The sequence below is a fragment of the Falco peregrinus genome, chromosome 6, assembly GCF_023634155.1.
Source record: "Falco peregrinus isolate bFalPer1 chromosome 6, bFalPer1.pri, whole genome shotgun sequence".
NCBI lineage: Eukaryota > Metazoa > Chordata > Aves > Falconiformes > Falconidae > Falco > Falco peregrinus.
Genome location: NC_073726.1, coordinates 79,491,177 through 79,633,381, shown reverse-complemented (window position 1 = coordinate 79,633,381; position 142,205 = coordinate 79,491,177). Strand labels below are relative to the sequence as shown.

Below are 142,205 nucleotides of genomic sequence, written 5' to 3'. Positions count from 1 at the left end.
GGAGAATGGATTGAGAGCAGCCTTGAGGAGAAAGACTTGGGGGTGTTGATGGATGAGAAGCTCAACGTGACCCAGCAATGTGCACTTGCAGCCAGAAAGCCAGCTGTGTCCTGGGCTGCACCAAAAGAAGCATGACCATGAGGTCGAGGGAGGTGATTCCCTCCCTCTGCTCTGCTCTTGTGAGACTCCACCTGGAGTGCTGCGTCCAGCTCTGGGGCCCCCAACATAAGAATGACATGAATCTCTTGCAGTGAGTCCAGAGGAGGGCTATGAAGATGATCATAGGGCTGGATCACCTGTCCTATGAAGACAGGCTGAGAGAGTTGGGGTTGTTCAGCCCGGAGAAGAGAAGGCTCCGGGGAGACCTTACAGCGGCCTTCCAGTGCCTGAAGGGGGCCTACAGGAAAGCTGGAGAGGGGCTTTTTACAAGGACGTGTAGTGCTAGGACAAGGGGTAATGGCTTCAAGCTGAAAGAGGGTGGATTTAGATTAGGTACTAGGAAGAAATTTTGTACTGTGAGAAGGTCCCTTCCAACCCAAACTGTTCTATGATTCTATGATTCTATTTACACCTGCACATGCCTGACTTCTAAATACAGACTGTAGTTTCCCAACACCATCATGCACAGCTGGACTAAAGAGGAGTCACTTCACAGATTAAAAGCAGGTAACAGTCAGTTTTTCCTAGCAGAAAACAAAAGTTTATAACACCGTCATGTTAGGCAAGAGTCTGAATATGGTGTGCACCTTCATTCCTGAAGCAAGGAGTGCCTCTACCGAAGAATCTGTTATAAATCACATTTTTAGTGAGACTGGCAAAGCTGCATAACTCTGGCCTCAGGGAATCTGTCTAATTTGTCAGCTAAAATTCAGTCTCCTGATAGAAAACTAGTCCATTCATGCTTCGTAAAAGCTAATTACCCATGGAAGGAATCTGCTCAGGGAACTGTCAGCAGTGATGTGGTGTGGCACCATCATCCGGATGGGAACTTCCCTGGGAAGGTCGACAGAGATCCCTCTCCTCCTTGTGTGTAGCTTTAGCCATACAGCTGCTCTCCCCATCTCTCTTCTATATGTGCATGTTGCTTTATGGCATGGTCAGTGGGATGTCCCGAGAGAGAAGCGTCCAGATGTGTGCTTTTGCAGGGAAACTGCTTGCACCCAGTAGCAGGGGAGGTCTGGAAGTGACAGGAGCTTGCTGTGGTTGGGATGGTCTAAAAGAGTCAAGATTTGTAAGGAAAAGTACATTTTACTAGACTGTTAACAGATTTGCAGAAACCAGAAGAGTTCTTATGTACCCGCATCCTTCAGACCTGCAACAGAAGCTGCTTACAAACTCACTGTCACTTAGGTATCAAGACAGAAGGGACACAAATAATGTACAGCAAGTGGGAGCTTCCAGAAATAGTCCTGGGAAGCAACACTACTTAAATTCTTAAGAATTTATTTTTTTTGTAATCATTCATGTGCATTATGAACTATAAAAACTCCAGCACTGAATAAACTGCTACAGATTTAACATTTCCCATACCAGAAAAGAACTTTTTTTCTCTACTGGACTAATGAAAGTAGTTACAAAGATTTTCTAACTACAGATCATAGTTTAATTCCCTTCTATAATATTAAGCGTGCAGTATATTCTTTTTCTTCTGGGAAATAAACCTCTGTTGTTGGTCCTGAACTTTGATGAATTAATTCCTCTAGCTCTATTTTTTTCCGTCTTAGAAACATTTTTGAATGATGGTGTTTTAGCACTGCTAAACATGTAGCCCAGACTTTGAGTATGGCACTAGAATAGTGATGAAAATGGAGATGTTGGAACAATGGTTGGATCCTGGGAAAACATGATCATTCAACATTATTAACAACCATTAGCAACTAGAGGTTCAGTACCTGTCAAGGCCAAGTTACGATTCTGTAATCTGCAATTGACTATTTAACTTGCTTTAAGAGTTATTCATCATGCAGTTATGAAGAGGTCTTCTGAAGTGAATTGTATTAAACAAGGAAAATTGCTTGGAAAACAGTTATGTCCCACCCCAACCTATCTATAGCCACTTTTTTATTTGTTATTATAGAAAAAACTTAGTTAAAAAATACTGTTACCAAAAATTGTTCACTGCAATTAAAGTGCAATGCACATTGACTAAATAAGCCTGAGTTCAGCAGGTTGCTGAAAACAGTGCAAGTTTGCAAGAAACTGAGCAGTCTTGGGATGATTAGCAACCTTAAAATAACACCGGTGTTTTAAGTTTCTTGATGTACCAAGGCCCCTCTGTGCTGTTTGACTGCATCAGCTTTCTGTGTTTGTTCTATTAGATGGCATCAATAACCAGTCTTTTCTCAGAGTGCTGTGTAGAAAAGGGAGCATAATTGTTAGAAAAGAGGTCTATTAAGTGTTTGCTTTTAAATCAAAGAACACTTTTGAAATATTAAATAAAGAGGGACTACAATATGTAAGTCACTCCAATCCATCTCAAAAACACTGATGCACATTAATGATTTACTTTGGCTTATTCATCTATTTGCTTTTGTATTCAAAATGTGGCATTGTTACCTTGGTAACCCCAATATCTTAGAATTTTAATTATTCTCCATCTAAAGTACACCCTCTTCAAGAAATTCATACAGGTTCTCATAAGAGCACTTTTCCCTCTTTTCCCTGTTGTTTGTAAAGGAAGAAAGAATGACTGGTTTTGTTGTGAATGGGGCATTTTTGTCTTTTCTTCCTCCCCTCTCCCATCCCATTAATGATAGCAGAGGTTTAAACATGATGGCACATTCATCCACTGTGTTCACTCTTTAACAATGTTCCCAGTCTTAAATGAGTTGGGCTGCTTACTCCAGTATTGATGCATACTGGTATCTGCAAAGAACCTTTCTAAGAAATTCCTTTCCTTACTTTAGAGGACACCTTCATTCTCCACAGTCTGACCTCCATATATTCCTTTAAACAAGAGCAACGTATCTGTGCTCTGGTACGCTGGTATTTTATTGGGGCATCATTAATTGGAACATATTTCAGCCCTTTTTACTGTTCATTGCCCTTGGTGCAATGGCAAGCATCAAGAAGAGGTTGCCAATGAGCCTCACAGCCCTGGTCCTGACCCATGGCATCCACTGTCAGGTAGACAAGGATGGAGGGAAGAGCAGTAAATACCCTGTGGTAGGTTGTACCTCCCAGAAGCCAGAGATGACTTAAATTATCCGCCTTGAAATTGGCCTCCTCCTGCACTGGTGGTGTTTGTCAATGATCTGGCTGAGGGAGCTGAGCCAGGCAAATGCGGTGGCTGCAGACTGATGTGGAGCTGACAGCTCTCAGAAAGGGTCAGTCCTGCTTTGCCCCGGCTGTCGGTTCCCACCCTCGCTCTGTTGTTTGAGGTCTAACAGTCACTTGGGGGAAGAACAAGCTCAGTCAGCAAGCTGATCCAGCTGGAAGGCTGCAACCCAACTCCAGGACTCGCCCTCCTTCCTGCTGCCTTCTTTTGGTTGCTGGTGTCCCACACCTCCCCACCTGCCACCCTGTGCTGCCAAGTGTTTCTGTGGCCACACATCCATCTGGGTTGGTGACCTGATCTGACTGTCCCACTTCCACCATATCATATTAATGTTACTGTCATTATTTTCATCAGTTCCTGATGCCAGTCCACCACATGGTGGCTCAACACTCAAGGCAAGGGAGGAGTCGGTGGCCTGCAGGAACAAGGGACAGGGAGTGCAAGAGGGCAGGATGTGAGAATTGGTATTGCCACCCTTCTCCCAAAGTGTGACAGGTGATTTTGGGGAAGCAGGTCAGATCTGGAAAGAAAGATAAACTTTGCAGTTTGTGCTGGGCAGATGGCCACCTGTAGTGCTGTGACACAGCCTAGAGCAGCAGACCTAGCCCAAACTAAACCCCAATCAAGCCATACGCAGCTCCTGAACCAGAAAATTCCATCTGCATCCCTTCTGTCCCCTGCTGGCACAGGGCAGCCCACACCTGTCTGAGCACAGGGTAGAAACATGCCAGTCAACAGAAAGCCCTAGAGAATTAGGTCCGGGGGAACATGATCCGAAGAAGGGGCGAAAGGACAAAACCATAGAGTCCATCCCCTGAGCAGCTACAGCACAGGCACAGCCACATGCTCACCCTCAGCCCTCTGCTAATGCCAGAAATGGCAAGAAGACTTGTCGAGCACTGTAGTTTACATGGCAAATGAATGTTTGTTCCAGATGTTGATTTTTTTAATTAAGAAGATTTATTCATACTGATGCAGAACAAATGAAAGAAGTAAAAGCAAGCTTAAAGGCTCAGAAGTTTCAAAGCTCGTTACTCAACATTATTTAATTGCTGCGTTAATATCTTCTCATCCCTCATTGACCTCTGGCAAACAAAGCGCTGAGCTGACAGAAGCTTCCAACTTCCTTCCTCAATCCATGATTCTAAAAAATACCTTCTTTTTAAAGTTTTATTTCAACCTTTACAGACATTGTCCAAGAATCTGTCTTAAAAGCACCATCCTACTTGTCCTTCACATTTAAGAAATTTGTTAAGAGGACTTCACAGTAAGCTAGGTAGACTACTTTTTCTTAACAAGAATAAATGAGAGAAAATTCCCAAAGAAGCAAAGCCAACCTGACAAAACATCTTTTCTTGTGGTATGGTTTTTTTTTTCTTTGATTTATAAAAATGTCTTGTTAAGCACTGCAGGGTTTCTGAGGGAAAAAAATGTATGAGATCCCTATACAACAATATAGGTTAGACACACATGAAGCAGAAAAGATTGACTGATTTAATGATTAAACAAAAAGAGGATGTGTAAATGACTGAGGAATGTATCAGGGAAACATATTAACTGCAGTTCCTCGATGTATCTGCCTTTACATTCTTAATAATTTACTTAGAGCAGACGCTGAGGTGGACTGTTCCAGTTAGTTCTTGCTAACCTTAAACATAAAGAGTTTTTATTTATTTCAATCACAAAAAAATCCCGTCAGACTATACCCACTTCATGACAGTTTATAAATCTATCTGTCTCAGAGCTGATGAAAGCTTTCCAAGTTTTGGATGATGTTATCTTTGTAAAATTTTGAATTTAGATAAAATAAAGTGGTTTTCAGATTTTTTCAAAAATAGTAACAATTTTTTTTTTTCTCAGAGATGTAATTATCTGAAATTTTCCAGGTTTTGAAGTAAGGATGAAAAATATTTATGAACATTTTAATGTGAAGAAGGAAAGAAATTTTCATTAGAGCTTTGCAGCATCTGGGTAAACCCAGAGAAAATAGAATACATCCTTATCTAGGTAGAAATCTCAACACAAAGCTACTTTTATTATCACAGTTTAAGTGCGGAACTGCAAATACTAAGTGTCATCAATATAGTCTCAAGGAATATTGTGAAAAAGGTTTTCACAGATTAGATTTGCTGGTTTAGCAAAAGAAATACTTAGTTTCACTGAATTAATTGGTCAGATGAGCTTAATGAGCTCAAGCAATGGTAGTTTTTCCAGTCACACTGCAAATGAAGGTATTTTGGAGGAGTTACCTCCAGGAGATGAGCGACCTTCTACTAGGCACAAATGGAAAGTAAATGGCTTTGCAAATGGAAGTTACCTGGGCATCTAGAAACTCCCACTGACCTCAAACAAGGACAAGCATCTCTGTGACCCCTGTGCACTGGAGCCATTCCCACCTTACAGCCTGATCTCTTTCTACAGCTCTAAGCATCGCTGTTAATGGACAGGAGCTGAACCTGGGCTAGTTTGCTCTATAGTGGCTGATCCTTGGAAAGCCCTTACACTCTAAATCAGGTTTGGCTCATATATACTAACACAAATTTCATCTCCTCCTTACATCAGTGTGTGAATTTATTGGAAAATAACGTTTGAGTTTGCCCCTAGAACGGGTACAGCACAAATACCGTTAGGGCAGGAGCTTTTTCCATACTAAGGGAGAAAAATAGTCTGGGTCTCAGCTGACATTCAGTTTCTAGCACTTCCACTGATGTCTCTCAGCAAAGGTAGAACCATAAGATGGTCCCTGTTGAAATATGCTCAGTTACAGGCTCTGCTGGCACAGGACCTGTCCATGTCAGGCAAGCTACCAGGCAGGGAGGTGTTATTTGCATTGGACACTGGAGGTAGTGGTGAGAAAGCCACGATTCTCTGCGAAAGATGCCCAAGAACAGGACAGTCTCTGTCTGGGGGAGTTTGACTGCTACCAGCTTGAGTGAGATCTGAACTGATGACCATCAAGTCAAAAGGTTCTGCAGTTCATTAGCTGCTTCATGCGCCAAACCGCTCTATCACACCATTTCAGATTGACCTTGCTACAGAACGTGTCTTTGTATAATGCAGTGGAGTTTTGCTTACTGCAATGTGTGAGTTACTGCTAGCTGGGGCTAGGGGCAGAGCTACTCAGGGATAAAAATGGGATATAGAGTTATAATTGCCTCCTTGGAGTATTCTCCTTTCCTTGCTCTAGCTGAGAATGTGCTCAATTACTACCCCTATTAGGAGCATATTATTCTCTCCTTCATGAAAGCTTAGCTGTGTTGCCTCACAAATTATTGGAAAAAAAGCCGAAGTGCCATCCATTTATGACCACTTCCATGTTCCTCCCACGCCTGCAAAAGCACCCACAAAACTTGCTCACTCACGCAGCCCTGACCATCCCTAACACTGTGAAGTGGTCTCAATGTGTGCCTGTTAAGAGCGGTGAGATGTAAGAGAGGAAGCCATGGCTAGAAGTTAGAAAGGAGAAGCCTGAGGTGCACTTTCCTCCTTGCCCTATCAGTTTGGAAATGGAGGGGTGCAGGGAGAAGGTAGTTTCTGGTTATGGCGCACATTTTCCTAGCTCAGCTTAGCTGGAGTACACATGCTTGTGGTTCATCCTCACAGATGCCATGTCAGGCCCTAGGCCAATACAAACACCAAGTCTGTCTTCAATATATATAGTGAAAAAAATAGTTCCAGCTCACTCCAAATTGAAGTGTGCTTGCAGAGAGAGGGAGGAAATGAGGAGGGCTCTAGTAGTTGTAGCTGAGTAATGCTGATCTCTGCCCTTAATAGGTTATGTTGTGGAAAGCACAGCTATTTTCCCTAGCTGGCATGCTTTAGAGTTGATTGTAATACAAATAAAATGGTAATCAAACACACCAAGCCAAAGACCCCGGCGAAATATATCTTAATTCTGTAGGATAAGAGTTTTGCCAGGGCTGTGTGGGAATTATGGTGCCAGCATGCCCCATACTTTAAGGGAGATACAGGTACTTTATGCCATAGTTCATTTCTGATAAAGACATATTATCAAGTGACATGGTATTTGTTGATTTTGTCTTTAAAATAAAATGTTGTAAAAATCTGTAAAACCACTTCCCCCAAACTCAGATGCTGGTAAAAACATTCAAACCTGACATCTAAATAGGCTGAAATCTTGAAATCTTTTTAGTTTTCTTGCACCTGGAGATCCAGTCATCCATGAAGCAGAAACAGCATGAACAAAATAAAACAAAACAAAACAAGAACTTTCAAGAAAAGCAGCAACTGAAAAGGATCCTGATGAGCCCTTGATCAAAACTGGAGACAGAAAAATAAGAGAGAAGTTAACTTTATTTGCAGGTGTTCAGTCACTAAAAATTAAATTGAAAGCAAAAGAGACCATATAAATTAATAAATTATTCATGCCAATTAGTTTGCTAAGCATAAATCCATGCAGTATTCATTGAGAATAAGGATCCCAGTCTGGTTTCCTGGCCTGATTCCAGATAAGGTAATTACATTGTCCCTACTTAAATTTCCTTTTCAGTTCAGCACGATGTACTTGTCTTCCTCTCCAAAAACCGTTGTCTAACAAGTCTAAAGCCTGCCACTTGCCTTTCAATTCGGATAGCTTTGGGTTTTGCTGCAGGACTCCTTATACCTCTACCCCAGTAAGCTTTGTATTTCTTAGTCTGATAGCATGAAAAAATAGAGCTCGTCAGAGCATTGCTAAATCCTAATATTTCTAAGATTTTCATACAATTAAATACTTTAATGCCCTTGAGAGAAAAGTTTCAGCCATGCCAGAGCCACACAATTCAGCCTAGAAAGGGCACTGACATTGCCCAGCCTCCAAAAGTCGCTGTGTGTTTCTGTCATTAGTTAGGAACCAAATTTCAGTCAGGCTACCCTCTCCAGATATGAACCTTGCATCTTAATGCTTCCCTGTGGGCTGAGGATTATCTGCATGTGACTTCAAGTTTTGGAGCAAGCTTAAAAACATTTCAAAAGCAGCTGAAGGCTGTTCCTGCAGCTCCACCTTTTGGGAGCTGGGGATCAACCAGATTGCTTGAGTTGGTTATTTTTTCACTAGAGAAGGGCTTAACCTTGTTGTATTTGTTGCTGACATTAATCTCTAAAATGTAAAGAATAAAGTGCCTTGGAGGTTTTAAAGATGCATTGATTCCTCTCAGAAAGCCTAAAATGCATTAGTCTGGAGATGCTTTTATTCCGAGCAGTTTCCAAAGGCTGATCAGTATCAGAAAGGACCCTGATTTATATATATACTTCTCATCATCATAATAAAAACATTTTCATCTGTCCTTTCTACATAAGATTCACTTGAAATCATTATGCCAAATTGAGATGTGCGGCAAGTAGACCATGTCAAATATAACAGCATGTGGTCCACATTAAATTCAATACTATTCTTGTACTTTTAGAGATGGATTTGGTTTCTAATCCTCCACTTGCAGCCTCACAAGTGATTGCAACCTAGAGACTTCATGCAGTAAGGTACTGAGTGCCTTCAGCACTGCTAGGTAATATCTGCGCTCTGATGGGAGGTCAAATTATCAGGTCCCTTTTAAAGAGGGCCCAGCACACAGCAGGAGGAGATGTTACCCTGTGTTTGTGGGCTGAAGGCATTTGAAACATACAGAAAGCAACCTGGATACTGTGGACGTTCAAAACCTGTGTTTAGACTAGAGCACAAGTCTACCTCTCTTATAAAAAACAGGAGTGTGCTGGAGACTGCTGAAGGGACTGAGCTGGAGTTTGCTGGAAGTTATGAGACATACGGCTTCCACTGGGACTTGATTGAAGTCTGCAGTGAGTTTTAAGATGAAAAGATACTGCGGTGGCCAAGAGTGATCTTTAAGAGAAAAGAGACTCATCCCAGAATAAATATCCTCACTTGTTGGTTCCAGAAACTGGAGGGATGAGTGAAGAAAAATTAGTAACTCACAGATCAACAACATAAAATCCTTTTTACCTCTTTTCACTATTCAGCCCTGGATTAAATTGCTTTGATGAATATCAGACATGTATTTGCCTTTCATCACTTTCATCTTCTAAACCTTGCCCCCAGACTTGGCATCTCTGTTTCAGACTACTAAATATTATATGCGCACAGGAGCAATTTGGTGTATATAACGATAGGCATGATTGTTAAATTGGTTTCCAGTGTCTTTCAGGCTGCGTCCCTGCAGAGCTGCAATTAAACACTTGACAAACCACAAGGCTATGCTAATCCAGCTTCAGAAATCTCTGATGGCAAGGATGGCAGTCTGCCTGCCTTCTCCACTGAAAGACAGAGATGCAGCATTACTCAGGCTCTTCTTAAAAATACACTTTTTCCCCTTGGCTTGGTGGTTCGTGTTTCAGCTGTAACATTCTGCCTGAGTTTGCTTTTGCCATGTAACAATCTCCTCTTTGTTTAGCTCGGCTACCTCATTTCTCTCTATTAGCCTTTAATCCCTGTCAGGGTTTCACCTTTGCAACGATGAGGTCACAGCTCACGTTGATTGGGAAAGGAAATCCTGATGATTGTTGCTGACAGAAAGCTGATAATGCTGGTTTGGGCGGCAATAAATTCTCCGTCTCTAAATGAAGACTAATCTTTGAGCCAGAAATCACCTCTTTCAGTAGTTTTTTTGGGCCTCATTCACAAATATTTTCCCATGCTCAAGCTGCTTGACCTTTGGAGCATTCAGTGCACCTATGTTATTGTGCAGAACTGTTTTCCAGGGATCAAAACAAGCAGCCATCTATCAGTGAGAGGCAGGTGAAATTATGAAATAAATCAATGATGTTATCCTCATTGGGAATGCAGTACTTGGAGCTCTCCATAGCCTCTGCAGCCCTAAGTGCAGAATTGGTGTCTGCTGCTGAGCAATTCTGTCCTGTCAGCATTTTTATTTCTTCAAATGACTGTTGTTGTCAGGACCAGTTATTTTTATTTTTTTCAGGACAAAAGTGCATCATGTAGAGAGATAAAAGAGGTGAGCAGGCAGGGTTTGTGCTGTTAAATTCATGTTGCTGACCTGATGAGTGATTCAATAAAGATAGTTCTTAAATAACCCTAAGCAATGCAGATGCTTCTTTTACAACATCATAAATGCTGGTTTTGGTGCAGTTCACCACTTTAAATCAAGTACAGTCATTGGACTGGCCTTTCCCTGCTGCAGTATCCATTATATGCAAACTCCTTGCACCTCCTGCAATGATACAGCTCCTTGCTGGCAGTGAGCAGCGGGGAAGTTCACCAACAGATGAACGAGGAGAACTTTATTGGAAATCCAATAATTCAAATAACTGACAATCCTGTCAAAAACTTAACTTCTGCACATTGCATTGTCTTTTTCTTTCTGTTCCTCCCACTGTTCCCAAAACAGATGTTCCTTTAGTACACTGCAATCTAATCGAGTCCTAGTGTCTTATCTGAGTCTCAGTGCTCACAAATGCAGCTTTTTTGTGCACTAATTCACTCCTGGACAGCTGCATCCAGGCTCAGTGCTCATAAGAAATGAGAAGCTGGTGGTTGAAAGCTTCAGCTCTCTCTCTGCCAGTCCAATCTGACTATTGTTTTTGTCTCTGCAGCAGGCTATAGTCACTCCTTTGATCAAAATAACCCTGGACTTGGGTCTGAATACAGATTTGAACTTTACAAATTGGGTCTCCTGCATCTAACAAAGTGGGCATTTTACTCCCTTTCCTGCTAGCAGCAACAAAACTCCCTGCTCCTGTGCACAGCTGGTAGCATTTTAGTCAGGAAATCCCTGTGTAATCTGTTATAAACTTTTTTATTCCTTCTACAGTGTGTTGGTCTTCCCAATGGTGGAAATCCACGATTGCCTGGCTGCAATTCTCTCTGAATACAGGCTCCAGCAGAGCTCCTGAGGAGAGCAATTCAGGTGCCCGAACACAGACGTGCAGCGCTATAATAGATGATTTAGGCTAGCTGAGGTATCTTCAGCAAGCCGGCAGATGTGATGTAGGAGCTATGGAAGATACACACCTTTCTGGAGGGTCAGCCAGAGCCACGTGGGTTGTAATAAAATCTTGAAAAGATCTCATCTGATTTCAGATACCTGCAGCCCATCCAGGCAACACCATGCCATCAGAGGGGCAGATTGCTTCTGTGCTCATCAGCTGAACAGATAAGTTTGACGGTACATTATCAAGTTAAAAAATGGATCATTATATGATGATATAGAAACCAGCACTTCTGTGTTTATACTGATACTCCCACCTCTGCAAGGACAAACAGTAGGTATGTATTATAATCCTTATGCCTACAGGTAGCTACTTTGCATATCTTATACATGTCTGCATCTGTCTGCGTGTATCAGGTTTTCCAATCCTTTTGTCAACTAAACCTACTGGCCTGTGAGTTAAACTCTTTAGAGGAGAAAGGGAAGCTTTGTTCCTTGAATTGTTTTGACTTTAGGATTCTTTCCAATCTTGGTTTAGTGAAAACTCTAACATTAGCTACACTCTATGTGCAAAAGAAATTTCTCATTAGGTAAATTTGGCTGCACTAAGACTCCTAAACCTGCCTCACACCCCCAGCCAAGAACCCCTTTTCACACATCCCCGTCCCGCTTTCTTTCAGGGACATCTCAGGAGTTCAGCGACAGTAACAAACACAATGGCTGCGGGTCAGACCAAAGGTCTAGTTCTCCACCTCGGACCACAGAGTGTAAGCAGCTACCTGGGAAATGCTTAGGTAAATTCAACCTGGGGTCCAGGGAGGTGCTGTTTTTGAAAAGCAGAGGCTAAGGAGCCAGTGCACACAAAGTGGAGACCCGTCTCCTTGGTACTGGGGGACCAGTAGCGAAGCACAAAGAGTAAAAGCAGGAAAACATCTGTGGTACAGAGAGCGCAAGCAGGGAAGGTGGCCTGCTTAACTTGGTTTCCATTACCCGCCTTGGCTGAATAAGAGTGAATTTCCTTAATTGCAAGAACAGTATCTCTGCAAGGGATTGGGCTGGATAGTCTGGCTCTCGTTTGTGCCTTTCATTTGTATGCCCTGGGATGTTGGCGAGACAAAATACTGCACAAATGCATGGGTAAATACACGGCAGTGTAGCAGTCAGACTCAACGGGACCACAGCATCATCCCTCCTGCACTCCCAGGACTCTGCTCCAGACTACAGATCTCACTGTTTTGTGCTGACTCCTTTGAGCATCTGACCATTTTCTGCCCATACTGCACAGCTCCATTTCACAAAATTTAAACCTTGAACTGAAAATGGCCATAGTAATACATCCTGGGAGATATATGTGGAGATATGCTAATTGCTGATGGATAAAGTCCCAATAGATGGCACTTATTTCTTCCAGACCAGATCAAACTTCCTTCCGTGCACTGCAAACAGTTTTTTGCGTCTGTCCCTTCACAAGTAGCTCTTAACAACAAGCACACTATCCTGCTTTGTGTACAGAACTGTTGCTAAAAAGAACATGTATTATGGCTTTAAAATAACTTTTTTTTATCTTACATTTTATAGATCAATATAACATAAAAGCTAAAGAAAAACAAAGTCATCCTGATATTGCTGAAACATATACCTAACCCATCCAAACTGGCATCCTGAATGTTATTGCAAAGAAAAAATAAGCAGCTCAAGATGTGGAAAACCCTTTAAAGAAGATAAATTGGGATGTCAAGTACAGTGCTACTATTCTGCAATGCCATTTTAATCCAGTTGCACAACTAGAACTGAGTAATTAAAGTCACCACAAAGCTTTCTTCAGCTCTGCACTGAATTCATTATTCTCATTCCAAAATTTAATCGCTTAAGCCAAAGCAACCACAGTATTACTGTCACAGCTCTGTGCTGCTGCAGATAGGATACCTTTAATCTTTCTCAAGCAATATAGCTAAAGGCAGACTCTTACGGCAAAACACTTTGAACGACATATCACAATTACATGACAACCTTTGGGACTGAGAATTGCCTTGGGTTTGGGAGATTTTATATAAATAAATGCTCTTGAAAAACGAACAATTTCATCAGTATTTTAACCCCATTGACTGCAGGCATTTTTCCCTCAAACCCATTTTCCAGTCTAAGTTTTCTTCTTATCTTTTTATCTCCTCTTTTTGTTCAAAGACTGTATAACAATGTGCTGGTTATGGCTGGGATAGAGTTAATTTTCTTCATAGTAGCTGGTATGGGGCTGTGTTTTGGACTTGCGCTGAGAACAGTGTTGGTAACAGCAATGTTTTAGTTCTTGCTGAGCGGTGCTTGCACAGTGTCAGGGGCTTTTCTGCCTCTCACTCCACCCCACCAGTGAGCAGGATGGGGGTGCTCAAGGGGTTGGGAGGGGACACAGCCAGGACAGCTGACCCCAACTGCCCAGAGGGATATTCCATACCATATGGCATCATGCTCAGCGTATAAAGCTGGGGGAAGAGGGAGAAAGGGGAGAGGGGGGAATGTTTGGAGCGATGGTGTTTTGTCTTCCCAAGTCACCATTACATGTGATGGAGCCCGGCTTTCCTGGAGATGGCTGAACACCTGCCCGCCCATGGGAAGTAGTGAATTAATTCCTTGTTTTGTTTTGCTTTCCTTGTGCACGCAGCTTTTACTTTAGCTATTAAACTGTCTTTATCTCAACCCATGAATTTTGTCACTTTTACTCTTCTGATTCTCTTCCCCATCCCACCAGGGGGGAGTGAGTAAGCAGCTGGGGCTTAGTTGCCGTCTGGGGTTAAACTGCGACAGTATTGCACGATGCAATGTCCAGCTCTTAGGTGCTTTACTGCAGTTCTTAATTAGGCATCCATGTTTCCCTCTGTAGGGTATCCAAAGAGTATGACCGGGCATGTTGGGAAGAAATTTGCAAACCAGCACCCTAGGGCAGAATATACATGTCTAGATAGATGTGTTCAACAGGAGCATAAAGCTAGGGGAAGAGGGACTTTCATGATTTAAGCCCAGATGGTAACTAAGTACCACGCAGCCACTCACTCACTACCCTCTCACACAAGAGGGATGGGGAGAAGAATCGGAAAGGAATGTAAAACTCAAAGGTTGAAATAAAAACAATTTAATAATTAAAATAAAACAAAACCAATTATAATAATGATAATAATAACAGTTATAATGAAAAGGAGGGAGAAGGGGAGAGGAATGAAATCCAAAGGGAAGGGAGAAAAGAAAACACATGATGCACGATACAGCTGCTCACCCCCCACTGACTGATACCCAGCCAGTCCCCATGTAGCAATTGGCCGGCCCTGGCCAGCCCGCCCAGTTTATATACCGAGCACGATGTCCCGTGGTATGGAATATCCCTTTGGCTAGTTCAGGTCACCTGTCCTGGCTGTGTCCCCTCCCAATTTCCCGCACCCCTCCAGCCCTCTCACTGGCAGGGCCCAAGGAACTGAAAGGTCCTTGACTCAGTATAACACCCCCCAGCAACAACCAAACCCATCAGTGTGCTACCAACATCGTTCTCACACCAGATCCAACACACAGCACTGCACCAGGTACTGAGAAGAAAATTAACTCTGTCCCAGCTGAAAGCAGGACAGGGAGGAAGCAGGGAAACCTTCAGAGTGATGGCATTTGTCTTCCCAAGTCACCATTAAGTGTGATGGAGCCCGGCTTTCCTGGGGATGGCTGAACACCTGCCCGCCCATGGGAAGTGGCCATTGAATTCCTTGCTTTGCTTGCTTGCACGTGTGGCTTTTGCTTGTGTGTGCAGTTTTGCTTTATCTATTAAACTGTCTTTATCTCACTTTTACTTTTCTGATTCTCTCCCCCATCCCACCAGGGGGGACTGAGTGAGCAGCTGTGTGGGGCTTGGTTGCTGGCTGGGGTTAAACCATGACAAATAATTATGACCAGGTCCCCTTCAGAATATTTGGCCTATGCTAGAGATGGCATATAATTAGTCTAGTCTAGTGCCTGAGAAGAAAAGGGCCTGGCACACCTGACAAACAGTTTTCTAGGGATCTGAGGGGCTGCAGAGATGCCCAACCCATGAATCCCTCATGACTTAAGGCAGGCTGCAGGAATTTTGAAGGTCAGATTGACACTTCGGGGCATGCTCCATGCCAAAGATTTAAGCCTCTAGTGTACTTGATGAAAATTCGTGATTCAATACCAAAGAGCCTTGGTGAGAACTGATGGTTTCACCTATAACAGATGGGCAACTAAATTCTACCTGCTTAAAAAGATGTTAGGTGCTGAAGCCTAACATCTCTATTGACTGAGCATCTGGAGGCTGCTGGTTTTCGAAAGGTTGTAATTTCTTTTATTCTTGCAGACTTTCTTGGAAATGGAAAAAGTTGCCTGCCTGACAGAAAGGCCATCCCACCTGGGAACTAGGAAACACTTGCTCAGCAGCCTGAGAGCATGCCTGGGGCAGATGGGGGAGGAGGAAGAGAGAGAGAGAAATTCTTGTTTACTTTAATATAGGAAAACTGCAAATTTAGACTTTTCGTTAGCAACAGGCAATGCATCGTATGCCTCTGTGGCAGGATTCATGTTCACCCCCCTCTATCTGGCACCCATCAGCTCAGGTTTATGGTCACTCTGATTTGCCACAACCACCTACTTGAAAACGTCCAGCTTGTTTTGGTTAAGAGACAAAAACTGACCTGAGGCATAGAAAATTTCTGCCCAAACACTAAAATTTTGCCAAAAATCCTAGTGCTGAAAAGAGCATCATGTAACAGGCAGTGTTCTCAAGAAGTAATGGTAAGCTACAGTGCCAGCTCCTGTAAAGCAGAAAACAGGAGCTGGGAGTTTGCCTCTTACTATCAGTTACTGTATATTTCCTTTTTGGCAGCACAATGTTCTCCATACTTATGCAGTTTTGTCCTGCAACATTCATATAAAGAAAACCAATGTGCTTTCAGGTAACTTCAGAAAGCGGTTTAACTCACCTCTGCATTTTCTGCTGTAAAGGATGGGGTCAGGTTTAAAAAAAAAATTACTCAGGCTTTACAAACTAGGAGGGTCACAAAATGACACATTTTTTTTCAAGAACTTATTTCTAGGATGGGATAGATCAATAGCACCTGCTTCACTTCTACAGACAGAATTTCCGAATTGCCACCCCCTAGCAAAAGTTTTATGGCTTGGGACAGACAGATCCCAAGAAAGTTCCAGACCTCACCCAGCCTATGGATAAGGTGTTAAACTGTATTTCTTGCAATGTCAACCAGGTTCCAGCCTCCGGCTGATAAGAAGTCCACATTTTGAAAGGCACAAAAAAATATGTGTGTGGAACTGTGGAGGAAGGCTGCTTGCTTTGATGCCAAAATTTGGACAAAGGAATTACAGTCACTACAAGCATAGGCATACCAAACAGCATGTACCTTACTCCTATGATAAAGCAAACGTGATTTTTTTCTTTCTTTAAACCATTGTGCTGTTAATTATAGCTGCTTTGTTGTGCCTATGTGATCTTTTAAGGTAATGACCTATTTACTGGACTGCTAAAAGCTCCTCAGTTAAAACATTTCCCACAGCAAAGCAGTAGTTTCTTTTTTTGATACAGACCATGTAAAACAGGGGTCCTCAAACTACGGCCCGCGGGCTGGATATGGCCCCCCAGGGTCCTCAATCCGGCCCCCGGTATTTACAGAACCCCCCGCCCCCCCCCCCCCCCCCCCCCCCCCCCTCCACCACCGGGGGTTGGGGGGGAAACCCAGCAGCCGCAGATGACTGCCTGCCACTTCATCCGCGTGCCGGCCCCCTGGTTAAAAAGTTTAAGGACCCCTGATGTAAAAGATCTCGTTTACAAGACAAATTCTTAGAGTGTTGCTTCAGCCATAGTGATGGGACAGTGAAACACTGCTCAGGGTTTGAAAAGACTGCTGAGGAGCAGGAGCTTCCCAATATGACTTTGAGAAGGAAACCTGTCATGAGATATATAACCCCTCTGAGTATTATGGAGCTGCTCTCTCAGACCTAGTTTAAGCCGTCAGAACATCTGATTCCCTGATGAATATGGAAAAGCCTGAGCTTGGCCAACAGCAACACTAGCTGCTTGTGTCCATGTAGGCTGTAGATTTATGCTGCATCATATGTGCACACTGAGGCTTTCCACCAGTGGCAGATTAAAAGCTTTAATGTGAGCTAGTAAGGGATTTTTTTGGCTCTTTGTTTGGTGGGATGCTGAGATTTGGACTGAATGGGTTTGTTTTCATAAAAAGCACCTGGGTTCTGGGGAAATCACAGGTCTGTGTAAAAATGTAAATGCCCAGTCCCCAAAATAGTGAAGCTGAAGTAGTAACATTCAGTTTTCAGTACTGCAACATAATTGAGACAGAGTTTATGTCCTTTCCCATCATGGATCACTTCCCAACTTTGGGGGAAGACGTGTGGCATTATTGTGAGACTGAGTCTGTACAAGGATTTCAGCTATTCTGGAAGAAGGATATCCAGTTTCTCTCTCCTTAGGGAACTGCAATATAATTTCCAAAAAGTTATATTTCATATAAAAATAATTCAAAACCTGGATCATTGAAATCATTATTTCAATGATTAAATTTGAAAAAAATCTAAAGCCTTTTAAAGAAAGAAGTGATCAATTCAAGAATTGCTGTAATATGTTAGATCAGAGGTCTGTCTTGCTCCATTACCCTATCTCTGGCAGCAGCCAATAGTGGGTACTTGGGGCAAGCACATAGTGATTCTTCCCAAAGACACTCTCCAGTCCTCCAACAGTTTGCAGCTCGGAGTTCCCAACACACAGGAAAAATCTTTTGAAAAATATCCCTCTGTAAATTTTCCTTCTGGGAATCTGTGCAGTCACTTTTGTAACCTTGTGAAGTTTTAGTATCTACAACACCCTGTAGCAAGGAACCAAACAGCTTAATTACCCATTGTGTGAAAAACCACCTCCTTGTTCAATTTCAGCCTAACCTCTGCTAATTATGCACCTACTAAACATCATTTAATTTTTACTTATGTATTGTCAAGTGAATGCTGAAATACAATATGCTCTCACATCTACTACCATTATCATAGTAGCTAACCAGGTCACACATAAATGAACCTAGTATAGCAATATGCAAATGAGACAGCAGGAGTAAAAGGTTTATCAGACTTAGCATTTCTGTTTGCACCATTAGTGCACTTCTGAAGTTAATTTCCTGGTTGTCCCCCCCTACTATGCTTTCATTTATATTGCGGAGAGGTGGTAGAGTAACAGCTGGATTCATCCTGGATTAAACTATATCAAGTTGCATACCAAGAGGGCTCCTAACGTGCTCCAGCCTCACGGATGTTGTGCTACAGATCAGACTAGACTTTTTCTCTGAAAAAAACCCCCAGCCTGTAGGGTTTGTGTGTGGAGCGTGAACACCAACTCCTTACCTTCAACCGTTTCAGTCTCCAGATCTGATCCTTTCATGCTTCACCGCTTGCTAGTGTAGAAAAAGCCTACACAACTTACTCAAGGACAGAGAGAGCATTAAGGGCAGCGTAAAGATAAAACTCAGCCCTCCTGAGCTGCTTCTTACCTCTCTGAGACATGTAACACAATTAAGCAGGCAATTATAACCTGCGTCCAAATATCTTGGGCTACATATAGCCTCATATCAGGATGCACATCTGATCTGTCACCAGCTGCAGTCAAACAAGATGCCCCTGCATCACACAGACCTGTCTCTCTCATCTTTCTTTCTTCCCCACAGAAAAGTGCTTTTATTTCCATCAATGAGCTCCACAGTGACCTGGGACAATTCCACCCACTGGCTTCTGACAAACCAACTTAGTCATGGATGATGGTATTAACTTGACTAATAATAGGCCAGCAGTGCAAATACTGTGAGGCCAGAAATATAGCATGGTGATGACAGTCTTTTTGTGCTGAAAGGATAATTTGGCAGTATCAAATTTCAAATGAGATTTATTGACCATAAGCTGAAGGTGAAGAGGCTGCCAGTCATTTCATCTGTAGACTTTCTTCCAGTGTTTAACAAGTAATTGTTTGCTCTGCTGTGTAGGTGGTTTACAGTTAGTTGAATCATATTGCCTTTGTATCTTATAGGATATCAGCATTTCTATTCCTCAGCCCAGTTGAGGGGCCAAAGCTATTGCCAATTTACTTCAAGTTTTACATATATAATATCTGGTTTAAATTTAAGGGTGGGCAGTGGGAAAGTACATTACTTTCTAGCAAACCCAACATATTTTATTTTCATGTTCTAGTCAGGCAAGAATGGTATTTTTTAAAATGCCTTTCTGTAAATACCATTGTACATACCTTATTTTTTTTACAGACAAATTTTGAGGAGATTAAGGGCTAAGTTTAAAAAAAATAAAAATTGACATACCTAAATATCACAGATAGCTGATCTGTCTTGACTCTTATGACAATCTCACTAGGCATCTGCAGATCTTCAGAAATCTGGCCATGTGGAAAATGGTTTCAGATCCACACAAATATTTGTTGGGTATTCCTTCCCCCTCCCCCTTCCCCCAAGAGCTTCTTTTTGGGTAAATAAAGCATAAGGTTGTTGTGTTATAGAGTCTAATGCATTTAGCATTGTAGAAGAAAAAAAAAAAAAAAGAGAACGGGGTAGGAAAAGAGAAACAGAGAGAGGTTCAGTCATTAATGAAATTCTCTGGTGAAAATTAATGGCAATGCTCCATTGACTTCAAGAAAGCAAATTCAGGCCATGAACTGCAACAGGAGGAGAATAAAAGCGTATTGTCTGGACAAGACGTATGTGCAGTGTAAGTTCAGAGATGGATGCTACTCAGTTATTTTAGCAAGTTACATTTATGAACCAGACACAGGGCTGCAGTTACCTGAGTGCTCCTTATATTAGCATGAATTAAATTTCATATAACATTTACTAGCTGTAGAACAGAGCAGTGCTTGTTTACATCAACATGGTGGCTTACACAATATTCCAAAGAAATGTGAAAGAGCATGGCAGGCACTGAAGAGCTGCAGAGGGCAGGAAGGAAGAAGACTTGTGTATGCAATTACAATTGCAAAGGAAGTTAAATAAGCAGAAAATAATTGCCAGGTTGGTATTTAGCCTGCAAACAGACTATAATATACCTGCTTTTACAAACTCCTCCTTCAAAAATCTAATGTAAACTCTTTAATATACTGCAAATAATTAGACTCTCAGATTTCCTTTAATCTCACACATGTAGGACTTAAAACCTTGAGTGAGGCACCTGTAGTTTGAAGGTGATTTGTTGAACTTCTCTGTATCTAATGGCCCCCACCACAGCATTGTAAATTGGTCATGGCTAATTCGGTTATAGCTATGTTTTATCTTTTTTGGGTTTTGTTATGACATCCTCTCTCAGAATGAGCACTATTCCTCACTGCATTTACCTCATCTGTGTTTACTTTTCCAAGTGTTCATGATCGGGAGCAGAAGTGAAGGAAAACAAGCATTTAAACCAGCCTCTCTCCCTGTCAAATCAAGACTGCAGCTTCTCTCCCAGTCTGGGGATCTGTCAATAGAATAAGATTATTTTTTCAGACTCTTTTTTGACTGAAGTCCTCAAATTCCAGTTAAATGGAGCAGAATAGGGTGATTTAGAGTTTTGCATTTATGGAAGCTGGTGCGAGCTTTAAAAAGACAGTGATATCAGAGTGAATTCAGTTCAACAGCCTTTTTAAAAGAAGATTCAGTCACAGACCCTTGCTGGCCCTCGGGTACAATTCACTGGGCAGGAGAGATTAGAGATAGAACTGAGTTCCTTCAATGACTGAGTTTCCTCTGACAAGACAGCGATGGTCTTTATTTATGGCCTACAGTTTATGTGGTTTCCTGAATTGCTCTATTTATTATGATTTATTTTTGTAAAAATGTCTGTATTTTATATGCATATTTTAAAAAATATGATTTTAATAAAAGATGCAAGTTAACTGAGACTAATAGCATGACTTAAAAGATGAGATTTATTTCATTTGGGCTTCATGAGTAAGTCATGCTGAAGCATCATCTTTATGTGCTTTCTGTGAATGGGGTAAAAATTCTAGGTTTTCATACATAACAGAAAAACAATAGGATTTAAACTTCCTAGCCTTCTGTTAGTAGTTCCTACTGATAGATCCTCAAAGACAGATCCCACAGGACCCTCAGAGGTACTTTGCACAGAGGTCTCCCTGGGTACAGATTCTGGCAGACTGGAAGATCTAATTTTTTTTTTCTGACAAGAACCAGCCAAGTGATAGCACCTCTCATTCATACACTGGAGTTTGTGGTCTATAAATAACTCGTTATCTGATTTACATACAGGTAGCTATCAAATGCTTTTCTCTCACCTGAGCAGTTGCACTGATACTAGCTGGCAGTCACTCAACCGCTTAAGTGTAAACCCACTGGGCTGAAATTACTTTAATCAGATGAAAAAGGGAAAAGAAAACTCAAACTGCCAGCTCTCCCCAGCTCCTTGTTTAGTCTTTCTGCCTACATTGTTCTTCAGTTTTGGTCAGGTCTTGATTGAACATTGTCAGCTTCTTTGCTTAGTCACTTCCTGGTCTGCATAGTCCATCTTCCAGCAAAGTAAGATAATAATGGAAAAAATCTTCTCCAATTTGTTTCATTGCTTATAGACACATTCCTCTGACAGCATCTGCTTTTTCCTATCATCTATTGTCTTTGAGAAACTGGTGAGATGACAGAAAACAGCCTTTTTTTTTGTCTACACAATTTTGTATTTTCATGTTATGTCTGTTAGATTAAACCTCATTTTCCCTTTTACAGCGGCTCATTGACATATGGTTATGAAAGCCCATCAGCATGAAGCTGTGTTGGCTTTTATTCTGCTGAATTCAGTGGTAGAACTGTTGACACAGATGACTGAACCCAGCCCCATATAAATAAAGCCAGCTCTTGTCTGTTGGAGACAGAGAAAAGCACCACCGGGTTAGATCTGGCCGTACCAACTGTGTCCACCCTGGTCTTCCCACCAGAGCAGCCCTCAGGAGGACTCAGTGCCTTAGGGTGCCCTGGACCAGGCACTGGGTATGGGGTTCAGATGCCAAAATTCAGGCAGTTAGGACAGCCTGGATAGCCCCTCATCTCCGCCCTCTTCCAGAAGGACGTGGGTCTCCTGGAAGTCCTCTGTCATGTCCCAAGCAGCACACAGATGTCTCAGTGTATCAGAGACATCTGGCACTAGAAGCCCGTGGTTCAGCAATTGAATCCCACCCATCAGGTCCTTGCTGACAGTGGTATTTCTGACAATGTCCACCTTCACAACATGTGGTCTTGGACCCACATGGAGGGGAACAGGAAAAATTCAAACCAAACTCTTCTGCTTACCAGCCTACCTGGGGTCATCGTGGCAGGACTGGGTGGGCTAGCTGAAGGCTACAGGGGGCTAATGCACAGGGACTGGTGTGTTGGGGAGGAGCCTCTGCGCCTGGGCACCATGAGCTAACAACTCAAATTCCCTGGAGACCTCAGACTACTCCTTAAGATTGAAAGCCCTGTCTTACTTGTACTTCAGACAGCTGCATTTCAGTTAGACCTGCACTTCCATCAGCAGGTGTTTTCAGACTGAAGATGGGTGGCCAGGGAGCCACCACTTCCTTACGAGTTGGCTTGACAACATGGCCTCTGCTCTCCCAGGCTGACGCTGCCTCTCCTCCCTCGCAGCTGGCTCTGCTGCTTGGTAAACCTTTGCTTCCCACTTGCTCACTCACTGGGAGAAAACTACTTATTCCGCCCCAAACGCAAGTATTTACATCATTGTAAAGACCTTTGTCAGTTCAAGGAAAGAAGGGCCCAGGGACCAAGAGCTGCAGGTGGGAGCACTGTGCTACAGGCTTTAGACCGGTTCTGCAGGATCAAGCCACTCCTTCTGGATCCTCCCAGCTCAGGGTATCTCACTGCAGCCCACAGCAGCCCACAAAAGCCACCCTGTTCATACATGTTGCTGAGAACCTGTCAGCAACGTGGGTGCAGAGCTGTGGTCTCTGCGGAGCTCAGGACTGCAAGATACTTTTCTTATTGGCCTCCCCAGTGGTCCCAGGCAGCCTTTCCACTGTTTCTGTGAAGTTTCTAGATTATTAATTTAAAAACATTTCCAAAACCAGTATTAATATATTTCTTTAGTTATATACAAATTTTAAGATAAACCAATTAATAAAATTTGCATGTTCTCCCTTGGAGTCTCTGCCACTCAAGGGTACTACTTGCTTTTATTAACATAACATGGATTTTTCAGGTACCCATCTACACAGTCTCTGTAGACTGTAGAAATGGGTAAAACATGGTGTGAAGAGGTGAAACACTTGCCCAAGGTTTCTTTATAATGTTGGGTGATGACAAATCATGAACTTCTCATTAACTTCAATAGACACCGATTTAAGCTTTTAGTATTATTGCCATCAGATGAAATAAAATTCAGACTGTCCAGACCCCCGTGCAGTAATGAAGAATAATTGGATAATATTGCTTTAGATAGCTTGAGAACCACCACCAGACCTTCATGGCTTGCACTGGAGAGACCATCCAGACCCCTGCCACAGCAGCTGAGCAGATAGAAGCCAGGTCTGCTACAATAGGCACAGTGTGGAGCCAGTGTGGCTTCCCTGTACACCTCGTGTGTAGAAAGCAAAGGCTCAATGAGCCCTTTCCCCTATTACAATTGCTTTCCTACCCTCCATGGGCTCATGCAGATCCTCTCAGCTGCTGCTGGACACCCCTACACACATACCGGCTCTGAATGGTGCACAGCCACATGTCCAGCTCTGCCCAACATGTCCTGGCTGGGAGATCAATCCTGTTGGCTCATGGTTTTCCTCCTCCTTGCTTCAGTAGGAGTGGTCTCTCCATTTTGCTAGATCATAACTGACTGCCATGGAAAAGAGGATGCACCAGGTGGCCAGCTCGTCTCGCCAACCCACTACCTCCATGTTTCAGAGGAGACGGGGGTCCAGAGAAAGTGGAGGTGAGTTTTGCTGCAGCAATGTCAGAGAGACCCTGCTGACCACACTGTTTTTTGAACTGCTGTTCTCCCTCCGGTCTCCTTATAGAAAGGCTCCTGCAGAGGCAGCCTCTAGACCAAGTATCATGTACAAAACCACCACTGAAGAGGGGATCTCCAGATCCTACTTCATCTGACCCCTTGTGCCTGTTCAGTCCTTCTGCCCCCGCCTAGGTAAGCCCATCTTTAGCCTAGACATGGAGCTCTGTTTTAGCTCCTCTAACCCTGTCTCAGTAAGCTCTGGGAAATCTTGTGGGTTTAGGAAAAAAAAAGTTCATTTTGTCAATGCCCTTCAATGAGAGCAATCTTTCAGCCACCCACACCTATCAGCTAACTGTTTGGCCAGACATCAAAAACAAAGCCAAGCCTGAACCACCAACAATTTCAGTATAACCTTTGCCTAGGAGGAGTTCAGGAAAGCCCACATTTGCAGACTGTATTAATGCCTGCTTCTTGGCTTGCTAACATAGGTACTTTCCTGCACCTATCTGCCCACCTCATCCACATGACCTTCTTCACTGGGTCTCTGTCTGACATCGAGCCAGCAGCTCTACAAACACAGCGGCTTATAGGAGCAGAACATCTCATTTCTGTTTGACTGATACAGACATCAGCAGCTGAAATACTCTTTCCATGTTCCTAGCTATTCCACATCTGAGAAACTTAAGGAGGAGGAAGTGGAATAAGTGGTCAGATGTGAGGCTTACTCAGGTTAAGGATAAAAAGAAATCAATCATAAACATTTACAGAGAGATCAGCAGCCAATGGTGCATGAGTTGGAAAGAACAGTCACCTGCATGAGTTGAAGAAGTATCACTGAAATGTCACTCATTTATAATTCAGTACAAAATGAAACTCACCATTACTAAAGAAAGCAAAATTTACTCTGACCTCTGTTGTGATTTAATCCCAGCTGGCAACTAAGCCCCACACAGCTGTTCACTCACTCCACACCACCCATGGGATGGGAGAGAGAATCAGAGGACTAAAAGGGAGAAAACTCGTGGGCTGAGATAAAGACAGTTTAATAAGTAAAGCAAAAGCCACGTACAGAAGCAAAGCAAAACAAGGAATTAATTCACTACTTCCCATGGGCAGGCAGATGTTCAACCATCTCCAGGAAAGCCGGGCTCCATCACACTTAATGGTGACTTGGGAAGACAAATGCCATCACTCCAAATGTTCCCCCCCCCTTCCTTCTTCCCCCAGATTCATATGCTGAGCATGACATCATATGGTATGGAATATCCCTCTGGGCAGTTGGGATCAGCTGTCCCAGCTGTGTCCCCTCCCAGATTCTTGAGCACCCCCATCCTGCTCGCTGGTGGGGTGGGGTGAGAGGCAGAAAAGCCCCTGACACTGTGCAAGTACTGCTCAACAATGAAAAAAACATCCCTGATTGATCAACACTGTTCTCAGCACAAATCCAAAACACAGCCCCACACCAGCCTCTATGAGGAAAGTTAACTCTATCCCAGCCATAACCAGCACAACCTGTTAACTGATGGAGTCTGGGGAAAAAAAAATAATAAATCTGTGAGATTTAGTGGCTGCAAATGAGGTCTTGAATCCATAAGAGGTGAAGCACATCATAAATTGAAGTCTACCAAGTCCATTTTTCCTTATGTTTTGTGTAGTTGTTTTACAAAGTACTTTGTCATCTGTTGATACCACAGATAACCCGATGCTTCCTCGTAGAGCTGGACAAATGGTCACCCACTCAATATGTACAAATGAAAAGCAATTTTTCCACTTTGGAATGGAAAAACATTCTAAATACTAGACAGCTGGCCACAGTTAAAGCACCATCTAGTACTTTCTGGTTAGCCTTAGTTAAACACATATTTGTAATTTTCAAAACCTAAACTGTAGTTACAGAGTTATGATGGTATCCATTACATGGGTGCTTTTTTATCATTATTACAACTTCTTCCCAAAATGTTGGCAGTATTCAGCAGCATGTAATTTAACTTACCTCGCGTCCAGACTTGAGGGTGGTCCCTCTGATCAGGTCCAAGGTCACTGATGGGGCAGGTTAAGAGAAAGTTGCTCTTGCCTCTGCCAGGGTGAGTCCAAAATACAAAAGCATTTCTCTTTTATCAGTTCTGCCCCACCATCACTGCCTGACCTCCACCAGATCTCACTCATGTGAGATCCATCAGCTAATGGCAAAACAAAAGAGCTAATCACCATCTTGGGAATCAACCCGCAAAGATCACTCTGTGAGAATTGCCAGGCCAAGGTGTTTGTCACCTGTGGTGTCAGATATGATACAACTGGTTTTCCTTTGTTTGATTTTTTTTTTTTTAATTTAAATTGCGTGAGGGAATCCATTTTTGTCAGAGCAATACCAATGCCAGACTTAAGCTAGGTGTGATCATAAAATAACTGTGGTCAGCTTTCACGGGTTCTCAAACACTGTGCATACTGTTAAACCTCCACACCGTGTGAATTGTCGCACACCGGCTGGTGACCTGCTCCTCTCTCTGCAGACCAGAGGACCTCCTGTAGCCCAGTTGCCACACAGAGGGAGCAAGTTGTGACTTCTGTGTCCTTGTTCATCTAGCTAGCAGCTCAGTGGAAGTTAAGAAGCTACTAGAGCCACTAGCAGACATGTAGATGAAGGCGTGGAGGGGCTGGACGATACACTCAGTTACCAGAATAGCATCAAACAGCCCAGATCCTCGATCCTCACTTTTTGTCATTACATTTTGTCATAATAAATAATGAGCTGGGGCATGTCTCAATGCTATAATCATAAAATTTCCAAGTTGTTTGTAGGTATCTACATGACATTTAGTTTACCTACTTCAGCTGGTCAGCACAGTTCCAGGGAAGAGCCTTTCTTGTGCTTCTGGACCCCGTTTCCCCAGAGAGCAACCAGCACTGGTTGCAGGAGGGGAGCGAGAGTCCCAGCTTGCTGTTGTTCAGAGTCCCAGGTCTTCTGATGGGACAAGCCAGCTTTGCCAGTTGCCTTTTAATGCAGGCAGACTCGAAAAGTCCTGTAACACACCAAGAACATGATTGTAGCATGAGTTTCTGGAGGGGCCATGACATTTTGTGGCATGTGAGAACACACTATCAGTAGGGTATGGGTACTAGTGTGGGGAACCTGTGTCTGCAAGTAGTTCAGACTCCATGAGGAGGTTCCCTACACCCCTGACCCAGTGGCACTTGCTGCAATCCATTAGTCTGGGTCCATGATGAGGGACCGATCCTTTGCTTCAGCAGTGCTTGCAAAAGTGTCACCCAGGACTGAAGCTTGCAAAGAGCATGGTGGGTCCCCCAAACAGCCATGCAGGCCCGAAGGACAGATATCAGCCAATTCTGTCATCTGCAGCGCATGCACACAGAGAAACCCCCAGGAAGCCATCTGGAAGCAGAAGTGAGAAAGTGTATTTGCATCTTGAGCTCATGTTGCCTCTCTGCGTTACCCATGGTCAGCAGAGATTTAACCTGGATCCTCTGACCCAGCATAAAGCATGATTGATTCACATATTCTGTTTGCTACAGGTGCAGAAAGCTCAGTGACCCCCTGAGGCCACACAGTACCATCCTGAATGAGAATATCTTACCAAAAGAGGGCTTTTGGTTCTGCTCTATTTCCCCACACTTCACACTGCCTATTGCACTTTGAAGCGATGAGGTATGTGGATTTAGGTATAAGAAGTAAGTTTAAAAGAGGGTGGCCATAAACTGTCCCATGCAGTCCTGTTGGCATGATGTGATTCGGAGTGCCCTGGTAAAATGTTTGGGGTATGAAAGCATGGTGTGCCACTGTCTGCAGTGACCCCAGGATAGGTTTTCTTTCTGCAGCTCTTCAATATCTCTCTTCTGGTCTGATGGACACGTTTAACTTCAATTGCTCAGTTACAAGTAAACACTCAGTGATAGAAGAAAAGAAAAAGATGGATGGGGAAGTCAAAATAAGGAGAGGGAGAAAAGAATACAATAAAAGGAAAGGGAGAGGGGGGAAAAGATGAAATAGGATAAGGTGAAAGCAAAATAAAGGGCTTATTACAGAACAGATAGTGCATTCTTAGCCACAGCAGGAATGAAAAATCTTTCATCGGATCAACGATTTTGGAGACTTGGTGAGTGTACTTTATGCCTCTCTCGTCTAGTAGCAGCAATTTCCACACAGCCTCACACCTCCTGTGCTCACCACAGGCAGCATGGAACAAAGACGCTCAGAAAGCAGAAGTGATGTTGGGAAGGGCTTTGGCATTCCTTGCTGTTGGAGTGGGGAGGACCGTTCAGCGTCAGACCGGATGGGTAATTTGCGGGAAGGGCGTCCTTCACAGGCCTGCAGGGCTGCCCGGGGAGCCCCAGCTGTGATGGGGAGAGGCTGAGGTGCACAGAGGGCAGGCGAGGGTGCAGGACTGCCTGCAGGCAGGTTTGAAACCTCAGCCAAACTCAGGACCCCGATACAAATCAGATGCTGGTCCCTCTCATTTTCCTTAGGAGAAATAATATTTCTTAACTATCAGCTAAGTGCATGCTGGCCAACCAGCAGTGACTGGCATTTTTATCAAAACTGCACTTGCTTCAGCCTTGGCCAAGACAGATCAATCAAGTGCTATTTTCAAGGGTGACTGACTGCAAGCCCTTGGAATGAGCGTCCCTAGGAGACTTCAGCTGACATCTTTCAAAAAGCCAGCAAAAATCCAACTTAGGGAAAAGAAGGATTTTTTTCCCTTTCTGAGAGAATGCCTTTTCCACAAATCAAAAGGAATACGTTTAATTCGTTCTGACTGGGTGTTAAATGTACTAAAAACCAAAAGTGAAGTGGCAGCCAGTGGACCTCAATTTTAACCTTGCTATAGAAAACAAGTAACTTTCGAATGAGAAGACATAGTATCATGACAGTAGGTATGGCCACAGTACAAAAAATTTGCAGAATGCTGTTAGACAGATTTTTATTGTCTCAAAAAGAAAAAAAATATTAAGGAGTGCATTTATTTATTTTGATTCTACTGAATTCCAACAGCCTTGTCTTAAATTCTGCTTGAAACTACCTTGGATTAATTAGCAACCCCAAAAAATAAGTTACTCTGCTGTCCTTAGCACCGTGTTACTCTGCTGTCCTTAGCACCATTTGCTTATTTTGAGATGCACTAGATCATTATGCCAAAAGTAGATAGAAGTACAGTTTCTCCACTGTGTGAATATTTTTCCTGCTGTTCTCACAAATAGTATCCTCACAATTCACTAGCAAAAAAAGTTACACAAAATAGATGGGGGGAGGGGGGGGGGGAATGGGGCATATGACCCAAACAATTTTCTGCATTAACTCTTACTTTTGTACTGATCTAATACAGCACATGGATCACATATAGAAGACAAGACCATTTTCGAGATGCTTTACAATCTCATTTAGAGAAAGACAATATGCAGGCAAGGCACTTACTTCAAGCAAACTGACATCCCTCAGCCATTCAGCCATCTCTGTAGAGATGACATGGTGACATGGCCCAAGGGGAATTTACTGCTGGAGAGGATGCGGAGGAACCTGTGCCCATCTGGCACGTAGGGCAAGGCCAGACCCCGAGCTGTGGTACATACTCCGTCTGCTGCCTGCAGTGGGTGTGAGCCCTGGGACCCCCCTTGGGCAGCCTCCAGAGACCCTGGCTGTCTGAGACACTCTGCCAAGAGGTGCAGGGCCTACGGGGAGTGAGACAGGGTGCACCTTGCCACCAAAACTGCTGCACATTGCCCACTTGTGTGTGGGCTCTCCAATGCCAGCATCGTGTGCCATGTGACGCCCAGCACAGCAAATGCAAGGGACATCCCCATGGGACATTTGGCTTTTGACTTCACGTGGAAGCTGAAGTAGTTGGTGTCTTTCTCAAAACCCTTGTGGTGCTATTGATGGGTTGCTCACTGGGGATTTATTTATACACCATCCATCAGATTTATACACTATTCATCGCTACTGTGCAAGTCACTCCTGTTTCAGCAACCTGTAAAAGCAGTTGCTCTGACGTGTCCGGTCTCTTGCCTCCTCGACGTATATTCCTTGTTCTTCCACTTCTCCATTACCACCAGATTTGCCCATAATGGCAGCTGGGAGGTACCAAGTTCTCTAACAGTCCTGAAGGCACCATCAAGCTGTCATTAGCACGATCAACGTAACAGCCTTTCCCTGCAACTCTCCCCTGCAGCTGCTTCCCCAGCTCCCCCGCGGCCTTGGCCACCCACGCTCCAGGCCAGCCCTGACGGGGCGGCTGGGTGACGCTGGGCCGCTCACCCTGGGGACAGTGTGCGAGGACGGGCTGCCAGCAGCTTCAGCTGGGGCCTACACACAGCCTGGGAGCTGCGCGGGGGCCCTCAGCCTCCGTCCCTGCGCCTCCCGCAGCAGCGAGGTGGTGTTGGCCAGGCCAGGCTGTAATGTCTCGCGTTCAGCTGGCCAGTAAATGCTTCAAGCTGTCAGCTAAGATTATTGTGTTCAAAAAGGGTATCTGGCAGCATATTTAACTGGGACTGCACTAAGTGTGTCACCTTTACTTCTGATGAAATTAATTTTTACCCGACTGCCTCTAAACCTGGAATTTTACAGTAAAAACTCAGAATGAGCTTCCCCTGTCTCATCTGTTAATAGCAATTACACCTGGCTGGGCACAGGCTAGACTTTGCTGTGATTTCATGGGAAGTCTGGAATATACATGACATTAAAATGGCTCTGTAGGTAACACGCCTACTAGCAAAGGGAACTGATCCTTTGTTTAATTTCTGTGAAGGACTGCCTGCTTGGGAAAGCCCACCCCACAGGCAGTACCCTGGGGTGGGTTTCTTGTCCAGCTGCGTTAGTGATCTCACAAGCAAGAGACTTAGGAGACCAGCCATCAAGCTCAGATGGGTAAGATAAAGGCAATACAGTCATGGCATGAACATCATCTCCATTCCAGCAGGTGTGAATTGCTCCTCAGGCATCAGGGTTTCTTGTTCTGAAGAGCTTACCTAGCAACCTACACCTAACAGATACACATACACAGTTTTCTTATACAATACGGCCTAACTGCCACAGAACGCAGAAAAGTCATGTGTCAGCATTCCTGTAAAAGCCTTTCATGGAATACTAAACCCACGCTGCTGAAACATTGCAAGAGGATCACTGAAAGCTGTCACCCACAGAAAATGTTTCTAAGAGCCCATGCACTTTTTTTCTGCCACAGTTGGCACCTACTATTTTCTGCATCATTAACATTTTCAAACAGACAAAACCACCCCAAATATTAATTTGAAAAAGAAAGGTAGCAAGATCACATTGACTGATGAGCAGAGCGTATTCTCTGTGTTCAGTGGAACAAACAGCGTATTTAAACACCTTCTGACACTCACTCCTGGAAGGAGTTGTCTTCACAGCAGTACCAACATACCAGCTGATACAAGGCAGCCAGTGTTGAATTGGTGGCTTTGTGCCACTCTTCAGGGTCAGATAGTACAAAATAATTGCATTAACTTCAAAATCACCAACTGGATGGGTGAAGTGGATGCTAAAATTTTTCACGGGCCAAACTCAGGTGTAGTGTGATTTTGTGATTGAGACAGGAACACAGTAATGCTGCATGAGCTCCAGATAATGGACATATTCACAATGCTGACAGGCAATTTGCTATGGTTACAGTCAGTCACCAGCGGCTTCCAAGAATTACCATACACTGTAGTTAGGACAGCTACCCTGGAAAGGCATACAGTATATCTCTCCAAATCATGAAATAACTTCTGTCATCAATGCACAAGCTTATCCAGCTATCATACATGGAATGTACTGATTTGAACAGCTAAGAATCTTGTTTGTTCTTCATTGTTAATCGTCCTTGGCTGTTGTTGCAACTATGCTAGGATTACATACACTACGCTATTTTGCTTTCTCTATCTGCTAAGTAGAAAGTAGATCAGTCTATCAGCAAATTGATTTGAAACATTCCTGGTTTGTTATTATTTCACTTGACTAAGGCAAAGGACCTGATTACTCAGAACCTCCTATATACACTGAATGCTTACTCAAGCAAACTGTCCTAAACCTGCTAGAAATAATCCTGAGGCAATATTTCCTGCCAGAAGGCTTGTCCTAGGAGCAGTCCCTGAAGCACACAAGAAGTCTTCCCATCTTTGCAGGATGCCTGGTTTTTAGCAGAACAACCTGAGACCTGCTGCTCCCCTTGTCAGGAATCTGGCTAGCACCTGTGAGCCTTTGCTTATTCAAGTGATTTTTGTCTCTCCATATTCATCTAGTGTCAAATAAGATAGTGTATCAGGTAATTTGATCCTATGTATCATCTGTACTTGTGTGGTATTATTACTTATTCTTTTAATGGTGTATGACTTTTTCCAAGGCGTGTGGTATCATTCTGTGTACAACTGAGCAGATCACTCTTAAAAAGCAGACTACTGAACACTCAGCAGTCTGTGCTTGTTCTTGTCGTTTTCTTCTAAATGCTCATTTACTTGTGATTCTGTTCCCCCACAATTAGAATGATTTGAACTTAGAACTAATCAATCTGTAGAGAGCACAGCAAAAGAAAAGCTCTCAAAGTGAGTGGATCTTGCTGTCAATTTCATAAGCACATTCTCCCACTTGAACAGCTTTAATGATTTGCCAAGAAAAATTGCAGTTTTACTTTGTCCCCCCTGCAACAAATGAAACATTATTGTCACAGGTTTGGATGAAAGAAATATTTAATATTTCCTATAATTACTAAATTATCTAGTTTTCCTGTACTGATCTATTAAAAGTCAAGACACGTCACAGTGACCATGGCACTAAGCACTCTTTAATTTATTATACACAAACCATGAAATAATCTACTGGATCAATGTTCTCATATGACATCAGGACTATTTAAAAAGCTGCTTGCAATTTTCAAAGATTACTTGGGACAATGTAGGAAAACAGTTTTCCAGGAAGTAGTGGTAATCATGCTTTATGCCATTTTTACCCAAAAATGCAGACAGAAGAAGGGGAGAGGTGTGTGTCTGTGGTGGTATGTAGTTTCTCCTTTACAGAAAGGAGAAGTTTGTGAATTAGTTTGTTCATCAGTTTGATCCTAAAATTAGATTTCTGCTGTCCCTAAGTTCTTTTCACTGCAACTAAATAGCACTTACAGAGGAACTAAAGAATCAAAAATTACAGTCTAGAAAATCAGATGGAAACATTTTTTGTATTTTTGGTACTGAGGCTACTCACTTTTCCCACACTGGCAAGAAAAAGAACGTGATGATATCAGGAGAGTCTTTCATCCTCCTCTTCTTGGAGTCTGTTAGCGTAATAAAATGTTTTACTTTCCAGTCTAAATCAGACTTATATAGGCTACAAATTCCTGAAGTCAACAGTATCTCCTGTAATCTGGAGTTTTCCAAAATCTCCATCAGTTATTTGAATGATGGAAGGTCACCTGCTACAAATACATCTGCTTCACATCATTTTTCCACAGAAATATGGTAATTATTCATTGAAATTTTAAGGACTGTAGAGGAAGCCACTGACAGCACTGAACACTTTTTAAGCTGATGGCATCTTAAACACCAGGCTGTGGGGCTGGAATGCTCTGTGTGAGGGGAACAAATACCGTCATGAGGGTATCCTTTAGTCAAATTTTATTTATGAGAGTCTGTTATCATAAAATCTTAATTTAAGAAGTAAGGATGCTGCAGGCAAAGAAGTATCCCTGCCACAGAGAACAGAATGAAGACTTCTGTACATATACAGTAAAGTTGCTATGGTCTTTTGGACCATAAAGTTGCAATGGATCAGAGAGGATAATCTTTATTATTCCTATTCAAAGATCATACCTGTAAATGGAGAGATTCTCTTAAACTTCAGGGGCTTCTGTATAAAAGGAAGAGACAAATGCCTAGTGCCAATAATGACCAATGAAATGGGAATCTGTATATATATATATATAACTGATTTGTTTACAAGAGATATATCACACAATTTTTCTGGCAAGCAGAAACCATAGCTTACTTCTTAGTATTTCCCATCTGTCTTACTTTATTTCCTCATATCTTAACAAACTGAAAATGGAGCTATTTATTTTCTGTTCTGTATTAAAAAAGATGCGTTAACTTTGATACCCAGATAACACATTAAACATTCATTTATTTGTGAGAGTTTCATTATATTATTACATATGCCTTGATTTGGTGCATAGGAAGTGTAAAGTTTAACATGCTGATTTTATTACCAATTTTAAGAAGTTGTGGAGCTTTACTCTATAATAGACAGGAGATATAGGTCTGAGTTTCCCATGTATTCCTGGGTACAGATGAGACTGGAATTTAAGCAATATGCCTTATCCTTGTAACAGGTTAATTTCAATGAGAGGTACTTGTTTAATTAGAACCAAACATAATCTTACAATCAAATAGTAAGTACAAAAAAAGGAGTAATTTTTTAATATGTGCAATAGCTTGTTAGCCTGTTATTGTTTCTAATTCCTTTTGCACTTCCTCTTGTAGCCATAGCTTTCTAAGTATCTAGGCTAAACTTTTCAGAAATTATTAGCAATTCTGGGCGCCTATTCAGAGTTAACCTATTGGGGCCCAAAAGCGAATGTTTAGCACTTTCTGTGATTCCTTCAAGGTAGTTAATATTAAGGCAAAATTACTAATCCTTACCAAACTTCTCCCATCCAAAGATACCAAATGTTCATCCCAGTGAACTCTGACATCTATTTCATTCCACATCCTCAGTCACTCTGGTTATCTGGCCAAGGAGCAATAGTTAAGGTCTGCCTAAACATTTAGAGAAGTTTTAAATTTCACTAGGTAGCTGGGCACTTTTACACGCTACTTATTTATACAGACTACATCAGGCTCATTTAATTTGCTCCACCCTATGTCTAATCAACATAATAGCTTGTTATTTGTCTTAAACTATAAACCAAATATTTCAAAATAAAACAACAAAAAAAACAGTATTGGGTTTTACAAACAAGTATATGACATAATAGTTTGTGGTAATGATTTAGGTTGGAGCAGCTTGCTTGTCTGGGATTTTAAATGCTCTCTTAGAACCAGTACTCAGAGACAAAGATGTGAACATTGACGATGTTACGATGAGATACCACTCCACCCATGACGTAGTTCATCTCCAGTTTCAGGATGGCATGGAAAGGTCCAACAATAGGCCTCACTTGGCGAACTACACCTGTTGGGATAGAAATAGGAGAATCAGATGGGTTTGGATGAACTGCACTCCCCTTCATTTTTAGTATAGCTGATTGAAAGTTATTTTATCTATTGGTTCTATAAATAGCTTGCAAGAAAGCTTGCAAAATAAGAATAAAATATAACTTTTCAACCAAAATACATTGAAGAATATTTAGAAAGAACACTAAAATGCTAATGGTGGAAAAACTATATATGCTGAAATTACTAAATTATTTTTTTTTACCTTTTATTGAGAGACATAAATTCTGTAAGCAGTCTCTGACCCTGCTTTTTAAGCAGAACATCAGGAGACTTTCCTTAGGTAAACCAGCACACATTGCCCTGAGGAGTACATGAGGATGCACACCTGGGAATGCTGTGCAATTTCTGGTACCATGTTGAAATCTGATTTTCATTTGGAACAGTAGAAATTATTTGTAATGCAGTCAAATCAACACTTTCCCTATAAACATCAGACAACACTAATCTGTAAATTGTTAGCGTACCATATCATGGATGGACAACCCCACTGGAAGCAATGAGAATAAAAGCAGGGGAGTTTAAGGAGCAAAGGGGGACTATCACAGCATCTGTTCCTGTGTCATTCCTCACATGAATGCTGGCCATTCCATCACCAGCATCAGGGCTTGACAATGAGGAAGGAAGTGGCAAGGGAGAAGTGAGCCGTGTCATCCAGGGCTCTAGTCCTTTGGTTTGTTTTACATGGAGGAGCCCCAGTGCCAGGACACAGCAGGATGGGGACTGCTGGGGGCTGAGAGTGGTGGGGTCCTCAGACAGGGCAGGGCTTCTCCAGACAGACAGGACGGGGGGCAGCCAGGTTCAACCAAGGGCCCAAATCACCAGGCAAAGTCATGGTAATGATGCTGCACCGAAGTCCGACCGTGGAGTCAATGTGTAGGTCAATCAAAGACCTACAACTTGATGGAGCTGGAGACCACCCCTCTTTCAGCACTGCTCAGGCAGGGACTGAAGCTGAAATGGGGCTCCTGGACTCTGGGCGGGGTGTAGAAGAGGACCTCAGGGAGGCCCATTTGGGCCATGAGGTCTTATCGGTGCCTTGACATTAAGTGGCTAAACAGAATAGCATTACAGCTTCAGACCTACACAAAAGAAAGTCAACAGGAGCTTTGCCATTGACCCCGAAGGCTCAAGATTAGATCATAAACGTGTTCTCACTTTGTGGTTATTTTCTAGATCCGGTGTACAGAGCAGGGAGCTACCAAACAGCTCTCATTGGAAAGGATGTATCCAAAATGTCAAACTCATGTGAACCCAAGGTCATCCAGCAGGCACAGGGAATCTGGTGGAGACACCCCCCCGCAGACACCTCCTGCTGACAACTGACTTACCTAGCAGGGTGTTTGATTCAGAAGGAAATACACAATTTAAGAAAGGCTTATTTAGATGTATCCCTTCTGCATGCTGGGGGTTATGTTTCATGAGCCTGCAGCACACCAGCGCCTTCCCAGAGTCCCAGCCAAACTCCTATAGCAGTCCCCTACAAACACATCAGCTTGAAATCTTATAGGAGGGATATACATTTGCTTATGCAGGCTGTCAGCACCTTCTTCTAAGGCAGTGGTGACATTACAGTTTTGTCCTGTTTAAACACTAATATCTTCATTATGCAGTGAAATTGCAAACTCTTCACCACATTCACTTTGCTTTCCATATTTAATACACTTTTAAAGCATCCTTCTTCCTACAATTTATATGTACATACATACATAAATACATACATACATAAATATATATGTGTGCTTATGTTATTAATTTTTTTTTAGTTCTCTGGGCTACTCTCCTGCCCCTTATAAAAATGACTGGGCTTGGCAGATGATATATTGAAAAGAAAAGCTGTGCTAAAATCACCCTCTCTTTAGGGTAGCATTTAAAGCATTTTGCTAACAACACGTCACATCATTGCAGGCACTTTTTCAACTGACAACCACAGAAACAGGCAGCATTGGAATCACTCAGTGCTGGCAAGCTGTTTCACTGCTAGCAGCTCATGAAGTGATCACCAAGCCTCGGATGGCGAAGGTTGCTGTTTCCATTCAGCAGCCTTTTGTAGTGTTGTCTACACTTTATTGCTATACTCTACTACCCTCTAGTCTAGAAGTGGGATTGCAATTTGGTTTTTTTCTGATGTGATGCAATTCTACTCATGATGGCTTATGCCACAGTACGGCATCTACCCGTTCATTGTTGATGTAGCATTCAAAGCAATTAGTAACTTTCTCATTCTTGCTTGGATGCGTTCTGCTAATAGGCAGAAAAAATGGAACATTTACTTTTAAGGTGGAACAGGCAAACACACTGTGATCCACGTGGCAGTACTTTTCCACACAGTTCTCTTGCTGCAGATCTAAAATCAAACCTAATAACGGTCTGAAAAGCAAATGCTGCACATTCTAAGACAGCTATACTGAAGCAAGAAATGGAAGAAATGTACAAAGAAACACAATACTCTTGTTATATTTATTTATCCTGTTTGTTGTGCCAATGTCCTAGATGGTCCTGAAATGACCACCAGTGCAAAAGAACTATTTCCTTTCTTCCCCTATAAAATAAATAGGGTGATGCAGTCAGATGGGTTTGTGCTACAGCATGTGTAGGATTGTAGGATGCAGTTGTTCTAAATGGGCAGAAGGGGGTGGGTGTGTGTGTGGGGGACGGGGGCAGGAAGAGTAAGGAAAAAACCTTGAAATGTTCTACTAGACAAAAGCATATGACAGGTTTCCAGCTCTTGGCAGATTTACTCATTGAGAGCTTTCCAAAGTTTTTTGGTGAAAAGCGCTAAAATATAAAACCTGGCTATTGTTTTCCACCAAAATGAATGACAAATGTGAGTGGAAGCCATGCAATAGCGAAGCTGCTCAAAGCCTGAAACCTGGCTACACGCTTATCCAACTCCCAGTGATCGATCCTGTTGCAGTGGTCCTAGGATTTGTCTCAGAAATGCTGTTAAAGGCTACCCGCTACAATGTGTCACTGCCTTTTGATGCTACCTGTGTCTGATTCTCTAATGTCTTGCACCTTTCATGTCAGGTACATAGGAGATGCAGCTATTTCAAACTCCAACAAGGCCAGCAGTTCCATATCTAATAATTCTGGATGTTTTTAAGTGACATGAATTTATCAGTTACTGAAACATTTGCATAAACATGTTCCTTTTGGCAGACTAATGCTGGGTCCAGATTTGTGGTCTGGCATCCTTCAGCATTTAGAGCTGAATATTAAGTATAAAACCATACTTCATAGAAATAGGAAGGTTACAATTTTTAAATGTACTGAAAAATCAAAACATGTAGAAATTAAGCAGTTGCTTTTGATCTCTTTTTTACCAGTCTAAATCAAAAAAAGCTGGATGGCGCCACTCAGATTTGACATAGGGATAACTGCAGACAGGAACCTGGTCCTGGACCACTGTAGCAGTGCACACTGTCCTGTGAGTCACACTATAGAATATCAGGAGAACAATGGTGGTGTTGCTCATTGAATGACCTTAAAACAGAGGGCTTTCAAATACCACCATCAGCTGGCCCTCTCTGCAACCAAAGCTGCAGACTCTACAGTTGGTAAATGTGGTCAGTTTATTTAAGCAAGTTCACCCAAATCTTTTTCCAACAAAGTTGGATTTCAGTTAGGTTAGCATTTTGCACAAAAAAAAACCCCCACAGGAGAACATTTGTCTATATTAAACCAGGGTAAATCATTGATAATAAATAAACAAGGAGATCCGCACTTTTGCTGAATTCCACGTGCCAGGTAATCCTGAGCGTCTGGGTTGTCTTGCCTTACAGGCACCTCTATGCAAGCAGGTGCTGTTACCCTCCAGTCTGATGTGCTGCTGTTGCTGTTTATACTCTTCAGTTCACAACCTGTGACCCAAACACAGACTCAACCTACAGAAAACCCTATGTGTCACAGGCCAGGCAGACTACTTTCCATCAGTTCACCTTTGTTTGGTTTTGCTTTTTTGTTAACTGAGCAGAGGTGTTATTACATGTCCCAAATCTGCCTGGGTATCTTCATGGTTTGCTGACCTCCTTTTAGAAAACAACAGTAAGACTTCTTTTTTTGCACACTTTGCCCCTATTGTAAACACAGTCTACACCCGTCCTTTTCATCTGCTACCTGTGTAAGCAAACAGCCCTGGCTTGAGAGGCAGTAAGTTTTTGGATGTCACAGTTATTTCTGCAGTGGTAAGTCTGACCATGGCCCAGAACTTTTAAAACTGTGTACTTAATACACAGAGATATACATTACATCATTATATAATATTTATATAATTACATAGTACATGTTATTATATATAATAATTATTATATTATAATTAGACATCATCGTAATATATTGGTGATATATATTCAATATATTACAAGATATATTAATATCATGTAATTCATACACAAGCGCTGTTCTCTTGCCCTGTTTCTTCTTCTTTCATGTTTCATATTTAAATTTTGTCTAACGTAAAAGTATGTCACCATGTGTAGTGAAGACATTAACCTAAATAATATATAACACTTATTTTGAAGTGAGAATATTGACAACAACCAACAGTCTTAGAGCCACGGTCACTGGATTACTGAGGCTTTGCTCACCAAAGAAGATGGAATAAGTAAGACAGCAAGGTTAATATTGTTAATCTTCCTAAGCTTTCAGCAGAATTTCTATTATTGTAATCAGATGCCACAGGTATTCCTTGGCTTGTCTATACCTCTTTAAGATATCATTACATTTCTCTGCTTTGAAATATGTGAGACCCTCAGGCAATTCACCTCTGTGTCTCGTTTCTGCTTGTATTTTTGCATTAGGCAGCCAATTTGCTAAGAAGCTGGATTTTGAACTTAGGAGACACACTGCTGTTTTGTTACCACATTAAACCACTCTGGATGACAAGTCCCCATGTTATAATGCATTAACATTCTGTCTCCAGAAATCCAGACTCCTGATCCTGACTCCCGTTCTATGCTCACTGCCCAGTATGCTGAAGGAGCATTTGCAAACTCTATAAAATACTTTTTAAAAAAGCACTTTTCTTCTTTTTTTCCCACTGTTAGCCACAAAATCTGCAGCAATTACACTTGTAATGAGTCTGGGTTACTGTGCTCCTTACACCTCTTGCTGAACACTGCATTTGCATTTTCTCTAGAGAAAGTTCCTCTAACAGGGATCTCCATGGTTTACTGGAAAGCAAAGCAGAGCCAAAGAAGCTTATTTTCACCCTGCCACTAAAAAAGGCTGTTTTGCGTTGGTAGAGGAGATGCATTATGTTATGTTTTCAGTTCCAGAGATGAAGGTTGCAGGATTTCCCACAGGGAAATCAGGGAGTGATTCTCGTCTGTCGTCAAATATTTAAATCTGTACCATCGTAAGAACATAGTACAGATGTAAGCTGCATCTATTCCTCAAAAAGAGAGCTCCAGATAACCTAAACTTTTAAGGACCCCCACAAAACCAAGCTGAGAAGAGTTAGTGGAGCAGGCAAGAAATCAGAGGCTGAAGGGAAAGGCAACAGGGCCTGCTGATTACTGGGGAGCTGTATCTGATGACTGCTGGAAGAGGGGATGTGCTGAAGTAAACCTCCCCTTGCCTTACCTGCATGTGCATATGCAGGCATATATATCTGTGTATATATAAACAATCCAAACTACGGCCAAATGAAAAGTTGTTCTTCCAAATAACCTGTGGGCTATGCTCAATAAGATACACTAAACACAGTTATCAAAAAAGCGATCAATTCCCTCAACCACATTTCAAGCTTTGTGTTAAGTAACAGGGACAAGAGTTCTTTCCCTCTCACCACCTTCCCAGCTTTCCCCCCGTACACGGGGTTACAGCTGTATCGCTTCGTTCCGCTCATCACATGCCAAAGGATAGTGGCATGTGCTGACCAAACAAAATTACTACTTCTTTTTCCTTTGCACTCACAGCAAACACACAGTCTCCTTTCTGTGATTCTTCTCAGATGGCAAGTTAACAAAGAGACATGTGGCTTTTCACTGTCAGTTGAATCCAACAGTTTTGCCCTCTTTTTCATTAGTGCAGGACTTTACACTTGACAGTACAGGTGGGTACTAATTTAGACAGTTTTTTCTGGGAACAAACAATTTATTTAGGAAAAAATGCTGGTTTTTTACATTGTAATGTTTTTTATGTTTACAGTTTTTTACATTGTTTAATTGTATGATCTATGGTCAGCTAAAAACTGACCACAAACTGCCTAAACTTGGGGTGGATGGTGAGAAGTTACTGAGAGAGCATGAGGTGGTAAAAAGAACAACCTACTTTTCTGATTCATTAATCTATAGTTAACATATTAATCCTGTCCTAAACAGAACAAAACACATCTTTTTATTCATTCTGAGACCTATTTTAAATTAAACAATCTGTAAAATGGTATCTAATATAACAAGAATGGGATATACATTTGAAATACCACAGGCAGACAAACAAGTCTGAGCATAGCTCATTGTTCACTTTTCCTTCAAAATAAGCACACAGTGCTATTGAATTATTTTTTTCATATTTGCATTCTGGCCATGAATTATTAAAATTAATTTTCACAAATCAGAAACTAATAGGACAACTGAGAATTAGTTTTCATTCACTCTACTGCAAGCGGAACTACTGACCGTACACACACAAAAAAGAATATTTCACATTAGTTAGAATTAACAGCAACTTGGTATATGAAATATGATATAAATTATCATGTGGAATACAGTTCCACAGGAATGTTAATAGAAGCTCCATTGTAAATTACAGTCACAGACAGCAAAGGGTCTAAGGGCTGAGGAAAGCTAAAGATTCTCCTAGGATCTTCCTGGAAATTCTTATACATGATGCTGTTTCTTTGCCCCTGATAACACAGCCTGTTTCACTGGCTGCCTCGCTCTGAGGTCCCCAGGCAATTTCTAACCAAGTACACCCCAGCAAGGCAGGCAGGACAGCAGAGTCAAAAAGCTGAGCAGGGTACGAGGCTTAACAGTTGAGAGGCAGGAACACAGACCAGGGCTGAAAAATGCATAGCTTGTTCATGCAGAATGTATGACATTTCAGTAGCAATAGGCTCATTTCTATTCTTGATGAGATAAAATCCCATGTGAGGAGCATAAGAGCCCAAGCAAATCAGAATTTCCCCTAAATGTCCTAATCCTTGGGCTATGGGTCTACAGGTCTGCTTGTAAGCAAAAGCTAAAGTCCATCACAAAATGTGCCCCCTTTGAAAAAAACACAGGAAGGACTGGCAAGTGAGTGTGCTATTACATAGTGAGAGTGAGTGCCATCTATTTTCAGATGGAACTTTTGGGATGAGCTGCTAGTGACACCTACCAGAGAGATTTCAATGACACAAAAAACACCTTATAATTTTTCCTCTAGCTATTTTCCTTGTGTTTTAAATGGATTCTTGGAACATGAAATGATTAATTTGGAAAAATTCAAGTACCAGAATGTGGTAAGAGCTGTGGAACTAGAGCCTAAATTCAACTGAAACTCAGGTAATTTATTGGGCTTTATATTAACTTCCAAATAATCACAGCCTATGTTCTGAAGACCTACATTTGGCTGTTCCTTGATCTCTGTTTACCCACAAAAAAAACACTCTGGTCCTTTTTACAGCCTTGTCAGAGATGAATAGTCCTAGCTGCCACAGTGCAACAATAACTACCCTTTTTAAAGCAATGGATCTTTGGGAATCACAAAAATAGCCTTCAAATAGTCTGCTAGTCTGTGTCAGGCCACGAGTATGTATGATTATATACAAAGGATGGACATAGGCTCTCCCCTAATATTAGCGATCTTCTTTGGTGCCATGTGGATGTTGCAGTAATGAAGCCGAGGGGTTATCACCTCAGCCTCCTGGAACCTAAAGGCATTGCACAGCTATTAAAGAAAAGTAGCCCAAAACACTGGCACGCTAGCAGTAACGCGTGGTGAACAACTTTTTGTAGGGGAAAAGCATGCCGAGTTTCCCTTAAGCAATACAAGAAGACCAATCTTCTCATGTTAATGCAAGATCCTGGACTATAATTCAGTAATTTCAAGTTTGCTTTTCTCCTCAAGGCCTCTTCCTTTATACTGCTGGCCAAGATTTTCAAAATTACGAATAAACATCTCAGATGCATCAGTGTTTCTTAAGAGCCTAGTCATAGTTTCAAAAGAGATGTTCAGGCAATTAGGAAGTTTAGGACCAGGGAAATGATCATTGCAGTGGCTATTTTAAAAGGTAAAGTTGATACAATCATTCCAGAAATGAACAAGAGAAAAAAAAAAAAAAAGAAAAAAAAAAGCCATGAATAAATGCTTCCTTGGATCAAACCATAGACAATGAGTTGCAGGTTAGGCTTGAATACCAGACTATTCCAGTCTACAACATGTAAATACATATCTATAGCATGAAGCCAAAACTATATAGCCAAATTGGGTTTTGGCTCTGTAGCCCTCAACTCAAACTAGTCATGTTAAGATTTGCAATAAAAAAGTTATTTCTTTTTCAGTACTCATTACAAATATACAAAGTTCATCAACAAGGTTGAAAAATAATTCACATCCTGGTCACAAACAGAAAATATATATTTTAGGCTCTTTTATCAATTTTTTTCTGTAAAAAGCTTTGGGGCTTTGCATATGTTAAAGTTTAATTAAATTCCTTTCCCAAAGGCTGCTCTTTATTCCAAAATGTTATGTCAAAGCAATGATTCTTAATGTTTAAATTGCTCTGCCAGCATAGTTACTAGAGTACTTACTGACCTATACCATGCCAGGGGAGATGGGAAGTGAATAAACTGTTGGATAATTCCACAATGTATCCTAGCTTTGAAAAGATAATCCTTCAAACATTGCACATTAGGGAATGTCTTACTACATTTGGTAGAGTGAAAGCTGCAAAGTTTCCCCTTTAGTAGCAATCCAGTCCTGTCATGTTTTCAACGTCATTGCAAACCAGTATCAGAACCACATAATAGTTGAGGCAGGAAGCACCTCCGAAGACCGTCTGTACAAGCCCTTGCTCAAAGCAGAGTCACCAAGAGCATGTTGGTCTGGGCTCTGTTCACTCTGGGTTTGAGTATCTCTAGGGATGGAGATTCTACAGCTCCAGGCAACATGTTCCAGTGTTCAACCACATTTAAATAAAGTTTTTTCATATGTTTAAATGGAATGGCTGGTATTTCAGTTTGTGCCCTTCGACTCTTGTCCTTTCCACACCGCTGAGAAGAGTCTGTCTTCTTTATTCTGTCCCATTAAATTGATCAGATTCCTTGAGCCTCCTCCAGGCTGAACAGTCCCAGCTCTCAGCCTCTCCTCAAATGACAGATGCTCCAGTACCTTAATCATCTTAATTGCCGTCTTCTCTCCACTCTGTCCACGTCGTTCTTACACCAGGAAGCCCAGAGCTGGACACAGCACTCAGTGGTGACCTCACCAGTGCTGGTAGAGGGGAAGGATGACCCCCTTGAGCCTGCTGGCAACACTCTTCCTAATGCAGCCCACTGGCTGTTTTTGGCACAAGGGCATGTCATCAGTTCATGATCAACTTAGTATCCACCAGGATCCCCACGTCTTCCTCTGCAGAGCTGCCTTCCAGCTGGTAAGCCTCCAGTGTGTACTGGTACACAGGGTTATTGCTGCCCTGGGGCAGGACTCTGTATTTCCCTTTGCTGAACTTCATGAGGTTCCTGTCAGACCATTACTCCAGACAGCTGAGGTCCCTCTGAATGGCAGTACAACCCTTCAGTGTATCAGCCACTCAGCACAGTTCTGTTTCCTCTTCAAACCTGGTAAGGTGCACTCTATCCCATCATCCAGGCCATTAACGAAGAAACTGGGCCCAGTATCGATCCTCTAGATACACCACTGGTGACTGGCTGCCAGCTGTGCTTCTGTTCACAACGCTTGCAGCCTGGCAGTTCAGTGTTTTCAGTTTACCTCACAGTTCATTTACCTAGTCTACAATTCCTCAGGCTGCCTCTAAGGACATTAAGGAAAACGGGTGTTGAAAGCCTTACTACAGTCAAGATAAGCGACATCCGCTCTTCTCTCATCCACTAATCCAGTCACCTCTTTGCAGAAGGCTGAGAGGTTGGTCAGGCATGATTTCCCCATCATTAATCCTTGCTGACTACTCCCAGTCACCTCCTTGTCCTTAACATATTTGGAAATGGTTTCCAGGCAGATTTGCTCCATCACCTTCCCAGGGACTGATGTGAGGCTGACCAGCCTGTAGTTCCCTAGGTCCTCTTTCTTGGCCTTCCTGAAGAGTGCAGTGACATTTGCCTTCTCCCAGTCCATGGGAACTTCTGATCACAACCTTTCAAAGATAACTGAGAGTGGCCTTGCAATGACATTGGCTAGTTCCCTCAGTGCTTGTGGTGGCCCACCTCAGCTCCCATGAACTTGGGTATGTCCAGCTTGCTTAAATGTTCCCTAACCTGATCCTCCTCCCCCCAGGGTAAGTATTTCTTGCTCCAGAGCTTCCTGTTGCCCTGAGGGCCTCAGGACTCCTGAAGGCCAGTCTTATCAGTAAAGAATGAGACAGAGGCGGCACTGAATACTTCAGCTTTTTCCATGTCTTTTGACACCAGGTCTCCTGCCCCATTCAGAAGCAGGTCCACATTTTTCCCAGTCTTCCTTTTGCTGTTGATGTGCTTGTAGAAGCCCTTCTTTTTGCTCTTCACAGCAGTGGACTGCGCCTCCACAGGCAGTCTCACAGGCATTATGTTCCTCCAGTCCTCCTCAGTTCATGACTGTGCCTAAAGGCACAATCTAGCTGTCAAACTGCAGGCATTTCCCAGACCACCAGATGTCTGATGACTTCAGAAAGTTAATGTACACCTTAGATTCTTCCATCTCTCAAAAGCTAAACAGTCATCTTCATTTTTTTTTCTCTCTCTTTTTTTTTGTGCAAGCTATCTATATTTCTCTCAATTATTTGTGACAATAACAACACAGGCTCCTGCTATGTGGTGCTCTATAGTTTCTGATATAATCTGTTTTATTAATAAGTGGCTGCTCTTTGGAAAATGAAATATATCTTGGTAATCATCACTGCAGGCATCATATCATATACAGAAAAATAGCTCTGAAGTTATCATTAATCCTTGAGCTGCCACACTTGACAAAAATAAATACGGTTAAAGGATTCAGAAAACTCATTAATCAAAATACAAGTAGTGAAATAGATTTCCTCTTGCTTTGAAGTATATTGCCCTCATAACGTTGTGAATTAGACCTTCGTTCAAGTTTGATGGCGAACACTTCACAAAGTAACAGATTTGGAGAATCAAGTTAGAGTTGGATGTTAACAAGGTTTCTATGCTGACGGAAAACTGCTTCACAGCAGTGTGGCTGGCAATACATATCTTTGCTGAAGTACCTGGGGACAAGATTTTCAACATCATGACCTTTTCAAACATGAACCTCCCAGATCTTTATTCAAATTCCTAAGAAAATGGCCTAATTATCAACTTTTGAGCAACCAAGTGCTTATAAAAAAAAGTCAGTTTGGACACAAAAAAAATCTCACTTTCATAAGCTACATGACGTTTAGGGTGATTTCACTGTTGGTGTAAGCTGATCAAAAATAGTGGTCCTGCTATATCCTCCCCCCTTCTCTTGGATTAACAACTGAGAGAAAAGAACCAAAAATGTAGCTTGCTGCACAAGCACTAACACTGACAACAGGGAAAGGGCTGGAGCCTTTGTTCAGAGGTAGGTGGGAAAGGGGGAACTCCCTTTTGAGCACCAACAAAGCTCGAGGTCACTTAATACAACCCCAATGTTCCTGATTAGGGAACAGAAAGGCAATGGTGACTTAGGTGCTGTAACAGTGAGTATTGCACCACTGGCCTGAAGGGGACTCCTGATGCCTTGGGCCAGTTGGATTGCAGTGCTGACCACGGTGGGGTGGCATGTTATCTCAGGGAGAGACAAAAATGCCTGTGTCCCTGCAGCAATTCAGTAACCACGACCCAAAAGTGCAGCTCCAAGCTGTACTGTATCCTCCTCTGAGAGGTGTCATAGAGCAGGGGGGTAGGACAAGATGCCCCTCAGAAAAAAACAGCAGTGTAACGAGGTGGGCCTGCGCCTGCGACCATAAGCTACACTTATTGCTCAGATCCCTCCTGTGCTCAGAGGATCTATTGATCACTGTAATCATTTACAAGGCACATAAAGACAAAGCTCTCCTTTAAAGACTGTCCAAACAATTGTGTCTAAAACTCTCCAGGTACTTGTAGCCTTTGAAGTTTCAACCTAGGGTGCAAGTCTTAGTTTATATTTAGCTAAAACTGAATCTGCTTCTCTTTTTGCCTTTCCTTTCACCTCTAAAGAAAAAAAGAAAAAGGAAATTACAGCACAGGAATTACATTTCAGCATGAAAAAGGATCTTTCTGCCTTATTCAACAGATCAGAAATTTGGGATTCAATTTACTATAAATGTTACCCTTCAACCACTCAATGAAATTTAATTTTGTTAACACTTGGGCTTCTCTAGAAAGCTTTGATTGCTGAAATGCATCAAATAAAGAGGCAATAAAGAGGCCTCATGGTATTAATACAATTTTTGGCCAGAAACAAATGGTAAATATTTTCAAAGCTATTATCTGTCATGTTGGATCATATGGAGCCTTGGTATTACGAAAGAATTAAAAACAACCTTTGATTTTACTGAGGTTTGGCTAGTTTACAAATACTGTGATCTTTATTAAGGATACCAAATAACTTCAGAGAGATGTGCTCTTATCTTGGTTTGGCAAACTTGAAGTGCTTTCAGATCTCTGGTTTGCCTTCCAGCCAAACCTCGCAATGGGTTTTAATGTTGACAATGCTGCGAAATCACTCATGCCTAAAATGCAATAACTGTACTTGAAGTAGCCTCATTAAAAAATAGTTTCCACCATATATTTTTTAATCTTTCCTGTTCCACCTTTGAGAACGTGACATGCTTTATGCAGTGTAAAAATCATATATTACAAAAACAGGTGGGAAAACTTCAAGGCTGAATGTGCAAAACATGCAAAATCACATATGTCAGCCTCCTGATACTTTATTCCCACTATCTTTTTACAGGGGGTTTAGTGTCCATCGTGGTACACCATCACATACATGTTCTCTCTCCATTTAGTGAGAGTGGCTTAGTTTACCCTACCTGTCCCACAACCTCATTATTCCATTTCAGCCAAGCTTTGATACAGTAGCATATCCATGACACCTGGGCAATTAATTATTGTAACCCTAAGCATTTCTTGGCAAAAAGCTACATTATGGCACACAGCACGATATGGCTCTGTGATTCAATTTACCATGGAAGAAAAAGTACATAATCCTGAGAATTTGACGTGAAAGCCTTTATATAGCTGCTCAGTCATCACCTAGAGGCGACAGCTCTGCTGGTATTGTTAGCAGAACTTCTGAAAAGGGAAGCTTTCTGAATCTTAATGTGTGTTAATCCCTGACCAAATTCTCAAAACAAGGCTGAAATAAGGGGTCACTTCACCACATTTGACCCCTTTAAAAATAAAAGTTAGGGTGGCTTTTTTGGTTGTTTTTGTTTTTGTTTTTGTTTTCATTAAATTTTTTTAAGTAAGCTGTGCATCTTACTGGGAAAGATTTATGACATGCCTCGAGTCTCTTATCTTCTGTCTCTACTTTTATAGGGTGTGTAGATGCTACTGCAGGAATGATATGCTTGCTATCAACACACAAAGTCAGGAGTAGCAGCAGAAGCAGCTGAAACAGTTGCACAAATATTTCACACTTGGAGAGCCTCAGAAAAGCATGTCTCTGGCTACTCTAAACCAGGCAAAGCACCTCAGAAGGCTGAATTCACACAGACATTTCTCAGAGGAATTGCTATAGTACGGTTCTTGGTGTACTGGATTCCAAACCTGTCTTTATTTGTTCATATATGTAGTATCTCATCCCACTGTTTAAAATTAATACCAAAAATGCATGCTATGTAATCTGAACCAAGGACCTTTGCTGGTCCCCTTAGCTGTTCCCTGACTCAGTCCATTTCTTTCCTAAGTTGGCAGGTTTTATACTTCAAGTCACAGTTCACAAAACTTTGTCAAGGTTGCAGTGTGATTTATTTGTCTGCTGGCTTTATGGAAACTGTAACCAAAGGTGGTCTGTATGAATGTTTTTCTAATACGTTACACTTTCCTACCCGAGGGGTGAGATGAACATTGATCAAGGAGGAACGTTTGATTAACCAGATACTTGCAATGTGCTCAAGTGAAATTTGGCATTAGGAAGGTTGTTCCACTCGAGCACGAGACTCATTCTCACCAGAAAGGCACCTTCAGCATTTCTCGGATACAAAATGAAAATTCACCTTCTGCTCGAATTACTTGTTTGCCTCCAGAAGAGCTCTCCAGGCTGACATTTTTTCTGGAGGGGAGGGAGGGTGTTGAGAGATTTGACTACCGCACAGTGCAGTCATCAGCATCCCGAAAGGGCAGGTTCAGGCAATAAATCTAGGATCCCGTTTACCAAATGGCTTCTGGGTACCCTTGTCTCAAATGCATAGCTACTAATTTCGACAGGGCAACCTGGCATACAGAAAAACTCACAAAATATTCTTTGCTGAAGGGCTCCTCTCGTGAAAGGGGCAAGTGTAGATGAAACCAGCACAAAGATACTGAAAATAACTGTGTCTTTTTTTAATGTAAGGCTCCAAAAGCCTGTCGAAAAACCTACTGAATTATGTCCCTGCTCTGTGTGCTGACTGTGAATGACTGGACAGCACGGGTTTTGTATCACCAGACACCATTGTCATTTCATGGTAATGACATTATAGTCATAACAAAAGGTGGCTATTGTTGCTTACTTTCTAGTAGAAGTATCCACAAGGGGAGATAATGTATATGCTGAAATCTGCGCCCCAGTGAGCAGCGGAGCTCTCCTGGATGCCCTGGCTCTGCCTATACCTAGCTGCCATTTCCCCACAGAAAAGCAACTGTAGATGAACTACTTTTAGCATCACAGCTGTGCCAGGAAGCCCAAATCAGTCTGAGGATCTCATTATGCTAAACACCGTAACAAATGCACAGTAAGAGCCAGCCAGCCTCTGGCCCAAAGATAAAGAGTCTAGAGCAAGAGAGGATAAGGGAGAAGCAGAGAGGAATGTGAAGCTACTTGCCCAGCACTGCAGAGTGGGTCCAGGAACACAGTTCAGAGACAAATATTTTGCAATCCAGTGACTCTGAATTCAATGTCAGACCATACAAGCATTTGCGTGGCAGACTGAAAAGACTTTGCCACACTGGGAACGGCCAAACTACTTATGAGATACAGAACTACTACCCCTGTGCTAGGGACAGGTTGCCCAAAAAGTCAAATAAACCTCCAGCCTCCTTCTCCTGCCCCCTATCAATATGGGATCCCACAAGCACCCTTTCTATGGTACCTGCTTTTGTTTACCTTCTGACCATTCTTTAAAAGTCTCTCCCTAGCCTCTGGAACATATGAATGATGATACCATAGTAGAAATTAGACTACTAATAAATCCAGTGTTGCACTATCAGTAGTTGAGATGCTTTCTGTAATGGTTCAAAGGTAAAATCATGAACTATCACATGTGTAAGAGGCTGGAAAGTCAGGACAGAGGTAGCAGTGAAATCCTTCCAAACAAAAGTGGAGATCAGTAGTACATACCTCTAAAATTATAAGCAATTGTTGACACCGTGTACTCAAGCACCAGCACCACACCGCTGAGAAGCTCTATAGGTACAAGTGCAATTTTATAATTTATTGGCTCTGGATATTTTTGGTAAGAATAGTATCAATCTGCATAATAGGTAAGAATATATGCTTAGGTTAGTATTAAATGCAATATGGAAGATTTCAGCCTATCAAAACTACTTTTAGTAGTTTTTACATTTTTTTAGCTGTATTATGAAATTTTTTAATCTTCCTGAAGTTTTCCAGACTACAAGGTGGTATTACAGTCACCTAAGAAAATGAATGCATAGCTGAGGGGGGAAATGTTTTATAGTATCTGATAATACCCGAGGCATTGATAGGACATTTTTGTACAGGCTGAAAATGCATTCTTCATTTTTCACTGACAGCTGGTTAAAGGAGGAATGTAGTGAAAAGTCTATAAAAGCTTAAAAAAACCCACAAACCTGGGTAAGTCTGCACTTCTGTTTTTCTCCCGCCCATGCTAGTAAGTGATGTACAGTTGTTAACAGTATCTTTTGGATTCAGTGCCACCTTGGCCCATCACCACGCCAGGCAACAGAGAGTCTACAGCACTTCTTGACCCAGGGAAGAATGGGGTTTCACATGTCTTTAACACAACGGGGTACAAGTGTTGGAGGCAACTTTTGACACAATTCTTTTTCTTCAGCTTGCATGAAGTCTATGCAGTGCCACTCCAGCAGGCTGGGTTTGGTTCCTTCTCTTCCACTGGACGTTATTTTCTGTAGGTCAGCACAGCTAGTTTTGGAGCCTGTTTTTATGTCTTTTGGCTCTTCTGTGTCTGATACTGCTGATCATTGATTCCCATCTGATGTATTTTCTTCCCCTGATTTTGCAATACTGTCATTGTCTCTTTCTTCTCCTACCTTTGTGCCTGCTCCTCCCTTATCTCCTTTGGGAGACTGTGTTCTTTCTTTTTCTAACATTCCCTGGGGCAGCTCTTCACTCTGTTTCTACTTTCTCTTTCCTTCCTCACAACCTGCTCCTACACACTTACCTCCTCCTATGACCTCAGCTGCTCTCTCTCCATCAACAACTCACAACCAGCCTGATCAGCCACTCTCCATCCAATCCTACCTATTTCTCATCTTCGCTAACACCTTCTCCTTGACGTCTTGGTGTCAACTTAAAGGGACAATAGCTAAAACTGATGACCTGACTCTCTTCAGTCCACAATTCTCTGTCAGTGTTGAAGTCCTCATTTCTCTTCTGCACCTCCATCTCTAGCAGCTCCTCTCACCCTCTAGACCTTTACCAAAAGAAACCTGTAGCTTATCACTCTTTTTTAGTGTTATACTTTTGAGAGCATCTTGTGCCTTCCCATTCACACAAACACAGTTTAGATGCAGGTCCTTCTTAAGGTGTCATCTCTTTTCTTGTTTGTGACAACCTAGAAAAAAACTGGTTTACTACTGAAGGACTTCCTGGAAGAGCATCCTCACTGATCTGTCCTTTCTACCCCGCTTTTCCCAGTGCTCCCTCCTTTCTTTGAATCCCTTTGTTGGTTTCCTTTGTTCTGACATTGTCAGGCTTTATTACACTCGGCACTTTCAGTAACACTGGTAAGTATTTTCCTACTTTTTTCCATATGCTCTTACACATTTCATCTCTCTCTGAGCTAGTCCAAGTCTTGTCTTTTTAAAAAACCTCTCCTATAGAGGTTTTTTACCTTTTCTTTTGTAGAGAAGATTTGTCTTGTAAAGGTATTTGGTGATCTAATCTCCATTAGCAGACAAAATAGCTTTGATAATCCAGTCATTTCTCCTAAAATATTATAACAGAATGAAACATGCTTGTTATTCCTTTTACCCATGCATCTATGATTTATTATCAGAGTAAATGTATACTTTCCTCTCCATTATCAGCTGCAAAAAAAGATTAAAAAGTAGGCTACACAGATTCAAGAGACATGTCCATGAGTGGTCATCAAGCATGATGGTCCAGGTGTGCTCTCCCAGAAGCGTATAAACTGACTACAGCAAGTTGGAATATTATATTTGGAGAAAGATTCCTGCATACCTGTCTGTTACTGGGCCATATGTTGGACACTGGTTACTGGGCTAGTTGGGCATTTGCTCTGCTGGAATCCCTAAGTTACATCCCCACAGTTATGTTCCTATGATTTAATGGGATAACCAATAAAGCTTTCTGATAACCAATAAAGCTTTCTGTTACCATTTATGTCCTTTGTCTTTTTCCACCCTTATACAAACACTCCCCCTTTCTTTACAGAAGGGACTTACTTTGTGAACTCCTGTGGACTAGGATCCCATCTTACTTATTTGTCTTGAGAACTTCCCAGAACTTTTATGGGAACACCTAACGTTCTGATTATTAATAACAAAAAAAATGATATTATGATGAGAGCAGCAGAACTGCTGCTGGCAGAATTATTTGCAATCCTAATTTCACACATACAACATGCTGTCCTGAACCACTGCCCCTCCAGGTAATACCAACTGGGGTTTTGTTTTGTTTTTCCTTTTCCAATTCTGCTGCAGGCAACTACTTTGCAGCTTCCATCCATTAATCTCAAAGTACTTTTACATAGAGGAATTAATTAAGACACTTACATACAAGAATTAATTAAGACAGTAGTAGGCATGTTTTATCATCTCCATGTTGCACATGGGGGAACTGAGGTGAAGAAACAGTTGCCTAATTCTTTTGCAGAGCGGGGAATGTACTTGGGCATATATCATACCCTCTAAACCTGGGGTATAAAAATATGCTTTCTCTCCTAACGTTGTGAGGCAGATATCCAGTTTACCAAGTAAAATACCATTGACATGCAGTCCTATTATTCAAAATGGAAACGCTTCCCTTAGGCGAATACCTTGGCCAGTCAAATTTCTAAACACATCCTTCTTTCTTATTTCAGACAGAAAGAAGCACACAGCATGAAAAGCAAACTACTGTAACTACTGTGGGATCTGATAACATTTATACTCTTCCGAAGAATCAACCCAATACCTGAAATCTGTAATCTTACCATCCTGCTTTAACAGACTGTCCCTCTTTCTCAGCATTCACATGTATACTTCTGTGCGATAAAGAAAGAAATATAAACCTAATGACTTATGATTTTTATCTACGGTTCATAAAACCTTTGCACAGCTGTTGTGCTACCGTGCTTCCGCAATGCAACAGTGCCACCTTCAGCTCATGCTAAATATGACTTTGTCACAAACCATCAGTATTGAAGAAGCACAGCAGAGATTTTTCTTTTCATCCGGACAAGTCCTGCTAGAAAGCCCAGAAACATGTGTATAAACCTGAGCAGAACATGCACACTCAAATACGGAAGCACAAATGTTCACTGGGAACAATGGTCCTTTTTTCATAAAAAAACATTATTAAAGATCAATCAAATACTACTTTTTAATACCTGGCATTTTCATTCTCTAAACATGAGAATCACAGCACATTCCCCTGCCAACTGCATTAGCAACTCACACTGGGCAGAGCAGCCCATCAGCTGGGACCTGCTTCTGCTCACACCAGCCTTCCCATAGTTTGCCAGCTACTCCCGGGTATTTTGCGTTGCAGAGTGAGAGCCAAGCTGCAGTACACACTGGAAATATGTATCTGTATGCATGTATGTATAAATACCACATACACTCTACACATTACATACTTGATACAGTATGCATTATATCCCCTAAAAGGGCCCTGCTGTGAAGGACACCTCCCAGAAAGCACCATTGCAGGTCGTGCTGCAGCCCCTCCCTGCTACACGAGGAGATGCAGGTCTAGCGCAGACCCATATACATGCAGGTCTAGCGCAGACCCATATGCACAGCTGTACCTCCTGCCCTGTCTCCTCCCTGCCAAGCTGAGACTGTAAATCAAATGGGTATGTTCCGTTCTGAAGTTTCTTTTAAACCACAGCATTTGACAGATCCCTTTAACCCTCAACAGAGGTATTTATTTAAAACTGAACTACCTGTCATTAAACATTAAAACAGGCAACAGTTTCAGTAAAATCAGTCCTGCTTTAAAAAATTTGTTATTATCCAAAACCTGGTGCAATGCTGTTTAAACAAGAAAGAACAGTTAATTAAATTTACAGTCTCTTTGCTGACATACTACATATTTTATATTTGGTTTGATTATAATGGGCAAACCTCACCATTTTAAAACTAAGCCATTTGCATTTGTAATTAGAACCCGTTCTGAAAAAAGTTAAAATACTTCTCAAATTAAAGTTTAGGCCTCTGGTATTTTGAATAAAAAATTACCTGTGGTATTAGCTCAAATTACACATACAGGACTGGAGAATATTAAATCAATTCAGGTTTGAAAATCAAGGTGGGAATTAATTACTTCTTCAACCTTGTTCTACAATATTACTGAGTGAAGAAAGTAAACAGAAAATACTCTACTCACCCACTGTCATACCATCCATGTAACGCTTGATGATATCAAAGGAATCTCTTAAATTTCCTTCTGTTATGTCAAATATGATATCTGCCTGGTTGGCTGGATATGTAGGTGTGATGGCACGAAGAAAAATAATCTCTGCAAATAGAGTACCACAGAATGAACTGAGCAGTATTTGAAAACATCACTGAAGTACCTGACAGAATCTGATCCAAAATGACTTGTCCTCAAAGCTGGTGGAGGACACCACCCTCCCACACCACTCCCAGTTTGTCCTCTGAAATGGAAAGAAAGAAAATCTAGGGGAATGGAGGATTCGGACAGATTTATTTTCTTCTGCACCACCCAAGAAGCCCTGAAGCCAAAACATTATTACTTTTAGAGTCCAGAAAGACCACTCTTAGAAACCAGTCAGACTTCCAGCGTGTACTCAAAGAGGACAACACTGAGGATCCACGGGGTGGGTAGTGGAGGGGGACCAAACAGATAAACGCCTGAACTCTTGACTTCCTTAGGCAGCTTCACAAAGTATTGCTATTACAAATTACAGGGTTCTTTTGAGTATTGGAGGAAGGTTTTAGTTGTTTTTTTTTTTAAAGTTAGACTATTTTTCAAGCCCCTTGTGAGGAAGGTAAGTATTATAGTATTCTCATTATTATCCTTGCTCCACAGATGATGAAACTAAACCATGGGGCTGTAAGAATTCACCCAAGGCCATGCACTGAATTACAGTTTAGGAACATCTTTTGGGCCTCGGTAGTACTCTCAGATCACTAGGTCTCATCTCTTTTTATTAAATCATGGGGATGGACTAATGAGGGAACGGTTTGGGAAGCATCCTGGGCCAAATCCTTAGCTCTGCTGCCAGTACACCTGGTAAAGCTGAAGGGGTGTGTATGGGAGTTGAAGTGGCTATGGGGCATTCCTCCACTCCCTGTGAAGTAGGGCCAGCCAAAGCCTGACGCAATCCAGAGCAGCTTTACGCAGCTAAGTTACTGGTGGTTAAATTGTTCCTATATGAACAACAATTGGGATGTCTCTTGCCCTACTTCTTCTGCGTGGTACAGAAGTGAAGAATCGGCTCTGGCTTTTATTTAGGACACTTTCCAGAGATCACAAGGATGAGACTCTGGGTGCATCAGAAATAGGGATTTAAGATCTTTAAAAATCCCTCCAAAATTATCTTCCTTTACTCTGTTCCCTTCTCTTGTCTCTGTGCCTGTGCCACACAGTGAGCTGCTGAGTGGCTCACCCTGCACAGAAGCAGGGCTGAAGGCAGTCATCCCACCTATGCATGTGCATGCAATCCCCAGCGAAGCTGCCAGAAAATGAATACAAATGCCAAGGAGCAAAACTTGGCTTTTGATCTGTAAGTTTATACGTGAACAAAGCAAAGTGAGTGCTGTGAAACTGCAGGATTTAAAAACTCCCAAGTACTGCAGAGGCTGAAGGAGCTAAAGAAATACATGAGCACCCATGAGAGTGCAGCATCTGGGGCTGGGAACTCACTTTGCATGACTGGACAGCCACTCACTTGGATGCTTTTTCAAAATTGTAGCTCAAAAACTTTCTGTCCAGTCCTTGGAATTTTCCTTCCTTTAGCCTATATTTTAAAAAACAACACATTTTTTCCATAGGACAAAAATCAGCAAATCATAGCACTAGGTAGTATATTCAATACAATGTATTTTGTGACTAACGTTTGCTTGCAGATAAAGGCTATATTCTTGGAAGAAGCCACTTGTCAACAGCGAACAACAGACCATAAACAGATGAGAGAAATATAATCAGGACCTACTTGCTATGGCAAAATCTGCAAAAAAGGGAAGAAAAAAGTCATGGAACACACAGCTGTTATGTGAATAAATGCGGTGAATGGGAATTCAGACTCACTGTTTCCTTAGACTGGGCAGCTGTATGAGTTAGAGCTCAGAATTACTCTCTTTGCCCCATAAAATTAAAACTCCTGGATATCGAAGGTTTTAATTAAATGAATAGTACACTATAATTTGGAACCGTACAAACATTTTACTGCACCGGTAGCTAGTCTGGCTTTAGGCAAGGATTTCCGGTGGAGGTTTTATATGTTGTAGTCTATTAAATGGAACAAGGAACAAACCACTTACCTTCAGGTCTTGTAAATTCTCTGAACGTGGGCAGCGAAATGACAGTATGGGAAATTGTGTGGACCGGATCCAACACACAGCTGACATCATTTGGTCGACAAGACTTAATGCAACGGATAGTGTCTGTCTTTTCAAGTCTGACACTAAGAGAAACAAGAGAAAGACGCATATATATCCTGAAAATGAATTATTTTGTGTTTTGCAAGCTGGGGAGCCAGAAACTGTAATTGATGTAAGTGTTCATTCTTCACCTCAAACACTTAGACAAATGCAGATCATCAGAAACTGCTGGACCACTGAAAAATTTGGCTTGGCTAAGCGTTGCAGTCAAAACCCCTTCAGACCCAGTTCTTCAAGCCAGGCATGTACAAACAGGGAGAACTGTAGTGCGTAAGCTGGCATGTAAAGTCTCTTTCCAAGTACAAACAGGACCAAACCACCAGGCCCAGATCCTCAGCTGCAGTGCACTGGTGTGGTCTCACCATTTCAGTGGAGCTGCACTTCACAAGCCTTTCTCTACTCCATGTGATATCGTGGCATTATAAAGTAGAAACAATTCTTTCCATTCTGGAAATCTGGCAGGAAATATCTGAAGGGCCAACTTTCTTTCACGATTTTCAGTAGGAGCCAGAAAAGCCTCTCTTAAGCCTTTTTTTTTTTTTTTCACACACCCCCTTTCCATCTAAACTGAGAAAATGGAAAGGAATGGAAGCTGGGGGAGGAAAAAAGTTAACCACGTTATTAAAAACCTCAAAGATTGAATTCTGAGTTTGGGTAAATGGTAAGGGTCATTTCATATTCCATCTCAACCAGCTGCTCGTTCGTCCTTGAAAGTCTATTAAAAGTTAAATGACTTCTTCTCACCCTTGTCCACTAGAGTGAATTTAAAGTCACTTACAGTTCAAGAACTTCACACAATACCCAGTCTGTGTTCATGAGAGATGAAAGGGCTATGCTGGGACTTACAATGTGACTAAGCCCCACAAATGATCTCAACTTTGACCTGCCCATTTCTTCATATTTCTAAGTCGAAAAAAGAAAAGACTGCAGTGTCAGAGGGGGGGAATTAAAAGATTAAAAGGAAGAAAAATTCACTGAGTAAAAGGGAAACAAAAATGGAAGCTTTAGTTTGTCAGATACCTCTAGAAACAAATGGTTCTTGCTCTTTTCAAAATGTGTTACCCAAGTCCACACCTAAAAGCCATCTTTCTTCAGATGTTCAAAGGGACTTCATGGCTCTATTAATAATAAATACATCAGTAACTTCTTATTACATGCTACCCACATTTGCTCATCAAAGAAAACAAAGCCAAACATGCTGATATTGTATGAAGCTAAAATAAAGATAAAACATGAATCAACATTAAGGAAATCATGCTTCAACAGATGTGAACTGGCATAGGCCATGGGAAGGCAATGAAGCTGGGTTCATTTGCACCAGCTGAGTCTGGCTTGTTATTCTTACTCTGGAGTTGTTTTGAGACTGGCTGGGAGATACAAACCAGAAGAGACCTTTTACTTCTCACCGTTATCTGGGTACAAAATTTTGTCATTTCCTAGACATCTCACAGGGAACAGAGCTTTCTGCTGAAATGTCTCATGCTGTTCATTTTAGAACAAATGGATTCTGGATATATGGACATAACAGTCTGATCTACAATAACAGGTTCCATCTTCTTACTTTAAACCTCAGGTGCCAAATTAAGCAAGGACTTCCAGCTAGCTGACCCCCTCACCTGTGAAATACGGATCAGCTAAATCACCGAGTCTAGCTCCAGCGTAAAATATCCTATTTCAAAATACATAACAAACAGAACTGAGGCAAAATGTACATCATTCATATTTGTTTCCCTCTCTCCCTTTTTTTCATCCTTACTCTGTATAGTTCAGTAGAGATTTAGATCTACAGAGCTACACAAACACTGCATCCTTCCTCAGGGTCCTGCTGAGCTGGGGTCACAACAGCCAAGTCAGACTGGTTTTACTTCCAATAACGTGTTTACAAATGCTGAAAAAACTCTTTGAAAGCTTTTCTCTTTGCATTATATAACATAAATAATAACTACAGCATCATCTAAAGGATTCAGGGACACCAATGAACAGTAGCTTGCGTAACTCATTTTAGGACATTACTACTAATGAAGTACTGTTGCAATACATACAGCATCCTAAATTTTCATAGCTGTATTTAGATAAAGGAATTTGTAGGCAAAACATTGTGGTGGGAGTGTCTAAAGGATTCAGTATTGGTCTGCAATTCCTCCTTCCAGGGAAGTGAGCTTCACTTGTGACTTCAGCTGGAACAGAATTTGACAAATACAAACATTTCTGAAATTCTCATCCAATAAAGTCATGAATTTGTTTTAAGATTAAGTCCTAAGTAAGACTTACATTCATAATTCTCACTTCCGATTCACTGGAGTAAAGCATTCTGACATGAATTAGGTACCCTGCATACAGAAACAGAGGATCACAATGACCACAAGTGGTTTGTGTTAGTTCCTAACTAAAACCAGTTTCTAGATCCATCCCACTTGTGACATACATGTGACAGAAAAATGTTTGTCAGCTCTATTTCTTTGCACCATTTCTCTCTTCTCTTACAAATCCCACTTTTTTTCTTTTTGCATGCTGTATCCACACTACTAAACTTGAGTTTGCGTTTTCATTTTCCCCTGCCTAAATTAATTCTGATCTTCTTTCTTTTGATATCGCTAATTGCTTCAGCATATCCAAAGTGAGGCTGGTAACACTTTGTTCTCTCATTGCTTCAATGGCACATCTTTTGACATCTTCTGGCGTAATTTCTTTGACAACTAGCATATATTTCAGATCCTGATATTTGCTATTAATTATGTGCTCTGGTCTCAAAATACTTTTTAATTTTATCCTTAAACGTCATCTTTGCATTTGATCTTCTGATGAGTTGATGTTTTCCTTTTTGCTCATGTCCTCCTGTAGTGGGGACTGTACCTGACAAAAGTTTCTTCCTAAGTGCTGAGAACTTTCTTTCTTTAGGTTTTTCCTTCAAGTTTTCCCCCTCTAACAAAAATTGCAGCTTTGGAGCTGGTACCCCCTCCAGGCCTTTTTCATTTAAAAGAGAAAGATATTAAGAAACAGCTCAGTTGCATTATTTTGCAAATAATCCTTCCCTGAATGTAATAGGTCCTTTCTTCTTGGGTCCTGGTGTCATTCCTTTTCAATTTCTCTGTTGGATTCAATCAGTAATTTTTTTGGACCAGAAGCCATGTTTTCATTTTCATTTGGAAAGAACAACACACATAAGTGTTGCTACATAATTACATACACGTTCTTGAAAGTTCCCGCTACACTGCAGTATTAAAGTATCTAGATAATACAGGAGAATTTGAGCTCCATGTTCTTAAATGACTTGCTGAATGCAATTAATATGGTAGCATTTTACAATACCGAGGGCCAAATTCTCACACTCCCTCCTTTTCCTGCCAAACAAATGTATATTAATGCTTGCAATACTGAAGTTTATTTTTGAATCTTTATCCTACGTAATTATGGCCTTATAATGAACGGGTAGCCAGAGGGCATTTATATACAAGCGTCTTCTGTGGCAGTAAGAAAACCCATTAGCTCAAGTAGCATGGGCTTGTGCCTTCAATATTTAAAGCTGGGTCTCTATCCCCACTGGCAATTTCTGGCAGCTTTATAAGTATGTGTCAACAGACTTATTAAACATTGGCATTCCTCGTGAGACTTGAACTCCTGTCAGCCAGCTGGGATAAACTTTCCCTTAGGGAACATGTAATACTCTGGCAAAGTGCTGCGATCGTGCCCCAATCTAGTCCTTGTCTGATGATGAGCCTGCGCCCGCAGCTCACAGCTAACAGAGTCATTCCTTGTGTTCAGGTGATTAAGGCTTGTGATCTTGGTTTAGAAGGTTCCCAGTTCCTAAACTTGTACCTTGCCTGTGCTGTCTGTATTTACGTAGTGAAGCATTTTTTTTTTCATATATGCATTCACATGGATTATTCCTCATTCATCTACAGACTGCCCATTCTGCCTATGTACCAGGCAGCAGAGGTATCTGAGCCCAGGATGGTGTAAAAGAACAGTAATTTTTACATCATACCTTTGTGACTGAGCTTTTAATATTTATCAATACAAGGACTGGAGAGTAAAATAAATTCTTTTCCAGCTCACAAAACAAAAGAATTCCAAAGAAATTCCAGTTATTTTGTCTATGCTGTTTTTAATTGCATAGAAGTAAAGGAAGAAAGTCATAAAAGTAAAGTAAGAAAGATTTGGATATTGGAATTCTGGCTGACCTTTTACAGCTGCCAGGGTTTGGCTGGAGTTTTTTTGAAGGTGGTGATGGGTAAAGTCTTTACAGTTACAAGTTTATCAGCTTTGATATGGAAGTTGCAGAGATAAAAATGTTACAAGACCAATTAAATGTATTTTCAAATGTTCCTGTAGACACATCTCGGGATATAGCCCGTGAAATAGAAAGGGGCTCTCTGCTAGTAGCTGAAGGCTGTTAGGAAGTGCATTGCTGTTTTCCTATCATTAGTTTTTTAATTCAGTGGAAATTCCACAGAAAGGAAGATGAAAAATCTCTAAAATAAATGTTCTTTAGAGGAGATTCTCTTCTGCACCATGCTTGAAAGTTAGAACTGGGATCTGTAACTGGTGGAAATCAGCACAAGCACAGTAGCTACAACAGAGCAATAACTAGCACAGCTTGAGAATCTGGCTCCATGCTTTTGAAGTGACTTGTGTGCTGGGGCACCTCTGATGTCCTAAGGGCCCAAGTTACCCCTGTTCAATAGATTTTCAGAAAATGCACAGTATTTGCCCCATAAGTGATGAAACTCTCTAAAGGTGTCTCAGTTGAGACAGCTCAAATTATGTACCTATTTTATTTTGAAAATTTAGAGCTAAACATATGCAGCTATATATCATCAAATGAGATCAACAACACTACTGTGTGAAGTAAATGAATGGTTTTCCAGTCCTTGGTATATTCAGGTAATAAGCTCTTGAACACCAGTTCCTGCTTTTTATAATGATGCACAGTACACCTAAGAATCTCCCCAAACTGAGACAGTCAGTTACAAGGGAAAATTGAGAACTGTAATGATGATGGCAAATAAAATGCAAGTGCAGCATGCAACAGATGAACTAAAACTTTATTAAAATTGGGGGGGGGGAAGCTACTCTTAGTAGAGAAAAAGTAGCCAATTATGCCTGTAAGTTAGGGATCAAAGCTGTGCAGAAACAAAGATAAAAAGTTTGGCAATAAATGTGTTGACAGTTCCATGGTGGGAAAGTTGCATTTGAATTGTCAGAAGAAGGTCTCTGGGCTCTGTGATTTGCCGCTGCATGACCACAATGCCACTGTGGTTGTTCACTTTTTTTGTGGTGAAAAAACCCTCCTGGTTCCCGCTGATGATGGACAGCAGAATTTTATCCCCAGGGACAGCATTGGAAGGGCCCATGCGGAAAATGTCGGTGGGTACTTGAATGTTGGTAGGAAAAGAGAGGTGATAGTAGGTTATTCTCAGAGGCAGGCTCTGGCATTCCTTATTTTCATTACAAGGCAAGCGCTCACACCGACTGCAAGAAAAGTGAGAACACAAGACAAGAGGAAGATTAGCGTACATTTAGCAAGCGTGATAGGAGAGCAAGGGCAGTGGGGGTGGAAAAAGATACGTTGGCTTGCATACTGTATCCGTTCTTCAGCCTGGCACCTCAGTCATATTGCAAAGGGACATTTATTGAATAAGGATGAATTTGTCTGTAGCTGGTGCTTTTGGAGAAGCATTGCTATTTTCAGAAGCATTGCCCTTTCCTTGCATGCACAGGTGCATTGAATCTGGCATCTCAGCGTGTGTGAGAGTTTATTTGCATTTAGATCAGCTAAGCTCTCCCTAGGGAGAACACAGGCTTCCCCCCACAGCCCCACCCCCCACCCCCAGTTTTATTCTTTGTTGATAGGACATATGCTGACTAAAGAAAGAGATCCTAAGTGGATAGTGAGTTGACTGTGTGGATGTCTGGCTGGATTTTAAGACTGAGCAAAGTATTCTGAAAACCACAAATGTACATGGAGTTGGTCTTTCTGGCAGAGAAGAGGCACTCTAGATACTGCGCTATGTATGTTCATCCTCCGGCAGCATACAGAGCAATGCAAAAATTATTTCCAACACTGCCTGCCTGTTAAGGTTTATTTGCTTTGAAGACAAACCTCCTTCCTCCTGATGTGGCAGAGTATTTCTCTGTGCTACCAGGAGAACCAGCCTAAGGCAGTCTAACACCCATCTAAGCAAGCACTGAAAACAAGATTCAACGGCCTGATGTCTCCAGCATGTGCCCTACACATTCAGTCCACTCTTACCCAGCCTCAAGTCACAGGAATGATGCTGGTGAGTCAGAATGTTGCCCTCTGCTGTTTCCTACCCTTATCACCAGGCACTGTATTACAGTGAAAAATCCAGAGAACTAGGAAGAGATCACCCATACAAGGTGAAAGTGAATAATGAACGCCAGCACTACAAATCATGATCTCCATGGAGGGAGTAATCTCCTCCCTTTCTGTTACTGAGAACAGTGAAGTCTGTCCAGCAAAATACAACACAGACAGGTATGGGCATTAAAGTCACAGCTATTAAAGAATGTTGTAGTTTACCAGCACATTAATGAAGATCTGCCAAGTCGTGATACCTGGTGGGTTTGAGAAGCATTTAAAGCATTGCATACAAGGAAAGTTTATATGAATTCCAGATTAAAGCTATACCCAAATCACCACATTCAAGTTGGTATATCTGAACATCCTCCCAAGACAAGTGCTTGGAAGTAGAGGTAGACATGACAATCTCAGATGGATGCTGACTTTGAAAAATTTGGGGATGATCAGGTTGTGCATTTACCTCCAAACCTGCCTCACGCGCAACTACGAATCAATTAAATTACATACAAGAGTCTCTCCACCCGAAAGCAATATTCAGTCCCCAGGCTGAGGTTTTGGAACCTGAACTATTTACTTCTTTACTAAGAAATGTTCCAACATGAAAGCGTGGTTTGCTTCTTACTACCTCAAGGAAATGTGAGTGGCCATTTCATTTATTTTATTTTGACGTGTAAAACTGAGCTCCTATCAGGACTATCAACAGAACTGTGGCTCATAAGCAAGCCCCACTTCGTTGCCCATGTACAGTGGCCTGAATTCCAGGAACTTCTCATTATATGCAAAATAAACATTTTCAAAAAGAGTAGTTAAAAGCACCTTCAGTTCTTCAATTAATGTGTTCTATGTTTTCTTTTAATACCACTTGCAAACGAAAGTACAAAGCAATTCTTTGAAGACTTAAATGCATTCTGAATTTTATTCATGTGTGTAAAGAGCACGCACAAGTCTTCACAGGATGGCCGGATAATTAGGTGTGGATACTCTTGGAATATGTTCAGGTGTAGTGAGTTCTGCATTCTTGTCTGAAATGTCATCAATAACTCCACTAAAGAGAATTACTTGGTTTTGTTGAAATCACGAGGCTACTTGGTTTTGCTGAAATCATGAAGCAAGTCAAGACAGTTAATTTCTTAGTTGGAAATGCCTGCTTCATGTAAATCTCTTTGGAAGCTTGTACATGCTCATGAGCACTTACATGCTCATAAAAATGCCCCGATTTATTCTTTTACAAAAGCCAAATACCTTTTATAATAATAGCCAGAAATTTCTAGGGGAACAAAATACCAATGCTCCCAGCTTCCTAAGATTTGAAAAAGGACATTCTGCTGATTCAGAAAGTTATTTGTGGAGACAGATGTGCCTGCAGCTAGGAGCTAGAATTATTCAAAATTCATCATCTTTTATCTTATTCTTTGGTGGGGCACACTACACACTGCACACTTCACTATAGGTTTTGTTAATGTGCACTAATTGTTCCATCAAATAACCACAAAGGAGAGATAGCAAATATTATTGCTTTCAAGAACCAGAGTTCATTCTGGGGTCATGCACCACAAAGGCAATAAGCAATGAGCATTTAAATCCCAATGTACTCTCTAGACCTTATTTAAACGCTTCCCTTCAGTGGGCAGAAGAAAATCATACAGCGGGGAAATACACTAACCTACTGGTAGTGAGCAGGCAGCTCAAGAGCCCAGCTGCTGCTCCAGCTCCGTGGCACCTCAGGACGGACGAGCTAGCCACACAGCTCCCGCGGCCGGGCCACCATGCCACATCGCTGTGGGAGAGAGCACGAGGGACCCGGCGGCAGAAGGGAGCGCTGAGCAGGCAGCGAGATGCTACCAGAGAAACCCAACCTGGAGGCTGATAAAACGTGCTCCGCTTTGCAGTGAGGCAGTTGTATATGCATCTTCGCAAACCTCTGCGATTAGGCGCATGGGCTAGAAAGATAGACATACACTGCTGCTGAACACTTGTTCCTGAATTTGCTTCTGATTATTTTAGCTCACTTACTACTCTGTTCTCTTATGTTTATTTAAGCAGCTGAAATACTAGTTTCAAATTACTCTACTTTGAATTTCACGTACCAAACACCAGTTACTCATAAAGGAAAACTATCAAAACTAGAGTGATTCCATTTTTAGATGATGAATACAACCTTTCCTAATGGAGAAATGAGGAGAAAATATTTTCTGCCTTTCCTCCTGTTGATTTCTGAGCCTGGTGTTCACTCCATTGTGCTCAAAGGAGTTGAGTGGTACACAACAACTCCTCATGTACTGAAGGGAAAAGAATGTTTTATTAGCAGGATTTATGGCTTTGTAATTTACTTCATACAGGGAAACCATCTCAACACGCTGAAAAAATAACCAGGTCTTATTACCAAACTATACACCACACATCTCTGAAATTCAACCCTGTAGATTTCCAGGACTGTAGCAATCTTCTGGGCCTCTTAGAACATACACCCCTCCATGGGCACTCGCTCAGGCTATCGTTGGTGTGTACTTCTCTTCAGTCAGCTGCACCACACCTTGAGGTCCAGATGAGCCATCAGCCAGGCTGTATCACCACATCGTGGATCTCCACATGTATGGTAATACAGCAGCTGTGTAGGGAAGGAAGATTATTTTGGTCTTAAAGAGACCAGAACTTCAAGGGAATGAAACCAACTGATGGTTGGTTTTCACAGATACTTCTTAACCAGCAGAAAATCTGGAGTCCTGCTTCAGGCTCAGGCCAGAATACAGTATACAGCAGTACAGCAGACAGGGTGGACAAACCCCCTGCATATTCCTCCTGTCTGGAGCTGGAAAGTGTCAAGGAGTTTTCAAGCTACAGAAGACACAGACCAATCTTCATTTTGCCCTCAGCACCGAGCCTTTATGTCCTATCCTCGTCTCCATCTGTCTTTCCCAACCTGGCTCCTCCTTCCCATCCTCTTTCCTTGCCTACTGCCCTTCCTGTTCACTCACACGTCTGGCATCAGGACTGTCTACTCAGTCAGTGCCAAGCCTACTCTTACTCCATCCTCTCCTGGCTGACACGTGGTTCTCTCAGTTTCTACTTCACAGCCCTAGTCACAAGGCACACACCACTATCTTCAGTATCTTTATGCAGCCATCCCAAATTATTCCTTGCTCCGACGGTCTTCATCCAAACCTGGCATCAATCGCCCTTAACCATAAGCTCTTGACTCCTGTGGCTGGCTGGCTTCCCCCTTGTCTCTAAATTTTTTTACCCAATTTTACCTTCCACCCTTCAAGCATCTCACAGATTCATTCTCTGCACCTGGCCATACCTTCAGACCCTTCCCTCCCTACACCCAGCCTCCTTATCCCTACGTACGCCCTTCCTTCTTACCAAGTCGGCTCTTCTCTCACCCATGCTAGGAACAGCTTTCTTATCTGTGGAGTCTGGGTGGTCTTTGAAAGCACAGAAGAAACAGGCTCTGGGGTTGTCAGGGCTGGTGGCACCTGGCCCAAGACAGATGGGAGCTGGCATTATGGGGGAGATGTGGCTATATGTGGGAGCAGACTCAAGACAGTCTGTGGAGTTGGTACCTGCATTTTAGACCGCTTTGAAGAGCTGTAAGAAGCTCAGGTCTGCTAAATCAGAAGAGAATTGTTTGTCGCCAAAAAAGAAAGACCTTTCCACTAATATGAAGAAGTAAAATTGCACTGAGGAAGATAGTAAAACACAAAGACAGATTGCCACTGAGGCTATGAAATCCTTACTGTTCAAGGACCTGAAGTACTTAAACAAACAACTCTCAGAAACTAGTCCAGGTAGTCCTGACTGTTTTGGCAAACAGGGATAATTAAGATTACCCATCAGGGTCCTAATTTCCTAAGGTTTATGAAAAAAGGCTAAATGCAATTTTATAGTTTGTAGTTTCAGAGGGTTTTGGTAAGGATGACAAGAAGTGCAAAAGTAATCTAACAAATCTCAGATTTCTGCTCCAAAACATGACAGCAAAAATAAAGAAAAAAAAAAAAAATCACCAAAATGTCTTAAACACAGAAAACAATGGGTTCTTCATTACCATTATTCTTGGAAATGAGTGAACTGCTTTGGATGAAATTTGCCAAAACTTAAGCCTGAGTCAGACACCTGGCACATAGATTTTCAGGTGTTTGTTACATTTTGGCAAAATTCTAAGCAGTTAAGAAGAGGTCCTAATAATGAGAAGTGACAGGCAACCTTAATAATACGCAGACGTCTAGAATATAACGATATTTGCCTATCTGGCTCAATGCAGCACACCTTTCTGACATGCCGCCATAACTGCTTCTTTATCTTTTCTACTATTTTTCTTGGCTTAAATATTACAAATGTTAGACTTCAGTGTCGCATAAAAAGAATTTAATTGTTATGCAATTTGAAAACAAGAAGCGTTTGGCAAGGCAGTACAGCAAGTTAAGTCCTATTGTGAATAGCAGTAGATCTTAACTATCCTTGGAAAAATACCAAGCCTATAGGCTGATGAAGGGGGGAAAAAAAGCAGAATTTAAGCAAAAGAGGTAAGACCTTCAATAAAATTTTTATCATTAAGGTAAGTTCCAGGAACTTTGCTGGTCTTTGGGGAAGGTTACACCACCTGTTTCATCCTGAAGCTCAGAGTATACAGCATCCCAAGCTTTCAGTCTGTAGCATGGAATGATCCTGCGATTGCTTCACCTGATGACAATCGCCACTGCAACAGCCACCATGCAAAAATCTCTGCTTTAAAAGTAATGGGTAAGGAAGGTTCTGGATCACTGAGGGCTGCTGCCTAACATATGGATTTTAAGGAATAATAAGAATGAACAAACTCAGATTTGCAGGACTGAGGCCTATTAAATTATAGCTGTTCCAAAGAAAATACTGGAGAATAGGCTAAAAAATCCCATGAGGTGCCAACTTGATGGCAGTGGAAAATGTGTTGTCTTTCTTATGATGTGCCAAGTAGGTGAAAGTGGAATGCATTTTGAATAAAAAGGAGAGGAAAATGGTATCGTGATAGATACGATGTTATGAGAAGCCAACTATTTTGATTGTAGAGTCCTGGCACAAGGTTGGGTGAAAAAGTGATTTAATGTCATTATCATGCAAAATCTAACGAAGATATGCTAGCTATCAGCTATGTTGGGTTAGATATGCCAAAAATAAATGATTCAATAATATGTAAATTAGTTTGGATGTAAAATGGGTGCTAAAAGAGCTGTCTAATGAAACTGCTCTCCAATGGGCACAAGGTAATCCAGTACATACACCCTGATTCTGGCATGCTGGTGTAATACTTGTATACTGGGTACAAACGAGAGTAACTGTCTCCCCACTGAACTAACTTGGACTTTTTGCAACAAAGATAATGAACTCATATTCTCTTTGGTTTATGCAAACACATTTTTGACAATAAATTTATTAACTGTGTCTGTAGCTGTTGAGAGGGAAAAACCTAATAAATGCAACAAGATAATAACTCAAGGAATTAAAATAATTAGAACTTCACTGAGCAGGTACAGGATTTGTGTCTGACTCATAGCATAATTATAGCCCTAGCACATCAGAAGAATCTCTCCCTATGACTCTGAGTTAGGCAGAGTAAGCCATTACAGGGCCCCAACAACACAGACACAAAAAACTCGATTCAGACATTCTACTACTTCCCAAAAACACGCCTTACATCTCAAATAGCCATTAACTTCAAAACATGCATGAAAATATAGATAAGAAAGAGGATGAAATGGAATGTGTATGTAAAATGTGTATTTCATAAACTGAACTTTGCAGCTCAGAGATGTCCATAAAAATAGAAATCTGCTGTTTCTGCTTAGTTGCCCATTGCAAATGACTTTTTTTTTAATTAGGATATGAATGAACCCACAATATTACAAATAAAGAGAGTATCTGCATCACAAGGCACTGCTTGTTTCTTGATGTGATGAACACAATTTAAAATTTATTTACTATTGACAACTGTCGGAATACAAGCATATTTTATAAAGATCTGGGTTTGTACCATGAACTCCCTCTACTGCATTCTGATCAAATACATCTGCTGTGCCACTTTTATGGCATTTCACAGATTATGGTTTAAATAGAAACTAATCTCCAGGAAGTCCCTCTGATGAAGATCAGCAGTAGCTTCATTCTACCAAGGAGGCACAGAGTACTCTATTTTATCTAAAAGACAGTAAGCATATGAGCACTGACTGTGAAAAGCAATAGCAGGCTGATGACAAATGTCATTTATCAGCTTTCCTCCCTAGCTGGTGGAGCATACACTTACCTGGGTATAGGGCACATGGGGAAGACCATGGAGCAGCCTTTGGAAGAATCACTGGAGTACAGGTGGTCATAAAGCCACAGGGTGGGATGAAAAGCAGTCACCCACACCACCCATAAACTCTAGCTATGCAACTGAAATCTTGCAACAGCTTCACCACTTTGCTAGCACGACTTGATGGCTCTAAATGAGCTGCCAGCTGCCCCTCCTCCCAAAGCTGTCTCATATTTTCAATACCAGACTGCACACACTTTCTCTGAGCTAGGTTAAGAGACAGAAATATGAGCAGCAGCAGCTAACACGCCACCATTTCTAGGATATTCCCAGCTTTTTTTAACAGAGGTGAAACAGTGCTAAAAATAAGACATTCTTGCAATACTTTGTAACAGCACTGGGAAGAAGTCAGAGAGGGGAGCTAACAAGAACTCTCTCAGTGGAATGTAATAGTAATGAAAGACGATGCGTGAAAGGAAGTAAAAGTGAGAATTTTGAAGCTGAATGTAGCCTTCCTAACAGGCTGCCTGCAAGGCAGACAGGGAGAACGTCTGCTTATAGCTCTAGAGATCATTACAACACGAACCACTGGCATGTGGCATTTTTTTAAGTGAATACCTTTTTCTCAGACTGCAAGAGGAGCATGAGAAAGGGAACAGACCTGTGTGTGCAAACCATAGGGAAGGCCTACCAACAACATACAGATTTGCCAGAATCCATTATGTATTCAGTCAGCAGTGGCATGACATAAAGGAGATCACTCACCAAAAAACTGTTCAACCTTGAAAAAGAAATTACTTACGTATCTCCTGACTTGCGGTAGTTTTCTGGGCATTCCAAAGACAGACAGCGAAAGCCCCCCTGGATGTTAAAGCAGGTCTCATTGAAAGAGCAGTTATGGCTTTCTGCAACACATTCATCAATATCTGCCAAATGGAAAAAGGTGGGTGTATTAAACATAAGCCTTTCCTCTACTTGCAGGTGCCAAATGATTAAAGCAGGGGTCCTCAAACTTTTTAACCAGGGGGCCAGCATGCAGATGAAGTGGCAGGCAGTCATCTGTGGCTGCTTGGTTTCCTCCCCAACCCCCGGCGGGGAGGGGGGGCGGGGGGGGTTCTGTAAATACCGGGGGGTGGATTGAGGACCCTGGGGGGCCGTATCCAGCCCACGGGCCGTAGTTTGAGGACCCCTGGATTAAAGCATCATAGAGGTACTACAGAACATGGGGTGCAACTAAACATTATTACAGGACTGGAAGGGAAGGGCAGGAGAACAAAAAAGAAGAAAACTAACCCAAACAACAGGCAAGAACAGGAAAAGGAAGAGCAGCAGTGCCACTAAGTGGACAACATCTAAATATTTGCTGTAACATTTACAGCATGGTATTTCCTTTTAATAGCTAAACTAACTCATCATACCATTTCACAGTGGGAATCTTCATCTTCAGACTTACAAAGAAGTATTCGCTACTACATTCTACAGTTTGTAAGAGAAATTTTCTGAATATTTATTATAAAATACTGGTTTCTTCAGATTTCAAGCTCTTCACGGCTTTACCTATAATGTTGCCGGAAAGGCATTTTTTTAAACACAAACACTTTCTAGAACTTTTTAGAAGTCCACAATCCAGTTGGGTCTCCCTGCAGTTATTGAACTCACCTTGGCAATTTCGTGCATTGGGTGCCAACCTGTAACCAGTGGAGGGGCAAGTACACTGAAAGCTCCCAGGAATATTGATACATCGAAAGGAACAGATATGCCCTCCAGTAGGTAAAGCACATTCGTCAATATCTGCAAGAAGAAAACCACCACTAACTTACTACGTGTCCAAGACATTCATCCAGGTGCATACATACAGTGTTCCCACTGCAAGCTTCAAACACGATTTCATGATTCTAATTGCTGGGCAAGGAAAAGGATCATCAGATATGTGTGGTTCTAGTCAATATAGGCAGTCAGGAATAAGGGGAAGTGTGAAGACAATTAGAAGAAATATAAGGGCCCGAGAGACAAAGTGATGGCTAAGCAATTTACAGTGACATGTACCGTAGTACTTTACAAAAAGGAGGGAGGGAAATCGTTTTATCTTCCTTCTTACAAAAAGGAAATTGAGATGAGGTGTTCTGCCCAAGGTCTTTCTGTCTAGTAAGTCCTAGAGACCTAAGTCCAAACTCAGAATCTTGCCCACGAGGTCACACCCACATCCTTGTATTTGAGGAGAACCTACTCTCACATTAGTTCAGAACCAGCCAAAAAAAGAGGATATATAAAATACTGCCTAAGTAATATTATATATTACATATGTAACATGTAAATGCATTTGTATCTTCACTTGTTGAAGTGAACTAGAAATTCTTAGTTCCTCAGAAAAAAACCACATTTCTGGCAAGTTGCAAAAGTATGCCAAGCTACAATTCAGTGTAATCAGCACAAGCAGAGATATTTCTAGACGAGGACAAGGGTGTGACACCTTCATTAAATATTGTTTCATAGTTCCACAGGAAAATACCAAAGAGAATCAAATGTTAAAATGAAACAATTACAGGTATATGGAATTGTTCACGTATGTTATGGTGAGAATAAGAAACGCTCACTCATCCATCTGTGTAACAACACTTACCTTCACATGAAATCCCATCTATGTCACTAAGTTGAAAGCCACGGCGGCAGTAACACTGATAGGAACCATACACGTTAGCACACTCTTGACTACAGGGGCTGCTCTCACATTCATTTAAATCTGAAATGCAAAATTATATACCTGAATACCAAATTTCTTGCTTTATTCATCACTCCTACTACAGGACTAATACAGAAGTTTGGAAGACCATTTTTTTAATTGAAAGAGGATGGTATGGATGTCACTGAGTAAGCTGGAAATACAGGGCTTTGGGTGCATTGCTCTCAGCAAGGTCTGGCACTATACGTTAATCTGCGCTGTGCTATCATTTCCCACTGTCCCTCAAGGTGTGTGACTTGGAGGGAATCTTTAGGACCACACTTGCGTTTTTATATCTGGGTATCAGCAAGGCTGGTATTGAAGGTCTTGAATCTGGTCTAGCTGAATGACCCTTCAAAATGCAGTAAATGCAGACCCATACAGCTCTGCATGATCCAGACCAAGGGCAACATATTTGAACTGTGGGCTGCACTGGCTTTGATTAATCATAACAGCATTCATGTAATCAAAGACACCAACTGGGCTGATTTCTCATGCCATTCCAGTGCAGTCTTACAGGCTAAAATCAAACAGAAATGGCTTAACAGCAATGAGCTGTATCTCTCTATATAGCCAAGGCACATGACAGTCATACCTTCACATGACCTGCCGTCAGTCGAAAGTTTGAATCCCATAGTACAAGTGCAGTAATAGGAACCAGGAGTATTTTCACACTTGTGAGCACAAAGGCGGCCTGGATAGCGTCTGCATTCATTGATATCTGCAATGATAAATATATAGAGAGGTCTATGTATTGGCTAGCTTTACTGCAGTAGTAGTCTGAACAAGAATGTGGTCCTAAAAGTTTGATTTTTATTTTCCAGATCGAAATTTCATACTAGAGAGGGAAGGACTTGCTCAAAAGACTCATTTAGAAGCAACCCAGTGCATAATTGAATTAGATCTATAAAGAAGAAAGATGCTTTGATCTTCCAAAGGAATGTTTTGCTGTAGGTGCATATAAAAATATCACAGAAAACAATTGCACACTCTCAACATCTTAACTTTTAAAAGGGTAACAGATAAAATGTTGACAATACTAATACAGTTTCCTTTGAAGTATCAGCAGTTCTTTAATATGATATTAGATATATACAAATAATACAGTAGTCAATTTTACATTCAGATGAAAGAGGTTAGGCAGAAAGCAGTAACATTCTTTATGCAGGATCTTTTTTTAAAAATGCGATGGCTGCATGTATTTTAAATCGATAGGTGCAACTTACCGATACAAGTTCTACTGATGACATCAAAAGAATAGCCAGATTTGCACTCACAACGGTAATTGCCTGGAGCATTTATGCAAACATGTCCTTCTCCACAAGGCTGATTAGAGGATGAGCACTCATCCACATCTAGAAGAAGGAGAGAAGTGATCGAAAAGTACACTTCTGAGCATGCAAGTTGAGAAAAGAGCAACATGTTTGTGTCCCCTAGTAGTTATAAAGTGTTTTATAACAGCAAGATTTTGATCTAGCTCTCAGCTCCCACAAGACGATCAGTCACAAATCCAAACTACTCTTACCGAAGCAGGTTATTGCTCAGGTGTCCTGTTAATGTTGATGGACTTAGGAACGAAAAGAAATCAGGAAATCAGACAACCTTTGGAGGAAATCAGGTGCAAAACTGTTTTATTATGCACACTCAATATTCATGGATCAGATCTTCAGCTGATGTAAGATGCCAGAGAGCCACGGTCAGTAGTGCTTTGATAAGCCATTTACAAGAATTGAAGACACATGCAAAACATACCTCTCTTTGCAAAAGCCACTTTATTTAAAAGCCAGCCAAAGGCATATATGCCTTTCAACATTACTAGAATGGCTTCTAAGGGCATGGGCCTTGTGTTATACCTCTGTACTGAGGAGATTTGAGACTATACAGCATTGTTCCAATACACCAATATAGTCACAATGTCATGTTTTGGAGGATGATTATCATTTCTCCTCAGAATACAGGGTTTCATTAGTTATATGAAGGTCAGAGAGTGGATCCTTGTCATTCTTCACTTGTTGGGACTGCCATGAGGGAAAGAACAGAATCAAGAATTCACTGTGACAATGAGAAAAACTTGGGCAAAGCGCAAGAAACTAGTAAACAAATGATAGATGTGATTTATTTTCTTCATACTGTTTTTTTCTTCCAAACTGCTACTTACCTACACATCTTGTTCCATCTTCATTGAGATGATAACCTCGACCACAGCTGGGTGAGATTCGCTGGCAGGTATATGAACCATCAGTGTTGATACATATCTGTCCAGCTGGGCATGGCGTGTTGGTGCTGAGGCATTCATTGATATCTACAAGAGCACAACAAGTCAGTGTAACTATCTGCTGTCTGAAGATGTTTAAGGCAAGATGCTTTCCTGATGTAATCCTTCAGAGGTTTACATCCTGATGTAACCCTTCAGAGTTTAAAAAGTTCTGCCCATGGGAGAATACAACTATTCATGCCATTTAGCTTCACCAACATAACGCTTCCAGGGTGAAGATCAGGAGAAATTTCTGCCTATTGTCCAGATGTCCAGTTTGAGAGGCTCAGATCCAACTGAAAAGCAGTGGAAATTGGGCACAGAACTTGTATCTGTTTAAAAGCCTTTGAAAGTCTCCCCCAAACACACAAGAAGATGATCAACAATTCTTTTCACCAGCTCAACCAGTTATGCTGGGCTCTGTGGGTTGCGGCTCACAGTGAATGAGCTATTTGGTAGTACACGCTCACATAAGTAGTAGCTGACTCCATTTTTGCAGAGAGATAAACCACTGTTCACGGGTATTCACCACGAGTACCTTACCTTGTCTTATGGTAAGTTGTCCATGTAAATACATAAGAATGTGAATAGCTTATTTATGTATTCACAAGACTATGCAGCCCTCTACCATCCATCAAATGGATGTCTGTTTTTTTACAAACCGGACATCATACCACTTTGTGACAAAGACAACCTTTGCCTGGAAGCTCAGAAAATTTAACGAGACTAAGCTGTAATTAGTGTGATCTGGTATGGTGTATCTAGCCAAGAAGGTAAGGAACATCAGCAAAGTCCAGCTTCACCCAAATACTTCTCTGCCTCGAATTTTCCCAACTATTTCACCATCATTTTACATAGTGGTACTGTTAAGTGTTGAAGAGGTACTGCTTTCCAGTTGGTATGGTAGGGTGTTAAGTACAGCATCCAGCTTGCAAAGTGTTGGCTGCCTGGACATGGGGCAGGGGATGTAGTATAACATGAAACTTTTCAGCCAGGCCTATCCCAGCTCACAGAGTGTACAATTTTCAAGTTACAAAGACAATGGAAAGACAGGAAAGTTACACACTTTTTCCTTCAACAGCACACAGGGCAGCATTTGGTTCAGTGTGTAAAATCAACCTGTGAAATTGTTTTGGTAAATATTTTGAGCAGATGCATTTTAGGGGATATAACTATCCCTGCTGCAAACTGATATGGCTTTCCCGATGTCAGTGAAGGCAAGCTAACTAGTAAGTGCTGTAGACCTGGCGCTAGCTATGGCAGATACAAGTCTTCAAAGGGTTTGCTGCGCATGGCCCCCCCCTTCATTTTAAAGGCTGCAATTTTGTTTTCAGTCTCAGGGCTTCCAGTGTCAGATTTCGGCACTACAGGGTACAATATGGTCAGGAGAATGGCGGTTTGACAATGAGCTAGACCTGGCAGCTGCTGCTGCTCAGCCAGTTCCACGAGTCCAAGACACGCTATGCCGATGGGGGAATTCAAAGTTAAGTTGAGACTTGAAAATACTACTCAAGGGAATAACTGATAGATTTGTAGGTCACATTAGACCATTTAGAGTCTGCTGGAAACCAGTAATTCTAACATATTTATATGAAGGTTATAATTCTGTTTTGTAGGAGATTTGGAAACAAGGCATTAGTCCAATAGATTGTAATTTGTCCTTAAAATAAAACTCCTCTCCGCAGTGTGTTGTCATACAAAGTAAGATTCTTGATAGGCTATAACTAATGGAGGACAGGTCTGGAAAGACCTACATACCTGTAAAACCACACACACTAATATCAACAAAGTGTGTTACAGAGGATGTCATAAATTACAGCTTTCTATACTAAGCTTTAGCTAAAACATTTTGGATAGAGGGAGATAAAACACATCACAATTTTTTTTACAGATTTTGTTTCAGCTAAAATACCCAAAGACTTAAGGAAAATGTTCAAATGTAGCTAAGTACCTTAGGTAACCAAATCTAATTTAAAATAGTTTTTAAGTCTTTAGGTAAATGGTTTTCGTCTGTAAATCTTACCTGTGGAACCAAGCCGGCCTTTAAAGGAGCAGAAAAAGCACATAGCAGAGCAATGCATAAATGCATGAAGAATGACTTGAGAAGCTCAGAACTCACCCAGTGAAACTACAACTTATCTCATAGGCAACACTTAAATATTCACTGAGATAAGAACACGTCTTACCAATACAGTTGCCTAGTGCATCTTGTATAAACCCATTCATGCACTGTAGCTTGGGTCGGCAACGGAAAGATCCTGGAGTATTCTGACAGATAAAATCGGGGGGGCAGTTATGAGTACCAGTCTCACATTCGTCAATATCTAGTACACCACAAAAAAAAATTGTTAGCAGGAGTTTGACAGAAGCTTTACCTTCACACGTAAAACAAACACATAAAAAATGAGACAAATAATCCTCAGCATACCTTCATGCAATTCAATGCAGTGACCCAGCACCAATCTGACCAACCACCTCAAACAGTATCTCAGTAAAACCAGGTATAATAAGTTAAGGGGGTTTTGTTGTTTCATTATTAACATTATATGTAGGGGGGTATATGTGTTTATTATGCTTTACAAGTTTAGCTCTCACAACTAAATGATTCAAACCGATTATAGATCACCTGAAGCATCATGTTCAGCCGTGCTCAGTCTCAATTCAGCAGTGCACTTATACACAGGCTCAGCTTTGAAGTCAGTGAGATTTAATTGTATGTCCATGTGCAATTTTAATTTTAACCTTAGATCCAATGCAGACATTGTTCATTTCTTTCATAAGTGAATTAATTGGCCTTGATTCTTATCCATGTTAAGGCTTGCAATATCCTTGCATTATTGTGCTTTAAAATGCACATAAACATGATTTCTCCTCACTTTAATATTCCGTTCTGGTTCGGAACAGACAATAAATACTTGTAAATAAATGATGGTTCAGATAAAGCAGACAAAGGCTAATGAGGCTTGGTTCACAAATGTAACCCTGTCCACATAAAAGCAACTGAAATTAAATGTCTGCCACCTTGCAACGGGATGAGATCTCCTAAACCTATTAAAATACAGAAACGTTCTAGCAACAGGATGCCTCAGCTTTCCCATTTATGCAGTTGGCAGAACAGTAGATGCAACTGCTTATCCCTAGAGCTTTGTGAGACATAAATAATGATTGTGGAGAGCGTTTTTAAGTTTAGGATGGGTTAATACTGAATTGGGTTCAGCAGGGTTCTACATCTTGCAAAACTCTGTCATTTTAATTGGCATTTAAAAGTCATAATGAAGATTATTCATTTTCTGTTTTAATCACTATTAACATAACATTAATAATTAACATTATTAAAATATCTTATCCAGATAAGAAACTTCTAGCATTGATGGCACGCATAATTAACTCTATGTACCCCTTTTTTTCCACCAGAGAAAGATTGTTTATACTTGCTTGTAAGCTATCTGTTGGCCTAAATCTGATGTCATTCAAATCAGCAGAAATTTTACTTCCAAGGGATCAAAGTTAGACCACGATACTTTGGAAAACGCTGTATGTTATGCAGGTTTTGCATTGGAATTTGTTCATCAGCTTTTTTTATTCAACCTATTATTCATCATTGATAAGTTCCTACAATTAAACCTTACCTAGAATTTTGGTTGAGTTAATTTACCTGGTGAAATGAAATTAATCTGTTTATAAACAATTCTAAGCTCTGGGGGAACAGACTTTCTCATAATGGAAACCAATTCCACATCAAGTGGAGTTTGCTGCTAATTCATATCTCTGCAAAGGTAGCATGTCAGGTGAAGTTCTGGATGCACACAACAGCACACTTTGAGCTAGATGCAACTTGAAATCAGTCTTTTCTTTAGTAAAAAAACCTATTACCCTTGTTTTCAAATACAGCTAGTCAAGAACGGTGCTTTTAACCTTTTTCCATTTTTAAATCCTTAAGGCTGTTGTGATTAAGAAATTAATCCCTTTGTAACAAATTTAAACCTCCTGAGGATAAAGACTTACATTTTTTTAAAGATGCATCTACTTTAGAGTTTTCAAATTTAATCACCTGGTCACTCCATTTGCCACACTTTATTTCTCCCTCTGAAGTGTGCAAAATTGATTCTTTCAGGTGAAACCAAACCATTAGATACGCTCCAGGGGCAGGACTCAGGCACTTCACTCACTAACAAGCCACCAATTCGCAGGACCAGACTAGAGCTAGCCAGAAGTAAACACTAAAAAAATGTGTATAGTGTGAGGCTGGGCCTTCAAAATCAACTGTTTCAGCCCCCAGGCCAGCTCCTACTGTGCAACACAACTGTGCAATACAACAAGCCACTGTCAAATAGATGTAGTTATCTCTTCTATCCTTTGTAGTATCTCTTTGTAGTACCTTTGTAATATCTCTTCTATCCTTTGTAATAGCCCACAGAGAGCCTGATCAGGTATCTACAAGGTGACAGGTGGAAAACTACTGTCCTGGAAGAATGAGCACTGTCTGTGTGTCCCTGCATAACTACAAGTGTATTTACCAAAAGTAGAAGAGCATGACGTGATGACATACTTATTTTTTCACTTGAGTATGGAAGATTGCAGCTTCTCTGCACAGGACGTACCTTTGCAACGACTGTCATCCGTTAGTTCGTAACCAGTTCCACAGCTCGTGTCCCGCTGACAGCGGAAGGATCCTAATGTATTGACACAGGTTTGTCCAATCCCACAGCTGTGTGTCCCCGTGATACACTCATTAATATCTAGAATATGCAAAATTATTTAAAAAAAAAAAAAAGGGAGAATATATAAGAAATATGAAATCTCTGGGAAGATACGAAGTCAAAGGCCGCAGGCACACCTCCAACCAGTTGTTACTTTCAGCATCAGGATACAAAGACGGGTGTGGATTTGGCCTCACACTCTCAACACAGCTACTTATCTTGTGGTCAGAGTGTGAACCAGTAAAGGTATTTTGGCCCTGTTGGTAACAGGACTTACGACTGCTGATTTACTGTACTTAAGAAAGAGGAGGGAGTTGTCCTGAGTGAGAGCAAAGGGCTAACATCATCTGACTAAGTCCAGTAGCAGATGATTGTAGTGACTATACGAATAAGGCAAACTTTAACAAATCCTTCCCTTGCTCTGCCTCCCACCAACATATGGCTTAGGGACTGCCCAGGCCACAAGTTGCAAGTTTCTACTTTAGAGCTACTGGTACACATTTCTTCTGTGATTTTTTTTCATTTTCTCTTTCAGTGCATAAGAAAATTTAGCATCCATGTGTACCAAATGTAAAAGTTCTTCCTTTCTGTATTTCACACTAGGTTAGCGTTAATCTGACCAATCATCAGTATCTGTTTTACATTCTGAAGTTTGAGAGCTTCAATCTGAGCTACTTACCTAGACTCCCTTTTCAGTCAAGGACAGAAAAAGGCACTCCTGATGAGTAAAGCTTTTCATCCTGGAACAGCTACATGGAACAGGCAAGACGAACTGTGCCCTGGAAATGTTTATTGCTCTGATAGCAACAACAGCTAGGCTAACTATCTAGGAGCGAAAGACTACATTGCACATGTCTGAAGTCAAGTGTGATGAGCTCTATCCCAGCCCATTTCATTTGATGTCCCTTTAGCTCTTCTTCTGGGAGAAACTTAACAATTCTTCTCCTTTGACTATTCCCATGCTACTCATGATATCCAAAACTTTCATCCTTTCTGTCAATTGTGTCCTTAACAAGCTGAGGAATCCTACTCTCTTTCATCTGCCTTATCCATTACTACCTACTAATAAAAGGGAACCAGTATTTTAATTTGGTTTTATTCACAACAATAATTCAAGATCTTCTGCCTCTTCTTCACTGTAAATCCTCCATCTCTTCTACTGATTCCTTCCTAACTCCACCTTCCCACAACTCTCACTCCAACACTCCATTAAAACCAACTTCTTATGATCTCACCTCTTTCTCCAGCTGGCATAAGCATATTCTGATCTCTCCTGTCTGCATCTTTTTTTATTTATTCTTGCTCTTTTAAAACAGGGATGTTGATAATTGAGGCAATGGTTTTATTTCTTTTACCTTCACAGTTGACACCATCTGGCTGAAGCTGATACCCAACAAAGCACGAGCAGACGTAACTGGATCCTGTGTCTCTGCACTGTTGAGAACAGGGACCACCACCTAATTGGATATTTTAAGAAGTCTTACATAATTAAGAGGTTCTTCACCAGCACTGAAACAAACCGTTAATTTACAGGACACTTGCTGTTTTATTTAGAAAAGCAGATAACTAAACACACACATACACAAAAGAAGGAAAGGGCTAAACACTGAAATTAGTGTTTGTAATCACTGGATTCTTTTAGTTCTAAAAATGAATACAACAAGGAAGTAAATCAAGGAGTTGTTCATAGCCCATCATTGTTAGAAGTTGAAGGGAAAATGCCGATGAGCTGAAACACCTCCTCAGGTTTTGGCTGGGAAATTAAAACTTTGTATGGTGATTACCATAAAATAAGAAAGACAAGGTGCATCACCATAAGTTAATGCAAGATTTTAACTATTAGCTGCATTAGGCTTTATTTTTAGCCCATCACTATTAGGACCATACTCCTGAATTACCTATACCATATACCATTTTCCTATTCAGCAGGCAAGAAACATGAAAGGGAGAAGGAAGAGGGTATTGTGGGTGACAAAGGCTTCAGGGAACTTGAAGGAACCAAGACTTACTACTGGGGTACTAAGGACCTAGTGCAGGAGTCACAAAGGGTGTGAAAGAGAGCTGAGGTTATTTTGGCAGACAAAGAGAGAGAATACTGTAGGAAATTTACACATCATCTGGATCATCATCAAGAAAACTTACTTTTTTCCTGATCTTATTAAAAGATATATTTATATTAAAACCATTCAATATTCTCACAATAGAGAAAAGTTTATATAGTTCCAAATGCTTTTTGTAAGAGTATTGATATTCTTAGCACAAATAGAACCTGTCATCTTCCGTTTTTCAGAATGGCTAAATAGGCATTGAACAAAAGGTCTGAGATAAGCACAATCAATGTGGGCAAATAGAGCTATAATACTTCAAATTTTTCAATGAACTAAAATATTTTTTTTTACAGTGCATGTCTCTATGAGGACAGGACCATTAAACCACCACAGAAAATTAGTTCTCTACGCAGTACTGGCAAAGACAATGACATGAGAAAGAACCATAGTTTTGAGGTTGAGATGGACAGCTACCACCTTCTGAACCTCTGCTAATCCTGTGAGCTCCTGCTGGCCACAATAAAACCTATTGTGGCAGTGCTGGAAGAACAGAATTAATTTTCTCGTATACCATGAAGGTGCTCCAAAGCAAACTGCTGGTAATTCCATTGCCTAGGAAATTGAAGTTTCCCCTGGTGAAGTTCAGAAAACCACAAGTAATTTTGACATGCCAAATTCATCAGAAAAGACACTGTAGACAGAAACTCTAATTTGTAATTAGTCATACCAATCCATCTCTTGCAGGCAGCCGATTAACTAACAAATCCAACAACTGATTACATAAAGAAATAATGCTAGGAAAATATGTAACACATTTTTCTGTGTCATCTCTTGTAATTAGCAGCTGAGACAAGGAGGAAAGCCAGTGCTGGCTTTGACTAGCTAATGACCTAGCAGACATTTCTATCCTCTCTAGAGTGTAATAGCTGTACCACATGCAGCACAGTAAATCATCTCTCAACTGGAATATAAGTCTATTAAATTGATTTTATCCTAAATACATTACTTAGTTCTGAAATGCTTGTAGAAAATAATAAATCACGGCTGTTTTAAGTTTATAGACATGTAAATCACACGTGACAAGCAATAAATCAGAATACTTAGCAGAACAATATCCCAATAACGCATTCTTCCCAGGAGGCAGAACAGCCTGACTAATGAGGACAATAGCTGCTTTTCTTCCTCTTTTTCAGGTGATGCATCTCAAAAGGAAACAAGTTTCATTTCATATTCAGTCATCCTGATCATCCCAAGAGGAGAACAAAAGAATGCACGTATTTAATATAGGATCCCCATGTTCTGAAGAATCCAAAGTAATCCACGGGTTCAATGGGTAACACCTCTGAGGTACTGCCCACTAGCAGTTAAATGAAAGTGAAATGTATAGTCTAAGCTTCAGCTGGGTAAGAAAAACTGCACTATGGGAGACAATGCCTCCCTTGTATTTGAGAACTATTAAGGCATCACACGGTGGCCTACTATTTCTTAGAAGGGATCTTCATTTTGTTATTTTTACCCAAAACTAGCCTAGGCAAAAGGTTTTGGCTAATCTCTAGATCTAAATTTGCTTCACTTTTACTGCAGACAACCACAAAAGAGCTAGCTAACAGGACTAGTCACCTGGCTTACCTCTGCAGCCATCATGCAGATAAGGATCTTCTTGGTCTAGTTCCTCCTTTGAAATTTCAACTAAAAAGAGGAGATATAGGCATTAGAGGAGAAAGCACTTTTCTTCTCACAGTAAAAAGCTGCTTGCTTGAGATGGGACTCAGAGCGGGTTTTTGGATAAACCAGGACAAAATTAAAAAGTGTTATTTACATATTTTACAGCTATTTCATACTTAAATTTGACATTCAAATGCATGTGGCCACAGGGCATTTTCCATTAGACTGATTCAATACGCAAGTCACGCTGTGATCATAGATTAAATATGGACCAACATTTTCAAATGCAGGCTCTTAACACTAGGCTTTTAACCAGAGCTTAACCTCATTTTCATAAGACACGTTGTTGAGGCATGCTTGGCTTCCACTGGCTTTATAGTAGCTTGGGGTACTCACCGTTTTAATGAAAATCAGATTAACCTCAGTTATTTATTTAGACTTTATTCCAAAAAGAACTCCACACCCAACTTCTGGGTACCTACTCATGGCATTCTTTCAAATACACTTCATATACCTTAACTCAGAGAGTTTTGATCAGCAGTACTTCTTACGTGCATGTGTCCCGAGAGCTCTTTCTCTCCACACAGAGAACATAAAAGGGCTGAACACATCCACTGCCTGACCCCACTGCTTGCCCAAAGGGCTAGCTAATGGACTTGCTCCAATCCTGCCACTCTGAATGCAGGGGAAATGGTAGGTTGACAGCGAGATGTGCAAAAACACAGTCTCAGAATACTCTGGTTACTGAACAGGAAGCTTAGTTGCATTTCAGTGATTGTCCATAAGCCTTTCCAACCAGCCATCACTTACAAGCAAATAACACATCACAGATGTGAAAGCAAGATTTTGTGCAGTGGCACAAGGCTGGGTTGGTACACTGCGTCCCTCCAGCCACAGGGGTACATTTTGGTCACACAGAAGCTAATGAAATCAGTTTGCCCAATCTAGTCTGATTTTGTAGAAGTCTCTGGGGACACTGTACCAGAGATTACATGACTAAGAAAGTGTCCTACAGGGAATCAGTCAGCTTACCGCACCCTCTGCAGCAGAATGCCTTGCGTATGTCCTGCTTGCATAACACAAACACAAGGTGTTAGTCCAAGAAGCTGCCTTACAAAATGGAGACTGATCTGCCCTTCATGACTAACAAAAGTCTATTCATGTTGCTTGCTCTGCCTTTCAACAGGCAATTTTTATTGTTGATAGGGAAATCTGACCTATGTTCAACCACCTGCTTGTCTCTTAGTTTAATGATGAGAACATTGTCCTGCCCGGCTTGACACGGACCCATCTTTGCAATGCATAATGGTTATTATGTCTGCCGTAACAATCACACTAGCCATATACATAATGGTTATTTGTGTGCCACTTGCCCACAAGGGCAGATGGGGAAATACTGTACACTGTGCTCATAGTTCTGGATTTTCAGGTGCTGATATATTTCCCACATCATGCAGATACACTGAGTCTGCAAATTTTTTGTCATTAGCACAGTGGTCTAAGTAAAAGGTATGTACCAGTCCAGTCAGTCCAACCAGTGCTACTGGACAGGGGAATTCCCCTGCTAAACCACAAAGGAATTGGCAGGGCATTTCTAAATGTTACTCGATACACTGACATAAACCAGGTTTTGGAAGACCTGAAGCAAGTCCGATAACACACTGGCTCAAGCAGACCAACACAAGCTGTTATGGTGGGGGTTAAGTTTAAGTGATTGGTCAGGATGACATCTCCCAAAATCTGTCACTGGTGATCTCCAAGTCAGACTCTGTGTTTTCAGGGCTCAACTGCCCATGAAGGAGGCAACACTACACAGCATGACTCCTCTGCAGTTTCAGATCTGCCTGCTAACTGAAAAAGGCAAAAAACCCACCACACCCAGGTCTGTAAGGGTCAGTATGTCCACGCTCGTTCTCTTCAGCTCTGTGGACTAGGTATGGAGAAGGGTATCAGGAGCTGCTGCCATCTAGATGCCCCTTTCTTTTGATAATATTGAAAGAAATAAAGATACCATGCTTCCTAGAAATGTTCAGTTCTCCCAGACAGTCCAGGCATTTCAAACGCCCTCAGTTCGTGAGCATTTGCCTCTCACACAAAAAGCAATATTCGAATTCTGCTGAGCTGGAAAAGGCCACCTGGCTTTTAAATCCAATTAAAAGAACTGGTCGTTGATTTTCTGTTTAATCAAGACTGTGGGCAAAATAATTACATTTTAATTATTGTGTTTATTTATAGATATTTTGATATTAAAATAAGCTATTAAAATTAATACTCAGTTTCTAAGACAAGACCATTAGTGGACAAAATAATCTGTCTTACAGTTAAGTTCTGACACCATGAACTGAGTGACCACTTTCCAGCTCTTTTAGCCTCCTGTGGTATGCAGTGTTACAGCTATCATTATAAAAAAAAACGAGCTCCAAAACATACATTATTGAATTACTCAGAGGAGATCTCAAGTTAGAAGAATTCCAACAGCAACAACCTAAAGTACAAGCACTCCTTGTATCCCATATCATTTTGTGTATCAAACTTGCAACATAAAATACCTTGCTCCTTTTTAGGAGCATCATCGCTGATGGACATATCAAGGCCTTCTTGACCCTTCACACAGCAAGCTCTGAATACAATTCCACACTGGTATCCTATCTTCAGGCTGGGCTCACAACTCTGTCCTTGAATTTGGGCAGCCTTTCCCAGCAAGCAACAGTAACAACATGTCTGTTAAGAAAAAAAAAAAAGAAGTCAAATCCTAGCCTTGAACAAATCAATGCAAATGTCAGCAGTCAAAAGTGTTATCTCACTTTGGTGAACTGATGGAAAACTTTCCGCAAACTCTTTAAGAATTCCTGGTATACTTAAGCTCAGGCATTTTAATCTGTAGTTGAGTTCAGTGAGCTCTGCATCTGGCCTACATAGAGCCCAGCACAAAACCTGCATCCAGTTCTCACAGATATTGCATACGTGTGAATGTGTGTGCAAAGTGAAGTGGAGGACCAGAATGGTCCACACATGTATATGAAATTTCACTGCTCCCTGCCTGCATAGCCCAGTTTCAAACACCAGCGAACAGTAGGAATTGTTAGCACCTCTGCTTCCCCTTTGTGTCCAGGTCAATTAAAATGGAACACGATCAATGAATGCGTAATTCAGTTTATAATTAAACTGCCTACTCAACTTCCCAGCAAAAAAATACCCATCTGAGCTAACAGACAAACAAGCCAGAAAACATGATTCATCCAAGGGTAGTGTTAACAGGTCATAAAGAGAAGCTATTCTGCTCTGAAAAACAAGACTAATAGTCAAACATTATTTAAAAGCATCACAGTCCTGACATGGCTTTCAGCAACAGAACACGACCTGCCTCTTCCAGACCTGCTGAACTATGGCCTGGGAATACACCACAGTAGTGAACACAGGTCAGGTCAACCCCATGGAGGTTACCTTCAGTTTTAAATAGCGGGGACACTGCTGATTTATTCAGTTTTCCTCCTTGCTGTTAGAAAGCAGTGAAGATGATTGGTTCTATGGAACTGGTGTCTGCCAGCTGCTGCTGTCATGTAAAAGCAGATTTAAGCTTTTATTGTTAATTTTATTATTCCTTCAGACTCTTTTTTTGCTTGAAGAAGATAGCCTGTGCCATTAAACAGAGCAGATGGAATATGAAATAACTAACCATTGAACTAAATTCCTGTAATTTGGTGTTTTAAGCACCCCATCTATTGAAAAGAAAGCAACTATTAAATTTCTTTCATTATTCTGAGATGTATACCCTTGCCTATATTCTAAGTTTCCCCTTATAAGCTATTATATAAGTTTCTCTCTGTACTGCTGTGAATTTTAAAACTGCAGTTTTAAAACATAGAGCAGTGTGAATGTAAAATAATAAAATCCTTTTTCTTGTTTCTTCAGTATTTTTTTTTTTACTTTACATCAGTTTGAAGTATTTAAGCATGCTTTGTACTTTGTCTTTAAATACACAACTGAATCCTTGCCCTGCTGCAGAAAGCTGTACGGCAGGAACTCTCCCCTTCTGGCCACTGCTGAGGTCTTGTTTTCATGTCCACCATAACATTAAGATACATGTTTTCCCTTATCAACTACTGTTTGGTGGGATGGTTCCTCACTACTTTTCTTACTTGGTTCTTGAAATACTTCCATTCAGTGGTGGATGCTCTGCTTTCATCACTATTACATCTGGGATATTTCCATCTTTTCTGGCTTTTCTGGATCACTTTAGAAACAGATACTTGATTGCTTCCAAGAACTGCAACATTTCTGAATATTTATTGTGTCTAATGTATCTAATATTTTCCCGAGACATCCTTCTCAAAGTTTTTAACATCTGTCTATAATTTCATTAGATTTCCAATTTTCACAATCATAAATTAGAAGACAGAAATTAAAACTGAGCTGAAGATTCGTTGTTGCACTTAGGCTTGCATATTTTTGACATCCAAATATTATTCAAGTTACTGAATACAGAAGATACCTTGCCTAATTTTGACATTATATACTTATGGATATCCTCACTGGCTTCTACTGTTAGGCATATGAATTGACGCAATGTATTTCTTCATCTTGTCACATGATGCTCAAATTGGTAGTTACAGAGTTTCTCTGCATTTTTTTGTAAAGACTGATCATTAACCTTGCCATTCTTGACATGCCGAATAACATTATGTTCTTTAATTCTTCCAGGTTGAGCCACCACTTGAAAGATCTCCGTCTCCAGCTAATATGAATATTCAAGTAGAGAGCTTGTTAAGTCTTGCAATGACTGTAAGAAACTTTATCTTCATTTAACATAATTGTATGCACTGAACCATTTGTTCCAACCTATATTTATTCTAACCATGCATGATGCATCTTGATTAACATCTTGATAATGATAATAACTTATGTTGCTATACCACAGCCAAAATGGTCTAGAGATGGAAAGTGTCAAATGTTTTCTTAACCGATGTTTATGGTAACTGGGTTTTAATATCGACCCTAGATGATTCTGCACTGGCAGTCCTAAAGGCTAACATTTCCTATTCAACTAAAGAAAAAAGATGGAGAAGGTGATGAATAGCCTTGTGCCCAGAGCACTCCCAGGACTTTGTAGACCTGCATATGTCTCCACACATTTCACATGTGAACTTGCAAAGTCACCTTTTCTTTCAGCTCTCCCACTGTGGAATGGTACTCATATAGCAGTGATAAAGCTAGTTTAACTGACGGTCATGGAGCACTCCGGTATTCTGAGACACAAAGCACTATGTCATTGTAACGATCGCTGTCCTGGTAGGATTAATCTCAATATTTCTTTTTTCACTCTCACCGTTTCAGGGTTGTTAGCCTGTTCTGAAAGTTTGGATCCTTTCGTCCTGCGTGCAGTCTAGACTCCCTGCCAATTCAGTTCTTGATGTGTTTGCAGCCCTTTTCACCAGGTTGCCAAATGGCCCATTTGCTAGAACCATCGCTGCCTTCAGGGGTAGTACAACCTATATTACATACTTTCCTGTAAGCGTGCATTACACACTTACTGCCTGTAAGCCTTTGCTGCTTAGTGATTCCAATAATAATCTCAAACATTTTTTTCTTTTGCCTCTCCCCTGTTATTAACAAAAGCCCATGCAAGCTTCAAAGCCATGCCTTTATTTTCGTGTTTGGATAGGAAGCTGTGTCCTACTTGAAGTCCTCTGATCCCTTGACTGCTCTTACACCTTGCCTTTTCACAGAAAGGAATAAAGATGGAAGGCGTAAAGGAATTAAATAGTTACATGTGAGAAACTTGAAGATTTATTTTTGCTGTGATTAGGAAACACCTGGAATTACTTTCATCATTAAGCTCTCTTAATCAGTTAAATTTTATAATTGTTCTTTATTACTTGTATCGCCATTTAAGTTACCAGATTTGAAAGGGTGAACCATGCATTAAGACTGCTTTTGCCTATCTGTCCACAAGAGGTCTCTCCCTTGCTTAAATCCAGACTAACTAGTAGATGCTATGAAAAACACTGAAAAAAATACAAATAATTCAGTGCAATTTTTCAGAACTTTTGAAGATCTAAACAAAACAAAACAAAAAAATGCTCAACACCCGAAGCACTGAAACTTTTGTGCTTGCCTAAGATACACAACAAAGTATTCTTCACAAAACTGGGGAGATAAGGCAGTACCTTGATCTTTGGAAAAAGAAAGTGCCTATGACAAATTTTTGGGAAAATATCCAAGCACCTTAAAGAAGGTCAAATTTCTACAAGCTTCTCTCTTCTGCAGGGCTACTGTGGTAGAAACTTTCAGAAAACCATTTCTACATCCCTGTATCAGCAACAAATCTGGAAATGGATCACTGTCTTTTGATGAAGATTTTAAAGATTAATATGTAGTTTTGCATCCTTTTTTTCAGGGCAAGAAAAGCTACGCTTCCAAAAATTGGAGTAAAACTATGCTCATCGTTACCTATGTCTACCGCCTTTAAGTATGAAAGCTGAGGCAAGTGTTTTCAAAATATGGTCTTTTTATCTTCTTTCCAATCACAAGTTTTGGATTCAAAAGAAAGATTAGCTGCCTCATTTGCTGCAAAGTGCTGTGATTAATCCTCTTAATTGCATTACTAAATTACTAAATCGCTCTTTCTGCTTCCTTGAAGGAGACAAAGAAGATCCAAAAGATTTCCTATGCTACGCTAAACAAAAATGGACTAACTCGGGCAAAATGAGATTCAAATGAGACAGGTTTGCCACGAATGTAAAAGTTTGTTTACCAGAGCATGGCACAATTGCCAGATACATTGTATGTGTCAGGGTCATCAGATTCAGAATGTACTCAACCAAAGAAACTATGAATTGTTCACTAATACTAGATCATGAAGCACCTGTGTTCATCATGGATCAAAGAGATTACCTGCAAAAATACTCTTACACCTACCTTGGTACAGTTATTAAGTGTAGGATATTCCTATATTCCTAGGGGGAGGGCAGAACATAGCTCACAAAGATTAAGTAACACCGACTGTGTTTGTACCAGTAAATTAAACAGGGACAGAATATGGGCTCAGGCGTTGTCCCACAATCGTGCGTAATGTTTAAATATTAGCAAGCTCTAATGGCAACTAACATCCTCCCAGACAATGCTGGAGCATATTTTGGGGTTAGCACAGGCCAGGGAGCATTCCCAACGACCCCCCCCCCCCCCCCCCCCCGCACTGTGTTTTACAGGGGAAAGACATCAGTGACGTGACATGAGCTGTGCTGAGACATTTATTCTCAGGGTCAGAGATCAAGGCCTAACCCATTTTGTTTAATAATACAGCTGTCACCATGAAAACTTGCCATCTATAAAGAAGTCTGGCTATTTAAAAACCCCCACCATCATTAACTGTTCTTCCTCATGCTGACAAGCCCACATAGGGAAACATCAGCCAATTGATGGGAAATGGGGTTTCCTTAAACAGTTGCATTCTGTTTTAGAGTTGTCCCATGACAGGTGTTTTAAAATAGCGTTGCTGTTATAAACCTGTCTCTGGTAGCAAGCACTTGAATCTGCACAGCACTCGCCATCACAGTCCTTGTTCATCTGTTCACAGCCCTTCAAAGCACTGACACAGGGCGCTAAATATTTTTTCATGCCACATTCAGATTGAGGTGGACAGGTTTCCTAATGGAAAAAGCTGCACAGAGGTATCTCCATGCTAGGAGCAAGGCATACCCTGGACATGGCCAATAGGTGACCTATGTCCCCTCTGGGGGACACACTCCGCTGTGGGACAAAATCATGCTGCACTTGCAGACAAGTTTATGACAACCCAACAATGCCAGCCTCATCAGCATGTGTTACCTTTCTTCTGCCCACAGCAAGAACATGGATTACTTCACAGCCCTGGCACCAGCAACATCCTACTGCCAGGAACATGATCAAGCCAGCATTTTTAAGAGGTAGAACTTGTGAGTCAGACATTGTCTGCCATCTTCTGTTATATAGACTTTTTAAACTGTATGAACCAAAACATTCAGCTTCGAGCTGTGGGAAGAATTAAAATCACTCTCATCTATTTCCACCACCACTGGAAGAAATGTGTTAATGGGTCAAAGCTGTTCATGACTGGGTCATTGTCAAGGTCACTATCTTACTGGTGGAACTTTCTTCCAAAACCACTGCACAGCGGTATGGATATGCTCCTTTTCAGAAAATGAGGGACAAAATAATAAAGGTGGAGGGCAGGGCACAGATTAGCTAAAGATGCCAACAACAGGCATTTTTTAGTCTAATATGAAATGCTATTATCACAAGCTAACAGATGTCTTCATTCAACTGTAAATCGAAGTCATGTTAAGTATGGACACATACACCAGCAGGAATTATAAGTATACTGAGAGGATTAACTTCAGTCCTACCCCTTTGAACCACCAATACTAAAAACCACTGAGTTCAACCTTAGGCCATGAAGTTCTAATGAAAGCTAAAGTCTGAAACAGGTCTCACCCATCACTTCCTACCCTGTTGATGTCTTCTCTTCATGCAAAAGTAGTTTCCTAGTCAATTACCCATTCAAGACTTCCCATTCTTTTGCATCCTACCCTCTGCCTCTGCTAAAACGCAATGAGACAGTCTGCTTCACTCAGCCAGAAACTGTTTCTCCCAAAGCAGCACAAAGCAGACAGCCTCAACGGAGACACAAGGTGTAGGTAGGAAAAAACTGTTTATGCACACCAAACTGAGTACAGCGACCTTCAGGTCAACCCTTAATACCTATCTAGACAGTCAATACTATTTCTTAAAGATGAACAGGAGCAGCTCTGATGTCTTACCTTAAAGTACTCAGCTTCACAGGTGGAATTGTCACCAATATGTGAATCACAGTCCTCGCGCACATTGGCAAATTCCATCCCGTCTGAACAGTACTGCTTCTCCAGCTGACTGCGGCAGCACTGCACCTGCGTCATGCTGACAAAAGGATGGAAGCCATGGGAGAAGAATGTCACATATAGGTCAAGAACAGGTAATGCGAGTTTTAACAACTAGCACTTCCACTAGTCTCACTGAAAGAGGCTCCTGTGGGCACACATTTTAGTTACAAAGTAGAAGTATTCTCTAGGAGTAGGCAGAATGTTCAGAAGATACGTTTAATACAATTTAACTGCCTATCTACCTTGCACTCTGTCATAACGTTTTTTTTAATAAATGAGTAACTTCAACTACATTTGCCACAGGGCTCAAGGTCTCCGGGACTTGCACTCTTGCACATTTTGTGACAACTGGTAGCTGAACAGAGGATGGTGAGAACCAAACCAGTACTCTGACTGACAGAAAGGAAAAATCAAGCCCTAGGTGTTGTGAGAGCCTGCAACCCCACGGCCAGCCTACCGCTGGACCTGCTGCCCCTTGCTCAAACAGGTATGGCATGCTGAAGGAAGCTCAGCGTGTTGCTCTGTGGGACAATTAGAAGTGAAAATACCAAGGAAAGTCACAGCGAGAAACAGAGTGTATTGTAAGCAAAAGGCGAAGACAGACAAGGGAGAGAAGAGCATTACAGGGCAGGAAGTTGTGGAGAGGAGACAGGATAAAAGTCTGCAGGAAATTCAGGTTTGGCAGTTCCACTGTTCGTAAAATCATTCTATTTAATCTCGGTTTCAGTGAATAAATTGAAAACTCCTTCCTGTGGAAAAAAAACATATCTGTGTGAGGAGGCTTTAAACTCCTCTACTCCTGTTGTTACTGCCACTTGAATGCAAAGTCCATTGAAGGAGGTACCTTCTCTCTTTACACTCTTACACTTTGCACTCACTGTTTTCATGCGTAACTCTGCTTAGTTTGACAGTGTTGGAAGTGGAGCTTGCAGTTTAAAGATCTTCCACCACTACCTCCTGTAACAGACACTGGGAAACAGAAAAAAAATTGAAGAGGAGTAACAAATCAGATTACACATACAAGGATATAAGCATATCCATGTGTTTTGTGATAACCCAGTTTCACTAGGAATAACGTTACCTGGGTTGCTAGGGGGAAAAGAAACTATCCCAAGGGCAACCCAAGCTGATAAATTCTATTTATAGTACAACAGGGATACCTAAAAGGCATGCCATGGTATGTTACAGCTCTATAAGAAATGCACAGAAAAACTTTATAAATTCACTTTTATACTCATCAGCTTGGGAAATCTTACACATCTTACAGACCAGCAACACAGAATGCATTCTCTTTGCTGTTAAGAGTATTCACCTGCTTTTTTTCCCCCTCAACTTTAGGTATTTGAACCGATGAGTAAAAACTTTTCAAGGGTTACCTAGAAATACATACAATTATGCAAAGTTATCCAGCAAAACAACACCCTTTACTCTTAAAAATCCTTTATCTACACCATTGGAAATTTTGCAAGTATAAGGAAGAGAGGTGGGTTAGTTGCACCACTGACCTACAGGGTTCTCCTACTGTCATCTGAGATAAGTGGATTCCCATGCATCATGTCTGAAGGAGCTTCCCTGCTCTCCATGACCATAGCATGAGCTCTCTGCTCCCAGGCAGCATGAGGGACCCCCTCGCTCTAAAACCAGGCCATCCAGTCCAGCCCATCAAAAGCAGGGGACACGTGGGTACTGGGTTCAGTTTCTCCGTGCCTATTGGTGAGGTGAGATTGTTGAGCTACATTCCTGAAGATTCCTGATTCTTATTTATTGGATTTTGTAATGGTCTGACTGTGCAGTTCTCACTCGGACAAAAAACAGCTATGAGATTTCAATGCATAGGAACAAAAAACAGGATAAGTTCATGAACAAATTGCTCAAAAATAGACTCTAAAGTCATAGCAAGAAGTTAAGCCCAGGACAGTAACTTTATTTGGCAGAATATCTGAAGTTTTTTTATATTTGATTTAGTTCCATTTGGAAGAATATGTAGCTTTTTTGTTGCTGAAATTCCCTCTGAAACAGAATTTCCATTCCCGGCCCAGCTCTGGGGTGGTCTGAGTGTCAGGACTTTGGAAGCCTGTGAAACCTGAACTTCAAGCCCAAGAGTGCAGGAGCTGAGACTTTCCAGCTCCTTTAGCCTTCCAAGTCCTGTTGAGAAGCTAGATATATTAGCCACAGACCAACAAACAAACAAACAGCGGCAGTCTTTCAGTAGAGCTGTTTGATTTCCAGTGTGGCTTTTTTTTCCCCCCAAATATAAGTAATCTCTTTGAAATCTCTGACAAACTGGCAATTTCAACCAAAACAAAAAAGTTTCTTAAAATGTTTCCCACAGCTGCATTCACAAGTCATGTGGCCCACCGAACTGTAATAAGGAATTAAACATCAATTGAATACTAGATTAAAATACCATTTGTTCATTCTCAGAACAACAACAATAAAATCACACTTCATTGCCCAAATCCTAACAGTGAAGTTGCACTGGTAGCAAATATTGCTTGAGACTGCAAATGCTTGTGTGGCTGTAACAGAGGTAGAAATCCTTGAGAGATGGCAGAGAAAAATGCTAGAAAAATCTGCACCATACTAGTCTTCCAGCTGCAACTCAGCCTGCCCAGCTGACCACCCCTTTGCACACCAGCCCACGTGCTGATGGCCACCAGAGCGTACCACCACAAACCCTTCAGACTCCAATACTTCTGAGACAAAGAATCCCTCTCCCTGTCTTTGCTAAATTATGGGCGTCTCCCAGGCTTATACCCTCATATAATACATAACCAGTTTCTGCTTCTCAGTGGGGTAAAGGAGTCATCCCCACTGGCTAATAGGACATCTAGATTTGTCTCTGTGTAAAACCTTTCAACTCTTCCTGTGTAGCACTCCTATTAAATTCATGTCCACAGACAGCTGACAATATTGATCTCTAAAAACCCAAAAAACTATAAGAGTACTTTCCTGTATTTTTTTTAATTACTCCTAATTTAAAAAGTCAACTACTTCCTCCTTATCTGCCATATTCTGATTTTCAGTTAATACAGTCCAACAGAACTTTACTGAAATAGTTATATGTTTGCAATATGGTTGAAATCTTAAAACACTAAATATGGAATCTCTAGGAGCATGAGGCCTCATAACTGACATTCACTCAGGATACGTCAGCTAAAATCATGCATCTCTGAAAGATGAGTTTTATTCATAGCTCACTAGTGAACAGGAATCACTCAGACTTTTTTTTTTAAAAAAATCATTATTCTTTGCTGCAGGTGCTGATCTAAAATTAAAGTTATTTCATTACCAGGTAATTTGATTATAAATCAAGTTAAGAAATCATGTTTTATGTTCTCACTTTTACTTTCTGTTAAAATTTAACCAATGCTACTGATCTTCATGAAATGAATTTCCAGCTGAAGATCTACATGCCCATCTACCACCACAATCCATTCACGCTTCTTATTCTTTTTCCCCAGAGGATGCACTCCTAAACCAGCACAGATTTCATAATCACCTCTTTTTCCTTTCATTTATTTCCATAAAGGCATTAAATTCTACTTGGCTCTGAAAACAATGTCTTTGTTGTCAATCTAACTTCATTAACCTTTGCCTCTCTCCTACTTACTAGCCCACTTTCAAACTACATCAGTGCTATTCATGTGCACAGTGGAAGGTCTTGGACAAAAACAAGTTTTAAAACAAAGAAAAGGGAATGATTCCACTTCAGAATTATTTTGCAAAAACAAGCTGGGTCTTCCACCCTTAGACCTTTCAGTTTGCAGTTTAACATGCTACAGAAATGAACTTAGAAAATTAAGAGCAAGATCTCTAGTATTACGAGTGACACTGTATGACAAATGAAAATAATAAAGAGCGCCTCCACAATGAAAATATATACATTTGATCATGAAATTAGCAAAGGGCTCAAGTAAATGATTCAACAACCCTCAAAATTAACCAGCTGCAATCCATAAACAACCTTTGTAGGTTACATAACAAAAATTATCTTGAAGGAGAAGGGTAAAATTACATTGATATCATATATTATGTAGAGAAACAATACTGATAATCTTGTGGCAGAGGAGGACCGAGTTTGACATTATTCACAAAGTGAAGTAAGCAACTTATCCTAAATGACTGGCAATAAGCCCCTGGCAACACAGCAGACTGTTCTATCCCTCCAGCTGTGAAGCCCAAAATCTTGGTGATGGCATGGCACACTTAGCATGCTACAGAGAAGAGATAATAATTAAGACAGACAAGTTCTCCAAAAATTACTTTTAAAGAGCTTTTTCCAGCATAAAACCGCCACAATTTCGATGTCCAAAATCTCAGGCTCTTTCAGACTTATAATGGCATAATTCACTAAACATCTATCAGCAGTTGAGCATCTGGTGCCTATCACTCCAAACACTCTTCTTGCCTTATCACTTCCTCGTGTTCCCATCTGAGTCTGCATCCAAGTGCTGCCACTTGTCTCTGCTTGATAACACAGATCACCTTTTTGTTCTGTTTTTGCACAGTGCCTAGCAGACTGTTCTGTAGCTTCTTCTTTCATGCATTCTTGCAACACTAATAATAAATTATGTTATTCCCAGTGTAACTCCAAAAAGACTTTACACAGTGCTGAAGGCATGCAATTCTCATATGGAGGCATGCTGTTTCTGATCAAGGAGCTAAGTTCACTTGCTAAGAGCTCTGGGAAGGGGAAACTCTTCATTATGAAAAAAAGAAGATTTATTGGGTGGGTTGAGTTCCAAAAATAAATGGCAGCTCTTTCCAGCTGCTCTGAGTTTAACCATATCACAAGAAAATGGATGAATGGGCAAAAAGCTGCTGTTAGGACAGCCAAAGATATTATTAAAACTCAACACTCATATTTACTTGAGTCATGAAGACACAGCAATGAGGCGTACTCATTTCTGGGACGAGCAACCACAGTAACTGATTGCAGACATGACTGGATGTTGAGCCCAGAGCCTTGTTTCAACTTAAATGCAGCTGAGTAACAGCAGCCAGATTGATCAGATGAATCCTTGTGAACTTCAGACAGGGGGCTGCCTCACCTGTGGTATAGGAGAAGAAAGCGAGCACAACTGCAGTTTGAACTGTACCATATTCAGCAAGTGTCACTCACATTGATGGCAAGTCCCTCAAAAACCACAAGAAAATTTGGGGGAAGGATCCTAAAAAGATGCTAAACCCCAGAACTGTCAGCTTGTTTTTAGGATGCACAGCAGGTAGGAGAACGTCAGCGCTTGCATGGAAACCCTTCTTGATTACTACAGATGTGCTTTAAAAGTGGTTGGGAAAAGGTCAAGGGGGTGCAATTCTAATTCAGTAAGGCAGCTTGTTCCACACACGAACAAAAGAAAAGCAAAAGAAACCCCAGCAGTGGGCTTTCTTTAAGGGGAGGACCGAATCTGACATGCCATTAGGTTATTACTATTCTAAGCAGAGGATTCAAAGCCAGCATGGAAGTTCTTGCGAAGTGTTGGGGTACATACTCACATCCAACCTGTTCTGTGTTGCATAGTCTTTGCAAAGTAACTGCACAACATCATTTTTGTTTCAGTAACTTCATCCAATCTGCTCACTTCACAATGTATTTTTCCCTTGCATTCAACTGCTAACCTTGCAAACCCAGTCTCAAATACGCAGGGCAAACAGCTCCAATTGGCATGAAGTAATATCTGTTTGTACATACAAGAGGCCGTGGTTTTTTACAGCACTCAGGTAATCTACAGTGTCCAACACTGTGCAGCACTAGACAGTTAAAAGACCCCAGCTGGGGTTTAAGCAACCACATAAACAATACATTATTGCTCCCACTGCATGTAGTTGTCTAAATAGGAAGCAAGGTTTTGTGAGAATCTGTGACCAATGAAGCATCCTGTGCCTTATTCTCACCTGCCCAGACCTCAGCAAGTGCAGTGAACCTGGTTTTGCTCACATCTCTGTGCAGCAGGAATACATGTACAAAATCGGTGCCATTACCCTCATGTGCTTGCAAAGGGAATTATGCTCTCTCACTCTTCACTCTGGATCCAGTTACACCAGCAATTAGGAGCAGAATTTGGCCCTTACTTTTGTGTCTGAAATGGCACCATAAAGTGATGTTTCTGTACCTCTCACAGATATGCCAGTTTGCAATCATAACAGGAGTCAAACAACACTGCCATTAAGGCTAGTAGTCAAAGGTGTCAATTTTACTTAGTCATTTTTACAGTGAAGCCAAGCTTCAGGGGGAGCTGTTTATTTATCATACAGTCATGAACAAATGCAACTGAACTGCATTTATCCACTTCTTTGTCATAAGCCCTCAACGCCTCTCATAGAATATGTACCTTTACCCATTTCTGATTTACCATTACATCACTCCAATTTTCTTAATTGCATATCAGTTATGCAGAAAAGCTAGATGAAGCATTAGTAAGCTTTTTTCAGTTCCTACAAAGTCCTAAAGACTCTCCAAACCAGCAACCTTTAAAAGAATAAGTTACATTTACAGAATTGCAACTCACATTAATCCAATTATCATTAGATCAAGATTCTCACTGACAGATTGTTCAATAAACTTGGTTTCCTGTTTTTTTTCTGCCTCTGTTTTGTCTGTAACTCTTCTGACTCTTCAAGTATTTCCTAAACTGGGATTTAAGTCCTATCTGTCAATTCTTATGCGTAAGAGACTGCCTTCAATGCCAATATAAATGCAAAAGTCAGAAAATATGGACAGGCTTGCCTGCAAGACACATTCTTTCCATAATAAAGATCAATCCAACACTTCTACAATTACCAAGCTTAAATCACTTTGCAGTTCATTTGAATAGAGGGAAGCAATGCAATATGTTTTAAATACAAAGTCCTCTGTGAAACTGCCCCTCAAACTAGCAATCACAAGTTGTTAGCTCCACAAATTAAAAGTAACTAGTGCATTTAACAGTAAAAATAATGCAAACTATCATTGACATAAAAAATACAAATGCCCCAACCATATCAAAGATTCAGTATAACCAAAATATTACTGTGCAAATAACTTTAACCTTTAACTTCATTATTTCATTTGCTAGATTATTCAATAGAAATTGGTATCCTCTTAAATGTCAGTAGAATTAAGAAATCTATTTATTAACTAAAGTTACTATTTTCTATAGTCAAATACATTTGACAGAAGTTGGGACACTCTACAGTCTCCTTGACTTAAAGTTTAAGCTCCCACACACAGCAATTCAATGAAGAACTACAGGACAATTACCTGTGTGGCACCACACAGGAGAAGCAGTTTTAAAAGGCTATCTTATATACATACATGTGTACATATACAATCCATAGATTATTCATGTACAGGATCTATTGTGTTTTTTTATCAACTTTTGCCGGAGACTTTGGACCATCACTAAGAAATATTCACAATCAGTCTAAACTGAAGAAGCTTTGCTGACATTAGTGGAGCCACACTGAGATGTATTGACTGTAGGCAGAGTCCAAGCCCTGTGAGTAGAGCACAGTGGAAAACCTTTTAAAGGACAGAACATTGCAAACAGATTAGAGCTGGCTGCCTCTACACTAGACCAACAGCAAAAATTTAAAGGACTTAATGGAAGAAAAGTAGGTACTCCCCAAGGCTAGTTGTGGATTCGAAAAACTTATTTAAGACCTGGGTGCTTCAGCTTCTAAACCAGCTTTCATACCTGCCATTCCCATGGTTTTACATGGAAACACAAACCATAGTTTTATATATAATAGGTAACTATGTACCTGCATTCTCTGGACTCGGATATTAACGGTAGAGAAGTACATATTCTGTTTTTATTTGCCCATTCGATACCCTTGTCACAGCACTCTTCCATTGAAAGATCTGCAGAAATGAAGAAAGAACACAACAATATATTTAATGCAACCTTAGTAAATAGTATTGCATCTGCCAGTTAAAAACCAAAACAAAACAGAAGAGAGTCAGTTTGTTTTCCTCTTGCTAATCTGCAGACAGAATAGCGCACCCATAGTCAAATGAAGCATCCGTTAGCACCTTGCAGTAAGCCCGAGTGCTGGAGGTATTCTGTCCTCCGTGAAGCAAAATGCAGTTTCCCTTAACCTTCCACATAAAGTCACAGCCTAGGGACTGATATTACAGCACGGAACAGTACAGGTAACAGTCCTGCACAATAAAAGGATCTGTCGGATTGCACTCTTTTATTATCAAAAGTGGCAGCAGCAATAAGCAACCTTTTAAAATCCTGAAGAATAAAGGATTAAATCAAGTCTGTCTGATATGAAAGACAGAAGAATCTCCTTACAAGTTAAACTTGAGGAACTATTTTCTTCCTGTGGTTATTGTCCAATTAATCTGTTTTGATCAAAAGTATGTCTGTAAATCCAAAAGCATTGCAGAGAGAGACAGAAAGGTATATGGTATTTGATCACTTAACGTATGAAAGAAAAACTAATATAGATAACAACTTACATCAACCCTGAAACTAAGGGGAAAAGCATACTGAGGATAATTATTTGTACGGAGCATATTTTTGCAAAGGTCTCTAATTTAATAAAACTAAATACTGTTAATGAACTGACAAGCACTACAGGTTTGCTTCATATTTCAAGTGCAAAAGTTCACTGCACAGCAGGTGTATCAGAACTTGGAATAAAACATGAGTCACATTTTCCTATTATCTTGTAGTCCGGACACCGAATAGCTCCTTGTATAACAAATACCCAATCTGTGTAATAAAACAGCTGATGATCAAGAGGGACAGCTTTCTAATGTTTTCTCTTTGTTTCCTAAGTTTTTTGACTGGTGGCCCTGACAGGCTGCACCCACGAGTGCTGAAGGAGCGGGGTGATGTCATTGCCAGGCTGCTCACAATTATCTCTGGGAAGTCACAGTGAATGAATTTCCTGAAGAATGGAAGAGAACAAATGCCTCGTCTTCAAGGAGGACAAGAGAGAAGATCTATGAAACTACAGGCTGGTCAACCTCTTCTCACTGTCAGGGAAGGTCATGGGGAAAATCCTCCTGGAAACAACGTCCAAACACATGAAGGACAAGAAGGTGACTGGGAGAAGTCAGCTTGTATTTATGAAGGGGCTACCATGTTTAACTAACCTCACAGCCTTCTACAATGAGGTGGCTAGCTTGGTGGATGAAGGGAGAGCAGTGGTCGTTGTTCACCTTGACATCAGGAAGGTTTTTAATACTGTCTGCCATGACTTCATCACTGACAAGCTGACAATGTACAGGTTGGGTAAGTGGACAGTGAGGTGGATGCTGGGAAGGACTGCACCCTCAACAACTTCACAGGTGATACAAATCTGGGAGGAGTAGCTGATGTACCAAAGGGTTGGGCTGCCATTCAGAGGGACCTCAACAGGCGAGAGAAATGGGCTGACAGGAACCTCACAAAGTTCCACAAAGGGAAATGCAAAGCCCTGCATCTGGGGAGGAATAAGCCCTATGCACCAGTACACACTGAGGACCTATATTCCCAACGAGTGATTATAATCCAACAGTTCAAAGCACAAAGGAAAGAGCTAAATGAGATTTTAGGATGCATCAGTCATCTGAACATGGTTACTCTTAAGGTAGTTATCAATTCTACAGGGCCAAGCTCTGGAGTACTGAGCATAATTTTTGGCTATCCCTCTTTAGGAAAGATTACATCAAAATGGAAAATGTGTAAAGAAGTGCTAGGAGGACAGTCAGGGGAATATCAAAGACCTGTTATATGAGGAGAAACTGGAAGAAACAGTCCATCTTAAGCTGAAATAAATAAAGCTCATGAAAGGATGTGGTTCCTGTCAACAAATAATACAGCAGTAAACAATAATCAGAATTATGGGATCAAGTAAACCAAACATTCTTAAATAAGAAAATCATTATACTTAGAATTACATTAAACATTAGTTTGTAACAGAGTTCTGTACTTTGTGACCCAGGTCAACCTTCTGGTCTTACTTAGATACTCCAAATAATGGTCAAAATTCTGTCATGAAGTCAAGGCAATATTTCTCTTGAATTCCTCTGGGTGTCCAGAATTCATGCCAGTGTCTGAAAACTAATTGTAGTTTATAATGCCACAGAGAACATCAGTCTTTTAAATAAATATCTGCCTGTGGTAAAAGACATGAATTTATGTCTGACCTCTTCTTTGGGAATAGGGACCCTGTCTGGTGCTCTCTGTCTGCCAGTGCATTGCTAACAAACATTATATGCACCAGATCTCATACAATGTGTTACAAATAACCGTATTTTTAGTGCTGTTGTCTGCAATCAGTCTGTGTTGAAAAATGATACACATTGAACTGAACTGCAGAGCTGGCTGCAGGTTTTTGCGGGGCTTTGTACAAATGGGTCTTTGGCCAAGTTCCTCCCCAGAAGGACAATCCCTGGCTCTGGACACCAGTTCTTCCCTCCCAGCTCTGGCAACACACCTCTACTCCAACCAAATAACTCAAGAATTCAAAGCAGGCCAAGCTAAGCAAGCTCATCTGCAGGAGTGCATCCAGACAAGGAAGGATTTTGGATAGTCTGTTGAGAACTGTGGTCCAGACTCATTGTTTTGGTGACATCACAATTCATAACCTCCAAAGATCCTGCCAAAAATCTCTTGAGAATAGAGGGAAGTGAAAAACAAGCAGTAGAAAAAGGCCTCCACCCTCAAGGCCATTCTTCTAAAACATAACAATAAAACAGTGGAAAACATTTTCTCTAGCTTAGCTTTGCAGTTTGCTTTTAAAAACAGACATTCGTGGACCAATCTCTACTCCTTCACAATCTCAGAACGCATGTCTCACACCCTGGGTGTCAACTCCTGATTGCACTGGAATCGAGTCTGACTATTTTGGCATTAAGTGTTGTTAACGAGTGTTCAGAAACAGGGCAGACTTATCATCTCACAACTGTATTTTTCCAGTGTTGTGGATTCAACCATACACGTGCATATTCATGTGGCTCCCAGCTGGAAACCTTTGGGCAAGCAGTTCATACCGAGGACATTTGTGCCTCCTTCCACCCTGTTCAGGGGACCAACAATGTGGGGGGGGGGAATGGCCTCTCCTCAGTTTCTCATAACCAGATGTTTGTAATGTAGGGCATCTGAAAGGAAGGGATAGTAGGAAGCAGATGGTAGAAATTACTCTTGATTATGACATCTCGAAGAATCTCACTTACTGTGCAGAAAGTGATGATTCTTTTTTCTCCGAATACGACCATGTGTCTTTTACTGCAGCGGATGGGCTCACGGCACCCCTCAGAGCTGGCATGCCAAAGATGATCGAATGGAAATTACAGTACCGTTCTTCTGAACCTAGCGCCCCTTCAGCTGTTTTGCCAAGTGCATAATGTTTCATGCAAATCAGCCAGAGACATCTCAGGCATCTGAGAGACAAAACACTTCTAGGAAAGGCCAATGACATTGTCTGTATTCAGCTGAAATGCGCCGTTTTATTTAGAGGAGTATACAGGAAAGTTGTAACACGCAGGCGTACACTGTCTGGTCCATTTTTTTAAGTCTGTGAAGGAATTATTCAGCTTTCTGGTAACATGACACAGAAAAACATGAAGATAAACCAGAGATCCGTTAAGATGGCAGCATGTTTACTTCCTTTTCACCCAGTAATTCTGCATGCTGAGAAAATCCAAGCCTATTTTGGATAAAATTAAATGCAGCTTTATCACTAATTTGTCCATGTAAAAAGGTATGAGCAGCAGGGTATCCAAAAGGACACACATCATGTTAGTGTGATAACAGCAAGGATGCCTATCCTGATGTTAAGGTAGTATGAATACTACGTACATAAGTTACAGAGAGATTTCAGGAGTCTCTGGAAGAGGATTGTAGAAACACAGCTGGAACTCAGATCTTTAATTTTACAAAAGCTGTCATGAAGACCTATCAGATAAGTGATTAAAGGTCACACAAATTCAAACATTTTCTGCACATGATTCATGTGCTAGCTAGGAACTATGCTTACACAGACAAAATGTGTACAAGCATATGGTTGTTTTTAAAAAAGGTAGTTTGCTAATCTTAACGGGATTGCCATACCGTGTGGGAGTTCAAAGAAAGAAATGTGGTTAAAATCTGTATAACCTTTGACTTCTATGATGTAATAATGGCTTATTCAGCTGCTACAGTGAACATTTTCTGCAAAAGAAAGATAAGCTTAAGAATGTTACCCAAAAGCATGATTCCTGGAATGAGAAACCCTGAATTGTTTCTGGGAATTGTGCAAAAAAAATAATCAGAAGTAAAAAGGACTGGGTAATTTTCATGGCAGTAGCATTCCAGCTAGATCAAAAAGGGACAGATTTTTTTTGAAGGAACAATCTACAATAGCAGCTATTCTGTACAGCTCGTGATGATGGAAGAGTCTATGTACAACCCAGGATTAGATAGCTGTTCATTACTCAGTGCTGATCTATGGAACAGTTATAAAACTGATGATATCAAACCAAAGCTACACCTGAGCCTAAGTGGGCTTATCAAGCTAGTGCTAGCAAAGCTTTCCAGTTCTTCAGTGCAATAAGCGATGTGGCTATCAAAGTCATTGACCTCCCAGTCCACATGACCAGCTACAGTTGGGTTTGGATTTGGAAGTGACTCCAGGTCAAGGGGTCAAAGTCACACCTCCTTATTATGATATTTTCAATCTTTTAAGCACATTAATTGATTAAGTTTGTAAAATGCAGTGCAGGTCTTGCCCTTTACTCAATTTACTCTGCAAGAGACTCAGCACTGGAATGTGAGAAAACAGAATATGATTATCGCTTTTCAGCATATGCAGATACAGGCAGCAGATGGACCCTGTGAAAGTTAAGCACTAGTCCAACATGTTTCAGTAACAGTATGTCATCCAGAGTTTTTGGAACTCAGGATTACGACAGACATGCATTGGTTTAGGTTTTCAGTAATAAAAATACTTTCAACTTTGTGTTATTGTGTTTAACAATGTGTTATTGTTTAATTGTGTACAGGTACAGGAAGTGTACCTTCCTGGCGAAACCTTTCTTGTGCTGTCAAGAAAACTCTTTTACTATTAATGCTCATCCATCTAACTGTCAGCTGAAAAAAACCCCAAGTCTACATAAATAATTTGATCCTCAAAAAGACAGACTGGCCATCCCCATTATTCGGAGTCACATGCTTTGCCTTCCAACCTGCCTTTACATCTGTAATCTCCTGACGCAAAACCAGAATAGCTGCATATCCCTTTTGTCAGGGCTCCACTATGCTATAGGTCCAGGACAGACAAAGTGTGTTTGGCCTGATTTGCTACACCAAAGCAATTTTTCTTGAAACAATGACACCGGGCTAATATTAGGTGGACAAGTCAACTGCATTTGTAGCAGGGATGGCAGTCAAGTGCTGGCAGCTACGATTTGTAGTCTTGACTTTTTGGCTGTCCTTACAACAAACTGTGGAAATGCTGTTTCTAGCAATGCAAATACACTCTGGCTGGCCACTTCTGGCATCAAATAGACCCAGAGACACATTAAGACAAGAGGGAAGCCAGCTGACTTCAAAGGTTCAACTGGTAATAGGTTAACATGGTAAGTACAGCCTTGTCGCAACTCAATCTTCTGTGTAAGCCTAGGTATTAGGCAGAAGACGACCTGAAAGTATGACAGAGAAAGACATACAACACAAAATCTGGCCTCACGATTCCCTGAAACAAATGGTTTGAATTGGGACTAAAGGAGCAATGCCATTCTCCAACCAAGATGATGTATTTGCTCTATCTCTTCAGACTGGAGTCAGAATGAACATGTTCCTCCTCCATTTCGTATGCAGAGAAAGAAGTGAAAAGGAGCTTTTTATTTTCTGCAGAGACATTCCTGTTTACCAGAAGACCGTACATCAAATGTACCAATGCACTGATGGGGTAAGATGAATAGACACAGCTGAGCTGTGGCATTAATCACCTTTGGACAATAAACTATTCTCAGTCCTTCCACTAGGTTGTTCTTACAGGTTCCCCTAAAGAGCATACCAGCTTGAACTTCGTAACAAATGCATGAAACGTGAAGTCAGGATGCCCTCTTGGAATACCCACAAGAGCAGAGCACAAGCCAGGAGACAGTCTCCAATGCATCTGCTGTAGCCTGCAAAGCTGCGTTCATCACCAGCAGTCCCCCTCCAGAACTGCTTTAGACTACTGTTTTCCCTCAGAAATACGACAACAGTACTTCTCTCTTCCAAGTGTGGACATCACATTGGATCTTTATGGACTGACAGGCAATTACTCACAGTTTGTGTGCTGCTAAGCAATACAATACTCTCTCTAAACAGGCTTAAAGCGTTTGAACCTTTACCTTCTGATAAATTCTTAGCTGAGTGTGATTATTTCAGGACAGCTGAAATCACTGAAGAAACCCAGTTAGCACACTAAGTACAGCAGCAGCACCCTAAAGGAAATGCCTGGTACGTTAGTGTGTTTTGTGGTTGGTTTTAAAACAGCCAACATTTTACTGGAAATTTTTCTTAGGTCTGGAGAACACTCATTTATGGGGAATGTGGCTCTGTTAGCACCAGCAGTGGCCATCACACAATTAGGGGGATTTTTCAGATACAGCCAAACCTCATTTTACGAGGTGTCTGTTTGCAGTTTATGAAAGAGGCTCTTAAAATCATTCGTGGCAATAGCTGATGATGAGGTAGCTGTTATGTTTGGTGATAAGGACAGGCCTAAGGGAGGCAATGCTATGTTGCAACATGCCTTATTTTCTGTGGTGAGGAAAGTAAGTGCTTTCCTGTGGGTTTTTTATTTTGTCTCAGGTCTAACAAAAAAAAAAATAAATCAAGAATGTAGGCAACCAGCTACTAAAAAATTAGAAAAAGACAACTCAGTCTATTTCAGGAAGACTATATCATATCAAAATGCCACAAAAGACAGGGATGTAAGACCACTCAAGAGGTTGTTTTGTCCTTTACTCTCAAGCACAGCTGATAAAATCTGGCCAGTTCTAGGCAGATTTCTAATTAGTTGTTCAAAACTGTATCAAGTGAGGCTGATTCCACAACCTCTCTACGCAATGTGCTCTTGTGCTTCGATGTACCAAATAACAGAGAATTTTTTAATCATGTATTACCTCACTGTCCACTCCAAAAGCCCATTTAAATCCATTCTTTTGTTACTACCTCTAATACACAGGCTCTTACACACTTCAATCTTCAATGTGTCTGAAGACTGCTACTTCATGTGGATGTTTTTCTGTGCACAAATTCACTTGAATTTTTTCAGCTTTCCAGACAGGTTATTTTTGGGACTTCTGTGAGGAGGCTGGAGTTCAAAAGTTACTAAGACTAGGAGACTGAAGGCTGTTCTGAAGGTTCCTAGAAGACCTGAAGATATGGAGAGAAACTTGATACTCAGTCCGCTGAGTCAGCATCACATAAACAGTAACGTGTAAGTAATGGTTCTTCACACACTCAAAGAACATGAAATAAGGGGTGCATCCACATCTCTGATGGATGCAGGTGGCCTAAAGAACCCAGTCTCACCAAGATGACATGGATGGACCTACAGAAAAGGACTCATAACTGGAAGAACTACAACTGCTCTTTCTGACAAGCACATGCTAAATTTTGTCCTTCACTTCTCCCTGTATGAAAAAAACCATGCGAATAATGAAATTACTTCACAGGGTGTTGACAGTCCGAAGTAGCACTTTTTCTTTCTCATTGAAGAACGTATTTATCTTCCCTTGGTTTCTCATTTCAAATTTTTTTTAAAGTGTGATTCGAAATTTCTATACAAGGTGTTACAATTAATCTATTGTTAGTCTTGTTCATTTGTACAAAGGGCATGATCCAAAATACACTGCAGTAAATGACAGTCTTTATATAGATCTCAAAGAGCTTTGGATTGAGTCCAAGTATATGTATATATTCACATTAAAGCAACTAAAATAGGAGGGATATGAGTATATGACAAAGCAGGATGTCTCAGTATCAAACTTTCCTATATTTCCTCATGTAAAATGAGGAAAAACATTTGCACAGTAGGATTTTTATATTTTCAGCTGACCAGAAAATCAGTAAGAATAACTATGCTTTTATATACTGCTTGAGTGAAACACATCTTCTCTGCAGGCATGTTTATTGCTGAATATTTAAGAAAAAAAAAAAAAAAAAAAAAGATGGACGATGATGAAAGATCCTGATATTCTACTACTGCCGTATTTAAAGACTAGTCTGGAAACACTAAGTAGATGGGACAAAATTTATAACACAATGGGACATGGTTCCAATATGTAAGGAACCACAGACTACAGAGAGCAGGGGGAAATAAAGACCCATATTTTTTTGCATATAATTATTTAGCAACAATTTAGGGAAGGTTTCCTTTTGGAGAAAACATTGCTAAAACTCTATCTTATGTGATATTTTCCTCATTTTTTAAATTAGGTATACTGAGCTGCAAATTGCTATCTACCTCTTCCAGATTTTCTGCCAAAGTATTGATATTAGAAGTACTTAGTACTTGACATTTAGTCAGTGATGAGAGCTTCAAAGCTAGAAGATTATAATATTTTGAATGGACATACTGCTGGTAGCATTTGTACTGTATATCCTTCCAGTGCTTAGTAAATCCTTGGAAACAGCCTAAAAGCTGGAATATACCAGACAAAGTATTTCTGTATCCATACACTTATTTCGGCATCAATACAAACAATTTTTTTAGGTATTGCTTTCTTTATTACTAAGCTTAAGGTCTCAATCCAGATTTTGACTAGACTTAAAAATAAACCCTTTAGCAGGGAATATCTTACAACCTTGTGCAGCATGGGTCATTTGTGGGTGCTACAATAATCCAGAAAATAACGTATTTCCTATACTTGTGTAGTAAATACCCAAAACTTCATCAGACGTGTCATTCATGTTTTTTCAATGAAAATTTTCAAATAACCTGAAATCAAATCAAAAGAAGAATTTGAATGAGAATTCCTGAAAATCTAGAAATTCAGTTTCTTCTTAATATCCAACTACACTTACTTGAAATCCAAAGGACAATTTCTCAAAACTTTTAAGTCTAAAGTAGGTTATGCAAAGTACAGAGACAAAGCACTCATGAGTGCTGGGAGGGAAAAAAAAATTTTACTTGTTTAGAAAAGTGGAAGCAAGAAGCTTCATTAACTGCACTAGCCAAAGATATGTCAGCATGTTCAGGAGAGCATTAGCACTGGAGATCCTTCTTTAGAACTGCTGCATCCTGTTGATCACAGAAGGCTTTCCACACAACTTTTACTGGACTGTCCCAGTGTCTTGCTAGAGGTCATTTCAGCAGGACAAGTATCCTCACCAAGTCTGACAACCAGGCAGGTCACTGTCACAATTTTCCCCTTACTGTACACGCTCTCCCTGTCACTGTAAATTACCCAGTACAACAGCTTTTAGGTACTGCTTTGACTATTCCTTTTTTCACTTACTTAACATTATTCTGAGCATTTCTAAACTAATTTTCACTCACACAATATTGTGGATGGTAATTCTTTACATTCTTCCAGGGCTCTTGACTGATCTGTACTTGACCCTTTCTCCCCTTTCTATTCTGTCTTTTTGCTTCTTGTGACCTCTTCCTCTGTCTTCTCTCTTGATCCTGATGATCCTTCATAGACTTCGAGGACAAGTTTTCTATTTTTTCTCATGCTGCAGTCTTCTGAATCCTCTGCCTCCACTTCCACATCTTATCTCTGAGCAATGTTATCTGGGAGAGTCAGTTTAATTATATATGATAACTCTTAAAATCTCAGCACCGGGCCTACTTCTTCCATTGAAACTTACATGTAAATACATGTGCCTCACATTTCCCAAGTGCTCTACAAAAACTTCTGCCTATTCTGACTAAAATGACCTACTTATTTTGTTGTTTCTTAACTTTACTCATTTTCTTTACTCCCTGTCACTGTCAACCATTGCTTTTCTGTTACTTTTTTAAAGAAAGTTTTTATTCTTTTATAAGAATAGTAGTTTCTATACGAAACTACTCTATGCTACCATTACAATTCTTGTCTGTACCCTGGTGCGTTTGTTTTTCGGGGGGGATTTCAGCTCTTTCTCATCTCCTTTTATTCTCTACAGATATTTCATTACATCGAGTAGACACACTTCTCTATTTACTGAATTGATTTTGCCACCTACTTCTTTAGATCTATCTGTAACTGACAAAACCAAACTTAAATTCTTTTATTGTCCCAGGTAACTATTTCTGTCAAGCTCCAGAGGCCTAAGATCCATCTTTCATTTCAGAAAATGTTAATAAAATTACTGTAGAACAAGTTGGTCTTAACACAACTATATATTAAAAACACATGTAAAGTTGATATGAAACTTGCAGAATGGGCTGAAGTGCAACCATAAATAAATAACTTTTGAAAATGCATTGACCTGCTATCAAATAATGCCTGAAATCTGACAGAGCAGTATAAACATACTGCAGTAACTTGATAAGCTAGTTTATGGATTTTCATCTTGGATTTCACTGACACGTCTGCTTTCAATTACACAGATGAAAACCAAGAGTTTAACATCTTTCTCTTCCCCTGATTGCAATAAAATGCCATGTCTCAAAATGGACTATTAAAACAAAACTCAACTGAAAACTAATTTAGAGATAGCACTCATATTTTAGAACAGTGTTTTTGGCTAATATGTGATTTTGGGGAAGAGATTTTATCTATGATAGCAGGCAAGAAAGCATACATTTAGCCTTTTCTAAGTCTTACCTCCACCCATATATTTCTTATAAATTTACTGCTATAAAAGCACATGTAAAAATCATAATCTTAAAATAAAACTCATTCCACAAAGCCAGTGGAACATTTTTTTTTATTACAAACTGTAAGCTCACACTGAATAGACATGTTTCCAGATGTTTAGTGATTTAAACTGTCTGTGCCTGTAGTACCAAGACATGCCAAAGACACAGCTAGAGGATGACCTATTCATACACTGACTGGACAAAATTACGTGAGTAATTTATCTTCTTCATTAGATAGCAGTTTATATCATAACGGAATTTTTTTTTAAAAAAATGCAATGTTTACAATAAAACAAAGTTGCATTATAGAATTTAGAAGGTTTTTAAGATGCTTACTCTTGCCGAGAACGATGCGCACATCTCTATTCACATACACTGGGCACATTCACTGAAGGCAGTCCCTTCTGTTTTTTTTCAGAATGACAACTTTAATTAATAGATACTGATGAATTGATGATTTATTAGTAAGGAAAACAATTAAGAAAACTAAGGGTAACAACCTTGGGAGGAAGCTGTATTTCAGAAACATGTTGTCCTAGTAACTTGGCAAATGTAATCACTAAAGCACTTAGGAGCTTGTCTTTGCCCCAGGTCTCCTTGTTCTAGTCATGCAGAGGAACCCAGGCTCTGCCCCAAAGAACCTGCACTTGACACCATCTTACAAGGTCATTACTTCATCTGCCTGTAAAACACAGATGGCACATGAAATAATGCAGAAAAAAGACTTTTCTGACAGCAATTACTAGTAATTATTAAATATTAATTACAATTACTAGTATTTCACCTGAGCAAAGTCTACGATCCTCATTTGCTTTTAGATGTTTAAATCTAATTTTATCCAGTGTACTGTTTTCAAAGTTCTAAGGATGTAGAAATTCTCAGTGAAATTCAAGTATGGATTTTCATTTGAGAATAAAAAAATGATAATAACTTTTATTGCCAAATTTGGTTGTACTTTGTATTAAAAAGATTTCAAAAACCTGAACTTAGATATCAAAATACTTATCATTTTTTCTTACAAAAAGTAGTCCAGTAATTAAGGTCAAGTGTACAGAGGTCACAAAACGAAATTCTTCAGTGTTTTACAATAATGTTGAATGCTTAAAATTACTATGTCTGTTCACCATGATACATCAAAGCCACAGTTTTGCTAACGTACTCTACTGTTTGAGAGAAAACTGGAGCTATCTTGGGATTCTGGCATTAAGTGTTGTTTTTCTAACCTTCTTTCTCCTGTCCCTCCTTTTTGAAAGGGTGTGCCTAACATCTATTGAAAGCAAATATTTTAAAGGGTATCTGTGACAAGTGCTCTGCTACGTGAAAATCGGAGAGCCAAACTACTGCAACAGTAACAAATAATTTATTTCACTGGCTTTTGTCTGCCATCCTTAGGCCCAGGCCAGACCATATGTTTCTAAATGTTTGCCAGGAGTGCAGCATAATCAAAGCCTCCACTCAGAAGGGCCCCCTTGGGGGTGCTCTAATAGAAAGTCACTAACCTGTTAGCTACAATAAATTATCGCCATATGAAAAGCAGTTTCTTTGTTATAACTTACCAGTTATACTCATGTTGCATTGCTATGCTGAATTAAGTCAAGTGAAGATCCCCTTTTTATATAGCATTAATAGAAAAGGAAAAAAAATCGGCCCGCACGGGAAGGGAGCCATGGCCCTGACCCAGATCCCCGATCCCAAAAGCAACCCCACCACCATTCCTAAATGTCTCATAGGCTGTTTTCAAAAAGCCTGCGTCCCTTACTTCGTCATTCCCCCCTCTCCACCGAGATCTCAGGTAACAGCTGATCCCGTTCCCCACGTTTGGGGGGCGTGTGAGTCGGTCCCCAGCAGACCAGACCCGACACCTCACCCCGCCGCTGGGATCGGGACGCGGTGCCTTCGCGGCGTGCGGCCGAGCCCGCTGCCACCACCGGGCGCACCTCGGTGCGCGGGGGCACCGTGCGACGTGTCGCCGCTCCCGGGACGCCGGCCTGCAAAAGGCCCCAGAGGCGCCCCCGGCGGCCCGACCGGCCCCGCCGCCAGGAGCCCGGGGGGCAGCTCGGGGGGCGCCGGGGAGGCGGGGGGGCGCCGGGCCGACAGCGCAGCCGAGCCCCGTGGGGGGAGACTCACCAGCTCCCAGCAGCGGTGTCCGTCCCGGCGGAGCCTCGCACGGAGCCTCCGGCGCGGAGCGAACCTGCCCGGGCGGCAGCGGCGGGGCCGGTGCACGCCACGCCTTTCTGCTCGCTCGAACGTGGTAGCGGCGCTTTAAAGCCTGCCCGGGGCATAGGGAAGGGGGGTACCAGGGGAAGCCCAGCTGCCCCGCCACCCTACCCTCGCGGGACACAGCTCCCGCGCCCTCCAGCCACCAGAGAGGGAGCGGGCACCGCCGGTGCCGCCAGCCCGGGGGGCCGGCGAGGCACCCGGCAGCCTCCCAGCCGCCTCCCGGCCAGGCGGGGCTGCGCCGGCGTCCCGCAGCTCGCCGGGGCGCCCGGGACCCTGCGGCGCCCGCCCCGGGGGCAGAGCCGGGCCCGGGGCGGCGGCGGCGGGGGGAGAGCGCGGCGCAGCCCGGCGGGTGCCCGCAGCTCGGCTCGGCGCCGCTCCCCGCACTTACCTTGGCCCCGCAGCGAAGGCACCAGCGCCAGGAGCAAGAGCAGCCGCAGCGGCCGGGCCCCGCGGAGGTTGTCCATCTGCCGGCCGCAGCTCCCCGCCGGCGGGAGCACTCGCACCGCCCGGGAGCTTGGCTCTCCTGCAGCAGCGTCCAGCCGGCTCCCCCCTTTTCGCTCGCTGCCGCTGTTTCTGATGTTATCCCAGCCGCCTGAGACCGGTTGGAAAGGAGCTCGCAGGACCCCCCCACTCGGTGGGCTTTACAAAGATTTAATTCACTGCCTATCCGGTTAATTATACTGCCTGCAAGTGCTTAGCAGAACAGAGCCGCCACCAGAGCTGGGAGGCAAAGACCCCGTTGCTTCTGATACCCCTACCTCTCTGCCCGCCGCCCCCCACACGCTGTGCAAGTGACTCCTTTTAGCTCGGAAACTTTACAGATACTCAGCGTGAACCTAGGGCCGGCGTGACTGATTCCGCGAAGGAGAAATGCAGCGACTTCTCTCGGTGCCAAGGAGGAGAAAGCCACAAACAAAGGCAAAGCAAAACAAAACAAAAGAAACCACCTAGCAGAGAAGGGAAGGTTTAACCTCTGGAGGGGAGATTTTCAATCCCCGTTCTCTGTCTTCCCGTGAATTTTACTGCAACCCAGCTTTCGTCAATAAAAAGGATTTTAAGAAGAAGTGATATTCTAGAATCTTTCAATGAAATTCACCGGGAGGGGGGCGGGGGAAGTTCTTTTTTTCCTCCCCCTCTTAAAAAGTTAGGATGAGAATCTCACCCTAAATGAGGCAGTCAGCTCTGCTCTTTCTCTCCCCTCCCTCCTTTTTTTTTTTAAAAAAAAAAAACCAAAAAAACCAAAAAACCAACTCCTTATCTTATTTAAACAGGAACACAAACACTGATAGTGGTCAAAGGAAGAGCTGGAGTTGAAAGCACCCAGTTGGCTATGCTGTTGCCAAGATCTTTAAGATAACATGGGGGATAGTATTTGCAAGCAATGCACATGGAAACAAATGGAGAGTTCATCACCCCTCTGTACTTTGCCCTCAGTTTTACTCAGACAAACAGCTGGAAGTTAGTTTGTGTTTACTTGGTAGTTGTGCCACATGGACTCTGACTGATTATTCCTCATAAAGCAATTTAATCTCTCTCCTCAAAATGTCCAACTGGAAAAAGTATTAAGGGCAGGAAGAGCTGAAAGTGTACGTGGTGGTTTCTGCACCAGGTTACTTGCTCTATCCTTTTCTTACACAAGAACATAAAAATGGCCATATGGCCAAGGGTATGAATATCCCAATAACTGATCTTCAGCAGTGATTTAAATGCTCACCAAAGGAAGAGTATGAATGAGGAAGACACACATCATAATTGTCCCAATTACTCTCCCAGCCTTCAGCTGCTTTGAGTTTGGAGCATTTCCTCAGTGGAATGCGGTTTCTGTGTACTGAGTAGCCCCCAGTGAACTTCTGTTCCAGGTATTTATTCTGTCTTCCCATGAGTTCTTGTAAAGCTTTATCATCCAAACTATCCTTTGGCAACAGGTTTCATGGATCTACCAGTGACTGTGTGAAGAGTCATTTCCTTCCATGCCTTTTGGACCTGGCTCCACCAACCCCTTCTCATGGTGCCTCCTCACTATTGCAAGAGGCAGGAGGGAACTGACCCCTAGCCACACTCTTAATGACCAGGTCTTCTTTTTTCAATTGCTGTTCCTTTTTTGGTTTTGGGTTTTGTTGGTTTTTTTCCCACCACTATTGTTTTGGGAAGGGGCAGCTGGAAAAGGGGAAGGATGGATGGCTTGCTTAATTTGGGGGTAGTTTTTGTTTTTTTTTTTTTCTACACATGTATGTCTGTTTCTGTCTCTTCTTTACATGCCCTAACTTGTTTTACAAGGATCTTATATCAGTTATAGTGGGACCTTGGCAGTGTTTCATCACAACCTCCAAGCTACTGTTTTCAAGTATCAGACAGCTGCAGGAGGCAACTAACAAAGATCCCACCTTGTCTAAAGTTTGTACCAGCTTAACTGAACCAGTGCAGTCCCCTCTACAGAAACTCTGAATTCAGTTCAGTATTGGCTTATTTGACTTTACTTTAAAACCTCTCCTAATTGATTAAAGGTGGGTACAAAGAAGTTCACCAGTTTGACTAAAACAGTGTGAAGTCACACATAACAGCCTGTCCACACATGGAGTTACCCTGATTAACAAAATGTGTGAACATTCTTACTCCAGAGTAAGAATTCCTTGTTCCTGTTTAGTATGCCACCACAAGCTGTTTACCTGAACTGAAGCAAATTCAAGCAACAGTTTTAAGAAATATTTCTAGAAAACATCATGGCTATGGTCATCTGTAGATCTGATAATAGGTCTTTCCTTGGTTTGGGGTGGGGTTTTTTTGCATATTAAAACACATTTCCAGTATAAATTGGCACTCTCACTTACAATCAGATCCAGTGGCCTCAAGTACATGTGATTCTAATTAATGACCCCAAGCTTTGTAGTGAGCTAAGCCGTGCATTTCAGGCTCAATGCAAAGGTCCTGGAAGTCAATGGAAAGCAAGGGCTTATGAGAGGGAACATTTTGCATAACCACATTTTTTTCTTCCATCTGTTTGCAAAGGCCCTGAAATCCTTTGTGTAGCTTTTAAAACAAACAAATTCTTTAATGAGGATTTTATTTTTACTTCAGAAGAATAAAAATCATTTGCAGAAGCTCAGATTAATGAGTAATGACAGCATAACAAATCATTGCTCAAGTAATTTCCAAGGGTCTTGTTGAGAGTAGATACACGGAAGTAGACTGACAAAGAATTTACAATGACTTTAACAAATCAAACCATCTATGGCTGCAGGTTCACAGTTGTCATTCGGCTACTTAGTTTCAAGGGAATAGGAATTCTTAAGATGGCCTGAATAAGCCTATATAAGGACATCAACCTCTGCCTAATAAACAAAGCTGCCTCATAGTCCCAGCTGTTGTGCCTCCCAGCTGTTTTCCTGCAGCTCCCAAATCCTAATTTTTTTCCCTCTACCCATCTGTCCCAAAAACTGAACCGAAGAGAGGGAAAGTAAATTGTCATATTTCCCAGTTTTCACGAAGAATATTTCAAGGAAGAAAATAGATTCACCTAGAAATGAAATCTAACTGTAGTTACTAAAGCGAAACTCCTTGGGCCCTATAGCAAAAAAAATGAAGCTATGTATTGGCTCTTGCTGCAGAAATGTGCCACAATAAAGATGCATAAAAAGGCCTCTCTTCTTAATAGGAGGAATACATCACTGACTGCAACAGATGCACAAGGATTAAGAAAAGCCCATATAGATCTTACCATCTCCCATATAAAAATAAGACCCCAAACTCTACAATAGGCAAATCCATGGCTATTGGAATACAAATGACGTACTAAGCTTGGATCCAAACACTAGTATGTGTGAAGTACAACTGGCAATCGGCTTCTTTCCTGGAGGAAACACTACCTGACTCTTTTCTGAATTAGAATAATAAGGAAGACCTCTGTCCAAAAGATATGTGGCGCCAACTGTGTCACATAATCATTTTAATATTGGAAGTTTGGGAATTCTTTTGGTTTTAGCATCTTAATATTGGAAATGGATGTTTAAGGTTTATGGGCACCATTCTATCTTGTCTGTCCTTCTGAACAGTATTGGCAGGTTTTTCAATTGAGCTAGAATACACCTTTTACAAAAAAAAACTTCTCAGAGTTTTCAGAGATGGAAGCACCATAATCTTTGGTCATTTTCTGAAACTGTTGATGGCATTACAGATAACAATTTGTTGCTTATTTTTAATCTAAATCAAACTAGTTTAGTTTTTAGTAGATCTCTGGGCTTGCATTTATGTTGAAGTTACTGTCACTACATACTCAGTGTTTGTGCATCATTACTGACCATCAGCACCTCAAGGTAGTGTAGCTTGTGGACACTTCACATGCTCCCACTATATCTCTGTTAGGGATTAGCTTGGAATAAAACCTCCCCTTAGATAAACCAGTTTGTTCCCCACACTGCAGGCTCATCTTCATTCTCAAATCCCAAACTAATGACTAACCACACCAAATAGATACCAGCCTGAGTCATGCCAGGCCCTAGATAAGCAAAGGAAGTTGGGAGGACTGGGAGCCTCCTCTGTTCCCTAGAGTGTACAAAACTGTGCCTCCAGGTCTGATCAGGAAGGCTGACCTAGCCAGCACCCTTGTGCCATCTGGCTTATGATGGCATCTTGTAGCTAAAGTCTGACAAAGAAGCTGGCTCAGGACTCCTTCCAGAATAATTACTATGTCAGACGGTATTTATAACCCTCCTAAATCTGGACTGCTTTTATATAAATAATATTACATACATATAATTACATATATAAGTACTACTACATATATGCCTATATTAATTATGCCAATAACTCAAGCCACTTATAACATATGGGTAGCAATATAGATGCTTGTATCCAAACCAGGGTATCTACCTGGGCTTTATGTTTCAAATACCGAAAGACTGTTAGAAGAGGCATAGCTTACTTTATAGAGCTTTCCTTGCACAGACAAACCCTTTCACTGCTAGACTAATCTCTGAACTTTTTTTTTCTCTTTGCATGGATCATTTAAATATTCCAGACTGGGACTCATAACCCTGAACCCTTTTCAACAACATTGCTTCTAATTATTTTGAGTTTTTACCCATTTTGGAGTTTGCATCCATTTTGTAAGTGTTGCCTACATTTTCTCTTTCCTGTCTGATTAAGAAAAATATATGTAGCTATCTCAGACAATCAAAACACACTGGTTTTCCATTAATATGTATAGGTTCTGCTTCTAAGACAAAGAGGAGTTTATTGGGGCATAAAGGAATGCTTTGATGATCCATGTCATTTCCCTTGTGGCATTACTTGTAGAATTCAGGAATAACTCAATCTGACATTCATGGGGCATTTCCTGCCTCTCCTTCTAGAGATGCATCCTCCCAGTCTCTCAGATCTCCCCTTTCCCATAAATTTCCTTTCCCCTTCTAGACTCTCTCATGTCACTACAGGCAGATCTAGTCCTATGAGTGAAAAGGCAAAGTGTTTTCCAGGACCTGAGCCCTAGGAAGTCTGGGCTCCATTTGGATAAGCTGGAGAGCAATGTGAGTCATGCACACATCGGTTGGAGGGGACAATGGCATCCACCTTAGACTCTGCCTGGGGCCTCCACAAATCTAACAACAGCAGGGATCAGTCATTATTTTGGCTTCAATCTCTCAGAGGGTGACTCTTTAATTTGTCAGTCAGCATCTGTACCAATGGGTCTTTTCACTGTTCAAACAAAAATAAAATCACTGGGGGGGGAGGGGAAGCCATCAATAAAGTAAATGGCTATTCTGGCAAAACGCCATTTTCCTTCCTGACATCCCCGATAAATCTGATCACCATACCTGCCAAACAAAAATAATATCCAAGTATGTGACCAAATGATCTTTGGGAACCAGAAAATATACAAGTGAATATAAGACATTTCAGGTTTGCATAAATAAAATTCCAGAGTCTGCTGTATCTACTTGGTTAAAATCAGGAGCACAGTTTTCTGTTTCCTCCTGACCACTTGAAATTGGCTTAATTCAGTGCTATTTAATTATTGTTTTATGAATTTGCTGTATTATTTACAAATGTTTTTCCATGTCTAAGAAAGAAAGAAGCCATCCTACCCATCTCCAGACAGTCCCAGCCTGCCATAAAACTTTTACCTTACCGGTAGACACTGTGATTTAAACTCAGTATAATGCAAGCAGACAGACAGAAGAAAAAGTATGAACACTGATAAAGCTCTACAACAAATTCATGTAGGCTGGATTTCCTTCTTTTCCCTCAGCCTCGTAAACAACCTCTGCTTCTTTTCCTCAGTCTCCATTTCTTTAACAGAGGTTCCCAAACTTTATTTACCCATGTACCACAGTTTTTAGACTTTACAGCCTTGGGCTGTAATATCTTTGTCCCAGGAACCCAAAATCATCCTTGGTGGCCTGATCTACAAACACATTTTCATAATACTATACACAGGCAGCAGAGCTTGCATTTACAAAATGCTTACACAATTCTGATTAGTGGCTATGGAAGGGTACCTTAATACAAATTAATTTAAAAGTTATTGTAGTGTAGCAAACTGTTCAGAAGGAAAACATTATAAACTTACTGTATTTTCTGGCACAGTTCTAGAGAAACTGGCTGACATCTGGCATATCCAAAGTTGGTGGACACTGGCTCTTAACTGGAAGGGTGGATGGATCAGAATATCTTTGGACAGCTGCAAAAGGAAAAATAAACAGATTAGCACTATTAAATGAACCTAATGGGTTAAGCTGTTCTGTGCTGCATGTACCCTGTGGCTCCCAGGTCTCAGGGCAGACATTTTGATTTGTATATACTACATGACTAGCCACAGCCTATCTAGATGAGGAGACTGGCTCGGAGTCTTTGCAGGACAGCTGTAGCAATCTTTTAAGTTTTGCACTGAAACTGAGTTTTCTGTCTGTCAGGGATTCTACTCTGCCACTCCTTCCTTAGCTCCTGGCCAAGCTCTGGAAGCAAAGCTAGCAACAGAATTTAGGTTCCATGTAAAAAACATTGAACCAACCAGCCCTGTATGACCCATTTATTTCAGAAAACCCTTTCCCCCCACTCCTCCCTGTGATCTCACAACTGTTCTTAGATCCAGTCATGGAGTTTGGGACTGGGCCAACGATATACTACAAGAGGGAAGAACAGTCCCCAGTGCAACGTATAAAATGAGGATGTGACAGAAAGACAGACAGCAGCAACTGACACCAAAGGCAGGTAGATAAAACATCCCATTTGCTCTCAAAAATGACCCCCTCCCCGCCCCCCCCCCCGCCCCTCCCTGCAAGTCCTAACTATTTAGAAACTAAATATCTGGGAGAAATGTGGCCTGCTAAAGAGCAACTTTGAGCAGACTTTAGCAGAGGTTCTGTTTCCAGCTCTCTGTCTGGCTTATGAGATGCCTTTTGGCACGATACTTTACCTCTCTGTGCCTCATTTTATCTGTAAGAATAACCTGGTTTGTAAAAAGCTTTGAGCTCCATAAAATTAAACAAGCTGTGTAACAGTTATCTGTTATAAACCAGCAACCTTGAGGCATTAACTTCCCATGAATGTGGTATGAAGTAATTTAGGTCAATTTTAGCTTAACTTCCATTTTCCCTGTTTAAAAGCAACATCCTATATAGTCATCTGTATTAGAATTAGTGTTCAGAATAGCTCACATATTCTTTTCTCTAAACTTAGAAATGTACAGACAGGCAATTTGCCAGCTGAATAACAGAAATATACATTTGTTTTGATAGTTATTCCATAATTTGTACTTTACTTCTGAAATGTCTCACAAACGTACAGGCCAGTCATTATGAGGATCTAACTTGTGCATGTAAGTAACAGCTTCATTGCAAGTCAGAAAACGGGATTCTTTCAAGATCTTAGATTTCCTGTTAAATAGGTTTATTCTCTGTGTATTCAGAAGTAATATAAATCGTCTTAAATCTCATGAAGCAGATAACTAGTGACAAATGCATTTGCAGAACCATTAACATGAATCCACAAAAAGAAGTTTATTTGTAGCTTTCACTTTTCCCCTCAGTTTATGCAATATACTGTATTTAATAGCTCTGCTAAAGACGAGTGAAATCTTGGCTGTACGGAAATCATTGGCAAAATTCCCACTGACTTCAGTGGGGCCAATAGTGCTGTTAACTCTTCCCTACAAGGAAAATCCAGATTGCCTAAGAAACTGGCCTGCCCCTGTTAAGACCACAATCCAGACTGCTTACAAGCTGAACTGACCTTGTACAATTACTAAGGCTGTTATTCTTGAGAATTTGCCAATTCCTTAAGACAAAACTAGCATAATAAATTATCCCCAAACTTTTACCCTGGAGTAAAACAAACTTCACTTTATAAATGAAAGCACCTATGCAGACTTAACATCTTCCAGTGGTTTCGCTGACAGTGTTGCTTTTATAGAAATTAAAAAAAAATCATTCTCAGTTTCAGAAACTCATGCTTCTTAAATGAATGCTGATGCAATGTTTTGCCTTCATGTCTCACACTTCACTATAAATACACTAAAATATACAAAATTTTGTGAAATATTGGTATATTGTTTTGTATCTCCTGAAACTATCAGAATTAAGGATGACATTTACATCAGACTATTAAGCTTGTTTGGTCCCATCAAAATATAAAAATGACTTTGTGAATAGAAAAAAAAAGCATTTAAACTCAAAGAACATACATGCACCAAGTACGAAGACATACAGATAACACTTCCACACCTTCCATCAAACACTTAGCAATCTACTTCAGTGATCTACCGAAGTTTATATACTCATTTAGTTATAATGTGCCTTGCTCCTCAGATATGTTCTGCCTAGCACCAGCAAGACCAAAAGCCAACACTGTTCTGTTTGTTTCATTTACTGAAGCCAGGGTATTAGTATCAATCATAACTTGACCTTATACTGCATATTCTGCTGCTTAGGTAAACATTACAGTCATGACTGGTTTGGTCCCATCATGTTTTATATGATGCATATGGTGTGTAACTTAATTCTGCCCATTCCCTGACCACTACAAAAGGACTGAAAACCAGATCCTGAATTGTCACCAGGTAACAAAAAAACTTTGCATTCAACATGTAACAGAAAATTCAGCAACATTGTCATAGTGCAACGAAACCCCTACAAATCCAACCATGGAGATATATATGTATATGTATTATATATATGTGTATATATATGTATATATATATATGTGTATATGTATACAATGATATACTGAGATCTTCCATATTTAAAATGCTTTGCTAAACATACTGAATGCAGATACATGTTAGTGGTCATTGAATAAATCTCTGTGTCCCCTTGGTATGTTTTTCTAGCCATTTAGATGCATCTATCTTTTGAACTCTGGGAAGTTTTGCAATAGATGCTACAGTACCACTGTCCTGTTCCTAAGTGAAAGAAACTTCACTGTTTGCTCTGAACCAGCAATGCTAAGAATAGCTTTAACATTGCAAGTAACTGCCACTGAAGTAAATGGTAATATTTCTGTTGGAGTACTGTAAGACTTGTTCCCATGAGATGGTATGTAGTCTGACTTCAATATAGCAAAACACTTCATCATTTTTTAATAGTCTATTAACTTCATTGGGATTACTCACACACTTTATATATGCCCTTAAATTCTTCACTGAACTGGGTTATATAAAGTGTCCTAAACAGAAAAGGTCACTCATGCTTTTCATTTTCCAAAGTATATGTTGGGAACTGTAGTCTTTCACTATTTCTTAAATGCTATTTAAATGCTAGCATTTGCCAGACTCCATCATGGGTCAAAAGAATCTTTTCCACATACATGCTACTTATGCCTCCTTCTGTATTTTCTGACAGCTCCAACAATTTCAGGCCCTTTTGACTTTATTTGTTGTTACAGTGATCTATTTCCTTTTTTAGAAAAGCCAGCCTCACTGGAAATGTCCATATATTCTCTCCTGTTTTGCTGTTCTGTTTCTAGTAACAAAATTAATGCTGGAGGTTCCTGAAGTTTTCACTGCTAGATTTCTATTCAACTCAGTATTGTGGAAGAGGGCAGGAATAATAATGTCAGTATTGCTTTTGTATGTCTAAAACTAACCTTAGAATTTGAAAAAGTTGGAACAGTCTGTTTCTCTTACATTCTTTGATGAAGAAGAATTTATTCCTTCTGTGAAGGAGACAATGACTGTTCTTTTTAGAGAGCTAGCTAGCTTGTCATTAAATTTTTCATCAGAAATTACTTTCTTGGAGAACAGAGAAGAGTGTGTTTTTGTCTCTGGAAAGTGTATCCCAATCTTAGTTCAATCAGGACTAAAGACACAGTAGTAGGGACTTTCAGTAGACTCCAGGGAAATATACTGTCACATCACCATGACTGTTGCTCATTGTGTTAGCTAAATGTAATCCGTTCCAGGCATGGTTATACATGGTAGAATCACTCCTTTATTTGATTACGCACACATTAGCTGTATACTGCTAGCAGATCTGGCACTGGCATCCCATTGCCACATGGTATATGTACTTTCAATAAAAATCGAGGGGAAACCCTTTTTGATGATAGCCTAAAGAATTCCCTTCATCTCTTCTCTCTTCCTACATTCCATGGCTCCTCTTTACACAATATACTTAATATTTGCCTTAGACACCAGTTAAAATACTCGAGCTTTAAGCTGCCAAAGTTGCTAACAGTTTCTCAACAGATTGAGGGCTTTTGAGATGGAAGATAAGCTAGAAATCTTCCTTGTTGGAAGGAAAAGCCTGCTCTTAAGAGCACTGCCAGGATGGACGTGAGACTTAATTGTGTATGTGACTGTATACAGTCCTGACTATTCTGCTAGCAGGATAGCAAGGTCAAAAAAGTACTTATCAGAAAGATTTTGTCAGTTTTTATACTGCTTTCAGCATGGGCTCTTTCAAGCTTACTGTATTTACAGCATTTTCTAAATGTTTTCCTACAGTCTTATGTCCTATATGGCAAACCAGATATATTATGACAGGCAAACGTCAAAACACTTTTTCCTAAAATTTATTTCTTTGAAAACTAATACAGTTCTAGAGAAAGCTTTTGTCATATCTATGAACAACCATCTATAAAGCTTTCATTTAAGAATACAGTCAAATAAAGTAATTTATACTTTTCCTGTTGTTTTAATTAGTTCATACCTGCTATTCTTTGGTAGTTTTGCTATTTTCTTTTCTTTACAATCATTCTGATGACTGCCTTGGCTGTCGTGGAGCTGCTGTATTCCATGGTTATTCTCTGCTTTTGTGACACACTGATTAATAAAGTCACTTAGAAGTTCCTTTCTTCTGTTTAGAGTAATGCAAAAGGGTTTTGTTTACAGTCTCTTTCTTATTAACAGACACAGTTGAGCAACATATACAGCAGCCTGCAGCAATTTTAAGTTATACGTTATGACTGCAAAGGCCATGGACCATGTGAGAACCAGAGTGCACACATAATGATTTCTGTCTATCTCTGTCAGTCCCATGTGATGCTGTTCAAAATTTATACTGCTTTTTTTAGAATATGAGAAAATGCCAGTGTGAGCTTGTCTGGCTCACATTCTACTCAGATTGTACTACTTTTGCCTTTGGCATTCCCATTTACCACCCAGGTTGTATTTTATTTGGAGGCATTTTCATGGTGCTCCTCTCTACTTCAGAAGACTCTTACTAAGAGAAGTAAAAGTAATAATTGTTTTCCATTGTACAGAGGACAGGGGACTGACATTTCCTCTGCAATGTGGGATTGGAGTTGTCACTATAGCATGCATAACTACATTTATACAATGAATTGTTTAAGCATGCTTAATTATCACAAGAGCAGGGTATGTATTTTCTCGGGCACACATACAAAAAATAGTTAAATTTACTTAAATTACCACCTTTACTTTTGACACTAATACATATGAAAAACACACATAATTATTTGTGCTAAGTTTGAGCCTGTATTTCTTTGCTTGTTTGTGTATGTATGTATATATGCATGCACTTTTATGCTGGTCTGGTTTTTGGATCAACACATCCCCAGTTCCAGCTGAAATGCATGGGAGGTTAATGTTCAGTGTCTCAAAATGAAGAATTCTTGTTTAAAAGACCATTTGCACTTTTTCAGCAAGTTAGATGTTTTTGCCTCAGGACTCCTGCGCTCCAGCCATAATTTCAGGGAAAGACTGAACAAACACATAGCCTAAAAAGTCATCCATGGCATGAAGAAAACCAGAAGACATATAACCAAAAATGCTCAGGAAGTATAAATATATATGTGTCAAGATTCTCCACTGTGTAAATCCTCATGGCTCCACTTTTTCAACAAAACTGTGCCAATTTACAATAAAGGAGGATTTCCAACTCTTGGAAAAAAAGGAGGTGTAGTATCCTACATATTTCTGTATTTCTGTATGTAGGATAGGAAGTTTACTAGTGTTTCTTCCAAGATATTCTACTTCACCTCTTTATTAAAAAAAAAAAAAGCAAAAAAAAAAAAAAAAAAGCAGCCTTTTAAGAAATCCTAGCCCAAGTTTTGAAACTTAGACTTTGAAAAATACCAATCACTGTAAAATCAGACCTTTAACACATCATGGTATAAAGCACTACACTTAGGTGTAATACTTAAAAATATTCTGACATTGCTTGTAAAATCATAAATAGGACTTGGATTTAAAGTTCTTTCTGTTATTACATTTCCTGTCTCCTTTTCTTATGTCTTTTTTTTTTTTTTCCAGTCAAAACTTCTTAAAGCCTCTGCTTCAAATGAAAGAAAATCTGTTCCCAGATGTCACTAATTGGGAACAGGTTAGCAGAGAGATTTAAACATAGATGCCTGAAGTTACAATTCATCATGTGGGATCTGACAACAGCCTATTTCACTAGGCTCTTTCATTTAGTTTGTATGATAATAAGCTTTAACTAGTACCACGCAAAACACAGAGAATACATTTAAGCAGGAAAATCGCATTAATACAGGTCTTTCTAAATGCTATTAGTGTTTGAAATATACTATATACCATGTAAACATCTCCTTTCTATCGATAGGTTTGGCATAAGAACAGATCAAAAAAGATATCCATTAATCAAAGTATTTTGTTCCTCATATCAAGCAACCTTCTTGTGATGTTTAAAAAGTATATTTAAATTGAAAGAGTTAAATGTCTTTTGCCAGATTATTAGTTAAAGAACATTATAAAATTAATTTTCTGTAATAAAGAAGATATTCTGAGAAGGAAGGAGGTGTAGAGGGAATTGTGGTTAGTTGCAATGTAAACTCGGTTTTTCTGCTGGAATCAGTGGGAATTTTGCCATTAATTTCAATGGTAGAAGATCAAGCTAACTGTATTACAGTTGCACTAAACAAATCAATGGAAATACTTACTGCCACAGGGTTAAAATAGGCCATACTTAATTTGAAATCTAGTCTTTAAAAAAATAAAAACTCAAGACAGTTTTGTACAGTTACGTGCAACCTTGGTCAAAAGACCACTGAAGTCAACTACCAATTCCTTGACACATTTCAATGAGTTGAAATTGCCTGATATGGCTTACTATCTGATTGAGTAAGACACTAGCACTCGTGCTCAATTAAAAATGTTGAATTAGTATTTATAAGTCTTTTTTCCTACAACACAATGTAACAATGTAAGCAAACATATCAATTCTGGCATGCTCCAAATTACAGTATTTTGTAAGCCTTGTTATCCATTGTCCTATGTCTCCTGCTAGTCATTAACACAGATGCTAACTGCGATTAAGACAGACTAATAGTGGAATTTTTCTTTCATTTTCTTTGCTTTGTCTCAAATGACTACATAAGCATCTGGGAAAGAGTTAGGTCCATTGAAATCTATGGCAAAATTCTTCTTACTTCATAAGCAATAGGATCCGATTCAAATTTTGTGAAATATTCTATGTTGTGGAGATTAGACATAGTCTATACTGAAAATGAAAACTAGCAAGCAGTTGGTATGTACACATATACTAATTAAAACTAAATTTATTATTCTAGGATGTCATTTATTAATCAGTAAATTCTTTTTACTCTTGATTTCATCGTCTTGTGGAGATTAAGAACTGCATTTGAATTCTGCACTTGAGATATACTCGTTCTGAAAAGAAAGGTTGTAAATAGTGAGACTGCATTTTTTTTTTCAAGATCACTTTTTATTGCTGGATCCATAGCTCATTATAACTAATCTGATATAATAATACTAAAAATTGACTCCCCTTCCTGTTAGTCTTTAACACACTGTGATGTATTGTGGGAGCCAGACAACCACTAGACATTGAGGAAGGTGTTGGAAACCTCAGCTCAAGAGAAGAGGAGATGGAACTTAAAATTGAATTTCAACAGAAATTGAATTTTTCACTTAAAAGAAAATCAATGTAAAATTTTCACTTAGTTAACTGGCAGCTGCACCTGAATTGTAACATGGAGCCATCTTCCTGTTGGCTTGAAAAGATGCTGTAGTTTTTCTGTTCATTTAATCCTTTGTTTATTTAATGGATTCATATAAAGCCTCTGAACATAAAAGCTCAGAGGGCTTAACAATGTAGGTGAAATGGAGAAAGCAAACTTCTGTCTTCTTAGAACTGTGTGAAACAGGCAAGTAAGGCACAAGTAAATTTTCACCGATTTGTCTTAGGGGATATTTCAAGATCTCAAAGGAAGTGGCCAAAATAACCTTTCAAGTTCAGAATGTCTTACCTTCAACGTTTAGTGAGGAAACAAAATGATATGCACCCCCAACAATGGTAGGAGTGGCAACTTTGGTTTGTGGAGGGAGGGAAAAGAAGGAAGCTGATAGGAATCTGCCTTATGTTATGTAGCTGTACACCTCCACACCAGGCTGGGACAGAAGCAGACATAGCCATAGACATTTTCAATGCACACGACAAGCCTGCATTATGGCATATCCTCATGACGCAGAAGACTGAAGTGGCAATGTGCAGTAGTATTTTTTTCCCCGATGAACTGGAGCAGGCAAACACCAACATAGGCTACTCAGCTCCCATCAAATAGTAAATATACACATGCAGTGTGATCAGACACTGGAAATACATGAAGTACAGCTGTTTGAAGGGTTAGCCAGACATATCCAGCGTAACCAGAGGCTAATGTCTTATAACTAGTAATGCAGGTATACAAAGGGATGGGAGCAACTCATTGAAGTACTTGCTGCTGCACTGGAATTTGGAGCCTTCCCTTCCAGCACTGTGACTGTATCAAGTCTGTGAGGGTCTAACAAGTCCTCACTTGAGTCACTAGCAGAAGTGGAACGTGATTTTACCATGGACCTTGAAGTGGTCAGAATGAAAATTGTTGCAGGCGAAAGGTACAAATCCTATTTCTGGTTTTGTGACACCCATAGCGTGCTCAAAGCATTACTGGCAGTTACTGTTAGTTATGAGCTGTACATTAAATTCATTATGGAAACACGAAGATTACTATGAAAAGGAAAATCAACATTATAGCATTTTTACAATTCTTTCAGTCTTCTAGAAGTACTAAGAGAAGAAGAAAGAGACGGTAACTGTTGGAAGAAGGGTTCGCCGGAGTCAAGAAGACGCTCAATATGAGTAATGCATCTTGCTCAACTTTATTAGTTTCTAACACTGCTTATATAGAACTGATGCACATGCACATTCGTAAAGCAGAAATATAATTGGTTAGTAGTCTCTAAACACGCGTGGTTCTCACACCCCTAATTATCATGACTAAAATAAGCATTCTATCCATGTAGCTAATTGTGTTGCTGTGCTTCAGCCTTGTAGTTTGTTACTCCCTATTTTCCCATACCGCTCCCTATCTTTCTTGGCCCTGCACCTGCTTTCCCAGCAGCTGTAGCTTGTTACAGCCACGGCCTGTTGGCACAACATAATTACTTGGTCTCAGGATTCAAGAATAGCTCAAGGCTACCTTTCTTGTTAACTTCAGCACAGCAACTTCAGTACAATTCTGATTACAGGCCTATTCTAATACCAGGCCTGGATTGTGCAGATCTTCAGAGACTCTAAGGCCATGCTTCTGCAGCCATTCTTCTACATGTAACATCTTGAAGTAATTTAAAAGCAAATCTTTTTGTTTGTACCTGCTGTGCCTCCTTTCAAACAGCCAGTTTGGCTTCCCAGTATGGAAGAGGAAAAATAATTCTACTGTGCTGATCAGAAGTACAATTTTCAAACTACATTCAGTTTATATTAAAAGATATCCGAACAGGCACAGGTCTCGAATCTGTCCTACAGGGCTAAAGAAAACAAGGCAATGCAACTTCTGCTGTAGACTAAAATTTTCATTGCTTCTAAAATAGCCATTTGCAACCGCTTTAGAATCTGAATTTCAAACAGATTTGCCTATACAATCGCCCTCTGATGTACTAAGGGCAATTTTTTAACAATATGAGAAAGATAATATAGTGGAGCCTTTTTGGCAATTTGCCTGAATCCAAACCTGTATTATCTGTTGGCAAGACAGAAGATGTTTGGTTATGTCAAAAGTTGCATACATTAAAGAAACAAATCTCCTATGCAGCAATGAATTTAAAGACATGCATAACTTTTAAGTACCTGAACAATGCTCTTAAACAAGTCGACTTCTGTTTAAAGTGACAGTTACAGATCTTCCCGAATGACGCCCAATACACAGGAAATGATGCACTGTCTTATGATTTAAGTAATACGCTGAAATACTAAAAATTCTAAATGCCATCAAGCGAACTGGCTTAGTATTATTTATTAAACTAGAGGATGAGAGAAAAAAATAACAAAATTACGATCTAAACTGCTTGTATTTTTAGACTTGAGTCTTGGATGCACTGATGCTGGTAGAAAAATTCTTGTTGAGTTTTCCCTCCTTCATTCAAAACTTCAAAACTACTCTTACTCCAACTCAAAATTTTTGAATTTTTGCAGTTTATTATTTATTAGATGTGCAGATCAAGAAACAGGCTGTTGTCTACTACATGATATTGTTTTATTGCACATTAATCTGACATTAAGAGCTAAAGTGATGTGCTCACTTTACAGATTATAATATTGAGGATTAATGTACACTGCAAGCAACAAATAATATAAGCAAAAGCCTTAATGTAGTAAGAAAATTTCTAATTTTACCAGAAATCTTGTACTAGTTTGCTAGATATACTTATATACATATATCTCTCTATAAATGTATTAATTTTCTAATCAGTCAGCAGGAGTCTTTTGGAGAAATTCAGAGTCCTAGTGTGCTAACTAGAAGACTCAGCTGTGAACTCAGTAGGCATGTTAATGATGGACAGCATGGCAGCATCTAGATAGTGAATTTTCACTGGATAGACAGTGAATAAGTAGTGATTTCACTATTTATCCCTTCATTAGTAGCCTTATGCTAATATAACAATACTATTTTCAAAATTCTAAACTTGCATAAATCTCATGAAGTTGAACAAAAAAGAGGATTAATTGCTGTTAATAGCATTAAGCTCAAGTTAAGAATGTAAAATATACTCTTCTTAAATCCCTGGAATTCATTAAATAAAATGTTAGGCATTGTAGCTGTAGTGGACTGAATGTTAATCTAATGCATATGCTTTGGGAATGTCCATTCATACATAAATTCTCAGATTAAATATTTGAAAGCATTAATCTAACCTTGGACAGCAATATTCTTCTAGATCTTAAACTGTTTAGTTTGAGGTTTTAAGAAATTAAGCATTAATTAATTAAGAAATGCATTAAGAAACCACATACTTTTTTGTTGAGTTTGAGTTTTAGCTGAAAAAAACCACACAGTTGATTCTTCAGAAAAAGACACTCTAAGGGGTTACACATTCTGGAGTGTTACAGGTGCCTCAGTGAATCAGCAAATGCAGACAGCACTATTCTGCTTGAATGGGCAACAATACATTTATGGAAAATGATGTTTCCTGGAAAATTATACTTAACATCAGCTTGGTTTTGAACCCTCTGGGGTTTTTTCTCTTTTTAGGCTTTGGGGATGAAAATTTAAAACAGAAACACCAGTTTCTACTTACCCTGTATTGAAAGTATGTATGGCAGTTTAATAATCTCAAAGAATAAGAGAAGAGATGAATCCCTAATTAAAGTGCAAAAGTCAGCATAATTTTAACTGGAATCATTACTCTCTACTACTGCCTGTATGTTTTCAAGGATAACAAACACAATCAAATATCTAATCCTGACTGCAATTCAGTCAGATTTGGAAGCCAGGCTCCTTAAAGTTTTATGAATATATCAGTTCTAAATCCTTACTTAGGTATCTAAATAGCCTAATAACACAAACACCACATGCCCAACAATCTCTGACTGGGTGACTTCAGTGTTTATTGAAAGAAACATATTATTTGCACTTCTTACATTCTTGGCATGAGTGCTCAGCATCTGCAGCTAAGCAAAAGAAATAAGGCTCATATAAGATCAGAAATGCATCTATGGATTCAAACCAGGGGTCCGTTTAGCCTAGTATCTTTTTTTCTAACAGCAGCCATAAGTGGATGCTCAGTGAAGAGCAACAGAGAAAAAACAGACTTGATTTTCCCTTCAGTAGTCCCCCAGTCTCCAATTATATTCAGGTCATGCAATTTCCTGAGCTTAATGTTTTTTCTGTTTAAGTAATCTTCAGTGGATTTCTTTTGTAAGTTCTCATCCACTCTCCCCTAAAATACACATAAATATGAGCATCTACAATGCCTTTTGGTTAGCAGTTCCATGGGTCTACTACTCTTTGCATAAGAAACTACCATATTATATTTTTGAAATTGGCTTAGCCAGCTTCATTTGATGGTCCTCCGTTTTCCTATGAGAAGAGACAGTGAACAGCTGATCCGCATCAGCTGTCCCCATGAAAGCCAGGATTCTGTGGATCTGTCATCAGCCCTCTAAATCCAAGTTAAAAATGCCTAGCCTGCTAATTCATCCCTTCTGTAGAAACTCCATCACCTTTTTTGCCTTCTCTGAACATTCTCCAGTTTTGATATACTCCTTTCTGAGACAAGGGATCAGAACTTGCACAGTATTCAGAATGGTTAACTATAAAAGTATATGGTGGCACAATGGTGTTCTCTGTTTTGGTTTCAGTCCTGAAAATGCCTGACAGTTGATTTGGTTTTTTTGACTGTCGTTGAGCAATGAATCTATGTTTTATGAAACTAAAGGTCATGACCTCAGAATCTTGCTCTTGAGTGGTAACAGCTGGTTCAGTTTTACATATGACTCTAGAGTTGTTTTCACCATGTGTATCCCTTCACATCTATCTACACTGAGTTTCAACTGCCATTTTATTGCCCAGTCACTCAGTTCTAGAAGTTCTTCTTCACAGTCCTCTCTTCTCCTTTCTACCCTGAATAACCAAGTGTCTTCCACAAACTTTTAATCTCAATGTTCACCTCTGCTTCCAGGTTATTTATGATTATGTTGAATAGAATAGATCCTAGCACAGACCACTGCTAAACTTTGCAAATGACCAGTCCATTGTAAAATTGACTTTTTACACTTACCTTCCTTTGCCGGTATTTTAGTCAACTGTTTAGCTACGCAAGGACTTTCCTCTTTGTTCTATGGCTAATAAATTTTCTTAAAAGCTTTCAGTATGGGATTTCATTAAATGCATTACATATCTACACACAGTGTATTGTCTAGCACAACATAATCCACAAATGTGTTGATCCTCTTAAAAGATCACCCAGAGGTCTGTAAGGCAGAACTTTCCTTTGCCGAAGCCATACTGAGTCTCATAGGTTTTCACTCATTTTAATCTTTGTTATGAATTTGTAACAGAATTCTGCATGGAACAGATGACTGCACATTATGAACACTAACAAATTAGTATTTCCAAACCCAAACAGGTAATGTTTTTACAGATATGGGGACAATAAGGCAAAGAAGGTAGTGACTTAAGAGAGTCAGATCACGCATACTTGCCATAGTCCCAATGGCCCAAGGTATAAAGGATGGGGTAATTAATACCTTACTGCCTTGCTAGATTGCTGGGGAAATAATTATGGTTCAGAAAATCAGAAATTCCTTCTTGCTGACTTGGCACATCCGAGCAATACAAACTGACTTATGGGCTGTGCTAGCTATACATTTGCACTGTCACTGCTAATGGTAGCTGAGCTCAGCGAGTAGCTCACCAAAGCTGCATTTAATTCTACCCATTTATGTCAGCCTGCCTGGTCTGGAAGGGGAGCAAATGAGTGTGTTGCGCCTTTTACTTTTCCATGTCAGATCCCAAGGTTGAGAAAGACATAGAATGATCTCACTGTTCTTAACCTCTTTGTACAGATGTGCAGCTGCATTGTTATCTTCTAAACATCCTTTCGGGTCCGAGAACTTATGAAACAGACCCTGTTACTCAGTAAGCAAGGTTCACAAAGCGGAATCTGCCAGTCTGTGCTTCTGAAACCTGCAGAGTTAGCTCAAACAGAAGACACTGACATCTTTGAGGGTGGAGAAATGGCTCTGCTATTTTTCAGTCTATACCACTGTAGCCTTAACAGTGGATATAGCCATGCTATTTCTGGTCTTTAAGCTGCCAAAATATTGGATTTATTAGTGTGCAAAAGCAGCAGCTGTTGAAGCTGTATTGATGTACATCAATGGTAAACTGAATTGCTTGGCTTTTACTTTCACTGGAATGTACCATTCTGTAAATCAAAATCACAGGTTTTACCAAAAATGTAAACCCAGATTATTAATTTTTTTTCTTTAATTCATGGGCAGGAAAAGAACTAATTAATTGTAATAATTAATTGCAAAAACCTAGAAACCTGGAAAGCTGAAGTTGCCTGGGAGTCAAACTCATACAGTTATTATCTGAACCCTTTCTAGCCAGACAAAAGGCTACTTAAAGTAACTAGGAAAACCTTCAAAGAAAGCATTTAACAGTGAATATTCTCCTTCCCTATGATAGAATTTTATTTAAAAATAACTGCATTAACTAAAGTTACTTTTTTTTAAGTGATACTCACAGCCTGGGTTCCACAGCCTGCTGCACTACCCTCTGTCCTCTATATGCCACATTAGTTTATAATCCCTAGAAAGCTCAATCTAAACAGAAATACCTTTCCTACTGCCTGGAGAACAACTAGTCTCCTAGGCCCATCCATGAAAACTCCCTACTCATCAAAGATGAGTGAAAAAATATTAAGGGTGGCTATTCTCTCTGAAATCAATGTGAAATAGCACATAAATATATTTAAAACTCCACCACATAGGACAAAATGGAAACCAGAATTCTTTTTAAAGGCCATACAAAAGTGCAATGTGTGCCAAAATATTCCTTATTAAAAATTATGACAGAAAAATACAGTAGGAGGTGAACACACAAATGGAGGACAGGCTAATAGATAGCAGTGTTCACATAAATTTTGTCTTGTCATGATAGTTGAGCTGCTTAGCAGCCTCTTAGTATTTTCAGTTTTTCTTTTATCAATAATGTCACTCATTAAAATAACTATAAAGTAAATTCAAGAGGTGTACAAGGACGACAGTGCTACTAGAGCAGCCACAGATTAATGTCCTGGGTGTAGGCAGCAGTATAGAACAATTGATTTTCTCCTGTTTTAATGAAGACTAGTTTACTACAGATCTTTTGCAAAAATGAACCGATGCAAGGAGTAAAGAACGTGAGTGAACATGAGTTTCTGAAGATGTGTTGTTCATGTCTGTTGGTAATAGCCAGAATCTGGTCAGCATGAAGTGTGGAAACCATATGGTAAGCTTCACAAACACTCTTGAAATACTGTGAAAACTTGAGACAGCAAGGAGCATGTTAAATTACAGCATTCTTACTGTAAGCGTTGTCAGCATGGATGAAAGAAGCAGCTATAGCAACAAGATGAAAATCAGAATATTTTAGGGGCAATTCCTGAGTCTTTGGCAATAGAAGCTGAGCGGAGAACTTTTTGGGCTTTACTGGTTATAATAATAGTTACAATTAAACCCTACTGCATAGAAAAAAAGTGGGATTTTTTTTTTTTTAAAGTTAGAATGTACTGTAATAATTTGAGAATGTAATGAGTTGTAGGTTTGATTTGTTTGCAGGGCATCTCAAACAAAAAACATCTTTAGCATAAATCCATTTTTTGTCTAAAATAGTAGCAAAACTCAACATCCATTCAACTTCATTCAAATACCTGTTCTCTACCCAATCTACTGTGAAGCAAGTAGACATTTGGTACTCCATAACCTTTTTCTACCTATATTTAAGAACTGGGTGTGGAAATTAAATCCTTTGCTTTTAACACCCCTGTGAGCACAGAGTTAAGCTACAATTCTGCACCTATAGTTACCCTTCTAGCTAAACTGATCTGTTAGGAATGCTTAGCTGTCCCTGATAAGGGAGGCTTATCTTCAATGCATGTTTGAAATTCAATTTTCCTGCCTCATCAGTGCACCATATAATGCAAGATTCAGGATTTTTCCAAAAGCGAAGAATCTTCTTAAGAAGAAACTTCTTAAAGGTGAAGAATCCCATTAGAAATCCAAATCCCTCCTTTCTCTATCCAAACACTGGAAGTACAAATACTGCACCTCAGCATCAGATAAAGACTACTCTACACAATAGAAAACCCATAGGTAAACAATCATGACTTGCTTTACCAATGAATGGCAAATACTTCCCACTGTGAACTGCTGCTTTACTGGGTACACTCAGATCATGTTACACCTTAGGGAGCTAATGTAAGGGGACAATGTATCAGGCTGGTCTTTTTAGCACACTGGCACATTCCCAAATTGTGACTTTTACCTCAGCAATTTAAAATGTCCTGCCTATAGCTGACTCTTGCTCTGTGTTACTCTAACTGCATTACCGCAATTTCCTTTTATATTTAACTCACCCGAGTGATTTCTAGTTGAGCTGGTATAATCTTTGTATATAAAAAGTCTTCTATGGCAAACATTAAAGAGGCAAAAAGGAGGTTAGATTGTCTAAAACATTTTTTAACAACTAAATTAAATTGCTGTTCTGTCTTCCTAGTGTGTTCACATTTCTGTCTCTTGTATGTTATATTCACAGACCGGGTCAAATTCAATAGACACATAAATGTGCGAAAGATTACTAACTTCCATTAAGACTTGTGTGACAATAGGTACCTGGATAAAGAGTGACCTTATCTGATCTCAGATCACTACTTAATTACATGCCAGAGAGTTATTACATGAGAGGTAGCAGGTGAGAGAGAGAAAGTACAATTTCTCAACCTTGGGCAAAGCTAAATTAACAGCTAGAACTTCGTAAGACTCCAAATTTGAGACACAAATATATATGAAGCCAGCATTATTAGTTGTTATTGTGGACATAATTTTACAAAAAATATTAGTGAAAAATTAGTAACTGGCATAGCAAACTGCAAAATGATCATATGTAGCTGCCTCAGAGATTCTCAGAAACAGAAAATATAATGCACAGATTGCTTAATTGCAGTTTTATATGAGGAAGATTGCATTACAGATGATAAAGAGATTTTGTGTCATGCTATAGGAAAGCTTATTAATTCCTCATAACTGGGAGTAAGCCTGTGAACTGGAATGTGACTTTGGTGAATATACAACTAAAAATAAGCTACTAGATCTTGGATTCTGTCAGTAAAGTAAGAAAAAACATGTCATTTGAAAAGATGGAAGAAAGATGGATTATTTTTTTCCCCACACAATTTTAAACAGCAAATTGTGTGGCATCTACACAAGTCTATGGATGCCTCATATTTTAAGTGATATGGTTTCCATACTCTTGAGGAGGCAGGAATCCACCGAGTCATAGTTTGCTCTTCATATTCCACAATAACCTGGAATATTCTGCCTCCACTGGGAGACAGCAATGTCTCACAGCAGTAGAGGACAAAGAACTACCTTCCCTGTCTACCAAACAACAGTACCTTTCCTTCCCTGTCCCAAAGGACTGTTTCAATTGCAGTTTATTGGTACTATTTATTATTTATTTATGCAACTTAGGGTGCTTTTTCCTATGTAAATGATAGAAAAATAGTTATTTTTCTTCCCTGGAGCTACCAAGAATGTGCAAGTTCTGAGTCTCTGGAAAACCTAGACTTCATATGTGTATATGGGTGGATTCATTATGAGGGTAGAATGATTAACTGTCCACAAAACCACTACTGAATAAATTTTGAACACACTACTGAGTAAGTTTTGGAATCCTAAACTCTTCCCAGAAGGGATTAAAACTTCCTGGTTTTGCACAGAACAATTCTAGTCCATTGGAGCTTTTTGTTCTCAGTGGATAGCTGTTACTTTTATTACAGTATTCATCTACCCTTTTTTTTTCTGCTGCTTTTTTCTTTCTTTTTTCTTCATTCTTTTTTCTTCCTCCTTTTTTATTTTATGGTTTTCCTTTCTCTTTCCTCTGTCCAAGACCTTTTGAGACTAATTTAATAACATGGAAGAACAAATGAAAGCAATGAGAAACCAATCAATGGAAGCTAACAATCTATTTTGCTTGTATATTACTCCATAAATAGCTTATATCTTTCCTTGATAATTATACAGTTATCCAAATGGTCTGCAGGTTGTGCTTTACATGTATGGTATGTATTTGACATACGTATGTTCCTTCTTTGTTTCACTGAATGTCACAGAGATATTGAGATGAAAAGATGCTTAGATACAACGATGAACATTTTAATGAAAAAAAATCTACTTCATATAGCTGCTATTTCTTTTCTTTTTTTCTCTCCAATCTTCAAACTTCTTTCTTGTTTTCTTCTTATCATTTTTTCTGGACACTAGGTAAATACTAAGACACATTAACACTAAAATATCAATACTAACATTTGGTTCCTGATGTGTGGTTTTTCCTGTCATTTAAACATTTCAAGATGTTTAAAAAGATACAAACTCCATTTGAAGTGTTTCCTGTGCCTGAAGAAATTACGATATTTTTTCTCCCATGTAGTTTTTTTGGCGATGAATAGAGCTGCAGGCTTTTCTTCAACTAGACCTTTAATGAATTAATCCTTCTCTGCTTCCTCTATTCAGACTTATGAGACCTTTCCCATTCATTTAAACGTGAATGAAATTGGCTAAGGAGTGCTAACTTACTAAGGGAGCCGTCCAAACAAAATGACACACAGAACAGTCGCATACACTTTTCCCCAAAAGGCTAGAATATTATACTGTCTTATTTGGTTGCACCCACCAATTAGGAATGCTAAGACTGTCCCTTTGTTCTTTTTCTCAGTCCTTATCAGGTCCCAGCTGGAGACACATTGAGTACAGTAAAGTTACTTGCCTCCTCTTCCCCTGACAACTAATAGGTAAAGAAAAAATGAAGGACAATGAAGAAAATTGAGAACAATACTAACTTTTCTGCATTGGAAACGTTGAAAGTTTTTCACCATAACATATTGAGTATCTCCACAAAGATAGCTTTGAATGCTACTATAAACAGAACTCTTCATCTAAACACCAACACATATATTCCCTGCTTTTTTTAGAGGCAAGAAATGAAATATCGCACAATGGTTATGGTTGGAAGGGACCTCTGAAGAACATCTGGAGGCTCTCTAATCAAAGCAGGGCCACCTAAAGCTGGTTGCCCAGGACCACGTCCAGACAGTTTTTGAATTATCTCCAAGGATGGAGACTCAACAACTGCTCTGGGCAATCCATTCCTCTCATCCTTGTGGAAATGGCTTCCATCTCAAGTACAAAAGGACAGCCCCATGCAAAAACAGTACTATACAGTGTCATAATGAAATATAAATGTTTAGGTAAATCCAGAAAATCTAAACCTGAAAATTCATGTTGGCAGTCAAGTAAATCATCACAAGAATATGCTGCTCATTCTACTTCATATCTATTTTTATATTTGTATCTAGTATTAGATACTATTCTCAACTAAAAAGTTTCAGTCTTTGTTTATTCTCTGTAAAATGAATATGAAGGTAACTCTACATATTTGCACTCAATACCATCATATCCTTTGACAAAATTATAAGCACTCATCAGAAAATAGAGAATACCAAAAGCACTGAGATCTCACTATTGACTTCACTGATTGTGGATGTGGACATTAACCACTTTGAACTAAAACTCATGATGTCTTTTCAATGTACATCTCCTTCAAGGTTCCAGAAAGACAGACATCAGTTTGATCAGATCAATAAACCTGTATATTGATACAGTATAACAACTATTATAAATACTATAAATCTATTTTCTCGACATTCAAGAAAGCACAGCTAAAAAGAAACACAAGTATACTTTCCATGGAAATTAAGAACAAAAAAGGACTTCTGTGGTATCTAATTTGTGCATAACTTACTCAGGGCCTGAGGCTTCAGCATTTGAATTTTCTGTTTCTCTTGCACATAGTCCTAATTCAGATCACAGTATGACAGTGCTATTTAGTCAGATTATCAGGATTTGATTATTCTATGCATGTAGGACCTCACATTTTAGCATACTAAAACTATTAACATGGCTCCATTCTAAAGATAAACAATAGTTTCTAGACACAACAGCAGCTTTTGCTTGCATAAATGCTTTTTACTGAATCTGAGTAGCATTTGAAAACCATACATTCTTTGTTTAATGTTACTTGCCAAGAATGAGAACACCATTTGGGCTACAAGCTTAGTGACATCATTGCTGAAGAATGAAATGATTTTCCCATCTACTTAAAAAAACCTGGATACTATATAATGTTTAAAAAAGGTAACCCCCATTGTCTGTTCCTCGTATGTACATTTCTCATAATTTAAATTTCCTACTGGATACACCTCTTCTATTTTTAGAGGTTAAACAGATCATGCAGAAGATAGGGCTCATAATTCTTTCTCCCATGCATCACACAGAACAAAACTAGCATTGAAAAATTGCTAGCCACAGGAAAATATAAGAACACGAACTACCTATTGGATCAAAACAGTTGTCCATCTATTGTAATACCCTGGCCTTTGACAGTAACTTAAGAGTTTGTTTTACCGGAAAAGAAAAAGACATAATAGATACCTTCCAAAGATCCTACCCATAGTTGTATTATCTTTCCACAACTGAACTATTAGGTCCTGAGCCAGTAAAGCACCTACGTGCATACCATCTTTAAGCATGAATAGTTCCATTGCCCTAAATGAAACCATGCATGTTCTTAACATGCTTCAGTGATTTATCAGATGGTGATCTTACTAATTGCCTTAAGCCCTGAAACATGACCGTTTACATAATAGTTTTCACACCATGCCCAAAGTAGCGCAATAGATTCTCACTACCCATATAAAGAAAATATTTTAGATTTTATTAAACCATCTCAATGATTGTTTCCTTACATTATGTGTTGCTTTCTAACATTTCCTTATACAATTTTAAGTGTATTGCCTTCCATTTTCACTGCCTTCTATCATATGTTATCAGAGAAGAAGACGGCCCATTCATTTTGACAATGTTCTCAGCTATACTATTTGTAGAAAGCTCAAGTGCCTGGAGACACCTGAGCTAGCCCAAACCAGGTCTAATTTAGGCTGCAATTCTATAGGAATGCAATTGCTATACTTTCACAGTTGGCTGCATTTCAGAAGCAGTTGGAGTTATCCCATGGCATGGAAGGCAGTTACATCAGTCTCCACAAACCTGAGAGGATGCCCACAAGAACTACAGAACTAGTAAGTCCAAATAATGAGAGAACTGTAATGGCTCAATTTATGTGCATATTAGCGGAGATACTCAGGCCTACCAGTTGCTCAATACAACTTGAAGCCTGTTGTACCTACCAATTTATCTTATGCATTTTTGTGTCTTTCAATAGTGAAATAAAATCTTTAGTATGTTTACTTGTTCTAGTCAGTTCTTCCACTTTAGCTGTCTTTAGAATTTGATGCAATTATTTAATCTTATGATTTGACAGTAGCACTGTAAAATAGTCTCTTCAAATTTCAAGTGAGCATAGAAAGTAGGAGTAGATCTAATCTAAGTATTTGTTTATATTATTTACTATAGAATTACTCTCATTTTGCAGACTGGAAATTAAAGTGGAGAAAGCTTAAAGAATGTTCCTGTGGTCAGATGTGAAATGTGTGGCAGACCAAGGATATGCAATCATGGTCTCCACTATCTAAAGTATTGCACAAACTGTATTTCTGATATTCAAACTTTATTTTCATTCTCATCTCCAAAATGCCTCTCTCTATAATATTTTTGACAGAGGACAATCAGAGCCAATAATAATCCAATACCTTATACGTTCTTGAGTTATGCAATTTCTTAATCTGCTTGATTTCTGGGGGAGTGTCAAACTGGCTATAAACTCTCCCCCATCTGTCTGTACTTGTCTCAGATCTTTTTCTTCAGTGGCTACAATTTCTACGTGATAAGGGTCATTATTATTTATAGCACACATTGTTTTTCACTGTGTTTAATATATTACCATGCTGCTTACTGACTGACTTTGTCAGCAAAGTGTTCTATATAGTTTACTACTATACAAAAATGCTTCCTAATGTGTCTTATGTTTTCAGAGACCTGGGTTAAAGAAGATATGTTTATGCTATGTCCATAGATCACTGTGACTTGCTTGCTTTCTATGGAAATAAGACTTGCACACAGTGTCCGTATCACCTATCTTGCCTTCCTGCCTTCTCTTCACAGTAACACACTGAATCTTTCACCAGTTTCTACCAAAACCAAAGAAGGGAAAATTTTCAAATATAAATTCCCTTGAATGTCACAAAT

The 142,205-nt window shown here is 40.4% G+C and overlaps 1 protein-coding gene across 4 annotated transcripts; it reads right to left on the bottom strand.

The window, feature by feature from the left end:
* Positions 1-32,935: 32,935 nt before the first annotated feature.
* Positions 32,936-114,684, bottom strand: FBLN1 (fibulin 1). Of its 4 annotated transcripts, none has more exons than XM_055808085.1 (17): positions 113,933-114,676; positions 100,321-100,420; positions 92,476-92,611; positions 86,227-86,398; positions 83,642-83,701; positions 81,320-81,421; positions 79,866-80,003; positions 77,451-77,588; positions 75,169-75,312; positions 74,237-74,365; positions 73,606-73,731; positions 72,912-73,031; positions 71,951-72,082; positions 71,094-71,217; positions 57,582-57,724; positions 55,462-55,593; positions 32,936-35,335 (listed from the first exon to the last, which is right to left on the bottom strand). In XM_055808085.1, exons 1-17 carry the CDS (start codon positions 114,006-114,008, stop codon positions 35,196-35,198), a joined length of 2,112 nt encoding a protein of 703 aa, XP_055664060.1. In that variant the 5' UTR covers positions 114,009-114,676; the 3' UTR covers positions 32,936-35,195. The 4 variants fall into 4 exon arrangements, with proteins under 4 accessions (XP_055664060.1, XP_013156186.1, XP_027645196.1 ...); XM_013300732.3 differs by lacking the exon at positions 113,933-114,676 and adding an exon at positions 113,084-113,168; XM_027789395.2 differs by lacking the exon at positions 113,933-114,676 and adding an exon at positions 101,427-101,549.
* Between the last annotated feature and the right edge of the window lie 27,521 nt (positions 114,685-142,205).

Excerpts from the sequence above, each read along its gene's own strand:
- FBLN1 (XM_055808085.1), bottom strand. The coding sequence starts at position 114,008 with ATGGACAACCTCCGCGGGGCCCGGCCGCTGCGGCTGCTCTTGCTCCTG. Across the intron at positions 81,422-83,641 it reads TCTGCATGATGGCTGCAGAG|GTGGTGGTCCCTGTTCTCAA; the intron begins GTAAGCCAGGTG and ends ATATCCAATTAG. Across the intron at positions 73,032-73,605 it reads TGACGGCAGGTCATGTGAAG|ATTTAAATGAATGTGAGAGC; the intron begins GTATGACTGTCA and ends TTTGCATTTCAG.